This window comes from Calonectris borealis, chromosome 3, assembly GCF_964195595.1.
Source record: "Calonectris borealis chromosome 3, bCalBor7.hap1.2, whole genome shotgun sequence".
Classification (NCBI taxonomy): domain Eukaryota; kingdom Metazoa; phylum Chordata; class Aves; order Procellariiformes; family Procellariidae; genus Calonectris; species Calonectris borealis.
Window position 1 is genome coordinate 60,548 of NC_134314.1, and position 142,003 is coordinate 202,550.

At 50.1% G+C, this 142,003-nt stretch overlaps 2 protein-coding genes and 3 long non-coding RNA genes across 26 annotated transcripts; 2 read left to right on the top strand and 3 right to left on the bottom strand.

Annotated features, from left to right (window-relative positions):
- Positions 1-13,608: 13,608 nt before the first annotated feature.
- LOC142079957 (uncharacterized) lies at positions 13,609-27,824 on the bottom strand. 6 transcript variants are annotated; one of them, XR_012672826.1, is made up of 10 exons: positions 27,712-27,824; positions 25,810-26,038; positions 25,001-25,516; positions 24,082-24,145; positions 23,528-23,701; positions 23,188-23,422; positions 22,360-22,506; positions 22,000-22,080; positions 15,829-15,970; positions 13,609-13,696 (listed from the first exon to the last, which is right to left on the bottom strand). It is a non-coding gene; the product is annotated as an uncharacterized LOC142079957 (long non-coding RNA). The 6 variants fall into 6 exon arrangements; XR_012672825.1 differs by lacking the exons at positions 13,609-13,696; positions 22,360-22,506 and having other exon boundaries at positions 15,652-15,970; positions 27,712-27,819; XR_012672821.1 differs by lacking the exons at positions 13,609-13,696; positions 15,829-15,970; positions 22,000-22,080; positions 22,360-22,506 and adding an exon at positions 22,764-22,841 and having other exon boundaries at positions 27,712-27,815.
- A 454-nt stretch (positions 27,825-28,278) lies between these two features.
- On the top strand, positions 28,279-32,894 carry LOC142079959 (uncharacterized). The gene is made up of 2 exons (XR_012672831.1): positions 28,279-28,309; positions 32,801-32,894. It is a non-coding gene; the product is annotated as an uncharacterized LOC142079959 (long non-coding RNA).
- Positions 32,267-52,706, bottom strand: LOC142079958 (uncharacterized). 4 transcript variants are annotated; one of them, XR_012672830.1, is made up of 7 exons: positions 52,626-52,706; positions 50,858-50,916; positions 49,877-50,000; positions 33,554-33,617; positions 32,999-33,059; positions 32,659-32,893; positions 32,267-32,310 (listed from the first exon to the last, which is right to left on the bottom strand). It is a non-coding gene; the product is annotated as an uncharacterized LOC142079958 (long non-coding RNA). The 4 variants fall into 4 exon arrangements; XR_012672827.1 differs by lacking the exons at positions 50,858-50,916; positions 52,626-52,706 and having other exon boundaries at positions 49,877-50,223; XR_012672829.1 differs by lacking the exons at positions 50,858-50,916; positions 52,626-52,706 and having other exon boundaries at positions 33,554-33,620; positions 49,877-50,223.
- Positions 52,707-58,291: 5,585 nt separating this feature from the next.
- GPN1 (GPN-loop GTPase 1) lies at positions 58,292-78,599 on the bottom strand. 6 transcript variants are annotated; one of them, XM_075144643.1, is made up of 15 exons: positions 78,471-78,599; positions 78,282-78,375; positions 77,176-77,215; positions 73,509-73,575; positions 72,720-72,757; positions 72,111-72,189; positions 71,914-72,008; positions 69,178-69,223; positions 66,912-67,058; positions 64,527-64,609; positions 62,201-62,240; positions 61,390-61,480; positions 59,495-59,602; positions 58,721-58,859; positions 58,292-58,622 (listed from the first exon to the last, which is right to left on the bottom strand). In XM_075144643.1, exons 1-14 carry the CDS (start codon positions 78,561-78,563, stop codon positions 58,768-58,770), a joined length of 1,113 nt encoding a protein of 370 aa, XP_075000744.1. In that variant the 5' UTR covers positions 78,564-78,599; the 3' UTR covers positions 58,292-58,622; positions 58,721-58,767. The 6 variants fall into 6 exon arrangements, with proteins under 6 accessions (XP_075000744.1, XP_075000743.1, XP_075000746.1 ...); XM_075144642.1 differs by having other exon boundaries at positions 58,292-58,859; XM_075144641.1 differs by lacking the exons at positions 58,292-58,622; positions 58,721-58,859 and adding an exon at positions 59,948-60,213 and having other exon boundaries at positions 59,514-59,602.
- A 1-nt stretch (position 78,600) lies between these two features.
- On the top strand, positions 78,601-103,771 carry ZNF512 (zinc finger protein 512). 9 transcript variants are annotated; one of them, XM_075144634.1, is made up of 14 exons: positions 78,601-78,679; positions 81,828-81,886; positions 83,211-83,419; positions 85,375-85,464; positions 88,113-88,196; positions 89,469-89,593; positions 89,960-90,046; positions 93,590-93,688; positions 97,426-97,593; positions 98,224-98,418; positions 99,112-99,213; positions 100,522-100,584; positions 101,065-101,163; positions 101,640-103,771. In XM_075144634.1, the coding sequence occupies exons 1-14, from the start codon at positions 78,635-78,637 to the stop codon at positions 101,937-101,939; spliced, it is 1,725 nt and encodes a 574-aa protein (XP_075000735.1). In that variant the 5' UTR covers positions 78,601-78,634; the 3' UTR covers positions 101,940-103,771. The 9 variants fall into 9 exon arrangements, with proteins under 9 accessions (XP_075000735.1, XP_075000736.1, XP_075000731.1 ...); XM_075144635.1 differs by having other exon boundaries at positions 85,378-85,464; XM_075144630.1 differs by having other exon boundaries at positions 78,635-78,899; positions 83,197-83,419.
- Positions 103,772-142,003: the final 38,232 nt, after the last annotated feature.

Genomic DNA, 142,003 nt, shown 5'->3' on the forward strand with positions numbered 1-142,003 from the left:
AGGGGGTAAAAATCTTAGGCGGGGGAGGGACTGGGGGGTGCGGGGGAGGGACTGGAGGAACGCAGGCATTCAGGGGGGATGAGTGGGGGTGGGGGAGCAGTACCTCTTGTAGTAGATAGATATCAGTGCGCCCACACGAGGTCCCAGATTTCCATACCACCTTCTGCCACTTCCAGCCCGGTCCCAGGACAGGGCAGTCCTGCCAGCCCTCTGCCACGCTGCCCGGGGGAGCTACTGCGGAGGGGATGAGCAGCTCCCCAAAACCCCCCAAAACACCTACTCCCGCCCACCCAAAGCTACTGCGAGGGATGCAGGCAGCGCCCGAAGCCACACCGCCTGCCCGCAGGCCCGCCCCGAGCACCCCCAGCCACGCCCCCACCTCGTAACCCCGCCCCAAACACCCAAAGTCACGCCCCCCCACCCCAAGGACCCGTACTCCCGCTCCACGCAGGTGGCGCTGAAGCCCTGCCCCCTTTCCCCACACCACGCCCCCAAGCTCCGCCAGGCGCGCGGCCAGCGCGGCTCCTCCTCCCCACCAGTCCCCCACAAAATACTGCCCCTCCGCCACGCCAACCCCCGCCAACTGCCCGCACCCACATGGATTCCCCCAGCCGCCCCTCCCCCGCCCCGGTCACGCGTGAACTTCACCTCCCCCTCACTAACTACCCTCTCCCCCCCCACATCCACCCCCAAACTGCCCCTTTCCCCTCACAAACACCACCCCCCCCACCCAACTGCCCCTTCCCTCACACACATGGACTCTTAAACAGCCCCCTCGCCCCTCGGACACCCCCAAACTGTCCCTCCCTCACACGAACACCCTCCACAAACTGCCCCTGACCCACAAAAACACCCCGCCCAGGGGCCTGCATCCTGCCCCAGGCCCACTCCCCGGCCCCCTAATGCACACAGCTCCCCCCGACCCCACTGCCCAGCCCCTCTAGGGCACACAGCCCTCACGCCCCCCCAGCCCCACTCCCCAGATGCTCACAGCCCCTCCCCTGCCTGGAGCCCCCCAGTACCGCTCCCCGGGGCCTGCAGGACCGCCCCCCGCCCCACTGAAATACCCTCCGCAGCCAATCACTTCGTGGGGCGGGGAGCGAGAGAGCGGCTCTGCGGTGTGAAGCTCCCTGCCGAGTTCAACCACAACCGTCAGCTCCCCCTGCACCGATTTCCGTGAATGCAGTTTCTGAGGCTTTAAACTGACGTCGAAGTGAGGCCCAGCAGCGGCCCCCCGGCCAACCTCCCCCCGAGTTTTACTACATGACGTCATACGGTCTGGAACATCCCCTGGGTCAGGTGGGCTCAGCTCTCCCAGCGGTGCCCCCTCCCAAACCCCCGCGCACCCCCGGGCTGCTCGCCGGCAGGGCGGGGCGAGGAGCAGAACAGCCCCCGGCGCTGCGCAGGCGCTGCTCAGCAGGAACTGACGGAGCCCTGCGTCATCAACGCCCTTTGCAGCACAAACCCAAAACGCAGGAGGAGGGAGAGTGGGGCGGGAGTGGGGTGCAGGGGAAAGCCTCGCGTGGGAAAGGGGGGCAGGCATGGGGAGCGGCATGCTCGGGGATGACCTACGCCGGGGGCTCCACCCGGGACAATGCACACAGATAACTCACCTGGGACAAACCGCAACCGATGATCCGCTCCGGGTAACTGACCCTCACGGGATAATCCACACCGGATAATCCACACCGGATAACCCCCAGCGATGCCCCTCAAACCGCTGGTGTCTCACCCCAAATTGGGAGGTTTTTTGCCTTTCCATAGTATGAAAATTGGGGTTTTTTTCTTTTCCAAAATATTCAACTTGGAGGTTTTTCGGCGCTTTTCCGCAACATAAAAATTGGTGATTTTTTGCTTTTAGTTTTGTGCATGAAAATGAGGACTTTTTTTTTGCTTTCCGGCTGCACAAGGGAGCTTTCCGGCTGCACAAGGGAGCAAATCCAGGTGGATTTGGCTTTCCCGGGAGCTCCAAGTTGGGTATTTTTCCCCCAAAATTGTGATTTGTTTTTTGTTCCCCCACCCCCGGACCCACCCTTGCAGACCCTGATTCAGGGGTTTGGGGGTATTTTTATGCCACAGTGTCAGGTCCCGCTCTGGGCGTGCACAGCCCCGCAGGGGAAAGTCCCCATTGGGGGAACTGGCCCCAAATCAGGATGGGAAAAGGCGGTAAAGGCGAAGGGGAAAGGGGCAGCTTTTGAAAGCGCTTTTATATCTTCAATGAGAGGTATTGGGGGGGGGGGGGGCAGCAGGTGGTGTCAATTCTTTACATCCTTTCTATAAACAGGGTTTCTTTGCATGTTAAAAACCTTATCTATCATAGACATTTACACTTACGTATCTATTTACACATACATATACATGTATTTAGGGAACACATTTATGTCTCACTTCCCCCCCCCCCCCGTTTCCCACTTACTACATGCAATACCTATTCAGACTATATATCTGTTTAGACTTATGTATTTTGACACTTAAATATCTTTATAGACTTCTCTATTTACACTTACATATATTTACACCTGTGTCTTTATAGACTTAGATATCCGTTTACACTTGTATCTATTTAGACTTAGATATCTATTTACATTTATATATAACTTCTTATATCACATATCGATTTAGACTTACTATGTAACAGGTAGTAAGTGTAGATAGCTCTATCCGTTCAGACTTTTTTCTATTTTAAATTCCTTCATATACAAAATATATCATCCTTTTTGCATTTTAAAGTCCTTTGTTTTTTAATTTATATGTACGCGAGTTATTTTTGTATTTTAAAACCCTATATACGTCTACTTAGAATTTTTTTATACGCTAAAATCCTTTATATAACATAGTAGATATAGGTTCTTATTTTGAAATTCTTTTATGTATATAAATGAATATTATTTTTCAATATACATAAAAATCAGAGATTTTTCTCTATTTCAACGCCTCACACACATATTTACAGTTTTAAAATTTTTTTTTAAACGCCCCCACCCCCCCCATTAATTTTCAGGCATTTTTGGGCTGTGACCCCCTTTCGGGGGGGGGGGGGAGGGGACACGACACCCCCCCATAACCCCTCCATTCCCCACTCACCTGCTCCTCCACGGCATCATCACCCCCCCGGTGATGTTGGGGTGCCCCAAATGACATCATCACCCCCCCAGGCCCCCCAACCCCCCCTTTTTATTCAGCCCCAAAAAAGGCACAAAATGAGGGGAACGGCCCCAACCGGCAGCTCGTTACTTTAATAATGCCATTTACGGATGTACGCACGCACCCCCGCCAAAAAGGGGGGCTCTGCTAGATAGATAAAGGAGGGGCGGCCCCCCAAACGGTTGCAGCCCCCCCCAGCCCCTGTCCCGCAGGCTGGCAGCTGGCCCCTTACCCTCAGCACGCCTAACGACCGGCAGGCAAACCTGGGCCGGGGGTCTCTCTTGAGCACCACGGGACGCTTACAGTGAGGCATCTGAAAAACAAAAATCCCAACTGGCATTTCAGCATATTAAAAAAACAGCACCGAAGGCAGCAGAGGAATTCGGTCAGGATAAGGGAGAGGGTAGCAGTCGAGCTAAAGGAGGGTGCCAGGCAAACGGGTCAGCTCGAAATACAACGCGGCCTTTAAAAGCTCGAGCGATTCGAACGCTTAAAATCAGCGTGAAGACTAATTGACGCGATTTTGAACACGTTCTTAGCAGAGAAGTAAACGCTCTCGCTGGTGCTGGAAAACGTCTCGTCCCTTCCTTACCGCACCGCTGCCGGGAGATAACCCTGTGAGGCTGCAGGACAAGGGCGCGCCGTAATCAGCATCTACGCTCACGGATCCACCACCACAGCTCCAGCCCTTGCGCTGCTGCTGCTGCTGCTGCTGCGCATCTTGCTTGCTTGGTCAATAAAGCTGAAAGTGAAGTGTAAAACTTGGAAGAGTAAAATGAAAAAGAAAGAACAAATCTCAGCAATTCATTTTATGCTAAAAAGGTGCGTGTACGTTTACATACGTACAAGAAGACGACTTATACTATAAAAATATTTGATTTTCCTTTTGCGTTAATTGAAATCGCAGAGCTGTGAATTCATACCGTTAAATTATCTACCTCCAAAATACACAGCTATCGTTTGACCAGGGGTTTTGCGTGTGTGACATGACTAGGAGGGACGCCTGGCCAGCTGCGCCGAGACCGATGCTACCGAACTGCCGGGGAAACGCGCCATTGAAAGCGAGACAGAAATAAAGTACTTCAGAGCACTCTGTCAAAAGATCGGGAAAAAAACCCATAACGTTCAGTTGCCTCTCTTTTTAAACGTTTAGAGCAACTACCCAACTGCTTAAGTACACCTAATAAATTATACGCTACAGCTGTTTGGCAGTTGCAGTTTAAACAATGCAAGTCAGTTTGGAAATTATACAATTTTAACTTTCTTTTTTAAATTTCATTTACGATAGAAAAATCAGTGAGATACGAGATCTCCCACATGGTTTTACATTTTTGGGGGCGGGGGGGAGGGGGGGGGCAGGCGGTGGGGAATATCAAATCCCCGGTGCTGCAATACATAAGGCTACCAAAAAGGATTGGCAGATTTGCTACTGCTGTTGGCTGTACCCAAGCATGCGGAGGAACGCGTTTTTACGGCATCTCGACTGTTACACCGGAGAACCAAAGACCAGCGATACATCGACTACTGGAAGGCGTGCTGCGCTTGGGTCTTTGCAAGGAAATCGACTTCCTACTTTTTTTTTTCCAGAGAGAGTGAAAAGTCTCGTTGCGGATGACTTCTACTGCCAAGTACATCACCTCTGAAGATCCATTCTGATGGGAAGTTCATAAAAGGCAACTCCTTTGAATGAGAAAGATTTCCATTCTGGAAAATCTCTTTCCAACTGAAGTCAAAATTACACACTGTAGGTCAAGGAAAAAGGACATCATAGAAGCAGTAAAACACATCAGGACTCTCTGTCGCTAGTTACGAGGCTGCCAACGCTCCTTGGGAAAGCCTGGAAAACGCACCGAAGCGACGCCGATTTGTCCCGTTTTGTCCACGTCTCTTCTTTGACCTTGACTGCTTTTAGCACCGATGCTAGTATCTCAGTAAGGTTTTCGAGTACTACTGTAAGGTATTTTAAACACTTACTGACTGAAAAAGCATAAAGCTTTTATCGTGAAAACCAAGTCTGTTTCTCCCGAACATCCAAACTCTTACAAACGGTTCCTTTCCTCTTCTAGGCCAACATTATTTTCACAGTACCCTTTAATAGTAAGCCCACAGAAACCGAAGACTGTGCTGTCAGGAAGAGAAAATAGACGGAGGGAAGCAAGCTTTGCATAGGCGTACCACGCTCCAGAACAGACCTTCTTTATTTTTAGTATTTGTGTTAAAATATTTCACGTTAAAAAATTATATAGAAGGAGAGTTGCCGCTTTCTTAATGTTAACTGTAAAGTCCATATCACAGGCGTACCTTGTACTTGCAGACCACTACGGATCCTTTCCGTCTGTCTCGTACTTTCACAGCAGAAGAAAGGGCGACCGCGGCGAAATGGTGGCCGTTGACATTCTGCTGGGGGGGGGGGTGGGGGGGTGGGGGGGGACACCAAACAAACCCCCGCCCCCCCCCCCCCCCCCCAAAAAAAAAAAAACCATTTAGCACAAAGCTTCCTTTTCTGTGAAGACTACAACTGAGTGGAGGAGAAAGTATTTTGCATCATCTTTGGTACAGCTGTTGATACAGCCCACTAGAGCTTTTGCATGTTTTAGACAACCGTGCCTTTTTTTTTGGCTCATTGGCAGCTTTAGTTTCGCTAGAACTCGCTTTCCTAGAGACACGCAGGTGACAGACGCAGATACCTACATGCATTTTCTCAAGCCTAAGTATAGCCGCGATTTCCTCGCCCTATACGTCCCAAGTTGAGTGTTTTTGTTAAAGAGTACAGCAACCCATCTGTCCTCGTGAACTCGCTGCAAAAGAGGAATCCTTTTTTCCAGGCCGTTTCTCCAAACGGTCAAGATCTTTTAAAACTGCAGTTGTTTTAAAACTAGCCATTTGGAACACATTGCCAAACAATGTTTGGCAGTAAGACTTTGATGTGTTTGACACACACAAATTTGGGGTAACTCGCTACTTGCTTCCTGTTGTTGTGGTGGTTGTTCTTCCTTCAGAAATTCTACTTGTAGCCAAGTTATTCGCTACTGGTTCAAGCATTTACCTTCCAGGTATTACCAGCACATTTACACAGGCGAGGAACTAAATTGCTCTTCTAAAACTACCCGAGTGAAAATTACAGCCATGAAAGAGGAGTGACAGAGAAGGAAAGGAGAGGTCAGGCAGCAAGAGAGCTCTGCAGGCTGCCACCAGTCAACATCGCACTCTTAAAAAAAAAAAAAAAAAAGACAAGACAAACACAAAAAAACCCCACAAAAATCAACAACAAAACAAAACCTTGACGTTGTACCTTTTTTTTCTTTTGGAGCTCGTCCCTGTCTCAGCAGATTGTCTTGTCAGAGCATGAAGTGCAGATGATCTGTATCCCGACGACACCTGCACGCGATGAGCACGTGTTCAGAAATAGTCCAGATCTGTAAGACTGGTGTCATTTTTGTGGTTCCAAGAATCATAACTCCATTTTATTGACCGATGCATTTGTGAGGAAACTAAGTAACTTTTCAACGTAGCCTCTCCTTGGGGAGAAAAGTGCGTTAGGGAGTGAAAAAAAATTTATGATTCAGAGCTCGCAACCATGACGGAGCAGCAGGGAAATTAATGAAAGTGAAGACCAACAGCAGCAACATTAAGCGACATTTGGCTTTAATTCTGATCACGTACTTAAGCGACTCTCCAAGTCTATACCTCGAGCCTATGAATGCCTAGCCCTTTTTTGGAAGGACAAACTTTTTCCCTTAAAAGTCCTAGATTGAAGACTCCACTGAACAGAATGTGGATTGAGCCACAGGACAACATGCCATCAACACTCTAATGAAAAAAAAATCAAGTAAAAATCAAGTTTAAACATCAGTTTCCATCGTGTTTCATTCATTACATTTCTAGCGGTACCTAGGTGCTCAAAAATTAACTATCCTGACACCACATGTTACTAAAAATTGAGTTATGCATAGAAAAATAAAAGGCTATTTCCAACCTGCCCGTAAAATCAGTATGAACAAACAGAAGAGAAACAGTCGACCCTAAAGAAGGTAACAGGCAGCTCTTAATTTATCGTAGATGAAAGTCCATCCTTTTACCTGAAAGGAAAACATTCGTAACTACCCAGGGACCGATTCAGGAACGAGGCACGCTCTGTTAACGGCAACTGTTCATCAGCTTTTCTGCACCGGCAGCAAATTTGCCTTTTCCCTGGGTTTGACATGGAGTAGCTGCAGCGTCCTTGAACTCGCCAATGTTTCTCCCCGCTCCCCCGGCCCCACACGTGCCATTACCTGAGCAGCAAGCGGCATCAACCACGCAGGATTTTCTTCACGTGACGCAGAAGGTGACGCTGGGAAAAGAGGAGGCACAAAACAAACCTGTTTGTCACACCCAGCCAACGGTGAAAACACAGGGAAGGATTCTGCCGTGCGGGGCCGGGCTGTGCACCCCGGGAGCTCCCGCCGGCCGGTTTCTCTCCCCTTTGCCGGGTACCGGGGAGACACCGCCGCCGCCTCGTGCTGCCGCCTGCCCCCCGGGAGAGCCGGGGAACCCCCACCTCACTTCAGCCCTCGGGAAGGGGACCGGGAGAGACCCTCCACGCAGAGAGAGGCACGCGGCCTGGATTTATTCCCCGAGGGAAGAGGCCGGGCTCCCCGCTGGCAGAAGGACAACTCGCCACCCTGCCGCTCGGAGCGCCTTGCTGGGGACAGCCCTGCCTGCGCCTGGCTGCTCTTCAGCCGTGCTGGGAGTGCAGTCCGGCCGACGGATGCTCCGGCAAATAGACACTGCAGCGAATCGCAGCTCCCGCTCGTTACAGCTGCAGGTAATTTTGCCTCCGGCTAAGACATGCCCCAGACAGCGGACACCCCGTCTCGTTCCAGCTCCTGCTTCCTACGGTTCTGGCTAACTGAAGCTCCCGCTCTGCACTGAAGCTCCTGTTGATTTCAGCTCCTTCTCCTTACAAGCTCCAGCTATTTGCAACAGCCTGGGCTTTTGACAAGGTCGTAAATCAATCGCTGTCAAAACTTGACTATTAGGATTAAATATCATAGGTGTACATTGTATAAATATTAATTAGTTTGTACGATTAGTTAGTTAATAACTATTCTAAGCAGTCGACAAGGAAGAGCTGGACTCGAAGAGGGCGTGCGGGGTCTGAAAAGCAGAGACCACCTCTTCCCCCCGGAGACCACCGCAAACGTTGAGTTTGGCCTGGTGCATGCCGGCCTCCCGCACTTCGGGGTCCAGCAGGACCAGACCCCCACCTCCGGGGGGGGGCGGTCCACACACCTGCCCAGCCCCTGCTTTCCCCTGCAGCCCCAATGCCCTCCCACCCCACCCCCCCCCCCGCACAAACGGCCAAACCGGCTTCTGCTTTGGGCCCCCAAACCAGCTCACTTAGCGCCCACTTCTAAGCCCAAAAACCCAGCTGCTGCGCCTGTTCTCAAGTCCCAAAGATGCCCCCGGGGAGGGCAAGCGCTTGTGTGATGCTTCTGGCAGAAACGGGGCTGAAAGGTCTGATCCCGGTGCCGGGGGAGCAGAGCAGAGGTGGCTGGGACCAGCTTTTGCTCCTGGAACAACCCCAAGTCCCTGCTCCGAGGTCTTCCCCTTGGGGCCCTGGGGTGGACCTGTCCCTCCCCTTCAAACGCTCCAGGAGTTTCGGGGGCAGAAGGCCGTTTCTAAGCCCTCTCTCCAGCAGCTCCTCCCTCGACTCGGCCCGTGAAGCCCCCAGGCTCGCTGGGGCGGGCGGCCTCCATTGCCTACAGGCTGCCCGTCTGCCTGCAGGGAGGGCTGGGGGGTCCCCGGCCCCACGGGGCGACAGCGGGGACTCGCAGGGAGGGTCTGTTTGCACACAGCGCCTCCCCCCCCACCCCGCCGGCCCCACTGCGCGGCCCCCCTAGGGCACACAGACACGCCCCCCCCCCCCCCCAGCCCCGCTCCCTAGATGCTCACAGCCCCTCCCCCGCCTGGAGCCCCCCCACCCCCCCTCCCCGAAGCCTGCAGGACCGCCCCCCCCGCCACAGCCCCACTCCTCGGCTCCACACTCACGCTGCCGCCGCCGCCTCGGTGCAGACCCCGCCGCGCGCCCCGTTGAAATACTCTCCGCAGCCAATCAGCGCGCGGCTCCGCCGGATCGCCCGCGCGGGGCACGCCGGGAGTTGTAGTCCCCGTCCCGGGAGTCCGCACGCGCACGGCGCCGCGTCCAACGCGGCTGCCTGTACATCGACACCCGTACAATGGAGGTGATCGTGCACCAACCCTGGTGCAACCCTTGTGCCCCCCATGCTCGCAGCCCCTCCCCGGTGTTTGCAAGCACCTCCCAGCCCCAGCACCCCCGGTGCTCACAGCACCCGACCACACCATTTTCTAGCCCCCTGGGAGCCCCAAGCCCCACTCTCAAGTCCCGCCAGGACCCACAGCCCCACTCCCCAGCCCCACTCCCCAGCCCCCCTAGGACACACAGCCCCCCAAGCCCAATCCCCGGCTCCCCCGGGACGCACAGCCCCCCCCCCAGCCCCACTCCCCGGCTCCCCCGGGACGCACAGCCCGCACAGCCCCGCTCCTCGGCCCCCCCGGGATGCATAGCCCCCCCCCAGCCCCGCTCCTCGGCCCCCCCGGGGGTCTGCAGCCTCCCCCCAGACCCACTCCCCAGATGCTCACAGCCTCTCCCTGGCCTGGCGCTCCGCCAGTCCCCCTCCCCGGAGCCTGCAGGTCTCCCCTCAGCCCGCCGTGCCCGCGGCCCCTCACACTCACGCCGCCGCCGCCGCCGCCGCCGCCGCCGCCGCCGCCGCCGCCGCCGCCGCCGCCGCCGCCGCCGCCGCCGCCGCCGCGTGGGTGCAGACCCCGCCGCGCGCCCCGTTGAAATAACCTCCGCAGCCAATCAGCGCGCAGCTCCTCCGGGCCGCCCGCGGGGGGCACGCCGGGAGTTGTAGTCCCCGCCCCGGAAGTACGCATGCGCACGGCGCCTTGCGCCGTGCGGGTGGCTGTGCAGGGACCCCCGCGCAACGGGGGGTCGGTGTGTGGAGACCCCCATGCAACGGGGGACCCTTATGTGCAGGAGGACCCTTATGCAATTGGTTGGTGTGCAGGGGACCCTCGTGCAATGGCGGGCAGATGCGCGGGGACCCTTGTGCGATGGTGGCGATTGTGCAGGACCCTCGTGTGACAGTGGTGGTTATTTTTCTTGGCAGTACGGGAGCAAAACAGCCGGTGTCTGAAACCACTGGGGTGTTTTGGCTGCTGCTGAGCAGCCTCGAGGCCGCCTCCGGTTCCCACGTGGCTCCCATGGTGTGCGTGGACCCTCCTGCAACGGGTGCAGGTGTGCAAGGAGGGCGATCCGGGGTAGGGGTCCCTCTCTGGAGGCACCCAGCTCGAGCTGGCACCTAAGAACTAATCGAGGAGTAATGAGGAACCTTCTCTCGCACCTGATGTTAACCAGCGGGATCCCAGGGTCAGACCCTGTTACGGTGATCGGACCCTGGGGAGGTGGCAGAGGGTGCCCTGGACAAGTTGGGGGGGTTCCCTGGGGAGGAGGGGAGCCCCCACCCCCCCGACTGTGGGCACTCCCCCAAGGAGCAGAGCATGGTGCAAGACTTTAGGGGGGATGAGGGCCAACAGGACCCCGAGATGGCGGTGCCAGCTCTTCCCAGCGTCTCCCCAGGCACCTGCTGTGCTGAGGTGGGGGGTGTGTGTGTCTCAGGGCTGGGGGTGACCGTGGGGTCCAGGAGGGACCCTGGGAGTGGGGTAGGGGGACATTGGGGGACAGAGGTGTTTCTCGGGAGATTGGGGACACCATGTGGGGGGTTGAGACTGGGAGGGATGACCCTGAGGAGGTGGGGGGCACCGCGGGGAGAAGGGATCCCACCCCCCACACCTGCAGCCACCCCCAGGGGCAGCTGGGACCCCGACCCACTAGGGGACCAGGATGGGAACGATGGGGACTCACTCATGGATACTGCACAGGTAATAAAACAGTTCATGCTGCACCCTGTTGCAGGGTCTCTGGGGTGCCCTGGGCGCCGACTCCCCACCACAGCCAGCCCTTCCTGGGGGTCTCCAGGCTGCCGGGCTCCTCTGGCCCCCAGCCGGCGGGAGCTGTGTCCTCCCAGCCGCTGGCCACGCAATGGCAGCAGCGACCCACGGCCACGCAGAGACAGGGCCGGGGACAGGGCCGGGGGATGTCTGCGCTCCACCTGGGTCTGCAGGGCTCGGGCAGGGGGGACCCGGCATCCTGCAGCTGCGCTCCCACCCTGGGGACCCCAAACACCCCTGGGGCAGACGGTGTCCCCAGCGTGTCCACCTGACGGGGGGTGGCCTGTGCCCCTGCACACCCGTGTGCGTGGCGGGGGGGACGCGGGATGTGCCGCTGTCCCTGTCGCTGCTGGCAACCGGCATGGGGGGAAGGTGACAGTGAGGGTCCCCGCCAGTGGCCCGGAGCTCGTCACCGCTGGGGGGACGGGGGACAAGCAGGGCCAGCACCAAGGAGCGACGGCAGCACAGCCCACTCTCTGGGGGTCCCCGCCCCCTGTCCCCAGGGGTCCTCTCCGTCCCCGTGTTTTATTGGGGGAACACAGAGCCCAACGACCAGCCGCGGGGACAGGGGACGGGGAGCTGCCCCAGGGATGGGGACAGCACCGGGACACGCCGACACTCTTGGGGGTGCTGGCATGCGGGGGTGGGGGGGGTGGGGTACCCTAACTCTTGCCGCCCGGGATGACGAATGCACCGGCATGGGGACGGCGCAGGGAGGGGCCAGAGCCGGCGCGCGACCGCCGGGCTGCAGTACCACGCTTCGGCTTCGGGGCGGCAGCAGCGAAGGCGGCGGCGGCGCGGCTGCGCACCTGAGCGGTGCCGGCGCTGCAGTACCGCGATTCGGCCACAGGGCGGCAGCAGCAGCGAGCAGCCGCCGGGCGGCGCGGGGGCGCGGGCGGCGCCGGCGCCGCAGTTCCGCGCTTTGCGCGCCCAGCGCCCGCCGGCACCGCGCACGTGGGGCAGCAGCGGCGTTTCCTTACCGGGACGAAGCAACGAACGCGGCGGCATCACCTCGCAGGCACCACGGTACGGCATTGCCGGTACCGGCGGACGGCAGCGCGGAGAAGGGGGGCGCCACCGCGCATGCGCGGCTCAAGGGCTGCAGTACCGAATTTTAGTCGCCTGGTGGCAGCAGCGAGCAAAGCAAAACCGCGCCACTGCGCATGCGCGGCACCGAACCTGCAGTGCCGAATTCTGGTCGCTCGGTGGCAGCAGCGAGCAAAGAAAGGCGCGTCACCGCGCATGCGCCGCCCCCGCCCTGCAGTGCCGAATTCTGGTCGCTCGGTGGCAGCAGCGAGCAAAGCAAAACCGCGGCACTGCGCATGCGCGGGTCAAGAGCTGCAGTACCGAATTCTGGTCGCTCGGTGGCAGCAGCGAGCAAAGAAAAGCGCCCCACCGCGCATGCGCGGGTCCCGACCTGCAGTGCCGAATTCTGGTCGCTCGGTGGCAGCAGCGAGCAAAGAAAAGCGCCCCACCGCGCGTGCGCGGCTCCCGACCTGCAGTGCCGAATTTTGGTCGCTCGGTGGCAGCAGCGAGCAAAGAAAGCCGCACCACTGCGCATGCGCGGGTCAAGAGCTGCAGTACCGAATTCTGGTCGCTCGGTGGCAGCAGCGAGCAAATAAAAGCGCACCACTGCGCGTGCGCGGCTCTCGAGCTGCAGTGCCGAATTCTGGTCGCTCGGTGGCAGCAGTGAGCAGGAAAAGAAGCGCCCCACCGCGCATGCGCGGCCACCGACCTGATGTACCAAATTCTGGTCGTTCGGTGGCAGCAGCGAGCAAAGAAAAGCGCGTCACCGCGCATGCGCGGCCCCTGCCCTGCAGTGCCGAATTCTGGTCGCTCGGTGGCAGCAGCGAGCAAAGAAAGGCGCGTCACCGCGCATGCGCGGCACCCGACCTGCAGTACCGAATTCTGGTCGCTCGGTGGCAGCAGCGAGCAAAGAAAGGCGCGTCACTGCGCATGCGCGGCTCCCGACCTGCAGTACCGTTCTGGTCGCTCGGTGGCAGCAGCGAGTAAAGAAAAGCGCCCCACCGCGCATGCGCGGCCCTCGGCCTGCAGTACCCACTTTTGGTCGCTCGGTGGCAGCAGCGAGGGCAGCAACGCGCCCCACCGCGCATGCGCGGCTCAAGAGCTGCAGTACCCAATTCCGGCCGCCGGGTGCCACCGTCGCCTCACCGACCCCTTCCCGATCTCTCCGCCCAGTTTGGACCACCGAAAGACGGTAACTGCTTACTGGGGGTACTGGGCTTAGATTTCCCTGCCCTTTTCCCACTCGCGGCCCGGGCACTAATCTTCATCGCCTCTGTACCAAAAAAAGCACCCGGTGGCCCCAGCATTTCAGTCCTTTCCCTCTGGCCGCTTTACAAGGCCCGTGGTTGTTTCCGTCCGTGCCCCCCAGCCCATTACCTGCGGAGGAGAAGCAGCACGGGGAACCTGTGGAACAGGTTTCTTTCTAACCCGGAGGAAGCCCCAGGGATCGCTGTCTCGGTCTGCAGGTGACATCGGGGTTGTGGGAGTGACAGCAGCGACTCAACAGATGCTGGAGAGAGATTTTAAAAAAATAAGGCCACACGGGTGGCACCCTGAAAGCAGGGGAGGGGCAGCTACGTCCATCAGGAAACCGCGCTTCTGAGCGGACCAGGTGCGAGTGGCTGATCTGCAAACGAGCGATACGCTGGTGGTCCTGGGGCTTTGTTGCGGTGTTTGCACCTTTCCTCACCTCTGTGCTATCAGCACTCCGCTCTCCTCATCCTGCACACGCACAAGGCTTGCCACGCAAGGCTTGTCACTTGGAGGAGAGACACTGCACGACGTCACTTACCACCCTGCCCTCCAGCATGCAAAGTAATTAGAAATGAAGCAGGCAAAGCCAAGAGGCCTGCTGGTGTATTAGGCGTCCTCAGCAGATGACCGTAGAGCCCGGCAGGTTCCATCCTTGCTCTGTACAGGGCGCGTAGCTCTGCACTCCTTGCCGCTCCTGCCAGCAAGCGTCACGGTTGCACTTTGCTGCCTGCAACACGCAGTACTTAGTAGGCTGGAGGGGCTGTTCTGCCAACGTGACAGGGGAGCAGCTCGGTTCCTTTAGCTGCCTAATTTGCCTCCTTGAAACAATCACTTCAACACTTGGTTTCTTTATTTTAGACCTCTCTGCATATCTCCTGGCCCGCGAGCCATTTTCAGCTAGCCACGCAGCTAAGTACGGTGCTGGTAGAAACCCAGCTGCCATCTCGCTCCGATGTCAAAAGGCTTTTGTAACTTGAACCCCCGATTGTTTTGCCATCGAGACTGCAAGGCGAGGAATACGCCTCTACTTGAACAAGCAAGACCCCTGCCAAATAGCTGAGCTGTGCGCAGTGATAGGTGGCTGCCTGTGTCCGACACCTTTTTCTGCTAAAACCAGAGCACGCTTCCCTTGTGAAGAGCCATCGGCAGTACAGAACGTACCTGAGCTCTCCTTGCACCGGCTCCCCAGAGAACGGCGTCCTAGTTCGACTGAAGCGTGCAGCAGCCTGTCGTCATCGCAGCCCCTCGCCCTCGAGCGAGTGGCTGCCTGTAGCAGCGGCAGAACCGCTGCTGCGCCGAGGGGAAAGGAATGGCTTGGCGTCAAGCTCTGCGGGCTGCCTGTGGCCCCTGCGGAGCCGACGACCTCGGCAGCCCATACAAAGGGCGAAGCTAACCACCTGAGAAGGAGGCAGAGGGTGTAGCAGTTTCTGCCACAACCATACTTCCCAGCCTGCTGCTGGAGCACAAGGCACTTGAAAGCAGCAGGAAAGAACAAGGATGGCCTAGCAAGATGGCAGGAATAACACGGACAGCCTAAAGCATTTAGCCAGGCAGGGCTTGCAACTAACCTTGAGTCAGGGTTTAATCCCAGCCGGCAACTAAGCACCACACAACCACTCACTCGCTCCCCCCTCAGTGGGATGGGGTAGAGAATTGGAAGGGCAAAAGTGAAAAAACTCCACTTGTAAGGAAAAGGGGCGGGGGGGAAACCAACAGAGAGAAAAACCCAAGACAGACAAGCGGTACAAATGAAAACAATTGCTCGCCACCAACCGACCGATGCCCAGCCAGCCGCAGCCCAGCAGCGGCCCCCCTGCCAACCTCCCCCCGAGTTTTATTACATGACATCACACGGTCTGGAATATCCCTTGGGTCAGGTGGGGTCAGCTGTCCCAGCGGTGCCCCCTCCCAAACCCTCGCACACCCCTAGCCTGCTCGCTCAGCAGGAACTAACGCAGCCCTGCGTCATCAACGCCCTTTTCAGCACAAATCCAAAACGCAGGAGGAGGGAGAGTGGGGTGGGAGTGGGGTGCAGGGGAGCGGGAGGGGGGTGCCACAGTTTGAACGGGGGGCAACGGGCAGGTTGGCGGGGTAGGCAGCACTCCAGGGGTCCGGGGCAGAGGGGTTACGGGGAGGCAGTGCGGAACACGGCGGGGGTGGGGAGGAGGGAGAGGAGAGAGGAGGGCAGTGCGGGCACGAGGCAGGAGGGCAGGGGATACGGGGGGCGCGTCACGGGGAAAACCTCGCACGGGGGAAAAACCTTGCATGGGAAAGGGGGGGCGGACACTGGGAGGGGCGCGTGTGGGTAGAGACATGCGTGGGGGGACATGCGTGGGGATGACCTACACCAGGGGGTCCACCCAGGACCACCCACAGCAGATAACTCACCTGGGATAATCCGCAACAGATAATCCGTTCCCGATAACTGACCCTCACTGGATAACCCACACTGGATAACCACGAGCGATGCCCCTCAAATGGCTGGTGTTTCACCCCAAATCTTCCCCAAATTGGGGGGTTTTTTGCTTTTCTATAATATAAAAATTGGGTTTTTTTCCTTTTCCAAAACATTCCTTTTGGAGGTTTTTCAATGCTTTTTCACAACAAAAGTTGGTGATTTTTGCTTTTGGTTTTATGCGTGAAAATGGGGTTTTTTTTTTTGCTTTCCAGCTGCCCAAATCCAGGTGGATTTGGCTTTCCCAGGAGCTCCAAGTTGGGTATTTTTCCCCCTATATATATATATATATATTTTTAGTGAATCTATTTATGTTTCACTTATACCCCCCTATTTCCCACTTATTATATATAATACCTGTTCAGACTATGTATCTGTTGACTTATATATTTTGACACTGAATGTCTTTATAGACTTCTCTATTTACACTTACATATATTTACACCTCTATCTTTATAGACTTAGGTATCTATTTAGGCTTAGATATCTATTTACACTTATATATAATCTCTTAGATCACATATAATATCTATTTAGACTCTCTATGTAACACGTAGTAAGTGTAGATAGCGATATCTATTCAGACTTTTTTCTATTTTAAATTCCTTCATACATAAAATATATCATCCTTTTTGCATTTGAAAGTCCTTTATTTTTTAATTTATATGTACGCGAGTTATTTCTGTATTTTAAAACCCTATACACGTCTTTCGAATTTTTGTATACTCTAAAATAATACTCTAATATAATACTCTAATATAATATGGCAGATATAGGTTCTTATTTTGAAATCCTTCTATACATATAAATGAATATTATTTTTCAATATATATAACAATGAGAGATTTTTCTCTATTTCAAGGCCTCACAGATATATTTACAGCTTTTAAAAATTTTTGAACACACACCCCCCCCCCGCCCCCCCGTGAATTTTCAGGCATTTTTGGGCTGTGACCCCCTTTCTGGGGGACCCGCCCCATGTCCCCCCCATTCCCCACTCACCTGCTCCTCCACAGCATCATCACCCGCCCGGTGATGTTGGGGTGCCCCAAATGACATCATCACCCTCCCAGGCCCCCCAACCCCCCTTTTTATTCAGCCCCAAAAAAGGCACAAAGTGAGGCACAAAAAGGCACAAAAGGCACAAAAAGGCACAAACCGGCCACACATGACAGAAGACACAGATGTTGCCCTGAGGAAGGACAGAAGCTGTTATTCTAGCGGTACAAGGAGGGAATTCACATGGTTCGTCCCCCACCCAACCCCCCCCCAGGCTTCACCTTGAGCTCCTGGCCGAGGTTATGGAGATGTCGCCGCTCCATCTCCAGGCCATGGAGCTGTTCCTCCTGCTGCCCCAGCCGCTGCTCCTGGGCAGCTGCCCGCGCCCACAGCTTGGCCGCCTGTGCTGCCTGCCGCTGCACCGTCTCCTCCGCCAGCTTCAGCTGCGCCTGCCAGGAGGGAAACAGCAGCAGTTGCAGTGGGGGAGGTAAAAAACAGCCCCAGTAGGGGGGGAAACCAGCCCCGGATGTAGCATGGGGCAAAAACTGAACCTGGTGAGGGGGAAAAAATGAGCCCCCGTAATGGCAGGGGGAGAAAAGCAACCCCACCAGGGTGGAAAATCAGCCTTGATGGGGGAGAAAACCAGCCCTGGTTGAAGGGGCAGGGGCAAAAAACAGCCCTGGCAGGGTGGAACACCCCAAAGCCCCAGGGGGGCTCATGGGGGACCCCAAAAGTCAAGGGGGAATAGCAGCAGTGGGGGGTGAAATTAATGGGCAGAAGAACATAGAGTGTGTCCCCAAAACTGGGAGGTCCCCAAAACCCCAGGGACCCCAAAAACCAAGGGGAAGCAGTTGGGGAAGAGGAGCAAAAACGGGAAGGGAGGAATAAAATCAACGTGGGGAAGAGATGGGGGGAATCCTTGAAACTTGGAGCAACACCAAAACCCCAGGGGGGTCCCCAAAACCCCAGGGGGGGTCGCTGCCCCCTGAGGGAAACCAGAAAGCCAAAGAGAAGCAGTGGGATGGAGGAGTGGAAACGGGGCAGCGTGGAGCATGAAATCAAGGGGGGAGGAAGTGGTCAGGGTCCCCCAAAACTGGAGGGGGAGGAGGGGGCGGCAAAACCCCAGGGGTGTCCCCCAAAAACCTGGAGGGCATCACTGACCCATGGCGGGACCCCCAAAATTCAAGGGAAAGCAGCAGGAGGCAGGAGCAGGAATGGGGCAGTAGTGGGTAAAATCAAGGAGGAGGGGAGATGGAGGGGTCGCCAAAACCTTGGGGATCAGGAGGGGATGCCAAAATCCAAGCAGAAGCAGTGGGAAGGACAAGTGGAAATGAGGCGGGGAGAAAGAAATCCATGGGGAATCCCCCAAAATCTGGGGGGGCTCAACATACCCCAGGGGCCCCCAAAATGCCCCCATCAGGACCCAAACAGTCGGGGGGGGGGGGGGCGGCCTTGAAACAGGTAACAGAGATTTAGGGGCCACTGGTGGGAAGGGGGGTCTCCCTGGAAGTGAGGGGACCCCAAAATGGCCCCAGGGTGGCTCAAAATGGCGAGGGGAAAAGCTCCTGGGGAGGCCCTGAAATCGCTCCTGCGGGGCTGTGAAACCCCCCGGGGGGTTCAAGCTTAGAGGGGAGCCCCAAACCTGGCAAGGGGCAGGGCTTAGACCCAGGAGGCGGGCTCTAGACCTGAAAGGGGTGTGGCTAGAGCCAGCCCCCCTCCCCAAGCCAACTTGTGGGGAGGATCTCCGGGTCCTGTTTAGGGTTGAGGGGGTAAAAATCTTAGGCGGGGGAGGGACTGGGGGGTGCGGGGGAGGGACTGGAGGAACGCAGGCATTCAGGGGGGATGAGTGGGGGTGGGGGAGCAGTACCTCTTGTAGTAGATATCAGTGCGCCCACACGAGGTCCCAGATTTCCATACCACCTTCTGCCACTTCCAGCCCGGTCCCAGGACAGGGCAGTCCTGCCAGCCCTCTGCCACGCTGCCCGGGGGAGCTACTGCGGAGGGGATGAGCAGCTCCCCAAAACCCCCCAAAACACCTACTCCCGCCCACCCAAAGCTACTGCGAGGGACGCAGGCAGCGCCCGAAGCCACACCGCCTGCCCGCAGGCCCGCCCCGAGCACCCCCAGCCACGCCCCCACCTCGTAACCCCGCCCCAAACACCCAAAGTCACGCCCCCCCACCCCAAGGACCCGTACTCCCGCTCCACGCAGGTGGCGCTGAAGCCCTGCCCCCTTTCCCCACACCACGCCCCCAAACTCCGCCAGGCGCGCGGCCAGCGCGGCTCCTCCTCCCCACCAGTCCCCCACAAAATACTGCCCCTCCGCCACGCCAACCCCCGCCAACTGCCCGCACCCACATGGATTCCCCCAGCCGCCCCTCCCCCGCCCCGGTCACGCGTGAACTTCACCTCCCCCTCACTAACTACCCTCTCCCCCCCCACATCCACCCCCAAACTGCCCCTTTCCCCTCACAAACACCACCCCCCCCCACCCAACTGCCCCTTCCCTCACACACATGGACTCTTAAACAGCCCCCTCGCCCCTCGGACACCCCCAAACTGTCCCTCCCTCACACGAACACCCTCCACAAACTGCCCCTGACCCACAAACACACCCCGCCCAGGGGCCTGCATCCTGCCCAAGCCCACTCCCCGGCCCCCTAATGCACACAGCTCCCCCCGACCCCACTGCCCAGCCCCTCTAGGGCACACAGCCCTCACGCCCCCCCAGCCCCACTCCCCAGATGCTCACAGCCCCTCCCCTGCCTGGAGCCCCCCAGTACCGCTCCCCGGGGCCTGCAGGACCGCCCCCCGCCCCACTGAAATACCCTCCGCAGCCAATCACTTCGTGGGGCGGGGAGCGAGAGAGCGGCTCTGCGGTGTGAAGCTCCCTGCCGAGTTCAACCACAACCGTCAGCTCCCCCTGCACCGATTTCCGTGAATGCAGTTTCTGAGGCTTTAAACTGACGTCGAAGTGAGGCCCAGCAGCGGCCCCCCGGCCAACCTCCCCCCGAGTTTTACTACATGACGTCATACGGTCTGGAACATCCCCTGGGTCAGGTGGGCTCAGCTCTCCCAGCGGTGCCCCCTCCCAAACCCCCGCGCACCCCCGGGCTGCTCGCCGGCAGGGCGGGGCGAGGAGCAGAACAGCCCCCGGCGCCGTGCAAGCGCTGCTCAGCAGGAACTAACGCAGCCCTGTATGATCAACGCCCTTTTCAGCACAAACCCAAAACGCGGGAGGGAGAGTGGGGTGGGATTGGGGTGCAGGGGAAAGCCTTGTGTGGGAAACGGGGGGCAGACATGGGGAGGGGCATGCATGGGGATGACCTACACCAGGGGCTCCACCTGGGACAATCCACACAGATAACTCACCTGGGACAAACCGCAACCGATGATCCGCTCCGGGTAACTGACCCTCACGGGATAATCCACACCGGATAACCCCGAGCGATGCCCCTCAAACCGCTGGTGTTTCACCCCAAATTGGGAGGTTTTTTGCTTTTCCATAGTATGAAAATTGGGGTTTTTTTCTTTTCCAAAATATTCAACTTGGAGGTTTTTAGGCGCTTTTCCGCAACATAAAAATTGGTGATTTTTGCTTTTGGTTTTGTGCATGAAAATGGGGGTTTTTGTGCTTTCCGGCTGCCCAAATCCAGGTGGATTTGGCTTTCCCAGGAGCTCCAAGTTGGGTATTTTTCCCCCAAAATTGTGATTTGTTTTTTGTTCCCCCCGCCCCACCCTTGCAGACCCTGATTCAGGGGTTTGAGGGTATTTTTATGCCACGGCGGCAGGTCCCGCTCTGTGTGCACGGCCCCACAGGGGAAAGTCCCCATTGGCGGAACTGGCCCCAAATCAGGATGGGAAAAGGTGGAAAAGTGGCAGAACTGGCCCCAAATCAGGATGGGAAAAGGCGGAAAAGGAGAACAGGGAAGAGGCAGCTTTTGAAAGCGCTTTTATATCTTCAATAGAGAGGTATTTCGGGGGGGAGAGGAAGGGGCAGCAGATGGTGTCAATTTTTTACATCCTTTCTATAAACAGGGTTTCTTTGCATGTTAAAAACGTTATCTATCATAGACATTTACACTTATGTATCTATTTACACATACATATACATATATTTAGGGAACACATTTATGTTTCACTTTTTCTCCCCCATTTCCCACTTTCCCCCCCTATTTCCCATTTACTAAATGTAATAGCTATTCAGAATATGTATCTGTTCAGACTTACGTATTTTGACACTTGAATATCTTTATACACTTCTCTATTTACACTTACATATATTTACACCTGTGTCTTTATAGACTTAGATATCCATTTACACTTATATCTATTTAGACTTAGATATCTATTTACATTTATATATAACTTCTTATATGACATATATCTATTTAGACTCTCTATGTAACACGTAGTAAGTGTAGATAGCTCTATTCAGACTTTTTTCTATTTTAAATTCCTTCATATATAAAATATATCATCCTTTTTGCATTTGGAAGTTCTTTCTTTTTTAATTTATAGAGACATGAGTTATTTTTGTATTTTAAAACCCTATATACATCTTCCGAATTTTTTTATACTCTAAAATCCTTTATATAATAGGGCAGATATAGGTTCCTATTTTGAAATCCTTTTATACATATAAACGAATATTATTTTTCAATATATAGAACAAGGAGAGATTTTTCTCTATTTCGAGGCCTCACAGATACATTTACAGGTTTTAAAAATTTTTGAACCCCTCCCATGAATTATCAGGCATTTTTGGGCTGTGACCCCCTTTTTGCGGGGGGAGCCCCCATTCCTCACTCACCTGCTCCTCCACGGCATCATCAGCCTGCCGGTGATGTTGCGGTGCCCCAAATGACATCATCACCCCTCCAGGCCTCCCCACCTCCCCTTTTTATTCAGCCCCCAAAAAGGCACAACACAAGGGAAACGGCCCCAAGCGGCAGCTCGTTACTTTAATAATGCCATTTACGTGTGTACGCATGCACCCCCGCCAAAAAGGGGGGCTCTGCTCGAAAGATAAAGGAGGGGCGGCCCCCCCAAACGCTTGCAGACCCCCCCAGCCCCTGTCCCGCAGGCTGGCAGCCGGCCCCTTACCCTCAGCATGCCTAACAACCGGCAGGCAAACCTGGGCTGGGGGTCTCTCCTGAGCACCACGGGACGCTCACAGCGAGGCATCTAAAAAACAAAAATCCCAATGGATATTTCAGCACATTAAAAAAACAGCACCGAAGGCAGCAGAGGAATTCAGTCAGGACAAGGGAGAGGGTAGCAGTCGAGCTAAAGGAGGGTGCCAGGCAAACGGGTCAGCTCGAAATACAACGCGGCCTTTAAAAGCTTGAGCGATTCGAACGCTTAAAATCAGCGTGAAGACTAATTGACAGGATTCTGAACACGTCCTTAGCGAAGAAGTAAACGCTCTTGCTGGTGTGGGAAAACGCCTCGTCCCTTCCTTACAGCACCGCTGCAGGGAGATAACCCCGTGAGGCTGCAGGACAAGGGCGCGCCGTAATCAGCATCTACGCTCACGGATCCACCGCCGCAGCTCCAGCCCTTGCGCTGCTGCTGCTGCTGCTGCGCATCTCGCTCGCTTGGCCGATAAAGCTGAAGTGAAGTGTAAAACTTTGAAGAGTAAAATGAAAAAGAAAGAACAAATCTCAGCAATTCATTTTATGCTAAAAAGGTGCACGTACGCTTACATACGTACAATGAGAAGGCTTATACCATAAAAATATTTGATTTTCCTTTTGCGTTAATTGAAATTGCGTAGCTGTGAATTCATACCATTAAATTATCTACCTCCAAACTACACAGCTATCGTTTGACCAGGGGGTTTGCGTGTGTGACATGACTAGGAGGGACGCCGAGACCGATGCTACCGAACTGCCGGGGAAACGCGCCGTCAAAAGTGAGACAGAAATAAAGGACTTCAGAGCACTCTGCCAAAAGATCGGGGAAAAAACCCATAACGTTCAGTTGCCTCTCTTTTTAAACGTTTAGAGCAACTACCCAACTGCTTAAGCACACCTAATAAATTATACGCTACAGCTATTTGGCAGTTGCAGTTTAAACAACGCAAGTCAGTTTGGAAATTATACAACTTTAACTTTCTTTTTAAAATTTCATTTATGATAGAAAAATCAGTGAGATAAGAGATCTCCCGTATGGTTTTACTTTTTTTTGGGGAGGTGGGGGGCAGGCGGTGGGGAATATCAAATCCCCAGTGCTGCAATACATAAGGCTACCAAAAAGGACTGGCAGGTTTGCTAATGCTGTTGGCCGTACCCAAGCGTGCGGAGGAACGCGTCTTTACGATCTCTCGACCGTTACACCCGAGAACCAAAGATCAGCCGTACGTCGACTATTGGAAGACGTGCTGCGCTTGGGTCTTTGCAAGGAAATCGGCTTACCCCTTTTTTTTTTCCAGAGAGAGTGAAAAGTCTCCTTGCGGATGACTTCTACTGCCAAGCACGTCATCTCTGAAGATCCATTCTGATGGGAAGTTCATAAAAGGCAACTCCTTTGAATGAGAAAGATTTCCATTCTGGAAAATCTCTTTCCAACCGAAGTCAAAATTACACGCTGCAGGTTAAGGAAAAAGGACATGATAGAAGCAGTAACTCACCAAAACCACATCAGGAGACTCTGTCGCTAGTTACGAGGCTGCTACCGCTTCTCGGGAAAGCCTGGAAAACGCACCGAAGCGACGCCGATTTGTCCAGTGTTGTCCACGCCTCTTCTTTGACCTTGATTGCTTTTACCACAGATGCTAGTATCTCAGTAAGGTTTTCGAGTGCTCCTGTAAGGTATTTTAAACACTTACTGACTGAAAAAGCATCAAGCTTTTATCGTGAAAACAAAGCCTGTTTCTCCCGAACATCCGAACTCTTACAAACGGTTCCTTTCATCTTCTAGTCCAACATTATTTTCACAGCACCCTTTCATAGCAAGCGCACAGAAACAGAAGACTCTGCTTGCAGGAAGAGAAAACAGACGGAGGGAAGCAAGCTTTGCACAGGCGTACCACGCTCCAGAACAGACCTTGTTTATTTTCAGTATTTGTGTTAAAATATTTCACGGTAAAAATCCTATAGGAGAGTTGCCACATTCTTTGTGTTAACTGTGAAGTCCATGCTACAAGCACCTTAGGAAAAATGCAGACACATATCACAGGCATACCTTGTACTTGCAGACCACTATGGATCCTTTCCATCCGTCTCGTACTTTCACGGCAGTTGACATTCTGCTGAGAGGAAAGGCAAAAAAAACCAAACAACGTTTAGCACAAAGCTTCCTTTTCTGTGAAGACTACAACTGAGTGGAGGAGAAAGTATTTTGCATCATCTCTGGTGCAGTTGTTGAGACAGGCCACTAGAGCTTCTGCATGTTTTAGACAACCGTGCCTTTTTGTTGGCTCATTGGCAGCTTTAGTTTCGCTAGAACTCACTTTCCTAAAGACGCGCAGGTGACGGGCACAGGTACCTACGTACGTTTTCTCAAGCCTAAGTAGAGCCGTGATTTCCTCACCCTATACGTCCCAAGTTGAGTGTTTTTGTTAAAGAGTACGGCAACCCGTCTGTCCTCGCGAACTCGCTGCAAAAGAGGAATCCTTTTTTCCAGGCCGTTTCTCCAAACAGTCAAGATCTTTGAAAACTGCAGTTGTTTTAAAACGAGCCATTTGGAGCACGTTGCCAAACAACGCTTGGCAGTAAGACTTTGATGTGTTTGACGCACACAAATTTGGGGTAACTTGCTGCTTGCTTCTTGTTGTCGTTGTTCTTCCTTCAGAAATTCTACTCGTAGCCAAGTTATTCGCTACTGGTTCAAGCATTTACCTTCCAGGTATTACCAGCACGTTTACACAGGCGAGGAACTAAATCGCTCTTCTAAAACTACCCGAGTGAAAATTACAGCCACAAAAGAGGAGTGACAGAGAAGGAAAGGAGAGGTCAGGCAGCAAGAGAGCTCTGCAGGCTCTGCTGCCACCACGTCGCACTCAAAAAAAAAAAAAAAAAAAAACCCCAAAAAAAACCCAAAACACACAAACACAAAAAAACCCCACAAAAACCAACAACAAAACAAAACCTTGACGTTGTACCTTTTTTTAATTTTGGAGCTCGTCCCTGTCTCAGCTGATCGTCTCGTCAGAGCACGAAGTGCAGATGATCCGTATCCCGATGACATCTGCACGCAATGAACACGTGTTCAGAAATAGTCCAGATCTGTAAGACTGGTGTCATTTTTGTGGTTCCAAGAATCATAACTCCATTTTATTGACCGATGCATTTGCGAGGAAACTAAGTAGCTTTTAAACGTAGCCTCTCCTTGGGGAGAAAAATGCGTTAGGGAGGGAAAAAAATGATGATTCAGAGCTCCCAACCATGACGGAGCAGCGGGGAAATTCATGAAAGCGAAGACCAACAGCAGCAACATGAAGCGACATTTGGCTTTAATTCTGATCACGTACTTAAGCGGCTCTCCAAGTCTATGCCTCGAGCCTATGAACGACTAGCCCTTTTTTGGAAGGACCAACTTTTTTCCTTAAAAGTCCTAGATTGAAGACTCCACTGAACAGAACATGGATTGAGCCACAGGACCACGTGCCATCAACACTCTAAGGAAAAAAAAATCAAGAAAAATCAAGTTTAAATATCAGCTTCCATCATGTCTCATTCATTACGTTTCTAGTGGTACCTGGGTGCTCCAAAATTCACTATCCTGACACCACGTAGTACTACAAATTGAGTTACGCGTATAAAAATAAAAGGCTATTTCCAACCTGCCCATAAAATCAGTATGAACAAACAAAAGAGAAACACTTAACCCTAAACAAGGTCACAGGCAGCTCTTAATTTATCGTAGATGAAAGTTCATTCTTTTCCCTGAAAGGAAAATGCTCGCAACAACCCAGGGACCGATTCAGGAACGAGGCACGCTCTGTTAACGGCAATTGTTCATCAGCTTTTCTGCACTGGCAGCAAATTTGCCTTTTCCCTGGGTTTGACGTGGAGCACCTGCAGCATCCTTGAACGCGCCAATGTTTCTCCCCGCTCCCCCGGCCCCACACGTGCCATTACCTGAGCAGCAAGCGGCGTCAACCACGCAGGATTTTCTTCACATTACGCAGAAGGTGACGCTGGGAAAAGAGGAGGCACAAAATGAACCTGTTTGTCACACCCAGCCAACGGTGAAAACCCAGGGAAGGATTCTGCCGTGCGGGGCCGGGCTGTGCACCCTAGGAGCTCCAGCCGGACGGTTTCGCTCCCCTTTGCCAGGTACCGGGGAGACACCGCCACCTCGTGGCTGCCGCCTGCCCCCCGGGGAGAGCCGGGCGACCCCCACCTCACTTCAGCCCTTGGGAACGGGTCCGGGAGAGACCCTCCACGCAAAGAGAGCGGATCCACGCGTGGCGTGGATTTAATCCCCGAGGGAAGAGGCCGGGCTCCCTGCTGGCAGAAGGACAACTCGCCTCCCTGCCGCTCGGAGCTCCGAACTGGGGACAGCCCTGCCTGTGCCTGGCTGCTCTTCAGCCGTGCTGGGAGTGCAGTCTGGCCGACGGATGCTCCGGCAAACAGACACTGCAGCGAATCGCAGCTCCCGCTCGTTACAGCTGCTGGTAATTTTGCCTCTGGCTAAGGCATGCCCCAGACAGCGGACACCCCGTCTCGTTCCAGCTCCCGCTTGCTACGGTTCTGGCTAATTGAAGCTCCAGCTCTGCACCGTTGATTTCAGCTCCTTCTCCTTACAAGCTCCAGCTATTTGCAACAGCCTCGGCTTTTGACAAGGTCGTAAACCAATCGCCGTCAAAACTCGACTATTAGGATTAAATATCATAGTTGGACATTGTATAAACATTAATTAGTTTGTACGACTAATTAGTTAATAACTATTCTAAGCAGTCGACAAGCAAAAGCTGGACTCGAAGAGGGCGTGCGGGGTCTGAAAAGCAGAGACCACCTCTTCCCCCCGGAGACCACCGCAGACGTTGAGTTGGGCCTGGTGCATGCCGGCCTCCCGCACTTTGGGGTCCAGCAGGACCAGACCCGCCCCCCCCGGGGAGGGTCCACGCACCCTGCCCACCCCCTGCTTTCCCCTGCAGCCCCCAATGCCCTCCCATCCCACCCCCCGCACAAACGGCCAAACCGGCTTCTGCTTTGGGCTCCCAAACTAGCTCACTTGGCGCCCGTTTCTGAGCCCAAAACCCCAGCTGCTGCGCCTCAAGTCCCAAAGATGCCCCCGGGGAGGGCAAGCGCTTGTGTGATGCTTCGGGCAGAAACGGGGCTGAAAGGTCTGATCCCGGTGCCGGGGGAGCAGAGCAGAGCTGGCTGGGACCAGCTTTTGCTCCTGGAACAACCCCAAGTCCCTGCTCCGAGGGCTTCCCCTTGGGGCCCTGGGGTGGACCTGTCCCTCCCCTTCAAATGCTCCAGCAGTTTCGGGGGCAGAAGGCCGTTTCTAAGCCCTCTCTCCAGCAGCTCCTCCCTCGACTCGGCCCGCGAAGCCCCCAGTCTGCCTGCAGGGAGGGCTGGGGGGTCCCCGGCCCCACGGGGCGACAGTGGGGACCCGCAGGGAGAGTCTGTTTGCACACAGCGCCCCCACCTCCCGCCCGCCTCCCCCCCCGCCCCGGCCCCACTGCGCGGCCCCCCTAGGGCACACAGACCCCCCACCCCCGCCCCACTCCCCAGATGCTCACAGCCCCTCCCCCGCCTGAAGCCCCCCCAGCCCCCGTCCCCGGAGCCTGCAGGACCGCCCCCCCCCCCCCGCCACAGCCCCACTCCTCGGCTCCCCGGGCCCGCGGCCCCTCACACTCACGCTGCGCCGCCGCCTCGGTGCAGAGCCCGCCGCGCGCCCCGTTGAAATACCCTCCGCAGCCAATCAGCGCGCGGCTCCACCGGACGGCCCGCGCGAGGCACGCCGGGAGTTGTAGTCCCCGCCCCGGGACCGCGCATGCGCACGGCTCGCAGCCCCTCCCCGGTGTTTGCAAGCACTTCCCAGCCCCCGGACCCCCGGTGGTCACAGCACCCGACCACACCATTTTCCAGCCCACTGGGAGCCCCATTCTCAAGTCCCGCCAGGACCCACAGCCGCACTCCCCAGCTCCTTGCGGGACCTTGATCTCGATGGTCCGGGAGTCCTCCAGGTGTACTCTCTGGTCTGGCTCCCGTCTCTATGGTCGGGGAGTCCTCCAGCTGTACTCTCTAGGCCAGACTTTGCTCTCTATGGTCCGGGAGTCCTCCGGGTGTACTCTCTAGGCCACACTTTGCTCTCTATGGTCCGGGAGTCCTCCAGCTGCACACTCTGGTCCGGACGCTGCTCTCTATGGTCCGGACGACCGTCTCGATGGTCCAGAAGTCCTCCAGCTGTACTCTCTAGCCCGGACATTGCGCTCTGTGGTGCGGAAGTCCCCCAGGTACGTTCTATGCGTCTGGACTTCCGTCTCGATGGTCCAGCAGTCCTCCAGCTGTACTCTCTGGCCTCGACGGCCGTCTCTATGGTCCGGAAGTCCTCCAGCCCCTCCCCCGCCCCCCTAGGGCTCACAGCCCCCTCCCCAGCCCCACTCCCCGGCCCCCCCGGGATGCACAGCCCCACTCCTCGGCCCCCTCGGGGGTCCGCAGCCCCCCTTCCCAGATGCTCACAGGCGGAAAGGAATAGCTTGGCGTCAAGCTCTGCGGGCTGCCTGTGGCCCCTGCGGAGCCGACGACCTCGGCAGCCCATACAAAGGGCGAAGCTAGCAGCCTGAGAAGGAGTCACAGGGTGCAGCAGCTCCTGCCACAACCCTCCTTCCCAGCCTGCTGCTGGAGCACAAGGCACTTGAAAGCAGCAGGAAAGAACAAGGAGGGCCTCGCAAGATGGCAGGAATAACGCGGAGAGCCTAAAGCGTTTAGCCAGCAGGGCTTGCAACTCACCTTGTGCCGTGGTTGAATCCCAGCTGGCAACTCGGCACCACACAACCGCTCACTCGCTCCCCCCTCAGTGGGAGGTGGGAGAGAATTGGAAGGGCAAAAGTGAAAAAACTCCCCTTGTGAGGAAAAGGGGGGGGGGGGAACCCAACAGAGAGAAAAACCCCAGACAGACAAGCGGTACAAATGAAAACAATTGCTCACCACCAACCGACCGATGCCCAGCCAGCCGCAGCCCAGCAGCGGCCCCCCCGCCAACCGCCCCCCGAGTTTTATTTCCTGACGTCACAGGGTCTGGAACATCCCCTGAGTCCGCCGGGGTCAGCTCTCCCAGCGGTGCCCCCTCCCAGGCCCTCGCGCACCCCCAGCCCGCTCGCCGGCAGGGCGGGGCGAGGAGCAGCACAGCCCCCGGCGCGGTGCAAGCGCTGCTCAGCGGGAACTCACGCAGCCCCGCGTCACCGACGCCGTTTGCAGCACAAACCCAAAACGCAGGAGGGAGAGCGGGGTGGGAGTGGGGGGCGGGGGAGCGGGAGGGGGGTGCCAGAGTTTGGGCGGGGGGCAAGGCAGCAGGTTGCCAGGTTGTCGGGGCAGGCAGCACCCCAGCGGTCCGGGGCAGAGGGGTTAACAGCGATGCCCCTCAAATGGCTGGTGTTTCACCCCAAATCTTCCCCAAATTGGGGGGTTTTTTGCTTTTCCATAATATCAAAATTGGGGTTTTTTCCTTTTCCAAAATATTCCATTTGGAGGTTTTTCAACGCTTTTTCACAACAAAAATTGGTGATTTTTGCTTTTTTGTTTTGCGCATGAAAATGGGGGTTTTTTTGCTTTCCGGCTGCCCAAATCCAGGCGGATTTGGCTTTCCCAGGAGCTCCAAGTTGGGTATTTTTACCCCAAAATTGCGGGCTTTGTTCTTCCCACCCCTTGCAGGCCCCGAATTAGGGGGTTTGTGGTATTTTTAGGCCATGGCGGCAGGTCCCGCTCTGTATGCACGGCCCTGCAGGGGAAAGTCCCCGTTGGGGGAACTGGCCCCCAATCAGGATGGGAAAAGGTGGAAAAGGAGAACAGGGAAGAGGCAGCTTTTGAAAGCGCTTTTATATCTTCAGCAGAGAGGCGTTTCAGGGGGGTGGGGTGAAGAGTTTTTAAATCCTTTCTATAAACAGGGTTTCTTTGCATTTTAAAAACCTTATCTATCATAGACATTTACACCTAATGTATTTACACATACCTCTCTATATATATTTAGTGAATACATTTATGTTTCACTTATACCCCCCTATTTCCCACTTATGTATAATACCTGCTCAGACTATGGATCTGTTGACTTACATATTTTGACACTTAAATGTCTTTATACACTTCTCTATTTACACTTACATATATTTACACCTGTGTCTTTATAGACTTAGATTTTAGACTTAGATATCTATTTACACTTATATATCATCTCTTAGATTACATATAATGTCTATTTAGACTCTATGTAACACGTAATAAGCGTAGATAGCGATATCTAATCAGACTTTTTTCTATTTTAAATTCCTTCATATATAAAATATATCATCCTTTTTGCATTTGGAAGTTCTTTCTTTTTTAATTTATAGAGACGTGAGTTATTTTTGTATTTTAAAACCCTATATACGTCTTTCGCATTTTTTGATACTCTAAAATCCTTTATATAATAGGGCAGATATAGGTTCCTATTTTGAAATCCTTTTATACATATAAACGAATAATATTTTTCAATATATAGAGCAAGGAGAGATTTTTCTCTATTTCGAGGCCTCGCAGATATATTTACAATTTTTAAAAATTTTTGACCCCCCCCCCATGAATTTTCAGGCATTCTTGGGCTGTGACCCCCTTTTTGGGGAGGGACCCCCCATTCCCCACTCACCTGCTCCTCCACGGCATCATCAGCCCGTCGGTGATGTTGGGGTGCCCCAAATGACATCATCACCCCTCCAGGCTCCCCAACCCCCCTTTTTATTCAGCCCCCAAAAAGGTACAACACAATGGAAACGGCCCCAAGCGGCAGCTCGTTACTTTAATAATGCCGTTTACGTATGTATGTACGCACCCCCACCAAAAAGGGGGGCTCTGCTCGAAAGATAAAGGAGGGGCGGCCCCCCCAAATGCTTGCAGTCCCCCCAGCCCCCATCCCGCAGGCTGGCAGCTGGCCCCTTACCCTCAGCACGCCCAACGACCGGCAGGCAAACCTGGGCCGGGGGTCTCTCCTGAGCACCACGGGACGCTCACAGCGAGGCATCTGAAAAACAAAAATCCCAATGGATATTTCAGCACATTAAAAAAACAGCACCGAAGGCAGCAGAGGAATTCAGTCAGGATAAGGGATTGTCGTGGTTTAACCCCAGCCAGCAAAAAATAAACTCCACGCAGCCGCTCGATCACCCCCCCCCGGTGGGATGGGGGAGAGAATCGGGAGGGCACAAGTAGGAAAGCTCCCGGGTTGAGATAAAAACAGTTTCATAATTGAAATAAAACTAAGTAGAACAGTAATAATAACAATGAGAATAACAATAACAGAATACACAAAACACGCAATGCACAACACAACCACTCACCGACCGCCTACCGCATGTCACGAACAGGGGGCGAGCCCCCCCCGCCCCCGGTTTTTATCCTGAGCATGATGTCACATGGTATAGAATACCCCATTGGCCAGCTGGGTCCACCACCCCGGCTGTGCTCCCCCCTCCCGGTGCAAGCATCACCCAGCAACAGCCAAAGCATCAATGGGCCATCAACGCTCCTTTCACACCGAACCCAAAACACAGCACACCCCCCAAGCTACTGGGAAGAAAGTTAACCCTGTCCCAGCTGGAACCAGGACAGGGATGGGGCAGTAGTTGAGCTAAAGGAGGATGCCAGGCAAATGGGTCAGCTCGAAATACAACGTGGCCTTTAAAAGCTCGAGCGATTCGAACGCTTAAAATCAGCGTGAAGACTAATTGACACAATTCTGAACACGTTCTTCGCAGAGAAGTAAACGCTCTCGCTGGTGTCGGAAAACGCCTCGTCCCTTCCTTACAGCACCACTGCAGGGAGATAATCCCGTGAGGCTGCAGGACAAGGGCGCGCCGTAATCAGCATCTGCGCTCACGGATCCACCGCCGCAGCTCCAGCCCTTGCGCTGCTGCTGCTGCTGCTGCGCATCTCGCTCGCTTGGCCGATAAAGCTGAAAGTGAAGTGTAAAACTTTGAAGAGTAAAATGAAGAAGAAAGAACAAATCTCAGCAATTCATTTTATGCTAAAAAGGTGCGCGTACGCTTACATACGTACAATAAGACAACTTATACTAGAAAAATATTTGATTTTCCTTTTGCGTTAATTGAAATTGCGTAGCTGTGAATTCATACCGTTAAATTATCTACCTCCAAACTACACAGCTATCGTTTGACCAGGGGTTTTGCGTGTGTGACATGACTAGGAGGGACGCCTGGCCAGCTCGCGCCGTCGAAAGCGAGACAGAAATAAAGGACTTCAGAGCACTCTGCCAAAAGATCGGGAAAAAAGCCCGTAACGTGCAGTTGCCTCTCTTTTTAAACATTTAGAGCAACTACCCAACTGCTTAAGCACACCTAATAAATTATACGCTACAGCTATTTGGCAGTTGCAGTTTAAACAATGCAAGTCAGTTTGGAAATTATACAATTTTAACTTTCTTTTTAAAATTTCATTTATGATAGAAAAATCAGTGAGATAAGAGATCTCCCGTATGGTTTTACTTTTTTTTGGGGGGAGGTGGAGGGCAGGTGGTGGGGAATATCAAATCCCCAGTGCTGCAATACATAAGGCTACCAAAAAGGACTGGCAGGTTTGCTAATGCTGTTGGCTGTACCCAAGCGTGCGGGGGAACGCGTCTTTACGATCTCTCGACCGTTACACCCGAGAACCAAAGATCAGCCGTACGTCGACTATTGGAAGATGTGCTGCGCTTGGGTCTTTGCAAGGAAATCGGCTTACCCCTTTTTTTTTTCCAGAGAGAGTGAAAAGTCTCCTTGCGGATGACTTCTACTGCCAAGCACGTCATCTCTGAAGATCCATTCTGATGGGAAGTTCATAAAAGGCAACTCCTTTGAATGAGAAAGATTTCCATTCTGGAAAATCTCTTTCCAACCGAAGTCAAAATTACACGCTGCAGGTTAAGGAAAAAGGACATGATAGAAGCAGTAACTCACCAAAACCACATCAGGAGACTCTGTCGCTAGTTACGAGGCTGCTACCGCTTCTCGGGAAAGCCTGGAAAACGCACTGAAGCGACGCCGATTTGTCCAGTGTTGTCCACGCCTCTTCTTTGACCTTGATTGCTTTTACCACAGATGCTAGTATCTCAGTAAGGTTTTCGAGTGCTCCTGTAAGGTATTTTAAACACTTACTGACTGAAAAAGCATAAAGCTTTTATCGTGGAAACAAAGCCTGTTTCTCCCGAACATCCGAACTCTTACAAACAGTTCCTTTCATCTTCTAGTCCAACATTATTTTCACAGCACCCTTTCATAGCAAGCGCACAGAAACAGAAGACTCTGCTTGCAGGAAGAGAAAACAGACGGAGGGAAGCAAGCTTTGCATAGGCGTACCACGCTCCAGAACAGACCTTTATTTTTAGTATTTGTGTTAAAATATTTCATGTTAAAAAATCATATAGAAGGAGAGCTGCCACATTCTTTGTGTTAACTGTGAAGTCCATGCTACAAGCACCTTAGGAAAAATGCAGACAAATATCACAGGCATACCTTGTACTTGCAGACCACTATGGATCCTTTCCATCCGTCTCGTACTTTCACAGCAGTTGACATTCTGCTGAGAGGAAAGGCAAAAAAAAAAAAACCCAAACGTTTAGCACAAAGCTTCCTTTTCTGTGAAGACTACAACTGAGTGGAGGAGAAAGTATTTTGCATCACCTTTGGTGCAGTTGTTGAGACAGGCCACTAGAGCTTCTGCATGTTTTAGACAACCGTGCCTTTTTTTTGGCTCATTGGCAGCTTTAGTTTCGCTAGAACTCACTTTCCTAGAGACGCGCAGGTGACAGGCACAGATACCTACGTACGTTTTCTCAAGCCTAAGTAGAGCCGCGATTTCCTCACCCGATACGTCCCAAGTTGAGTATTTTTGTTAAAGAGTACGGCAACCCATCCATCCTCGCGAACTCGCTGCAAAAGAGGAATCCTTTTTTCCAGGCCGTTTCTCCAAACGGTCGAGATCTTTGAAAACTGCAGTTGTGCCACCAAACCTGCTCAGGGTCCCTCCCAACCTTCGACCGTCGTTAGATTTAACAGCCACACGCTCTATTCCGTCTTCCAACAGCAAAAATACATAACGCCCCCAGACCCCAAGCGTACCCTACGGACGTCCTCACACACCTCGCTGTTTTGATGAGGAGCCACTGAGCACCCCTGCGAGCACAGCGGGATCATGCGCAAGACCAGTGTCCTGGTTTCGGCTGGGATAGAGTTAATTCTCTTCCTGGTAACTGGTATAGCGCTGTGTTTTAGATTTAGGACGAGAAAAACGTGGATAACACGCTGATGTTTTAGTTGTGGCTAAGTAGCGCTTACGCTAGTCGGGGACTTTTCAGCTTCTCATGCCCTGCCAGCGAGAAGCTGGGAGGGACCTTAGCCAGGACAGATGACCCAAACCGGCCAAAGGGACAGTCCGTACCACATGACGTCGTGCTCAGTACATAAGCTGGGGGAGTTGGCCGGGGGCGGCAACTGCCGCTCGGGGACCGGCTGGGCATCAGTCGGCGGGCGGTGAGCAATCGCATTGTGCGCCGCTTATTTTGTATATTCTTTTATCGTTATGATTGTTTCCCCTTCCTGTTCTGTCCCATTAAACTGTCTTTACCTCACCCCACGAACTTCACTTTTTTTTCCAATTCTCTCCCCCCACCCCACTTTGGGGGCAGGGGGAGCGAGCGGGCAGCTGCGTGGTGTTTAGCTGCCTGTCGGGTTAAACCACAACAACCAGCTTCACCTACGCCGATTTCAGCGAATGCAGCTTCTGAAGCTTTAAACTGAAAACTGTATCTTGACACTTTGCCGCGGCAGAAACGATCCGTAACTAGAACTCTACAAAAACGCAGTAACGCACATTGCAAACCCACAGCAGCGACAGCTTCAGAAATATTTCGACCGGGAACAAGGGAGTTTCATCTCGCGCACAGGAAAGCAGCAGGCAGAGAAAAGGGTCGGCATTCGTAGCCCTTACAGAACGCAGGCATTCTCCTTCCATTCCTAAACCCGCCTCTTAGGTCGAAATATCACAACACTACTACGGCAATATCGAGAGCAGGGAACAGCAGCCCTGCCGCTGGATGTGCTACTGACTGATGCTATTTACGTAGCAGGACACCTAGACAGAGGGGCACGTTTTTCCACACACAACCCTGAACTTCCTGAAAATTTATGTTTACCAAAACGAGCCATTTGGAACACATTGCCAAACAATGTTTGGCAATAAAACTTTGATGTGTTTGACACACACAAATTTGGGGTAACTCGCTACTTGCTTCCTGTTGTCGTTGTTCTTCCTTCAGAAATTCTACTTGTAGCCAAGTTATTCGCTACCGGTTCAAGCATTTACCTTCCAGGTATTACCAGCACATTTACATACATTAGGCAAGGAACTAAATCGCTCTTCTAAAACTACCCGAGTGAAAATTACAGCCACGAAAGAGGAGTGACAGAGAAGAAAAGGAGAGGTCAGGCAGCAAGAGAGCTCTGCAGGCTGCCACCAGTCAACATCGCACTCTTTTAAAAAAAAAAAAAAAAAACACAACACACACACAAACACAAACAGCCCACAAAAACCAACAACAAAACAAAACCTTGACGTTGTACCTTTTTGTTCTTTTGGAGCTCGTCCCTGTCTCAGCAGATTGTCTCGTCAGAGCACGAAGTGCAAATGATCCGTAACCCGATGACATCTGCATGTGATGAACACGTGTTCAGAAACAGTCCAGATCTATAAGACTGGTGTCATTTGTGTGGTTCCAAGAATCATAACTCCATTTTATTGACCAATGCATTTGCGAGGAAACTAAGTAACTTTTAAACGTAGCCTCTCCTTGGGGAGAAAAATGCGTTAGGGAGGGAAAAAAATGATGATTCAGAGCTCCCAACCATGACGGAGCAGCGGGGAAATTAACGAAAGTGAAGGCCAACAGCAGCAACACGAAGCGACATTTGGCTTTAATTCTGATCACGTACTTAAGCGGCTCTCCAAGTCTATGCCTCGAGCCTATGAACGACTAGCCCTTTTTTGGAAGGACCAACTTTTTTCCTTAAAAGTCCTAGATTGAAGACTCCACTGAACAGAACATGGATTGAGCCACAGGACAACATACCATCAACATTTTAATGAAAAAAAAATCAAGTAAAAATCAAGTTTAAATATCAGTTTCCATCGTGTCTCTTTCATTACGTTTCTAGTGGTACCTGGGTGCTCCAAAATTCACTATCCTGACACCACGTAGTACTACAAATTGAGTTACGCGTATAAAAATAAAAGGCTATTTCCAACCTGCCCATAAAATCAGTATGAACAAACAAAAGAGAAACACTTAACCCTAAACAAGGTCACAGGCAGCTCTTAATTTATCGTAGATGAAAGCTCATTCTTTTCCCTGAAAGGAAAACATTCGTAACTACCCAGGGACCGATTCAGGAACAAGGCACGCTCTGTTAATGGCAATTGTTCGTCAGCTTTTCTACGCCGGCAGCAAATTGCCTTTTCCCTGGGTTTGACGTGGAGCACCTGCAGCATCCTTGAACGCGCCAATGTTTCTCCCCGCTCCCCCGGCCCCACACGTGCCATCACCTGAGCAGCAAGCAGCGTCAACCACGCAGGATTTTCTTCACATTACGCAGAAGGTGACGCTGGGAAAAGAGGAAGCACAAAATGAACCTGTTTGTCACACCCAGCCAACGGTGAAAACCCAGGGAAGGATTCTGCCGTGCGGGGCCGGGCTGTGCACCCTGGGAGCTCCAGCCGGACGGTTTCTCTCCCCTTTGCCAGGTACCGGGGAGACACCGCCGCCTCGTGCTGCCGCCTGCCCCCCGGGGAGAGCCGGGCGACCCCCACCTCACTTCAGCCCTCGGGAACGGGAGAGACCCTCCACGCAAAGAGAGCGGATCCATGCGTGGCGTGGATTTAATCCCCGAGGGAAGAGGCCGGGCTCCCTGCTGGCAGAAGGACAACTCGCCTCCCTGCCGCTCGGAGCTCCGAACTGGGGACAGCCCTGCCTGCGCCTGGCTGCTCTTCAGCCGTGCTGGGAGTTCACACTGGCCGACGGATGCTCCGGCAAACAGACACTCCAGCGAATCGCAGCTCCTGCTCGTTACAGCTGCTGGTAATTTTGCCTCTGGCTAAGGCATGCCCCAGACAGCGGACACCCCGTCTCGTTCCAGCTCCCGCTTGCTACGGTTCTGGCTAATTGAAGCTCCAGCTCTGCACCGTTGATTTCAGCTCCTTCTCCTTACAAGCTCCAGCTATTTGCAACAGCCTGGGCTTTTGACAAGGTCGTAAACCAATCGCTGTCAAAACTCGACTATTAGGATAAAATATCATAGTTGTACATTGAATAAACATTAATTAGTTTGTACGACTAATTAGTTAATAACTATTCTAAGCAGTCGACAAGCAAGAGCTGGACTCGAAGAGGGCGTGCGGGGTCTGAAAAGCAGAGACCATCTCTTCCCCCCGGAGACCACCGCAGACGTTGAGTTGAGCCTGGTGCATGCCGGCCTCCCGCACTTTGGGGTCCAGCAGTACCAGACACCCCCCCCGGGGAGGGTCCACGCACCCTGCCCACCCCCTGCTTTCCCCCGCAGCCCCCAATGCCCTCCCAGCCCCCCGCACAAACGGCCAAACCGGCTTCTGCTTTGGGCTCCCAAACCAGCTCACTTGGCGCCCATTTCTGAGCCCAAAAACCCAGCGCTGCGCCTGTTCTCAAGTCCCAAAGATGCCCCCGGGGAGGGCAAGCGCTTTTGTGTGATGTGAGTGATGCTTCAGGCAGAAACGGGTCTGAAAGGTCTGATCCCGGTGCCGGGGGAGCAGAGCAGAGCTGGCTGGGACCAGCTTTTGCTCCTGGAACAACCCCAAGTCCCTGCTCTGAGGTCTTCCCCTTGGGGCCCTGGGGTGGACCTGTCCCTCCCCTTCAAATGCTCCAGCAGTTTCGGGGGCAGAAGGCCGTTTCTAAGCCCTCTCTCCAGCAGCTCCTCCCTTGACTCGGCCCGTGAAACCCCCAGACTCGAGCACCTTGCTGGGTCGGGCGGCCTCCATTGCCTACAGGCTGCCCGTCTGCCTGCAGGGAGGGCTGGGGGGTCCCCGGCCCCACGGGGCGACAGTGGGGACCCGCAGGGGGGGTCTGTTTGCACACAGCGCCCCCCCCGCCCCCCCGCCCCGGCCCCACTGCGCGGCCCCTCTAGGGCACACAGACCCCCCCCCCCCCCACACACTCCCCAGATGCTCACAGCCCCTCCCCCGCCTGGAGCCCCCCCAGCCCCCGTCCCCGGAGCCTGCAGGACCGCCCCCCCCACCACAGCCCCACTCCTCGGCTCCCCGGGCCCGCGGCCCCTCACACTCACGCTGCACCGCCGCCTCGGTGCACACCCCGCCGCGCGCCCCGTTGAAATACCCTCCGCAGCCAATCAGCGCGCGGCTCCACCCGCCCGCCCGCGCGGGGCACGCCGGGAGTTGTAGTCCCCGCCCCGGGACCGCGCATCCGCACGGCGCCTCGTGCAGCGCGGCTGCCTCTACATCGACACCCGTACAATGGAGGTGATCGTGCACCAACCCTGGTGCAACCCTTGTGCCCCCCCATGCTCGCAGCCCCTCCCCGGTGTTTGCAAGCACCTCCCAGCCCCAGGACCCCCGGTGCTCACAGCACCCGACCCACACCATTTTTCAGCCCCCTGGGAGCCCCAAGCCCCATTCTCAAGTCCCGCCAGGACCCACAGCCCCATTCCCCAGCTCCTTGAGGCACCGCAGCCCCGCCAAGCCCCACTCCCCAGCCTCCATAGGACACACAGCCCCACTCCTCAGCGCATCTAGGGCACACAGCCCCCCAAGCCCCACTCCCCGGCCCCCCCGGGACGCACAGCCCCCCCCAGCCCCACTTCCCCACTCCCCAGATGCTCGCAGCCTCTCCCTGGCCCGGCGCTCCCCCAGTCCCCCTCCCCGGAGCCTGCAGGTCTCCCCTCAGCCCGCCGTGCCCGCAGCACCTCAGACTGACGCCGCCGCCGCCGCCGCGCGCCCTGTTGAAATAGCCTCCGCAGCCCATCAGCGCGCGGCTCCTCCGGGCCGTCTGCGGGGGGCACGCCGGGAGTTGTAGTCCCCGCCCCGGAAGTGCGCACGCGCACGGCGCCTTGTGCGGTGCAGGGACACTCGTGCAGGCTGTGCAGGGACCCCCGTGTAACGATGTTGATTGTGCAGGGACCCTTGCGCAACGGGGGGTTGGTGTGTGGAGACCCCCGTGCAATGGGGGGGCAGTGCAGGAAGACCCTTATGCAATTGGTTGGTGTGCAGGGGACCCTCATGCAATGGCGGGCAGGTGCACGGGCACCCTTGTGCGACGGTGGTGACTGTGCAGGACCCTCGTGTGACAGTGGTGGTTATTTTTCTCTTGGGTTCAGGAGCAAAACAGCCGGTGTCTAAAACCACTGGGGTGTTGTGAAATATGTTAATCTGATTCGTGTGATGAAGTGTGACCTTCTGTCCTACATTCCCTTGTATGACCACAAGCCTAAGTCTAGCAGAGTGGTTAATGTATATAGTATGTATATAGTTCCTGCTTCTTGCAAAAACTACTTAGTGAACATTCTGGTATAGTAAATTAATTTACTAACTTTTTAGAAAAGGGGGGATTGACAGAGGGAACTAACACTTAAGGGTTAATAACAGAGCCATTGTCTAGCCTAAGCCATAAATTAAGTAACAATTCCTGACTGAGATTTTACCATGGTACATCCTCCCACTTGATAAGAGCGGACAGGCCTTGAGCTGGCTCGTTAGGCCTCCTATGTAACAGCTGTGATGAGATAGTGTCCTATGTAAATCACTAACAATAAACAACTGTGAAGGGATAAGTGTTAAAGGACAAGATAACCCAATGCCCCGTTACGTTCCAAGAGTCGAGGAACAGATGAGTTAATTGAATGACCATATATAGACAAAGGAAGCCCAGAGTTCAACTAACGGACACAGTGAAGACGACTATGAACAACCACCGGAGAGGAAAAGACCCTAACCCTAATTTTACTGCGCATGCTTGGACTATGTAAATGACTTTTGGAACTCATTTTAATATGAAGCTGGGACAGGTCATGCATATGTATAGGCATATTACAAAATTATATGAATATGTAATGTTTTACTGTATATATTTATGATGAGTGCCGCGTTATGGTGTGTGTCCTGGTGGAGCGGAGACTCCCGGCACACCCAGCGCTGTTTGCTTGCCTCTATTCGTTTAATAAATTGTAAACTTAAATTGGAATCCTGTTTGGGACTAAGTCATTTATAACAGTTTTTTGACTGCTGCTGAGCAGCCTCGAGGTTGCCTCTGGTTCTCACATGGCTCCCATGGTGTGCGTGGACCCTCCTGCAACGGGTGCAGGTGTGCAAGGAGGGCGATCCGGGGTAGGGGTCCCTCTCTGGAGGCACCCAGCTCGAGCTGGCACCTAAGAACTAATCCAGGAGTAATGAGGAACCTATTCTTGGAGCTGACGTTAACCAGCGGGATCCCAGGGTCAGACCCTGTTACGGTGATTGGACGCTGGGGAGGTGGCAGAGGGTGCCCTGGACAGGTTGGGGGGGTTCCCTGGGGAGGAGGGGAGCCCCCACCCGCCCTGACTGTGGGCACTCCCCCCAAGGAGCAGAGCATGGTGCAAGACTTTAGGGGGGATGAGGGTCAGCGGGACCCCTAAATGGCGGTGCCGGCTCTTCCCAGCATCTCCCCAGGCACCTGCCGTGCTGAGAGGAGGGGGGGGGGTGTGTCTCAGGGCTGGGGGTGACCATGGGGATGGGGGGGGGGCTTGGGATGGGACGGGGGGGGAATCCTGGGGTCCGAGAGGGACCCTGGGTGTGGGGTAGGGGGACATTTGGGGACAGAGGTGTTTCTTGGGAGATTGGGGACACCATGTGGGGGGTTGAGACTGGGAGGGATGACCCTGGGGAGGTGGGGGGCACCACGGGGAGAAGGGATCCCACCCCCCACACCTGCAGCCACCCCCAGGGGCAGCTGGGACCCCGACCCACTGGGGGACCAGGATGGGAACAATGGGGACTCACTCATGGATGCTGCACAGGTAATAAAATAGTTCATGCTGCACCTTGTTGTCGGGTCTCTGGGGTGCCCTGGGCCCTGGGCGCCAAGTCCCCACCACAGCCAGCCCTTCCCAGGGGTCCCCAGGCTGCCGGGCTCCTCTGGCCCCAGCCGGCAGGAGCTGTGTCCTCCCAGCCGCTGGCCACGCAACGGCAGCACCGACCCACGGCCACGCGGAGACAGGGCTGGGGGATGCCTGTGCTCCACCTGGGTCTGCAGGGCTTGGGCAGGGGGGACCCGGCATCCTGCAGCTCCCAAACACCCCTGGGGCAGATGGTGTCCCCAGCGTGTCCACCTGACGGGGGGGGGGCCTGTGCCCCTGCACAACCGTGTATGTGGCGGGGGGGAAGGGGGGCATCGCTGTCCCTGTCGCTGGTGGCAACCGGCATGGGGGGAAGGTGACGGTCCCTGCCAGTGGCCCGGAGCTCGTCACCGCTGGGGGGACGGGGGACAAGCAGGGCCAGCACCAAGGAGCGACGGCAGCACAGCCCACTCTCTGGGGGTCTCCACCCCCTGTCCCCAGGGGTCCCCTTCGTCCCCGTGTTTTATTGGGGGAACACAGAGCCCAACCACCAGCCGCAGGGACAGGGGACGGGGAGCTGCCCCACGGATGGGGACAGCACTGGGACACGTCGACACTCTTGGGGGTGCTGGCATGCGGGGGGGGGGCACCCTAACTGTTGCCACCCGGGATGACGAATGCACCGGGATGGGGACGGCGCATGGAGGGGCCAGAGCCGGCGCGCGAACGCCGGGCTGCAGGACCACGCTTCGGCTTCGGGGCGGCAGCAGCGAAGGCGGCGGCGGCGGCGCCGCTGCGCACCTGAGCGGTGCCGGCGCTGCAGTACCGCGATTCGGCCACGGGGCGGCAGCAGCGAGCAGCCGCCGGGCGGCGCGTGCACGGGGGCGGCACCGGCGCTGCAGTTCCGCGCTTTGCGCGCCCAGCGCCCGCCGGCACCGCGCACGTGGGGCGGCAGCGGCGTTTCCTTACCGGGACGAAGCAACGAACGCGGCGGTATCACCCCGCAGGCACCACAGTACGGCATTGCCGTTACCGGCGGACGGCAGCGCGGAGAAGGGGGGCGCCACCGCGCATGCGCGGCTCAAGAGCTGCAGTACCCAATTTTGGTCGCACGGTGGCAGCAGCGAGCAAAGGAAAGCGCGCCACTGCGCATGCGCGGCTCCCGACCTGCAGTACCGAATTCTGGTCGCACGGTGGCAGCAGCGAGCAAAGAAAAGCGCACCACTGCGCATGCGCGTCTCCCGAGCTGCAGTACCCGGTTTTGGTCGCTCGGTGGCAGCAGCGAGTAAAGGAAAGCGCGCCACTGCGCATGCGCGGGTCCCGACCTGCAGTACCGAATTCTGGTCGCTCGGTGGCAGTAGCGAGCAAAGAAAAGCGCGCCACTGCGCATGCGCGCCTCCCGAGCCGCAGTACCGAATTTTCATCGCTCGGTGGCAGCAGCGAGCAAAGAAAGGCGCGCCACTGCGCATGCGCAGATCAGAGGCTGCAGTACCGAATTCTGGTCGCACGGTGGCAGCAACGAGCAAAGAAAGGCTCGCCACTGCGCATGCGCGGCTCAACAGCTGCAGTACCCGGTTTTGGTCGCTCGGAGGCAGCAGCGAGCAAAGGAAAGCGCGCCACTGCGCATGCGCGGCTCAAGAGCTGCAGTACCGAATTCTGGTCGCACGGTGGCAGCAGCGAGCAAAGAAAAGCGCGCCACTGCGCATGCGCCGCTCAACAGCTGCAGTACCCAGTTTTGGTCGCACGGTGGCAGCAGCGAGCAAAGAAAAGCGCGCCACTGCGCATGCGCGGCTCAAGAGCTGCAGTACCGAATTTTCGTCGCTCGGTGGCAGCAGCGAGCAAAAGAAAGCGCGCCACTGCGCATGCGCGGCTCAAGAGCTGCAGTACCGATTTCTGGTCGCACGGTGGCAGCAGCGAACAAAGGAGAGCGCGCCACTGCGCATGCGCTGCTCAAGGGCGGCAGTACCCAGTTTTGGTCGCACGGTGGCAGCAGCGAGCCAAGAAAGGCGCGCGACCGCGCATGCGCGGCTCAAGAGCTGCAGTACCGAATTCCGCCCGCCGGGTGCCACCGTCGCCTCACCGGCCCTTTCCCCTTCTCTCCGCCCAATTCGTACCATCGAAAGACGGTAACTGCTTACTGGCGGTACTGGGCTTAGATTTCCCTGCCCTTTTCCCACTCGCGGCCCGGGCACTAATCTTCATCGCCTCTGTACCAAAAAGCACCCGGTGGCTCCAGCATTTCAGTCCTTTCCCTTTGGCCGCTTTACAAGTCCCGTGGTTGTTTCTGCCCGTGCCCCCCAGCCCATTACCCGGGGAGGAGAAGCAGCACAGGGAACCTGTGGAACAGGTTTCTTTCTAACCCGGAGGAAGCCCCAGGGATCGCTGTCTGGGTCTGCAGGTGGCATCGGGGTTGTGGGAGTGACAGCGGCGACTCAACAGATGCTGGAGAGAGATTTAAAAAAAATAAGGCCACACGGGTGACACCCTGAGAGCAGGGGAGGGGCAGCTATGTCCATCAGGAAACCGCGCTTCTGAGCAGACCCGGTGCCAGTGGCTGACCTGCAAACGAGCGATACGCTGGTGGTCCTGGGGCTTTGTTGCGGTGTTTGCACCTTTCCTCGCCTCTGTGCTATCAGCACTCTGCTCTCCTCATCCTGCACACACGCAGGGCTTGCCACTTGGAGGAGAGACACTGCACGACGTCACTTACCACCCTGCCCTCCAGCGTGCAAAGTAATTAGAAATGAAGCAGGGAAAGCCAAGAGGCCTGTTGGTGTATTAGGCGTCCTCAGCAGATGACCGTAGAGCCCGGCAGGTTCCATCCTTGCTCTGTACAGGGCGCGTAGCTCTGCAGTCCTTGCCGCTCCTGCCATCAAGCGTCACAGTTGCACTTTGCTGCCTGCAACACGCAGCACTTAGTGGGCTGGAGGGGCTGTTCTGCCAATGTGACAGGTGAGCAGCTCGGTTCCTTTAGCTGCCTAATTTGCCTCCTTGAAACAATCACTTCAACACTTGGTTTCTTTATTTTAGACCCCTCTGCACATCTCCTGGCCCGCGAGCCATTTTCAGCTAGCAACACAGCTAAGTACGGTGCTGGTAGAAACCTAGCTGCCATCTCGCTCCGATGTCAAAAGGCTTTTGTAGCTTGAACCCCCGATTGTTTTGCCATCAAGACTGCAAGGCGAAGAATACACCTCTACTTGAACAAGCAAGACCCCTGCCAAATAGCTGAGCTGTGCACAGTGATAGGTGGCTGCCTGTGTCCGACACCTTTTTCTGCTAAAACCAGAGCACGCTTCCCTTGTGAAGAGCCATCGGCAGTACAGAACGGACCTGAGCTCTCCTTGCACCGGCTCCCCAGAGAACGGCGTCTTAGTTCGACTGAAGCGTGCAGCAGCCTGTCGTCATCCCAGCCCCTCGCCCTCGAGTGAGTGGCTGCCTGTAGCAGCGGCAGAACGGCTGCTGCGCAGAGGGGAAAGGAACGGCTTGGCGTCAAGCTCTGCAGGCTGCCTGTGGCCCCTGCGGAGCCGACGACCTCGGCAGCCCATACAAAGGGCAAAGCTAGCAGCCTGAGAAGGAGTCACAGGGTGCTGCAGCTCCTGCCACAACCCTCCTTCCCAGCCTGCTGCTGGAGCACAAGGCACTTGAAAGCAGCAGGAAAGAACAAGGAGGGCAAGATGGCAGGAATAACGCGGAGAGCCTAAAGCGTTTAGCCAGGCAGGGCTTGCAACTCACCTTGTGCCGTGGTTTAATCCCAGCCGGCAACTCAGCACCACACAACCGCTCACTCGCTCCCCCCTCAGTGGGAGGGGGGAGAGAATTGGGAGGGCAAAAGTGAAAAAACTCCACTTGTAAGGAAAAGGGGGAAAAAAAAAAACAACAGAGAGAAAAACCCCAGACAGACAAGCGGTACAAATGGAAACAATTGCTCACCACCAACCGACCGACGCCCAGCCAGCCGCAGCCCAGCAGCGGCCCCCCCGCCAACCGCCCCCCGAGTTTTATTTCCTGACGTCACAGGGTCTGGAACATCCCCTGAGTCCGCCGGGGTCAGCTCTCCCAGCGGTGCCCCCTCCCAGGCCCTCGCGCACCCCCAGCCCGCTCGCCGGCAGGGCGGGGCGAGGAGCAGCACAGCCCCCGGTGCCGTGCAAGCGCTGCGCAGCGGGAACTCACGCAGCCCCGCGTCACCGACGCCGTTTGCAGCACAAACCCAAAACGCAGGAGGGAGAGCGGGGTGGGAGTGGGGGGCGGGGGAGCGGGAGGGGGGTGCCAGAGTTTGGGCGGGGGGCAACGGGCAGGTTGGCGGGGCAGGCAGCACCCCAGGGGTCCGGGGCAGAGGGGTAACGGGGAGGCAGTGCGGAACACGGGGGGTGGGAGGAGGGAGAGGAGAGAGGAGGGCAGTGCGGGCACGAGGTAGGAGGGCAGGGGATACGGGGGGCGCGTCACAGGGAAAACCTCGCACGGGGGAAAAACCTCGCATGGGAAAGGGGGGGCGGACACTGGGAGGGGCGTGTGTGGGTAGAAACATGCGTGGGGGGACATGCGTGGGGATGACCTACACCAGGGGGTCCACCCGGGACCATCCACAGCAGATAACTCACCTGGGATGACCCGCAACAGATAATCCGTTCCCGATAACTGACCCGCACTGGATAACCACGAGCGATGCCCCTCAAATGGCTCGTGTTTCACCCCAAATCTTCCCCAAATTGGGGGCGGTTTTGCTTTTCTATAATATAAAAATTGGGGTTTTTTCCTTTTCCAAAACATTCCATTTGGAGGTTTTTCAACGCTTTTTCACAACAAAAACTGGTGATTTTTTGCTTTTGGTTTTGTGCATGAAAATGGGGGTTTTTTTTGCTTTCTGGCTGCCCAAATCCAGGTGGATTTGGCTTTCCCAGGAGCTTCAAGTTGGGTATTTTCCCCAAAAAATTGTGGGTTTTTTTTTTTTCAGCCCTTGCAAACCTTGAATCAGGGGTTTTGTGGTATTTTTATGCCATGGCGGCAGGTCCCGCTCTGTGTGCATGGCCCTGCAGGGGAAAGTCCCTGTTGGGGGAACTGGCCCCAAATCAGGAATGGGAAAAGGCGGAAAAGGAGAACAGGGAAGAGGCAGCTTTTGAAAGCGCTTTTTAAATCCTTTCCATAAACAGGGTTTCTTTGCATTTTAAAAACCTTATCTATCATAGACATTTACGCTTAATGTATTTACATGTACATATATATATTTAGTGAATATATTTATGTTTCACTTACACCCCCCTATTTCCCACGTATTATATATAATACCTGCTCAGACTATATATCTGTTGACTTACATGTTTTGACACTAAATGTCTTTACAGACTTCTCTAATTACACTTACATATATTTACACCTCTATCTTTAGAGACTTAGATTTTAGACTTAGATATCTATTTACACTTATATATCATCTGTTGGATTACATATAGTATCTATTTAGACTCTCTGTGTAACACGTAGTAAGTGTAGATAGCAATATCTATTCAGACTTTTTTTCTATTTTAAATTCCTTCATATATAAAATATATCATCCTTTTTGCATTTGGAAGTCCTTTATTTTTTAATTTATATATACATGAGTTATTTTTTTTAAAACCCTATATACATCTTTCGAATTTTTTTATACTCTAAAATCCTTTATATAATAGGGCAGATAGAGGCTCTTATTTTGAAATCCTTTTATACATATAAATGAATATTATTTTTCAATATATATAACAAGGAGAGATTTTTCTCTATTTCAAGGCCTCACACATATATTTACAGTTTTTAAAAATTTTTGAACACCACCCCCCCACCCCCGTGAATTTTCAGGCATTTTTGGGCTGTGACCCCCTTTTTGGGGGAAGACCCCCCCCCCCATGACCCCCCATTCCCCCCTCACCTGCTCCTCCACAGCATCATCACCCCCCCGGTGATGTTGGGGTGCCCCAAATGACATCATCACCCCCCCAATCAGCATTCAGACTAATTGACACGATTTTGAACACGTTCTTAGCAGAGAAGTAAACGCTCTCGCTGGTGTCGGAAAACGCCTCGTCCCTTCCTTACACCACCGCTGCAGGGAGATAACCCCGTGAGGCTGCAGGACAAGGGCGCGCCGTAATCAGCATCTACGCTCACGGATCCGCTGCCGCAGCTCCAGCCCTTGTGCTGCTGCTGCTGCTGCGCATCTCGCTTGCTTGGCCGATAAAGCTGAAAGTGAAGTGTAAAACTTTGAAGAGTAAAATGAAAAAGAAAGAACAAATCTCAGCAATTCATTTTATGCTAAAAAGGTGCACGTACGTTTATATACGTACAAGAAGACGACTTATACTATAAAAATATTTTATTTTCCTTTTGCATTAATTTAAATTGCATAGCTGTGAATTCATACCGTTAAATTATCTACCTCCAAAATACACAGCTATCGTTTGATCAGGGGTTTTACGTGTGTTACATGACTAGGAGGGACGCCTGGCCAGCTGCGCCGAGACTGATGCTACCGAACTGCTGGGGAAACGCGCCGTCAAAAGCGAGACAGAAATAAAGTACTTCAGAGCACTCTGCCAAAAGATTGGGAAAAAAACCCCGTAACGTTCAGTTGCCTCTCTTTTTAAACATTTAGAACAACTACCTAACTGCTTAAATACACCTAATAAATTATATGCTACAGCTATTTGGCAGTTGCAGTTTAAACAATGCAAGTCAGTTTGTAAATTATACAATTTTAACTTTCTTTTTCAAATTCCATTTATGATAGAGAAATCAGCCAGATAAGAGATCTCCCGTATGGTTTTACTTTTTTGCGGGAGGTGCTGCAATGCGTAAGGCTACCAAAAAGGATTGGCAGATTTGCTAATGCTGTTGGCTGTACCCAAGCGTGCGGAGGAACACGTTTTTATGATATCTCGACTGTTACACCGGAGAACCAAAGATCAGCGATACATCGACTATTGGAAGACGTGCTGCGCTTAGGTCTTTGCAAGGAAATCGACTTACTCCTTTTTTTTTTTTTTCCAGAGAGAGCGAAAACTCTCCTTGCAGATGACTTCTACTGCCAAGCACGTCATCTGTGAAGATCCATTCTGATGGGAAGTTCATAAAAGGCAACTCCTTTGAATAAGAAAGATTTCCATTCTGGAAAATCTCTTTCCCACTGAAGTCAAAATTACACACTGTAGGTTAAGGAAAAAGGACATGATAGAAGCAGTAAAACACATCGGGACTCTCTGTCGCTAGTTACGAGGCTGCTAACGCTCCTTGGGAAAGCCTGGAAAACGCACCGAAGCGACACCGATTTGTCCAGTGTTGTCCACGCCTCTTCTTTGACCTTGATTGCTTTTACCACAGATGCTAGTATCTCAGTAAGGTTTTCGAGTGCTCCTGTAAGGTATTTTAAACACTGACTGACTGAAAAAGCATAAAGCTTTTATCGTGAAAACAAAGCCTGTTTCTCCCGAACATCCGAACTCTTACAAACAGTTCCTTTCCTCTTCTAGTCCAACATTATTTTCACAGCACCCTTTCATAGCAAGCGCACAGAAACAGAAGACTGTGCTTGCAGGAAGAGAAAATAGACGGAGGGAAGCAAGCTTTGCATAGGCGTACCACGCTCCAGAACAGACCTTCTTTATTTTTAGTATTTGTGTTAAAATATTTCATATTAAAAAATTATATAGAAGGAGAGTTGCCACATTCTTAACGTTAACTGTAAAGTCCATACTACAGGCACCTTAGGAAAAATGCAGACACATATCACAGGCATACCTTGTACTTGCAGACCACTACGGATCCTTTCCATCTGTCTCGTACTTTCATGGCAGAAGAAAGGGCGACCGTGGCGAAATGGTGGCCGTTGACATTCTGCTGAGAGGGAAAAAAAAAAAAAGAAAAAACCCAAAAAAAAAACGTTTAGCACAAAGCTTCCTTTTCTGTGAAGACTACAACTGAGTGGAGGAAAAAGTATTTTGCATCACCTTTGGTGCAGTTGTTGAGACAGGCCACTAGAGCTTTTGCATGTTTTAGACAACCGTGCCCTTTTTTTGGCTCACTGGCAGCTTTAGTTTCGCTAGAACTCACTTTCCTAGAGACGCGCAGGTGACAGGCACAGATACCGACATACATTTTCTCAAGCCTAAGTAGAGCCGTGATTTCCTCACCCTATACGTCCCAAGTTGAGTATTTTTGTTAAAGAGTACGGCAACCCATCCGTCCTTGTGAACTCGCTGCAAAAGAGGAATCCTTTTTTCCAGGCCGTTTCTCCAAACGGTCAAGATCTTTTAAAACTGCAGTTGTTTTAAAATGAGCCATTTGGAACACATTGCCAAACAATGTTTGGCAATAAAACTTTGATGTGTTTGACGCACACAAATTTGGGGTAACTCGGTACTTGCTTCCTGTTGTCATTGTTCTTCCTTCAGAAATTCTACTTGTAGCCAAGTTATTCGCTACTGGTTCAACGCATTTACCTTCCAGGTATTACCAGCGCGTTTACACAGGCAAGGAACTAAATTGCTCTTCTAAAACTACCCAAGTGAAAATTACAGCCACGAAAGAGGAGTGACAGAGAAGGAAAGGAGAGGTCAGGCAGCAAGAGAGCTCTGCAGGCTGCCACCAGTCAACATCGCACTCAAAAAAAACCCAAAAAACGACAAACACAAAAAAACCCACAAAAACCAACAACAAAACAAAACCTTGACGTTGTACCTTTTTTTTCTTTTGGAGCTCGTCCCTGTCTCAGCTGATCGTCTCGTCAGAGCATGAAGTGCAGATGATCTGTATCCCAATGACATCTGCATGTGATGAACACGTGTTCAGAAACAGTCCAGATCTGTAAGACTGGTGTCATTTTTGTGGTTTTAAGAATCATAACTCCGTTTTATTGATTGATGCATTTGTGAGGAAACTAAGTAGCTTTTAAACGTAGCCTCTCCTTGGGGAGAAAAATGCGTTAGGGAGGGAAAAAAATGATGATTCAGAGCTCCCAACCATGACGGAGCAGCGGGGAAATTAATGAAAGCGAAGACCAACAGCAGCAACATGAAGCGACATTTGGCTTTCATTCTGATCACGTACTTAAGCGGCTCTCCAAGTCTATACCTCGACCCTATGAATGACTAGCCCTTTTTTGGAAAGACAAACTTTTTTCCTTAAAAGTCCTAGATTGAGGACTCCACTCAACAGAATGTGGATTGAGCCACAGGACAACATGCCATCAACACTCTAATGAAAAAAAATATCAAGTAAAAATCAAGTTTAAATATCAGTTTCCATCGTGTTTCATTCATTACATTTCTAGTGTTACCTAGGTGCTTAAAAATCAACTATCCTGACACCACATGTTACTAAAAATTGAGTTATGCATAGAAAAATAAAAGGCTATTTCCAACCTGCCCATAAAATCAGTATGAACAAACAGAAGAGAAACACTCGACCCTAAACAAGGTCACAGGCAGCTCTTAATTTATCGTAGATGAAAGTTCATTCTTTTACCTGAAAGGAAAACACTCGTAACTACCCAGGGACCGATGCAGGAACGAGGCATGCTCTGTTAATGGCAATTGTTCATCAGCTTTTCTGCACTGGCAGCAAATTTGCCTTTTCCCTGGGTTTGACGTGGAGCACCTGCAGCGTCCTTGAACGCGCCAATGTTTCTCCCCGCTCCTCCAGCCCCACACGTGCCATCACCTGAGCAGCAAGCAGCGTCAACCACGCAGGATTTTCTTCACATGACGCAGAAGGTGACGCTGGGAAAAGAGGAGGCACAAAATGAACCTGTTTGTCACACCCAGCCAACGTGAAAACCCAGGGAAGGATTCTGCCGTGCGGGGCCGGGCTGTGCACCCCGGGAGCTCCAGCCGGCCGGTTTCTGTCCCCTTTGCTGGGTACCGGGGAGACACCGCTGCCTCGTGCTGCCGCCTGCCCCCCGGGAAACCCCCATCTCACTTCAGCCCTCGTGAATGGGACCGGGAGCGACCCTCCATGCAAAGAGGGTGGATCCACGCGTGGCGTGGATTTAATCCCCGAGGGAAGAGCCCGGGCTCCCCGCTGGCAGAAGGACAACTCGCCTCCCTGCCGCATGGAGCTCCGAGCTGGGGACAGCCCTGCCTGCGCCTGGCTGCTCTTCAGCCGTGCTGGGAGTGCAGTCTGGCTGACGGATGCACCGGCAAATAGACACTCCAGCGAATCGCAGCTCCCGCTCGTTACAGCTGCTGGTAATCTTGCCTCTGGCTAAGGCATGCCCCAGACAGCGGACACCCCGTCTCGTTCCAGCTCCCGCTTGCTACGGTTCTGGCTAATTGAAGCTCCAGCTCTGCACTGAAGCTCCCATTGATTTCAGCTCCTTCTCCTTACAAGCTCCAGCTATTTGCAACAGCCTGGGCTTTTGACAAGGTCGTAAATCAATCGCTGTCAAAATTTGACTATTAGGATTAAATATCATAGTTGTACATTGTATATATATTAATTAGTTTGTACAACTAATTAGTTAATAACTATTCTAAGCAGTCGACAAGGAAGAGCTGGACTCGAAGAGGGCGTGCGGGGTCTGAAAAGCAGAGACCACCTCTTCCTCTTCCCCCCGGAGACCACCGCAGACGTTGAGTTTGGCCTGGTGCATGCCGGCCTCCCGCACTTTGGGGTCCAGCAGGACCAGACACCCCCCCCGGGGAGGGTCCACGCACCCTGCCCACCCCCTGCTTTCCCCTGCAGCCCCCAATGCCCTCCCACCCCATCCCCCGCACAAACGGCCAAACCAGCTTCTGCTTTAGGCCCCCAAACCAGCTCACTTAGTGCCCATTTCTGAGCCCAAAACCCCAGCTGCTGCGCCTGTTCTCAAAGCCCAAAGATGCCCCCGGGGAGGGCAAGCGCTTGTGTGATGCTTGGGGCAGAAACGGGGCTGAAAGGTCCGATCCCGGTGCCGGGGGAGCAGAGCAGAGCTGGCTGGGACCAGCTTTTGCTCCTGGAACAACCCCAAGTCCCTGCTCCGAGGGCTTCCCCTTGGGGCCCTGGGGTGGACCTGTCCCTCCCCTTCAAATGCTCCAGCAGTTTCGGGGGCAGAAGGCCGTTTCTAAGCCCTCTCTCCAGCAGCTCCTCCCTCGACTCGGCCCGTGAAACCCCCAGACTCGAGCACCTCGCTGGGGTGGGCGGCCTCCATTGCCTACAGGCTGCCCGCTTGCCTGCAGGGAGGGCTGGGGGGTCCCCGGCCCCACGGGGCGACAGTGGGGACTCGCAGGGGGGGTCTGTTTGCACACAGCGCCCACCCCGCCCCCCCGCCCCGGCCCCACTGCACGGCCCCCCTAGGGCACACAGACCCCCCTCCAGCCCCGCTCCCCAGATGCTCACAGCCCCTCCCCCGCCTGGAGCCCCCCCAGCCTCCGTCCCCGGAGCCTGCAGTACCGCCCCCCGCCACAGCCCCACTCCTCGGCTCCCCAGGCCCGCGGCCCCTCACACTCACGCTGCGCCGCCGCCTCGGTGCAGAGCCCGCCGCGCGCCCCGTTGAAATACCCTCCGCAGCCCATCAGCGCGCGGCTCCACCCGCCCGCCCGCGCGGGGCACGCCGGGAGTTGTAGTCCTCGTCCCGAGAGTGCGCATGCGCACGGCGCATCGTACGGCGCGGCTGGCTGTACATCGACACCCGTACAATGGAGGTGATCGTGCACGGACTCTGGTGCAACCCTTGTGCCCCCCCATGCTCGCAGCCCCTCCCCGGTGTTTGCAAGCGCCTCCCAGCCCCAGGAACCCCGGTGCTCACAGCACCCGACCCACACCATTTTCCAGCCCCCTGGGAGCCCCAAGCCCCACTCTCAAGTCCCGCCAGGACCCACAGCCCCACTCCCCAGCTCCTTGGGGGACCGCAGCACCCCCCAGCCCCACTCCCCAGCCCGCCTAGGGCACACAGCCCCACTCCTCAGCGCATCTAGGGCACACAATCCCCCAAGCCCCACTCCCTGGCCCCTCTGGGACGCACAGCCCGGCCCGCCCCCCCCTAGCGCCACTCCCCGGCCCCCTCCGGGACGCCGCCACCGCCTGGTTGCAAACCCCGCCGCGCGCCCCGTTGAAATATCCTCCGCAGCCAATCAGCGCGCGACTCCTCCGGGCCGCCCGCGGGGGGCACGCCGGGAGTTGTAGTCCCCGCCCCGGAAGTACGCACGCGCACGGCGCCTTGTGCGGTGCAGGGACCCCCGTGCAACGGTGGTGATTGTGTGGGGACCCTTGCGCAACGGGGGGTCGGTGTGTGGAGACCCCCGTGCAATGGGGGGGGCAGTGTAGGAAGACCCTTATGCAATTGGTTGGTGTGCAGGGGACCCTCGTGCAATGGCGGGCAGGTGCACGGGGACCCTTGTGCGACGGTGGTGATTGTGCAGGACTCTCGTGTGACAGTGGTGGTTATTTTTCTCGGCAGTACCCTTGGGTTCGGGAGCAAAACAGCCGGTGCCTGAAACCACTGGGGTGTTTTAACTGCTGCTGAGCAGCCTCGAGGTCGCCTCCAGTTCCCCCGTGGCTCCCATGGTGTGCGTGGACCCTCCTGCAACGGGTGCAGGTGTGCAAGGAGGGCGATCCGGGGTAGGGGTCCCTCTCTGGAGGCACCCAGCTCGAGCTGGCACCTAAGAACTAATCCAGGAGTAATGAGGAACCTATTCTTGGAGCTGACGTTAACCAGCGGGATCCCAGGGTCAGACCCTGTTACGGTGATTGGACGCTGGGGAGGTGGCAGAGGGTGCCCTGGACAGGTTGGGGGGGTTCCCTGGGGAGGAGGGGAGCCCCCACCCGCCCTGACTGTGGGCACTCCCCCCAAGGAGCAGAGCATGGTGCAAGACTTTAGGGGGGATGAGGGCCAGTGGGACCCCTAAATGGCGGTGCCGGCTCTTCCCAGTGTCTCCCCAGGCACCTGCCATGCTGAGAGGAGGGGGGGGGGTGTCTCAGGGCTGGGGGTGACCGTGGGGATGGGGGAATCCCGGGGTCCGGGAGGGACCCTGGGAGTGGGGTAGGGGAACATTTGGGGACAGAGGTGTTTCTTGGGAGATTGGGGACACCATGTGGGGGGTTGAGACTGGGAGGGATGACCCTGGGGAGGTGGGGGGCACCGCGGGGAGAAGGGATCCCACCCCCCACACCTGCAGCCACCCCCAGGGGCAGCTGGGACCCCGACCCACTGGGGGACCAGGATGGGAACGATGGGGACTCACTCATGGATACAGGTAATAAAATAGTTCATGCTGCACCCTGTTGTAGGGTCTCTGGGGTGCCCTGGGCGCCGAGTCCCCACCACAGCCAGCCCTTCCCGGGGGTCCCCAGGCTGCCGGGCTCCTCTGGCCCCAGCCGTCGGGAGCTGTGTCCTCCCAGCCGCTGGCCACGCAATGGGAGCACCGACCCACGGCCACGCAGAGACAGGGCTGGGGACAGGGCCGGGGTTGCCTGCGCTCCACCTGGGTCTGCAGGGCTCAGGCAGGGGGGACCCGGCATCCTGCAGCTCCGCTCCCACCCTGGGGACCCCAAACACCCCCAGGGCAGATGGTGTCCCCAGCGTGTCCACCTGACGGGGGGTGGCCTGTGCCCCTGCGCACTCGTGTGCGTGGCGGGGGGGATGGGGAGTGTGTCGCTGTCCCTGTCGCTGATGGCAACCAGCATGGGGGGAAGGTGACAGTGAGGGTCCCCGCCAGTGGCCCGGAGCTCGTCACCACTGGGGGGACGGGGGACAAGCAGGGCCAGCACCAAGGAGCGACGGCAGCACAGCCTACTCTCTGGGGGTCCCCACCCCCTGTCCCCAGGGGTCCCCTTCGTCCCCGTGTTTTATTGGGGGAACACAGAGCCCAACCACCAGCCGCAGGGACAGGGGACGGGGAGCTGCCCCACGGATGGGGACAGCACCGGGACACGCCGACACTCTTGGGGGTGCTGGCATGCGGGGGGGGGGCACCCTAACTGTTGCCGCCCGGGATGACGAATGCACCGGGATGAGGACCGCGCATGGAGGGGCCAGAGCCGGCGCGCGAACGCCGGGCTGCAGGACCACGCTTCGGCTTCGGGGCGGCAGCAGCGAAGGCGGCGGCGCTGCTGCGCACCTGAGCGGTGCCGGCGCTGCAGTACCGCGATTCGGCCACGGGGCGGCAGCAGCAGCGAGCAGCCGCCGGGCGGCGCGTGCCCGGGGGCGGCACCGGCGCTGCAGTTCCGCGCTTTGCGCGCCCAGCGCCCGCCGGCACCGCGCACGTGGGGCGGCAGCGGCGTTTCCTTACCGGGACGAAGCATCGAACGCGGCGGCATCACCCGGCAGGCACCACAGTACGGCATTGCCGTTATGGGCGGACGGCAGCGCGGAGAAGGGGGGCGCCACCGCGCATGCGCGGGTCCCGACCTGCAGTACCCAATTTTGGTCGCAGGGTGGCAGTAGCAAGGAAAGAAAAGCGCACCACTGCGCATGCGCGGCTCCCGACCTGCAGTACCGAATTCTGTACGCTCGGTGACAGCAGCGAGCAAAGAAAAACGCGCCACCGCGCATGCGCAGCTCAAGAGCTGCAGCACCAAATTCTGGTCGCCGGGCGGCACTAGAGAGCAAAGAAAAGCGCGCCACTGCGCATGCGCAGCTCCTGAGCTGTAGTACCTAATTTTGCTCACCTGGTGGCAGCAGCGAGCTCGGCAAAGCGCGCCTCTGCGCATGCGCGCCTCCCGATCTGCAGTATCGCATTTTGGTCGCCCGGCGGCAGCAGCGAGAGTGGGCCCCCTCCCCTCCATGGCCACACTGTGCAGGGCAGCACCAGCCCCACAGCCTGCAGGGACTCTGGCAACACAGCCCCTTTACAGGGAGGGCTGTCGCCATCAGCCTCATTGCCCAGGTGGGGCTCCTCCAGCCCCGGTCCACAGCTGGAGCCCAGCAGGAACAGGGGGCCATCCCCTGATCCTCACAGTGCATCACCTCCTCCCCTGTGCTCTATCACAGCCCCTCTCCCGGTGCAAAGGGAGTGCAAATGCAGCTGCGAGGGCAAAGGAGATGGCAAGTGTCTTTTCAGGCATAAGTAACAAGTCTCAGGAGCAAGTCTGCTCCAGGGCTCAGGGTCCCCGATGCTCCCCCTGCCCCTGGGACACCTCGGCAGTCGTTCCCAGAGCCACGCTCATCAGTTCGGCGGAGAACGGATGGTCGGCTGGCTCCTGGAGCGATGGGCAGAGGTGAAGGCCACCAAAAATGAGGAGGAGGGTGCAGGACGCTAGAAGAGAGGAGTAAACGTGGCAGCCAGCTGGACAGGGGGGTGTAGCAAGAAAGCATGAGGCAGGGAACAGGACAGCAAGGGTGACCACCAGTGAATGACGTCCCTGCATTGGCTCCTCCCAGAGCTGTCCCGGGAGAACCATCAGCCCCACAGCCCAGGGTGACATCCATCAGAGGAAGCCAGCAGGAGAGGTCAGACTGCAGGGGGGTTACTGCCGAAGGGCTATGAGAGCCAATATGGGATGCAGGGGAAGAGCATTTAGGGATTGCACAGAATTGATCATGGTATGTTTACTGGACGAACTGAAGATTGGGAAAGCACGGTGTAAGAGTAGCTTGGGGACGAACAAGCCTTGGAAAATAGAAGGATAAGGGGATAAAGGGCTTCACTCACATGTAAGCAGGTTGCTGGTTATTGTCTGGCCATGTCTTGTCCCTGATCAAGGGACAATTAGAAAGGGGGGTGTGTGCATGTGTCTCTGTGTGTTTCTAAGGGCAAGGCGACAGGAGGAGCTGGTTAGCAGAGGAACCAGGGGAGTCCAGGCCAAATGCCAGAGGGTTTTGCATGCACGTGTGCGAGCATGTCCGTGCATGCATGCATGTAAGGTCTGTACCAGCAAGTGGAGGAGGGCTGCAGGCCTCAGGGGCTCATTATGTCCACATGCTAGTAACAGAGGAAACTGAGACGGGGCCAGCTAATAGCTAGAGTGAGTGTCTAAGCCCAGCTACTGGAGGGATCCACATTGTGCATGGTGACAAACTCACAGAGTAGAGGGACCTGGACAAGCTCAAGAAGTGGGCCTGTGTGAACCTCATGAGGTTCAACAAGGCCAAGTGCAAGGTCCTGCACCAGGTTCAGGACAACCCCCGGTATCAATACAGGCTGAGTGATGAAGGGATTGAAAGCAGCCCTGCTGAGAAGGACTTGGGGATACTGGTGCAAGAAAAACTGGACATGAGCCGGCAACGTGCGCTCGCAGCCCAGAAAGCCAACTGTATCCCGGGCCACGTAAAAAGAAGCATGGCCAGCAGGTCGAGGGAGGTGATTCTGCCCCTCTACTCTGCTCCGGTGTAGAGTAGTGTGTTTGGCTCTGGAGTCCCAGCACAGGAAAGATGTGGACCTGTTGGAGCGGGTCCAGAGGAGGGCCACAAAAATGACCAGAGGGTTCCTTCCAACCCAAACTATTCTATGATTAACAGCAAATGTATTATTTCAACCTTACCAGTATGCTATGAAATCTTTGTTTCAGCTTTGCTTCTGACAATACTTCTTACTAGGATCAGTCTAGTTTATCTAAATTTGAAATTGTTGTAACTCTCGGAAAACTACATTAATAAAGCGGTAAGCAGGTAACAGCTGGTTGTTAATTTCCCTTTCCTGCCAGCTACACTTTTAAAATTCACAGAAACTCCTTTTCCACAAACCTATAGAACTTGTGCTAGCAGACCCTGCTGCCAGATTCCCACTGAGAAATCTCTCTAGTGAGACCACAGCATTGTGTGGAGAGAAAGAAACCAAAGATTCCAGAGTTCAGAATGGTAAACAGCAACTGAACATCTGTGCCCATGGTGCCTACCAGGAAAATAAGTATTAGCCCAATCTCCAAGTCCTTGTCTACATTCTACATAAGCACTCATCTACAGAAACACCTTTGTTTTACATTACCTACAGATATATGCAGGCAGTACACAGCCATGCATACTTCAGTTCTCAGCCGAATCAAGCCAGATTCTTTTTATTACTTTCCCTCCTGGGAACTTTCTTTACTGAAGATTTTCCTAGGAGGCATCTGTATTGTGTCTATGTAATGTAATTAAGATGAATTTGCTGTGCATCCATATGGGTGGGCTGTAAGCACAGAAAAAAAGTCTCACATTAGAATGGTGAAATGAAATCTCCTGCTATTAACCATCACACATTTGTTAGTACATAAAATATATTTAATTAAAACAAAAAGATCAAACAGTAGATTGATGAAGTTGCATGCAGCGGAGATTTCACTTGTGTCCTGGCTGCAGCAGACACCTATCTGCACAAGGTGAACAGAATGCACTTTTGGAGACCAGTAAGTACTCTAGATGATAATGCTGTCAGAGCTCAAAATCTAAGCTCTCAACAGGCACATCTAAAGAATTTGGAGCAAAAGAAAGTGCTATCTGGTTCCTTCAGCTTCAGGAACTCACCGTGGCAGATGGCCAAACGTGCAGTCAGTTGGATGCAAGACCTTCAACTCATATAACCAACAGTTACTGCAGGAAGAAAGATATAAATATATCAGAGGAAGCTGTTCACAGATAGAAGACTTCATGCATGGTTCCATGCAAGTTTCTTTATGCTGTTCCTTTACTTTTAACTCCATTACAAGGGATTCCAAACCCTCTGTTTCTGAAGGTCTCATTCATTCAGGTTGCTTCTTCTCTGGTATTTCATCCGCGTCTCTTGCATAAAGTTTCTGAAGGCTGGTTCTTCATGACTCTCTTCAGTAACTGGGGGGAAAAAAATCCACAGTTCAGCACTATTTCAGCACTTGTTCTACTTGTGTTACTGAAGAAAGCTAGAGTCAGGGTAGTCAGAGCAACACATAAAGTCTATTAGATCTTCAACTTCATTACAAGGCAAAAGAAAGAAGTGATCCTAAAAATCAGTGGAATCCGAAAAGAATTAAGATTAAGTCTGCGAGCTATATAAGAGAAAAATCACACACTGTAAGAACTTAGAAGATTGCTCCAAGACCAAGAGTCACAGGAAAAGGGAAGAGAGACGGGCAGAAACTGTAAGGCCAAAAAGACGATGAAACATATTGTGCGTTAATTAGGTTCAGAGGTCACTGATGCTCCAGCATAACAAGTTGTCTAGTTTATGCATGTTATACACCTATTAAAAATAATTACTTGAATAGAAAATTTACAATTGAACTTGCACAAAGGTTAGGGAGTGATATCACTGGACTAAGAATTGCAGCTGGGCTTCTGCTACAGTTTCAGACACATCTATTTAGGTGACTGAATGTTTGCTTGTTTTCTAGGCTGTCATTACAGTCAATCCAGTTAATGAAATACAGAGGGTATTTCCTGACTAGACAGGCAGCTTTTAGAACAGATCAGATCCCTCATTCCCTTACCTTCATGGTCAATGTCATCAGTATCACTGTCCCTCTCTTCTTCTTCATCAAGAGTTCCTCGTGTTAGGATCAGCTCAGAGGGACCCATTGCAGAAGCATCATCAGACCCTTGAAGGGAACAGAAATGGCTATCCACAAAACAGCACGCTAACAAGTAAGTTAGTTCGTGCCCTTACAATTTCTATTTGCAAATGAATACAGCAATTAATACCTACTCTAAAGGGACAGAAAGCTGCTTCTGGATTCCAAAGATACAGGACAGACTGCAACAGCATCATACTCAACCTCATATAAGGCAACGGTTCAACCAAGCAGAGCTTTCTCATATTATAATTTGACTGTTTCACCTTTTCTGAAGTATTTCATTACTTCTAGTACGTCCACTGCTTTTTCCACCCGAGGGTACTGAGGGAGTTGGTGGAGGAGCTTGCCAAGCCACTCTCCATCATTTACCAGCAGTCCTGGTTAACAGTTGAGGTCCCGGACGACTGGAGGCTTGCCAGTGTGACGCCCATCTACAAGAAGGGTCGGAAGGAGGATCCGGGGAACTACAGGCCGGTCAGCCTGACCTCGGTGCTGGGGAAGATTATGGAGTGGTTCATCTTGAGGGCGCTCACAAGCCATGTGCGGGACAACCAGGGGATCAGGCCCAGCCAGCACGGCTTCACAGAAGGCAGGTCCTGCTTGACCACCCTGATCTCCTTCTATGACCAGGTGACCTGCTAGTGGATGAGGGAAAGGCTGTGGATGTGGTCTACCTGGACTTCAGTAAAGCCTTTGACACTGTCTCCCACAGCATTCTCCTAGAGAAGCTGGCGGCTCACGGCCTAGACAGGTACACTCTTCGCTGGCTAAAAAACTGGCTGGACGGCCGAGCCCGATGGGCCGAGGCCAACTGTATGACATTCAACAAGGCCAAGTGCCGGGTCCTGCACTTCGGCCACAACAACCCCAGGCAACGCTACAGGCTTGGGGAAGAGTGGCTGGAAAGCTGCCCAGAGGAAAAGGACCTGGGGGTGCTGGTCGACAGCCAGCTGAACATGAGCCGGCAGTGTGCCCAGGTGGCCAAGAAGGCCAACGGCATCCTGGCCTGTATCAGAAATAGTGTGGCCAGCAGGAGCAGGGAGGTGATCGTGCCCCTGTACTCAGCACTGGTGAGGCCGCACCTCAAATACTGTGTTCAGTTCTGGGCCCCTCACGACAAGAAGGACATGGAGGTGCTGGAGCGTGTCCAGAGGAGGGCAACGAAGCTGGTGAAGGGCCTGGAGCACATGACTTATGAGGAGCGGCTGAGAGAACTGGGACACTTTAGTCTGGAGAAGAGGAGGCTCAGCGGAGACCTCATCGTGCTCTACAACTACCTGAAAGGAGGTTGTAGCGAGGTGGGTGTTGGTCTCTTCTCCCAAGTAACTAGCGATAGGACGAGAGGAAATGGCCTCAAGTTGCGCCAAGGGAGGTTTAGATTGGACGTTAGGAAAAACTTCTCTACTGAAAGAGTGGTCAGGCCTTGGAACAGGCTGCCCGGGGAAGTGGTTGAGTCACCATCCCTGGAAGTATTTAAAATACTTGTAGACGAGGCATTTAGGGACATGGTTTAGTAGGCATGGTGGTGTTGAGTTGATAGTTGGACTCGATGATCTTGGAGGTCTTTTCCAACATTAGTGATTCTATGATTCTATGATCTACACAGCAGGGTTTCTTCTTCTCATGTCTGTGACTGACACATAGAAGAGCTAAGTCTGACCCTTCCCACAGGAACTAAAGCCCCACTCCTCTTTACTAAGATGAAGCTGCTTTCACACTTTGGCTGTGAAGACAGAAAAGCACTATATGACTTCTCAAGGTAGACTCTTCAGACAACTTCTGCAGTAAACTTAATCTTCCTAATAAGGTACCTGCAAGTGTGTCGCCCTGCACACACACGCTGCCCATGTCCTTCCACAAGTGTTCCAGCTGCTCTCTCTTTTGTTTGTTTTGAGCTTTCTCCTGTAGGTACAAAGTTACATGTGAATTCTGAGTACATTTAAAACATCAGTAGAAGAGTAATCTCACCCAATACTAGCAGTCTGCCCCCCAGCCAGAAAGCAGAACTCAATAAGCAGGTCTTACATTACAACTAAGGTTACACAGAACTTTTGGATAAATATGGAGAGCAACCTCCAGCACGATGGACTTCACGAACATTTTCAGCAGCATCAGGAAGCCAAACTCAGTGAAGTTGTGCTTGCAGAGAACTCTCCTTTGAACCGCTAGAACTCAAGGTGAGCAGAGCTACTGATTTTGGTGCTGCAGTTCAGTTTTCATTATTAATTGTCCAAGTCAAAACAATACACTTCACTGGTGCGGAAAGATATAGTGATATTCTCAACAAATCACTTTGGAAAGTTATTTTTAAACAAGTCCCTATCCTTCTGAATGGAAGATATAAAAATCTTTCCCAATTATTTTCTCACAATTTGCCCAAATAAATTATTAGCACAAAAACACTGAACAACATCTGTTTTACAAAACATCTTTATTTTTGTCAAGATATGTGCTACCAAATCTAGGAAAAAAGACAGATGGTGAGCTTCAGGACAGGAGTTTTTCCACACTGAGTATGATTAGTAAATGAAATGTTAGACCCTCCCAACATACAGGCAATTGTGTGCATAAAAGTGACCCCAAGATTCACTGCCCAGGAATACAATAGTTAAAGATACTTACCAGTGTTTTTCTCAGGCGCTCATATTCTGGACGATATTCTCTGAAAAGATAAATAAAGAGAGTGCATTCAGTCTGAACTAATACATGACTTGTATTAAGTAAGGATCATCTTAGAGGCTTGTTTCTACCCCAAAAAAAGTTTTCTCTAGGCTTTCATGTTTGAGAGACATTTCAGAAAGACTAACGGTACTTTTTACCCAGATTTGGATTCTGAAACCAATGGATGATAAGGGAACATACTTCATTAAAATAGCAAACCTTTCTCACACCATCTTGTTGGATAAGAAATTAAACCAGCTCGACTGAGGTAGTCATTTCACTGCTATACCTAATCAGCAGATTTATCACTCTTCTCTCATCATAGACATGACCTTCTCCGCCAGTCCTTGTGCCTCCTAAGACAGTTCAATGGGATCTCATACAGAAAGACTGTTCACAGACTTCCAAACTATTGTACCACTATGGGACCTTTGAAATATTTCTTTAATGAAGTAAGGATAAAGCGGATGTGGATACCCTCTTCTTAGAATCATGGAATGGTTAGGGTTGGAAGGGATCTTTAAAGATCATCTGGTCTAACCTCTCTTGCCACAGGCAGGGACATCTTGCACTAGATCAGGTTGCTCAAAACCCTGTCCAACCTGACCCTGAACAATGCCAGCGATGGGGCATCCACAGCTGCTCTGGGCAACGTCCTCCACTGTCTCACCACCCTCATCGTAAAAAATTTCTTCCTTATGTCCAGTCTAAACCTACCCTCTTTCAGTTTAAAACCATTGCCCCTTGTCCTGTCAACTACAGGCCCCATCAAAAAGTCTCTCTCTGTCTCTCTTATAAGCCCCCTTTACATGTTGAAAGGCCACAATAAGTTCTCCCCGGAGCCTTCCCTTCTCCAGGCTGTACAACCTCAACTCTCAGACTTTCTTCATAGGAGAGGCGTTCCAGTCTGTTTTCATGGCCCTCCTCTGAACCCGCTCTAACAGGTCCATGTCTTTCTTGTACCATGGGCCTCAGAACAGTGCTCCAGGCAGGGTACCATAAGAGCAGAGTAGAAAGGGAGAATCACCTCCCTCGATCTACTGGCCATGCTTCTTTTGATACAGTCCAGGATACGATCACCTTTCTGGGCTGCAAGCGCACATTGGCAGCTTATATGAAACCCTTAACTAGGGTTTCATTATGTAGGCAGTGTATCCCAGAATAATTTTTAGGTTATGTGGTAAAACTCCTCAGCACCTCCAAAGAGCGCAGAGAGATATTTGGGGGGGAGAGGAAGCACAAATAATACCCTGCCCAGATACCGCCCAGGCCCATCACAGGAGAGCCATCAAACCATCAAAGATGCATCTAAACAAGCCCAGAGGAACACAGGAGCACGGTGGCAGGCAGGGAATCCAAATTAAGGACTCGGGGGAAGGGATACCCTATCCCAGCTCCTCCCAGGGCTGTCCCAGGAGAACCATCAGCCCCATGGTCCAGGCATGAAACCCATCACCATGCCTCATCGGGAGCTCTCTGGATCACCTTGCAAGCACAGAAGGGTGGCTGCCTAGGGGACAGCGGGACACATTATGGGATGCAGGGAAAGAGTATTTCGGATAGCACAGGATTTATTACGGGATGTTTAGGGGAAGAACCAAAGGTGGGAAAAGGTAGGAAATTCGGGGAGGAACAAGCGTGGCAAATAGAGGGATAAGGGAACAAAAGAGTCTATTTGCATGTAAGCAGAGACTAGGCAGTATGCAGACCTGGCGGCATGACCAGGCCAGACCAATCAGACCTCGGAGCATGAAGCTGTAGCAGCATCTCTCTGGCTATCCAATCCAGCATGATATATTTTCCTCCAACAATAATCTATGGTCTGGTTTAGGTATTTCCAAGTAACCCAAGTTAATGGATTTGCTTTCTAATATAGAGCAGCCTGGCAGTATTTCATGGGGAGGAATCCAGTAAGGAGCAAATTCTCAAAGAATTATTGAATTTCAACTTGCTCATCTATTCAGTCTGCCAAACTGATCTGTTAGCTTCCTGAGGACAATTCAAACCTTTATCATTGTATGGAATCAGAGGAAAAAATTGACTTCACAGATTGGCTGGCACAGATAGCTTTTACTTTTTCACTGAACAGTTAGTACAAAAATTCACTACTGAATAGTTCCTTTTGACTGCTGCTTTTTATGCTGACTCTTGCACTTAAGTTTATTAGAAACCATAGACTACCTTGGCAGTGAAAAGTGATCAGTCCTTCAAATCAAAGGAGTGGGCTCATGAATCAGTAACTTCAGCAAGTATTCACTGGGTCAGGGACCAAAGGTTATCAACTTACCTCTCATATTCATCTACAGCTTTAGAAAGCTGAACAAAAAAATCATCCAGTCCTGTGCCAAGCACAGCAGAAACACCAACCACCTATAAAAGAAAACCATATACCAGAACTGAAAAGTAACTGAACCAAGTTTTTAGGTAACTGATGGATGATCAGAGCCGGAAAGACTAAGCAGTATCTTTAAAAAAAACCAAACCACAACTAAGCTAAAAAAAATAGGGGAATCTAATGACACCCATTTAATCATCACAGTGGCGTAAGAGTATGCAGTAATACTTCCACTTCTGTCATCCCTACTTTCAACCTCTTTCTCCACCTGCTGTTAATGTTTGCTACCTCCGGTTTTTGGTTGTTGGTTTTTTTTTTTTGTTTTTGTTTTGTTTTGTTTCTTTCTTTCTCTCTCTTATTTAATGCAGGAACCTGGGTTTTCCTGTCTGTTTTACAAATTTTACCACGGGGGGCGGGGAGGGAAGCAACAGCCAAAAAAAAAAAAACCTGACTCTACACCCATCCTTGTACCTCGAATCTCAATACCCCACTAAAAACAGTTAAGACAATACAATGCCTAAACATAATGAACAAGACAGGGCAAGGCAAAAGAAAGATCAAGTCTTTCTTCTGTTTACTTGGTTACTGTTAATAATCCAAGTTCTTATTCTGAACCTAGGATTATAAGTGGTATGACTGCTGCAATATCAGTGTACTAGACTTAAAGAGCAAAATAGACCACAAGAACTGACCTTTTGCCTCTGAAGTTCTAATACTTCGTATTTAGCTGAAGCACATTTTAAAAGGTACCCAATCCAACCCCCAGAACAGCAAGAGATGGAGAATTTAATCAGTTATTATGGCAATACATTCAAAATGCACATCTGATTTCTAATTTGAACTTGTCTGTCATTACACTTCTGTCCATTTTTTCTACTTTTATTAAATCAATTATCTAAAAATACCTTTAATTAAGACTATTACTGGCCAGTACTTGGTGACCCTTAAGAATCTTACATCCTCTAATGAAAATTCTCCCACTTTTTCATAAGCAAGACAGTCTTAACTACTCACTTTCAAATGTAAGACTTTTTCCAACACAGCCTTGCATTTTATCAACAGTACAGTAAATATGCAGACAATCAAGCATTCCAAAGGATTTTAAGCATTAGTCTAGGCACTGTGCCGATATATATTAATATTTATACTTTCATTGCACTTAAGTACAAGCTGCCTTCTACTCTATAATCCTCTGCGTATGTCCTGCTCTCCAGTCTACTATTCCAATAGATATGACATGCATACAAACAGTTCATTAGCAAACAAGGACTAGGAAGTACTTTAGTCCTGTATATGGCACCATTATAATCCATTTTGAAATACTGTATATTGTTCCACATAGGGCTCTTACAATATTTTTTGTTTTGGCTAAAACAAAATTACCATTATCTATATGAATGGAATCACTTATTTATTTTCATTGCCTTTCTTGTAATATCCATAAAGCCATTTGCTTGCTTTTTAAGTAAAAGCTGAATGAAAAACACAATTAGCTGAACCCTTTTAGCACAGACTATGGAACCATTAATATCCTCCAATGTATAGTGTTTTCAGAGAAACTGAATGGATTTGTCCTCTCAAAACCTGGTAAGTGGAAAAAACCCCACTTTTTCTTGCATCAGCAAATATACGTGATTTTTTTTGGTTGTTTTTTGAGATTCTTTCCCTTCTTCCTACATAGTAAATTGCCCAACTGTACTTGACACTTTCAGAACAAGGAAAATTATCTCAGATGGGAGACACTGCAACACAGAACATTACCTTTTACCACCCTATCTTAGCTTTCTTCTGATAATTAATCACAATTCACTGTTAAAAGATTGAGGCTGCCACTCAGTGTGACAAGCAACTGAAGTTACTGTTCAAACCAGCAAATCCTCACCCCCAGTGCAAGGCTTATCAACAGATTCCAGTTCAAAAGGGCAGTGCAAAGCCCTTTTACAGAAGGACAGAATGGCTGAGGTTGGAAGATGCCTCTGGAGATCATCTAGTCCAACCTCTCCTGCTCAGAAAGCAGGATTAACTAGAACAGGTTGCTCAAGATCTTGTCTGAGCACGTTTTGAGTATCTCCAAGGATGGAGACTCCACAATTTTTCCGGACCATCTGTTCCAGTGCTCAATCAATAAAATTACTTTTTTCCTCTTCTGTTTAAACAGTTTCCTGTATTTCACTTTGTTTCTATTGCCTCTTGTCCTTTCACTGGGCACCACTGAAAAGAGCCTCCCTCTGTCTTCCTTACATCCTCCCATCACGTACTTTTACACAATAATATCCTCCTTGCGCTTTCTCTTCTCCAGGCTTTTATGAGAGGTAGTAAAAAAAGGAAGATTCTTACCTTCAGTGAACTGTAAAATTCATCCAACACTAAACTCATAGAACGAGTCAGGTTACTGACATAGGATGTCTCTTGATTCAGGGCATCCTGAAAAGTCTCAAAGTCCTGCATCCATTCTACTGCAAAACTGTGGTCAATTATGTCAGTCTGGAAGGAGAAGAGAAAAGTTGCAGAAGTAATAATGATGAATTCTTAGCCTTAGGCTGTTACGTGGACACATAAAAAAAAATTCCGTTTTAAACTTACTTTCAAAATGCTGATCTTTTCAAAATATTCAGCCCTGGTTTGAAGTTTTCTAAGCTCTGTTTTTATCAAACCAACTACTTGAATACAGAAGAGAAGACAAACAACCACTACCCCCGTTTTAAAAAGGCATGTTTAAGGAAACAATTGCAAGTCTAAAGGCTTCTATGGTTTACTGGAAAGGGGCATCCAAAAATTGCATACTGTACAAGAAAGCTTAAGTTGTAAATATTAGATCATATGATTGAGGCCAGACAAGAACAGTCCTCATTGAAGATCCATTCTTTCTTGATTGGCTTGGGGGTCAGCGAGGGGAGGGAGCCATTTCCACGTTGGGAAATGCCTACAGGATCTTGGTAAAAAACAGCCTACAGGATCTTCTTCTAACCTGAAGAAGTTATAATCTAAATTCAGTGCAAGACGATGAACACGAACAGGTGAGATGGTTCCATAAATTTACATGGATTAGTATGCAAACGGTCTATTCAAGAATATAAACATATCTTACCACATGCATATCCACTATTATCACAATATAGAGGTGTCTAAAACTCTGATATATTTCATTTCCCAGCACCAATGGGAAGGAAGAAAATAGATAAATAAAGTATTGCCTAGCATTACTCAAGAGTTTTGAGACAGAACTGAATCCATTAAGGGTCAAAGCCTGACTATTTAGAGTTAGTTTTATTAAATTTTATAAATAAAATCAACTCTACAAATTACATTATTTTTTTCCTCTGCAAATCTTAACATTCCTTAAATCTATGTGTTTGCCACTGCACATGTATCAGTTTATTGGGATTCTTCCATTCTTATCAAGAGGCAATTTTAAAATGCTTGTCAAAAATTCTTCAAATGCTGTTGGCTTTACTTTTTACCAAAGGCTAAATAGCAGATCAAAATGAAGTTTAAAGTTATGAATCCTAAGCCTTGGGCCTACCTTTCCTTACACATACTAATGAGGTCCTATTTCTTTCAAATCTTTCAAAAAATGTATTTTCTTAAGAGAGAATGATTTTCCTACCTCATGCCTTTTTGTACAGAAAAAGCTTAACAGCTTATTCTAAAATCACTGTCTAGAGTTAGAAAGAAAACAATGTACAAAAACTTGTTAAGTAAGCAAGCAGATATCAAGGACATGCATGATTTGGGTCACTGGGAAGATGTGTGTAGTTGGAATATATCAGACACTAATCCTACCGGGCTTGTGTGAGGTAAAATTTCACATTCAAAGCATGGGTTTTCTAGAGGAAGCGTATGGGATATACATGCGCGCATACACAAAGCTTGCTATGTTGGAGAGCAATTCCTTGAATACAAAGGATGTCTGTGGGGAAAAGGAAGAGTACTCACACCAAAAATTTAATGGGATTATTTTAATATGTGAAATTGTTATGTTTAAAGAGCTGGCTAGCTGTTAAGTTCAAAAGCACTCCTTTAAGGCTACACGTACCTTACACAACAGTGGAGGTGTATCCTTAGGCTAGTAAGTATCTGCTTTTTGGCAAATACTGGCATATTTTTAGTGTCACTGATCAAGACCAAACACCTTTTGTTAAGTTTTGCCTGCTACAATACATGGGTGTCCTTCCTCAAAACAGGCAGGTGTTACACAATTCCCACTGTGACTCATCAGCCTGCTGCTGAGCAAAAATAATTAATGATTAAGACAATTGTTCTGAGGAAGCAGGGGACTATAAGAGCAGATTAGTAATGAACTTACTTGTAAGGAAACAAAGCTAAGTTTCCTTATAGCCTAGGGTTAAGGTGCAAAACATTTTTCATATTGTTAGTATCATCTCTAACTTGAACGTTTGGGTGTAACTGCCATCCCTGATTCTTCTTGTGCATTTGTATACCAGATTAAAGACCCTTTTAGATTCGTTTTTCAGCCTGCAGCTCCCTCTCAACCTCTCTTTTCTAGAAAATCTATTATTGTAGTAAGACAAAGACACCACAGCAAAGAAAGCTAAACAGAACAATGTTCCACTAGGACACAGAAACCACAGCTCTAACTTACTTTGTTCATGACAACAATGAAAGGTAGCTTTGTCTTGTACAGGATACTGGGGGAAAAAAAAAAACAAAACACAAAAAAACCATTAAAAATTAATTTAAATCTCACTAGAATAGACAACAAGTTAAGCGTAAGGCAGACAAGACTTGTGCAAAACTTTTAACTTCAAAAGATAATTATTTTCCTCTGCATCAATTAGAATGTAATTTTCACCCAGATCCTGCTTACCATAGTTGAACAAAATACGGCCCCCCAAGATGTACGCACACGTCTGTAAGATATAACATCTCCTTCTATACATCCAGTTGATTTTGATTACTGTTTCTATGACTCTCAGATCCCAGTTTTTAACTCTCTTCGCATTTTCTAATTCATTTGACTCAAACCTTAGGTTCTGAGATATTATTTGTGAACTGAGCAATGAATTCAAAGAACTCAAACATCTATAAAGCAAAACTATCTTGAAACATGAGCTTACATATTCATTTCACTATATATATTCTAGCATCTTTTGCTCAACACTGATGTCAGAAAATGCAGCATGTGATAAGACACATTTTGCATACTATTACAGTAATATAGCTTTTAACCTTGGTACAAGGATTGATAGGTTTTTGAAAGCCTTTTACCAACATTTACCATGAATTATGACAGCTCTAGATACGTTGATCTTTACATAGATATTTAGTCCCTGGTTTAACATGAAAGAAAACAGAAAAATCCATGTACGAGGAGGAATACAATAAATCAAGAACTCCACGCTATGCTGAGCTCCAAACAAATCTTGAAGGGTCACTGAAAGTATCGATAATATTAAAAAAAATTAGAATAAAATATTATGCGTTTACAAGAAGGAGCTTAAACTAGGCTATCTTGATACGTCTTAGATAACTAGGCTATCTTGATACATCTTAGATAAATGGTTTTATAAGCAACAGGCAATGTGTTAGATCTGATGTAACTAGCCTTCATCACACTAAGGTCTCGTAGAATCATAGAATCATACAGGTTGGAAAAGACCTCTAAGATCATCGTGTCCAACCGTCAACCCAACACACCATGCCCACTACACCATGTCCCTAAGGGCCTCATCTACACGTCTTTTAAATACCTCCAGGGATGGTGACTCCACCACTTCCCTGGGCAGCCTGTTCCAAGGCCTGACCACTCTTTCAGTAAAGAAATTTCTCCTAATGTTCAATCTAAACCTCCCTTGGTGCAACTTGAGGCCATTTCCTCTTGTCCTATCGCTAGTTACTTGGGAGAAGAGACCAACACCCACCTCGCTACAACCTCCTTTCAGGTAGTTGTAGAGCGCGATGAGGTCTCCCCTCAGCCTCCTCTTCTCCAGGCTAAACAACCCCAGTTCCCTCAGCCGCTCCTCATAAGGCTTGTGCTCCAGGCCCTTCACCAGCTTCGTTGCCCTCCTCTGGACACGCTCCAGCACCTCCATGTCCTTCTTGTAGTGAGGGGCCCAAAACTGAACACAGTATTCGAGGTGCGGCCTCACCAGTGCTGAGTACAGGGGCACGACCACCTCCCTGCTCCTGCTGGCCACACTATTTCTGATACAGGCCAGGATGCCGTTGGCCTTCTTGGCCACCTGGGCACACTGCCGGCTCATGTTCAGCCGGCTGTCGACCAGCACCCCCAGGTCCTTTTCCTCTGGGCAGCTTTCCAGCCACTCTTCCCCAAGCCTGTAGCGTTGCCTGGGGTTGTTGTGGCCGAAGTGCAGGACCTGGCACTTGGCCTTGTTGAACCTCATACAGTTGGCCTCGGCCCATCGATCCAGCCTGTCCAGGTCCCTCTGCAGAGCCTTCCTACCCTCGAGCAGATCAACACTCCCGCCCAACTTGGTGTCGTCTGCAAACTTACTGAGGGAGCACTCGTGGATTATTTAATGCTTTCAGCGGGAGTTTTGACCCAATGACCTCCACATGTCCATTGGCACCTAAATTATTTTGCCTATCCAATGGGAAAACCACTAAGAGAATAACCAAAACAGCAGATTAAGTGAGTATGAGAGGTATCAATGTGCACTTGTAGCCCAGAAGGCCAACCGTATCCTGGGCTGCATCAAAACAAGCATGGCCAGCAGGTCGAGGGAGGCGATTCTCCCTTTCTACTCTGCTCTCATGAGACCCCGCCTGGAGCACTGTGTCCAGTTCTGGGGCCCACGGTACAAGAAAGACATGGACCTGTTAGAGCGGGTTCAGAGGAGGGCCATGAAAACAGAAGACTGGAATGCCTCTCCTATGAAGAAAGGCTGCAAGAGTTGGGGTTGTTCAGCCTCCAGAAGACAAGGCTTCAGGGGACATTATTGTGGCCTTTCAGTATGTAAAGGGAGCTTATAAGAAAAATGGAGAGAGACTTTTTACCAAGGCCTGTAGTGACAGAACAAGGGGCGATGGTTTTAAACTGAAAGAGGGTAGGTTTAGACTGGACATAAGGAAGAAATTTTTTATGATGAGGGTGGCGAGTCATTGGAGCAGGTTGCCCAGAGAAGCTGTGGATGTCAAATAATTGGAAGTGTTCAAGGTCAGGTTGGACATCAGGTTGGACAGGGCTTTGAGCAACCTGATCTAGTGAAAGATGTCCCTGCCTGTGGCAGGAGGGGGGTGACTATATGGTCTTTAAAGGTCCCTTCCAACCCAAACTGTTCTATGACTCCCCTCCAAAATAAGTACCAAAGAAAGACAGCAATCAAAGCAGATGGACTGCATTTTCAGCTTTTCTTACCTGCAGGCATACAGCATGTTGGACATAAACGTGATAGGGTTAGCACTGCGAGAGGTGTCCATCACATAAACAACAACTGAAGGAAAAGAGGAAGCCTGGAAACACGAAGTAAAAGATATTTTAATTAGAAGTACATGCTGCTCAACAGCAACTTCTTTCACACAGCTTCACTGTCAAGTCATGTAGAAAACACTTACCAAGGCCTCAGTTATGATGGTTCCTGATGCTGACCAGGTGAATACCTCAATTTGCCCTGGTGTGTCAATAATAACATACCTGTTAAGAAGTCACTCCCAACAAACAATAAGGGAAAATTAGTTAAGCACACAGTCCTGTTCTGACCAGATTACCACAAGCATGTAATGCAAATCACATGATTATTGTGTTACAGATCAGAAAAGGTTCTCCCAAACAGTGACAACATTTATGGGTATGCCTGAAAATTTCCTGTGTGAATTTTGTAACTAAGAAGCACATACTCTCTTCAGATTCTATTAAAGTTGAAGGCATCAATTAGACAGACAAAAAATTGACTGCAAACTCTTCAGAAGAACAATTAATTGTTGCCTATTTGAACAGTGCACGAGAAAAACAGTCTAAGGGAAGACAAGAAAAGCAGAACTGGAATCAGCAGGATGTATCCGAAGAAAGTCTAGTGTATCTGTTCTAATTCTATGCCCTTTTCCACATAAAATTTATACCAAGGCTGAAAAACAACTAGAAAACATGCAGAGAACCTTTTCAGGATTTCACATGGTTTTCCCACACTGATCCTAGAAAAGTAGAACTTGGTAGAATGTACTCACTTGGATGCATTTTGTCTTTTTTCAATAAACTTCATCACCTGATTGAAAAAGAAGGAGTATACTTTGTATTTACATTCACAACAGGAAACTTTCATAATCTTTTCATAACAGAAACTACATTAACTTGGACAGCTGCATATATGTATCAAAAGAAGATTAAATGATCTAAGCTTTTCAATGTGTGAAAATGCCCTACTAAGGAAAGGTGGAAAATGTTCAGACACTGCATAGGTCAAAGACAACCTTGATTTTGTCTGTGTTCTAGTACCTGCCTAAAGAAATGGTATAACGATGCATTTGTTCCCTACGTTTTTACTAAGAGATTGTGCACTGTCTCAATATCTTGCATAAGTTCCCACCCCAGCGCTGATTTAGCATTACGATTTAAGAAAGCAGTCAATTATTAAATAACTCCAAGAAAACTTAACCCGTTTCCAGAAGTGAGCTTCCCTACTTCAAAATCAGAGCATTCATATGAAAGATTTTATAGTGCAACAGAACATAGTGCAACAGAACAGTTACGTACAAAGACTAAAGAATGTTCTGTACACGTGGCTTCTAAATTTTAATTTTAAAAATGCTGACAAACTGAAATGTCTCAAATGAAAGCTAATGCGCTTTGGCTGCTTTGCAAAATACATGGTTCTGTATGGAGAATACTCTATCTCCAAAGAAATATTAGGAGGCTAACCAAACATAGTGCTCTCTGAGACATAAAGTACACAAAAAAACCCGCAATCTCCCAGCATAGTATTTGTAACACAGTATCACATAAGAACAACCTCATACCTGATCAAATCTTGTAGCAAAGAGATTGAGAGAGGTCACTATTCCACCATTTGGGCCCAGCCCATATCTAGACGCTTCGTTTAGGAAAGCAGATGATTATGCAGACCTCAGAGTGCTTCTTTTCCAATTCTGATAATAGTTGGCCATGTACAATGCACATTGGATACCTCTCAGCAAAAGACAATATCCCTAATACACAATTAAGTCTTCTAAGTGATGCAGGAGAATAACAAATACTAAGTGGTCCCTCTCTTGCCCAAACACGTGCAATTGACAGAAGGAAAAGGGGCAACGTGGTGGCTTCCCTTGCCATTATTCACGCATTACCATAGAATCACAGAACCACAGAATCATAGAATCATTAAGGTTGGAAAAGACCTCTAAGATCATCAAGTCCAACTGTCAACCCAACACAACCATGCCCACTAAACCATGTCCCTAAGCACCACATCTACACGTCTTTTAAATACTTCCAGGGATGGTGACTCAACCACTTCTCTGGGCAGCCTGTTCCAAGGCCTGACCACTCTTTCAGTAAAGAAATTTCTCCTAAAACCCAATTTAAACCTCCCTTGGTGCAACTTGAGGCCATTTCCTCTCGTCCTACCGCTAGTTACTTGGGAGAAGAGACCAACACCCACCTCGCTACAACCTCCTTTCAGGTAGTTGTAGAGCGCGATGAGGTCTCCCCTCAGCCTCCTCTTCTCCAGGCTAAACAACCCCAGTTCTCTCAGCCGCTCCTCACCAGACTTGTGCTCCAGGCCCTTCACCAGCTTCATTGCCCTCCTCTGGACACGCTCCAGCACCTCCATGTCCTTCTTGTCGTGAGGGGCCCAGAACTGAACACAGTATTCGAGGTGCGGCCTCACCAGTGCCGAGTACAGGGGCACGATCACCTCCCTGCTCCTGCTGGCCACACTATTTCTGATACAGGCCAGGATGCCATTGGCCTTCTTGGCCACCTGGGCACACTGCCGGCTCATGTTCAGCCAGCTGTCGACCAGCACCCCCAGGTCCTTTTCCTCTGGGCAGCTTTCCAGCCACTCTTCCCCAAGCCTGTAGCGTTGCCTGGGGTTGTTGTGGCCGAAGTGCAGGACCTGGCACTTGGCCTTGTTGAACCTCATACAGTTGGCCTCAGCCCATCAATCCAGCCTGGACAGATCAATACTCCCGCCCAACTTGGTGTCGTCTGCAAATTGACTGAGGGAGCATTCAATCCCCTCATCCAGATGATTGATAAAGATATTGAACGAGACTGGACCCAGTACTGAGCCCTGGGGAACACCGCTCGTGACCGGCCACCAACTGGATTTAACTCCGTTCACCAGAACTCTCTGGGCCCGGCCGTCCAGCCAGTTTTTTACCCAGCGAAGAGTGTACCTGTCCAAGCCGTGAGCCGCCAGCTTCTCTAGGAGAATGCTGTGGGAGACAGTGTCAAAGGCTTTACTGAAGTCCAGGTAGACCACATCCACAGCCTTTCCCTCATCCACGAGGCGGGTCTCCTGGTCATAGAAGGAGATCAGGGTGGTCAAGCAGGACCTGCCTTCTGTGAAGCCGTGCTGGCTGGGCCTGATCCCCTGGTTGTCCCGCACATGGCTCGTGAGCGCCCTCAAAACGAACCGCTCCATGATGTTCCCCAGCACCGAGGTCAGGCTGACCGGCCTGTAGTTCCCCGGATCCTCCTTCCAGCCCTTCTTGTAGATGGGCATCACATTGGCAAGCCTCCAGTCGTCCGGGACCTCAACTGTTAACCAGGACTGGTAAATGATGGAGAGCGGCTTGGCAAGCTCCTCCGCCAGCTCCCTCAGTACCCTCGGGTGGATCCCATCTGGTCCCATAGACTTGTGAACGTCCAGGCAGCGTAGCAGGTCATTAACTGCTTCCTCTTGGACTATGGGGGGTTTATCCTGCTCGCCGTCCCTGTCTTCCAGCTCAGGGGGCTGAATACCCTGAGGATAATTGGTCTGATTATTAAAGACTGAGGCAAAGAAGGCATTAAGTACCTCAGCCTTATCCTCATCCTCGGTGGCAATGTTCCCCCCCACATCCAATAAAAGATGGAGATTCTCCTTGGCTCTCTTTTTGTCATTAATATACTTGTAAAAGCATTTTTTGTTGTCTCTTACGACAGTGGCCAGATTGCGCTCTAGCTGGGCTTTTGCCTTTCTAATTTCCTCTCTGCACGACCTAACGAGATCCCTGTACTCTTCCTGAGTTGCCTGCCCCTTCTTCCAATGGTGATAAACTCCCCTTTTTTCCCTGAGTCCCAGCCAGAGCTCCCCGTTCAGCCAGGCCGGTCTTCCCCACCCGTTCTTCTTACGGCACCTGGGGACAGCCTGCTCCTGCGCCTTTGAGACTTCCTTCTTGAAGAACGTCCAGCCTTCCTGGACCCCTTTGCCCTTCAGGACTGTCTCCCAAGGGACCCTCTCGACCAGTGTCCTGAGCAGGACAAAGAGAAAATATACGTATCTGTACACATCAAAGCCATCTTTGTCTTTCCAAAAAGATTGACAGCACAGCCAGTATCTCAGAATTTAACAATGCCCTGAATGCACTTAATTTTAAGAATTTATGCTTCAAAAGATAATTAGAAGACTTCTTGCACAAATAAATTTTTCGCAGAATTTAAATGATAATGGGAATGAATGTTGTAAAGATGCTCGAAGTGTCAGCTTAAAGATGAAGATTTCAAAATCTTTTTTCATGATACAGATCTGTATAGTAATTATGTTCAAAGAAATAAAGAATCTTTTTTTTTTTAACTGCATAAGAATCAGCACTGATTCATAAGTACATACTGTCTTCTAGGGCTACTACTCTCAATATCCAAACACAAGGCCAGACACCCTCCTTAAACACTATTTAATGAGATGCTTAAACTCCGGTAATGGCTGACGCACCCAGTAAAGCAAATAATGCACCTACGTACCAAACTGAAACTTATACTTGGATGTTTTGCTGGTAACTCCAAATCAAACAACTGCCAAAATCAAGAATCCTATCCCCCACCATCTTTATTCTTGTCTAAAATACTAAATTTAAGAGTCACACTTGCAAGTCAAATCCAAACACTGTATATTATCTCCATCTGCACAAGCTATTACTTAGGAGACAAAGGACCTCCATACCCCTCTGGAAGTGCAATCATTTTAGTGTAATGTTACTTAACTACAGTCATCAAACCACTGTGCAGCAAGAGCCAACAATCCAATGTCTTTGACATTCAGAAAGACAACAGTGCTTTCATTATGGTCAAACAATGTGGAAATAGTTTTCTCCACCTGCTACAGGCAAATAGGAATTTGCATATTTGTTTATCATAAATAAAATTAGACTTGTTAAAACATGGGGGAAAGGCTGCTGGCTTCCACAAAGATAGATATAAGCTCTTCAAAAGAACAACAGACTGCCTATTACTTGTAAAAACGTACTATTAGACAGAATCACTTTTAGCACAGGAGAAAATGATCTAAGGAGTATCAAATCTTGTAGAACATATGTTTCTAACCTCACATGCAAGAAATACATTGTCAAAAACTTCTGATCTTCACACAACATTCTGCATTGCTGCAATCCCCAACACTTCCTGCCCCCTTCATCGTAGTGTGCAGAAGTGACAGACTATTTTCACAAATTCTGTATCATTATTTAGACAAAAAAAGGATACTGTTTCATGACTTCTTTGTACTTCACAGTGTCCCTGATATCTAGAGGACGAAAACGTATAAATAGTTTTAGGACACCACTTTTAAAATATCCTTCTTCATCAATTTGCTGATAAGCGAGAGCCCTTCTTTTTCTAGCAAATCTCCTTTTCTCTCAGTAATAGATCTAGCACCAACAGGAAAAATCTCCCAAGTAAATAAATAAAATCTAACAGATTTGCTATGCTCTCAACGTACATATGAAACCCAATGTAATTAACGTGAAACACCACCAGTTTAGGTATTTAGTAGTAATTGCTTCAGTTGAATTTTATTCTCACCTGATCAATATCAGTTAACAAAGTATACATATCTATCTGTATTATTAGAGATCCAGCGCTGGAACAGATACTCCAGTTATTCATCTGACATCAATAAAACAACTTTGGTATCCACACTGCCTTTCTTATCATCTAGAGAGACAGGCTGACAAACTTTATAAAGTTTAAGAGACAGGACCTTCACAAACCTAATGATTGATAAGCCCTTTGGAACGGCTAAACGTAAGATCTGTTTTCTCTAGAATTCATGTCTTTTAAGATGCTTTAAACTTATTTGGGTAGCACATATGGCTACCACTGTGCTGGATGTAGGGTACCAGATCGAATCTGCTAATACGTTCATCACTGACAAAGGAAAAAACCCACAAGAACCCAAACACATCAAATCACACCAGATGATGTAAAAAAATGTACAAACGCGATGGAAGCATGCCTTTGGTCCTAAAAATTCACATGTTAAAGATTCGTAGGAGAAAGGAGTTAAATAATAATAAAAAAAAAAATCTTAAAGTCCTTCTTGCGTTAGGACTTGGAATCTCTTAAAGAGAATATATGCAACCTAGCCAAATACCTCACATACCCCGCCACCTTCCCCCCGCCCCCCGCTTCCGCGAAACGTGTGAAAAGCAGTATACCAAAACCGGTTTGGTTTATTTATGGCAAACCATACTTGCTTTCTTCTGGCGGACTCCAGAAACACGCCACATCTCTGGTCCGGAACCACCTCCTCCCTCACACTGCCCATGACCCGCCACGGCCCCGGGCTAAGCCACGGCAGCAGGACTCACCGATGTTGGCGGGGAAGGGCAGGTCGTGCACGGCGGGGTCCAGGTTGATCACGTACGGGGGGCAGCGTTGCCCATGCAGGTGAGCCGCGAGTCGCTAAGGGGACACGAGGAGGCGTCAGGCCCCGCTGGACACGGGGGTAGCGCTGAGGGAAACCGGCAGCCCCCCACAGCATCCCAGCCGCCCCTCACCTGCACGAAGGTGGTCTTCCCGGAGCCGGCCATACCTAGCACCAGCACGCACACCGGGGGCGCGGCCGCCAATCCGCTCGCCGCCGCCGCCATCTTCCCAGAACCTACTTCTCCTTCCGGGGCGCGGGGCGGACGGCGCGGGGGCGGCCCCACAGCACCCCGCCATGACCTGTGGGGGACCTGCCTGTCGGCCTGCCGTCGCCGGCTGGGTACGCACCGCGGGCTCGCGCGGCCTCCCCGCGCTGCACGGCCCGGTCGGGGCCCGGGGGGCAGCTGGCAGCACTCCCCCGCGGGGCTCGGAGCCGGCCGCCGCCGTTAGGAGGCGGCCGGAAGCGGGCGGGCGGGACCTCGTGGTCATGCGCGGGCGGGCCGGGTGCGTGCTGACGTGGCGGCGGCGGCACCACCATGCGGGGCGGCGGTGGCGGCTCGGTGAGTGCCTCGGGTTTTCACCACCGGTGTTACCGGCTGCCGCGCGGGGGGGCGTGCGGCCGGGCTGTGGTCCGGGGGCAGGGGGGGCGCACGGGGCCGCGAAATGGGCTCCGCCGTGGGGGTGACGGGAGCGGGCCGGCGCCACTGGAGCAGCCGCGGTGGGACTTCTGCTTCGCCCCAAGGGTCTCGCTGGCCTTGGGACTGGAAGGAGAGGGGGCCCGGCCCGGCCCAGCGCTGATTTGGCCTTGGCTCTATGAACGGCCCCGGTCTGTTTGCCGCCGCCCGTCGGCTGGGCCCTGTCCCCGAACGGGCGGGTGGCGAGCGGGACCCGCTCCGGGCTGCCTGCAGAGCCGCCAGCGACGGCAGAAACGCCTGCTTTCCGTTTGAAGGCCTGGTCGCCCACTGACGCCTAGCCCGGGGAGCAGCGGGGCAGCCCGCGGGAGCGGCGGGCCCAGCTCTGCTCGGCTGCGGGCCGGGGAGGGATGCAGGGCTGGGCGATGCTGGCCTCCGGCGCCGGTCGTGCGTTTTGTCTGAAGCATGCAGGTAGAAACGTGGGACTGAAACAGGGGGTTCCGCAAGGGGTGCTGAGCCATCATGCCGGCCCTGGGTCCCGGGGGTTTTCCTTCGGGGGTAGGAACAGTCACGGCAGCGCAGGACACTTGGTTTTTCCACTGACACCTCTCCTCTATAGCTGTAGGATTGACTCACTAACAGTTACTACATCAGTCTCCTGACCTCAGTGAGAGTTTCTGTGCTGTGCTTGAACACCATCTTTCCAGATGCGTTGTTGTGCAGCAGCCTGTCTCCAGCTGCAGGCTGTGTTCCAGGCCACAGAAACATCCCACAGTCCATAGGGAGGCAGAAATGGCCCACTCACAATTGAAGTTCCTTCATCTTTTCAGGCCGTTGTTTCTCTTTTTCTAACCTGTGCAAGGAAGTTGATTTTTTTGTTCTCCATACATCCAGCTCTTGGGCATTCCTGCATACTTTAGGTCTCTGTTTTCGAAGTGAGAAGTCCACTGTATAAATAAAAACCATTCCAAACTTAAACACCAGTTTCTCTAGATGTTTCCTTCATAATTGCTGCTATCAGCTTCTCAGAAAGGAAGGCTAGACAGATCATCTGTACTCTCCTTTTTTTTTAATTGCAGATCCTTAACTGTGACCTAAATTCTTCATACTAATCTTCACTTTTCTGCAAAATTCTTTAGTTCTAAAAAAAAAAAAAAATCTCAAACCATGTGCCATGTTTGGCAGTCATCTAGGTTCTTCTAATGATAGATTAGGCCAGCTGATTGCAGTAGACTATGCCTGCCTGTTTGTTCATTTTTATCATTGTAACTTCACAGGCCTATTTTTTTCTAGCTGCTCCTCAGTGAGGTTTCTCCACATTTCTGATATAGGGGTTTACCAAACACTGCTGTTTGCGCTACTATATGTGTGTAAACCATATCAAAGTAATACAAACACAAACATTCAATTGACTTTTCTTCCAAAGAAGACAAGATATGATTGTGGAGTCATTGATCAAGCAGTTGTGAGTTTCTCTCCTGCTTCCCTAACGTTTCCATGAGAGGAGATGCTGGGGCTGGAGGCTCAAGGAGAGTCTGACACTCCATTGTCACAGTTTAAGAATTCATCTAGTTGATGTCAGTGCCCGCTACTGAATTTCTTACCTGGTAGTTAGGGTGTTTCTCACTGACTGCGGTCCTGGGAAGAGTGAACTACTGCTTGTTCCTATGCATAAATTAGAAAGCAAGAGCATAAAAACCAGATCGAAGTTCATTTTTTTCCAGTGCAATTTTTTAGTGGTGAATTTCATTTGCCCTGAAGCTGCCTATTCCCTAGTTTTGATACAGCACCTGAAGTTTCTCAGCATCTCCTCCTGACAAGTCATCACATTTTTATGACTTCTTCAAATTCTGTCATATCCCTGTTTGCTGTTTTCCCCAGATAATGTGTAGCATTTATTATAATTAAAACACTTCATAGCATGGTCCAGTTGATAATGTGCATTACATTTTTCTGTAAAGAAGATAGGTAATGTATCCATATTCTTTCTTTTCTTCTTTTTTTGCCAGTTTCTTAGCCAGTTCTTGTACATGGCAAAATACTATCTCTGTTCCTAGGTTACAGTTTTGGTATTTCATATACTTCTACTGGGCAATGATTTTTGTTTTCTAATGTATATAACCAAGATTTTTGTCCTGGATTTCCCAATGAAGAACGTCATTGAGTCATTATTAGTATTTTGAAGAAGGTGATAAATGATTGTCCACACGCCAGGAACAATGTACAGCAAATGAGTTGTTTATACTGACTTGGGAATGTCAAAACGGTATCTGTTAAATTACATGTCTTAATTGGACCATAAGCAACAAGCAATAAGTGACAAAAAGTCTTTGTTAAATAAGAAGGATTCTGCGATATGGATAAAGTGAACATCTGGGCAGGTGATGGAGTATGACAAAATAATTGAGATAAAAAATGAAAAGAGGGCATAAAAGAGACTAGAGACAACATTCTTGGCATGGTAAATGCAATAATTATTTCATTAAGGAAAAAATACTAGGAAGAACTAGTAAGTTAGGATCTAAAATATTTGTCATTGTGTGATAAAGTCTAGGCAGAAAGCAGGTACCACTGAATGAATTGGAGACAAAGAACACTCCATCGTGCCCCAGTGCAAGGGGAATGATTGGCTTTCATATGGGGAGCGTAGATGAGCTCATCCCTATTTTGATTCCAGTTCTAATTCAACTGGAGTTAAAAAGGTTAAACACTTCCTTGTTGCAGAAAACAGTGGTTTCCTTTCCAAAGGATGGTATGCACATCCTCTAAATGCAGGTGATTGTGTTTAACTGAAAAGTGAAACATGCAAAAAGAAGAAAGATTATGCTGCTAATGTGAATTGTTCTACTTTCTTAGGACACCAGGCCTGGACATCACAGACAACAGAAGGTCAAGAGGTCTCTGCGAAACAAAAAGTATGTGAGTGTTTCTTGTCTCGTTTGACCGAGGGCAAGAAAAAAGCTGAGAGATTCCTATTGGAAAACCATATCTGGTCTTTACGTAATATTCTGAATTTTAAGAGCTGCAACGATTTTGGTTTGTGTGATGAGAGTCTCAACTGACTTTGCTTATTGGTTTGGAGGAGAAGTGCTTTTCTGACACTTCAAGGGGTATTAGCATTCATTTATTGTTTTTAAAAGGATTTTAACATTGGGAAGATAAATATTTTATGTTCAAGACCAAATGGTGTTCCAAAATCTTTGTATTTTGAGTGTGATTGTACACACAGGCTTTAATTTGAGAATTCCTCTCCCCATCCTTCAGCAGTACCTCCTTAAACATAGTTTATACTGATCTGACCTGGTACCATCAGTGTGCCCCACTTATTAATTTCTGGATTGATGTGTTAAAACATGTGAGCTCCACAGTTCAGGGTGTGGGAGAATATTGCTGGGATGGCCATCACAGTCATCATTCAAGCAATCTGTTTATTTCAGTTTGTGAATTGTGGTAGCAATGGCATATGTTGAAAAGTATTTCTGTTTTCTGTTCTTTCCTCTTACATTAATTTGGACTATTTGCCCAGAGAATAGATACTCTATGTTTCTTTGACACCTAATAATTTTGCTGTCACGTGCAGTAGTGTAAATGTCTAGGCATTTCAGGGCTGTGAGACATATTTGAGAATAGTGAATCAAACTTCCCTCTGATCTCTAGGAAGAAAAATCGGTGGTGCTGGCTAGTCTAAATTAGTCTTTAATGTAGTGTGATTTGTAGGATATACTATAAGGCTGTCTTCATTGCCGAAAGCCTTGCTGGTGAAAATTCTTACTAGCGTTAAGTCTTTTAATTGTGTAGTGTCAGCTCGGACTCTGGGAATACATACTGAAAGAGATCTTGCCCTTTGTGGGATGGAAAAGGTCTCTTTTGTAATTATGGGCTGCAGAAGAATTCTTATATTCCACATCGGTTGCTTAAGGATAAATGTATATTTTTAAACTGAGATTAACTTGTGCCTGCTTCTTGAGTTGAAGGTTTGAGGTAGGATGAATATTTTTTTCTGTTCCTCTTGAGTAGCTTTCTAATGTCATTCTCTAAAAAATGTACTGAAAAATAACATTTAGGATGTTTTATCTGACTGGCACTTTTCAGTTCACAAAACTCAGGAGATTCAATGAACTGCGAGGTTAATTTTTAGAGTACTTGGGAAGATGTAAGGGATGTTGTCTGTCAAGTTATTGTGGTTGTGTGTGTATGTATGCATACATATACGTAGGGTTTCAAGTTGATGTTTTCCAGGTCTAAGCAATTTGAGGTGGTGGAAACTACTGTCTTAGGACTGAACAGTAACTATGATGAGACAGTCAGCAACATTTCTTCTGCCTCACCGAAAAGTCGAGTAAACGGAAGTGCAGAGTCCAGAAGCAAGCGGACCATTCGCAGGCCTGCTTACTGGTTGGCAATGAGAGGAATAAAAAACAGCATTAACAAATCTTCAGAAAAAAAAGGTACTCATCACTCTTGGCTCGACGCAAAATTGTTTTTCTCTCTGGTTCTTTTATGAGAGATTAGATGACTTCTGAAAGACATGCTGCGGTTCAGCCACAAATTACAAGCTTGGTAATGCTCCTCATGTATTAGGAGAAATAAATTTCCTCCACTGCAGAAACATGGGTAAAATTCTCTGATGTTACGCAATTCCTTTTGAGTGACTTGTCTATTGAAATTAATGATTCTGTGACTGAACTCAGTTATATCTGTAGAAGAGGTATGTATAAGGGTTCTGGCAATCATATCAGGAATATGCTTTGAGAGCTTTAAAAATAGAACAAACAACAGTAAAGATGTGGAAAAGGGGACCATTCAGTAGTATTCTGGACTGGACACAGCTTTTCTGTTGGTAGATTTTTTTTTTTTAAGGATGTTTTTATTTCTTTTATTTTCTCACTTCTCTCACTTACAATTTTCTGATTTGGAGTGGTTTGGGTCTTAGGTTGTTGTAGGAACATTCAGATTTCCTGGCCTATGAGCTGTTTTCCAAACTTCTTGTGTGACAAAGCGCCAAAACTTCGCTCTTCTTTAATGCACTTTCTTCTTATCTCTAAGTATCTTATCTGTATTCCATCCTGTTGTGGGGAGAGCTGAATCTAGTAGCTTGATAGAAGTGAGGTTGCTGCAGGTCCACACGCCCAGGTCCAACCAGTAGCGAGACTAAGTGTGTATTCCTGTAGGTATAAACACACGTATACAACATGTATACACAGCCAGCCGCGCAGATCAACATGAAGAGGCACGCTGAGCACTCACACAAACAGCACCAACAGCCTCCATCCTGTTTCCCGCTCTGGCTGATCAGGATGAGAGAAAAGAAACATATATAAAAAGTATATATAAAAGAAGTACATATATATGTGTCTGTACGTTTGTGAGTGCACACATGTGCAATATGGATCTCTCCTGTAGCTGAACACTCAGTCTACTCAGTATCTGGCCTTTGGATCATGGTCTCCTCACTTGCTGGTACGTGGACGTGCTGGGCCCTGAGGCCCACAGAGCCACGCCAGTTGCTTGTGTAGACCTCCTTACAGACAGGGTCACCCTCACAGACACTGCTCTCCCCGGTCCTTCTGATTTGGTGTCAGGCATGACCAGACCTGTATTCTGACCAACCACCTGTTTACAAGCAAATGGCCCTTTTTATTCTCTTACACCTCTCTTTTCCCTGACCCCCCCCCCCCCCCCCCCCCCCCCCCCCGACAAATCAGCTAATTCTCTCCCTTTCCTTTCTTTTGATACCACTCCTAAACATCCCAGTCTTGTGTAATCCTGAATTGTTCTTCGCTAGCATCCCGTGTGTCACAAAACCCGAGGCATTAACACCACACTCTCCCTTCTCACCACTCCCCCACCTTCCAAAGGGTGCTCCAGAGAGCGGCTCCCATTGACTCATCCTGGTGGGTCTCCTGGGACAGACCTGCGGGGGAAGGTCTCTGTTTCTTTGAGTCCATAATTTGTGTTCCCCTGCCTGCCATTGTGGTTCTGTACTTCTCTGTGTTCATGAAGATAAGCCCTTTATAGGCCTGGAAATAGTGAGGGGAGGCAGGATATTATCTGGGTTTCCCCACCTGCCATTTTTTCTCTATGCTTCTTTTTGTGTGTGTGCAGATGAGCTTTTTATGACAACCTAGCACCTTCTGGCTCTCTTCCTGAGGAGTATTATTTTCGCAGACCATGCTGTGGCACTGTTTCTTCCCTCTCTCCTATGTCGGAGGATTGCAGGCTTTGGAGTGCCTAAAAGTTACTGAGTCAAAAGGCTGTGCCTAGCTCACTGGTGTCCAGGTGCCTTAGAAAAACTACTTTTTTTTAAGTATTGAGTACAAGGATAAGCTGAGGCAGGAGCAGACTCAAAGCTGTTATCCAGACTGAATAATGAGACTGAAGCATTTCTGTTCTTACTCATTAGCAGAAGTACTATTGAAAGGCAAGAGGAAATCTGAGCAAGGGGAAGGCGAAGATCTTAAAGACTCTCCCAGGAAGAAGCAGAAGATTTTGGGTAATACAAATAACTTGTAATTCCTAGTTACAAGCCTTCAGGTACTTCAGACTTCCTCTCTGCCCAAATGCTATCCTCTGCTGTCTTCCAACTCCATTTCTGATTCTGGGTATTTTGTTACAGGAGACTGTTGACTAGTTTCTGTTTTACAGTGGGAGATGATTGATCTAATTTCAGTCTCTGTTAAAAGTCCAACAAAGGGAGGGAGGAAAGGAAGTAGGGGAAATGTAGGCTAGTCTGTTTCATTTCAGTTTCCCAAAAGATTCTGGACTAAATAATCAGACAAATTACTTGTAAACATCTGGAGATTAATAAGTAGATGATAACAGCAATATGGGTTTGTTAAGGAGAAATCAAACCCAACCACTTTGATTTTTGTTTACCATAGAGACGGAGCGGGGAAATGCTTGATATTATACATCTTTCATGCCTTCAAAGAGTTGTTAATCAGTGGTTAGGTGCAAAAGGAAGTGTACAAATGGTGAAAGTAGGAGCAGGTGACACAGGAAAAGTACACATTTGCTGTCCAATCTTGCAAGGATGAGGTTAGGAAAGCCAAGGCCAACCTGGAGCTGAATCTGGGAAGGGATGTGAAAGGCAACAAGAAAGGATTCTACAAGTACATGAACAGCAAAGAGAAGACTAGGGAAAGCATGAGTCCACTGCTGAACAGGGCAGGGGAACTGGTGACAAATTACATGGAAAAGGCTGAGGTACTCAATGCTTCCTGTGCCTCAGTCTTTACCAGTTAAAGGAATCCTTCAGGAATCCCAGGCGCCTGAGACCAGGGGGAAAGTCTAGAGCAAGGAAGCCTTACAGTCAGTGAAGGAGGACAAAGTTAGAGCGCTTAAACAAACTGGACATACTTAAGTCCCATGGGGCCTGGCAGGTTGCACTGAGTGCTGAGAGAGCTGGCTGATGTCATTGTGAGGCCACTTTTGATTATCTTTGAAAGGTCAGTGTGACTGGGAGAGGTTCCTGAAGACTGGAGGAAGGCAAGTATAACTCCTGTCTTCAAGGACAGAAAGAAGGAAGATCTGGGGAACTACAGGCTGCTCAGCCCCACCTCAGTCCCTGGGAAGGCGATGGAGCGAATCCTCCTGGAAAGCATTTCCAAATACACGAAGGATAAGATGGTGATTGGGAGTAGTCAGCATGGATTCATGAGGGGCAAATCATGCTTAATCAACCTGATAGCCTTCTACTATCTGACTACCTCTAATGAGGTCACTAGCTTGGTGGACGAGGGGACAGCAGTAGATGTTGTTCACCTCAACTTTAGTAAGGCTTTTAGTGCTGTTTCCCACAACATCCTCATAGATGAGCTGACAAAGTACACAGTGGATTGAAAACCAGCTGAACATCCAGGCCCAGAAGGTTGTGATCAGCAGCACAAGGTCTAGTTGGAGGCACATCACTAGTGGTATATCCCAGGGGTAAATACTGGGGCCAGTACTGTTTAACATTTTCATTAATAACCTGGACAATGGGACGGTGTGCACCCTCAGCAAGCACACAGATAATACAAAACTGGGAGGAGTGGTGGTAGACCAGATGGGTGTGCTGCCATTCACAGGGACCCGGACAGGCTGGAGAATTAAGCAAAGAGGAATCTCTTGAGGTTCATCAAGGAGAAATATGAAGTCCTGCAGCTGGGCAGGAATAACCCCATGTATCAGCATATGCTGGGGTCTAACTTTCTGGAAACCAGCTTTGCAGAGAGGGACCTTGGGGTCCTAGAGGACAGCAAGCTGACTGAGCCAGCAACACGCTCTTGTGGCAAAGGCAGCCAACAGCATTCTGGGCTACATTAGGAAGAGCATTGCCAGCAGGTCGAGGGAGATCATCCTTCCTTTCTGCGCAGCACTGGTGAGGCCACATCTGGAGTACTGTGTCCAGTTCTGGGCTCCCCAACACAGGGGTGCAAATATGATTGAGCGACTGGAATGTCTTTACTATGAGGACAGAGAGAGCTGCGACTCTTCAGTCTGGAGAAGAGAAGACTCAGGGGGAATCTTACCAGTGAGTATAAATACTTGATGGGAGGGAATGAAGAAGAGGGAGCCAGACTCTTCTCTATAGTGCTCACTGGCAGGACAAGAGGCAATGGACACAAATTAAAACACACAACATTCTATCTAAAGACAAGAATACATTTTTTTACTGTGAGGGTGGTCAAACTCTGGCACAGATTACCCAAAGTGGACCAACTGAAGAGAACAGGGACGAGAAGAGAGCAAAAAGCCATGAGGAAATACTAAAACAATAAGAGTTGTTTAGTCTAAAGAAAACAGGATTGAGTAGAGGAATGGGACTGTCCATTTGACTGTCAAGAACTCATTAGATTGGCTCAGCCATACTGTGAACAGAGGATGTTTCAGTGTGGCGAGTTCCCATCCCCTGAGCTTTGTATATGAACAACCATACAGATTACAAATATCTGGATGGGACTAATACAGCTGTAAATAGCTATGGATTTTGAAAGGGAGTAGACAATATAATCTTGAAATTCCTTTAAAAAAAAAAAAAGTATTGAACATTTCTGAATAAGTAGCTTTGAGACAGCCTCCTAGCAAAAAATCTCTGTTTATTTGTAACAAGGCTTGCAGAGTTAAGTCTTCTGGTCTTTCTTTTTTGTGTTATAACAGGAAAAAAACAGCAAGCTGGAACACAACAAAACTCCAAAACGAAAGGCCACTGTGTTCAGAAAGAACCGGAAACCTATGGCACAGGTAAGAAGAAGAAGCAGTTGCTCAGAATTGTTCATAAAGCAGCTAAAAGATAAATGTGATTCTAGGATTTGAATCTGAGCAACAGCTATGTCTCTGGTGTTCCCATTTCGTCGTTCACTTTACTGTTGACAAGGAAGAACTGGCTGCTGTCCTTTTGGCACTGTGTCAGTACCGCAGAGCAAGATTGGAGGGACTGCATACTGCCTAATAGTGTAGTTCCACATGGTTTTACCACTGCATAATGGAACAGTGAGGGGGGAGTCCCTTTTTGAGCTGAGCAAAAGCCTGTTAAAATAGTTTCACTATAAAACTCATAACAATATTTATACTTTTTTACTCAGCAGAATATGTTTGCAGGAAAAACTCTGTAGCTGTTGCTGCCAAATCACCTTTTCTGGTAACCTGGTAGCCAGAGACCCAAGCAGTCCATCGTAGAAAAATAACATTAGCCTTGACTCAGCAAGTGGAATGACTTGGTATGTGTAGCTCACAGCAGTCATTAAATACCCCAGTTTTCTGCCAAGTGCTATTTGATTCACAGACTTTTCCCCCAGCCACCTGGGGAGGGATAACCCCTGCCTGTTATTACTGGGCAAAGAGGAAAGCCTTTAGATCTTTTTATGACAAGCATTCAAGCAGATGGCTGCTAAGCCACTTTCTTCCCAGAACCCATTTCGGTAATTTATAATCTTTGTGGATTATGCCAACTTTTGCTTGCCATTTCAAAAAGAGGCCAGGAGCTGGAAACCACGCCACACAGGGTACTTTTCCCTGGCTGTGGAGTCACTTGGCCTGGTGGTACAGCTCTGTTCACTTTCAGTGCCAAAACTGCTGGTTAACATAAGTGGAGTTCTAAATATTTGGTTAGTAGAACTGAACCGTGGACTTTGTCTGAAACTATTCAGTCGCATCTGTGACTACTTTTACTGTGAAAACCCTTTTTGCCGAAAGAAAAGTTTACTCTGCATGCTAAAGTAATTGTGTAATAAAAATGAATGAGGGAAAAAGCTCTAATGAACAAGTGGAAGAACACTCCTTGCAAGGGGATGGTAGGATTAAAGAGTTTTTATAAAATGATCTCCCAAAAGGAGTGATGTGTGCCTTGTCACATGACACATTTAAAGCTGCAAGTGAGCTAAACCTATTGAAGTGTAGCTGGACATGAGTTTGGTAGCATGTGACCTGTTTCCTTCTAGGATTCATTGTGCACATCGAAGGAAAAAAAAAGATAACTGTGGTTGCAGTTCTATTCCAAACCTTTTGTTCTGACAGGTAGTATGGAAGAGCGATGGTCTTTGGAAATTCAGGACAAAGGCCGAGTTACCTGTCCAACATGCCGGGCTGTGGTGAGAAAGACTGTAGAAGGACTGAAGAAACATATGGTAAATTGCAGGCAGGTAAGAACGTGAGAGATGAACAAGGTTTTCTTTACTCCTCTTCAGCTTACTGATAGAAATGCCTGCACACTGTTTTGTGTTTCATCTCATCATCATGTCTGTAAGCAAGAGTCCTTTATATGTCTGTAAGAGGCTGCACTTGGTTCTTCTTGCTTAGCCTTTTGCTGGAGGTTTGGGGTAGCGAACAAAGGTGTAGCTATTTCATTGTTCCCTAAATTTTAGGCTCCATAAAATCTCTTCTGTTTTTAATGGGCAGTTACCAGGCCCAAATAAAATGTTCAGCTCTCCAGCTCCATTCCCCCAAAGAGTTTCCCACTGCTTTGGTTAATTTACAGTTACACGTGCCATGTCCTTGTTTATTTCTAGGAAATGTTCACATGTCATCACTGTGGGAAGCAGCTGAAGTCTTTAGGAGGGATGAAATACCACGTCATGGCAGACCATAACAATCAGGTAACACAGCTGCTGTGCATCTAAAAATCCTACAGGCAAGACAGTCTTTTGTTCCTTCCCTGGTGCACACAGAAACAGAACATGGTGTGTTTTTTCAAATGTTGTAGCTGTTCAAATCTTGTCTACCTATTATTTTTCCTGTGAGATTTGACATCTGAAAAAACAGTAGAATGTTACCAGAGATGATAGGCATGCTACATCTTGGAAAGAGGGGATGAATTTCTGTTTAGGCTGGTTGTGTCTCACATAAAAGGTGTTCTCAATCAGAAAAAAAATGATTGCTCATTAGGCTGCAATTTTTAGTCCTTTCCTAGAAAGTAGGAGTTTTTCTACATCCAGAGCAGACTAGATTTCAGTTCTTTACAAGTTCAAAGGTAAAAAAGCAGAAGCAGCAGTTTAGTTCTTGTCTCTATTGACTGTAAAGATACTAATGCTACATTCTGCTTTTCCTCTTTGCTATTACTTAAAGAAGGCAACGTCTCCTAGAATCGTAGAATCATAGAATCATTAAGGTTGGAAAAGACCTCTAAGATCATCGAGTCCAACCGTCAACCCAACACCACGATGCCCACAAAACCATGTCCCTAAGTGCCTCATCTACACGTCTTTTAAATATTTCCAGGAAAGTATTTAAAACCCAGGGATGGTGACTCAGCCACTTCTCTGGGCAGCCTGTTCCAAGGCCTGACCACTTTTTCAGTAGAGAAGTTTTTCCTAACGTCCAATCTAAACTTCCCGTGGCACAACTTGAGGCCATTTCCTCTTGTCCTATCGCTAGTTACTCAGGAGAAGAGACCAACACCCACCTCGCTACAACCTCCTTTCAGGTAGTTGTAGAGCGCGATGAGGTCTCCCCTCAGCCTCCTCTTCTCCAGACTAAACAACCCCAGTTCCCTCAGCCGCTCCTCATCAGACTTGTGCTCCAGGCCCTTCACCAGCTTCATTGCCCTCCTCTGGACACGCTCCAGCACCTCCATGTCCTTCTTGTCGTGAGGGGCCCAGAACTGAACACAGGATTTGAGGTGCGGCCTCACCGGTGCTGAGTACAGGGGCACGATCACCTCCCTGCTCCTGCTGGCCACACTATTTCTGATACAGGCCAGGATGCCATTGGCCTTCTTGGCCACCTGGGCACACTGCCAGCTCATGTTCAGCTGGCGGTCGACCAGCACCCCCAGGTCCTTTTCCTCTGGGCAGCTTTCCAGCCACTCTTCCCCAAGCCTGTAGCGTTGCCTGGGGTAGTTGTGGCCGAAGTGCAGGACCTGGCACTTGGCCTTGTTGAACCTCATACAGTTGGCCTCGGCCCATCGATCCAGCCTGTCCAGGTCCCTCTGCAGAGCCTTCCTACCCTCGAGCAGATCAACACTCCCGCCCAACTTGGTGTCATCTGCAAACTGACTGAGGGAGCACTCGATCCCCTCATCCAGATCGTTGGTAAAGATATTGAACAGGACCGGCCCCAGTAATGAGCCCTGGGGAACACCGCTCGTGACCGGCCGCCAACTGGATTTAACTCCATTCACCACAACTCTCTGGGCCCGGCCCAACTACCCAGCGAAGAGTGTACCTGTCCAAGCCGTGAGCCGCCAGCTTCTCTAGGAGAATGCTGTGGGAGACAGTGTCAAAGGCTTTACTGAAGTCCAGGTAGACCACATCCACAGCCTTTCCCTCATCCACGAGGCGGGTCTCCTGGTCACAGAAGGAGATCAGGGTGGTCAAGCAGGACCTGCCTTCTGTGAAGCCGTGCTGGCTGGGCCTGATCCCCTGGTTGTCCCGCACATGGCTCGTGAGCGCCCTCAAGATGAACCACTCCATGATCTTCCCCGGCACCGAGGTCAGGCTGACCGGCCTGTAGTTCCCCGGATCCTCCTTCCAGCCCTTCTTGTAGACGGGCGTCACATTGGCAAGCCTCCAGTCGTCCGGGACCTCCCCAGTTAACCAGGACTGCTGGTAAATGATGGAGAGCGGCTTGGCAAGCTCCTCCGCCAGCTCCCTCAGTACCCTCGGGTGGATCCCATCTGGTCCCATAGACTTGTGAACGTCCAGGCAGCGTAGCAGGTCATTAACTGCTTCCTCTTGGACTATGGGGGGTTTATCCTGCTCGCCGTCCCTGTCTTCCAGCTCAGGGGGCTGAATACCCTGAGGATAATTGGTCTGATTATTAAAGACTGAGGCAAAGAAGGCATTAAGTACCTCAGCCTTATCCTCATCCTCGGTGGCAATGTTCCCCCCCACATCCAATAAAAGATGGAGATTCTCCTTGGCTCTCTTTTTGTCATTAATATACTTGTAAAAGCATTTTTTGTTGTCTCTTACGACAGTGGCCAGATTGTGCTCTAGCTGGGCTTTTGCCTTTCTAATTTCCTCTCTGCACGACCTAACGAGATCCCTGTACTATTCTTGAGTTGCCTGCCCCTTCTTCCAATGGTGATAAACTCCCCTTTTTTTCCTGAGTCCCAGCCAGAGCTCCCCGTTCAGCCAGGCCGGTCGTCTTCCCCGCCTGTTCTTCTTACGGCACATGGGGACAGCCCACTCCTGCGCCTTTGAGACTTCCTTCTTGAAGAACGTCCAGCCTTCCTGGACCCCTTTGCCCTTCAGGACTGTCTCCCAAGGGACCCTCTCGACCAGTGTCCTGAGCAGGCCAAAGTCCGCCCCCCTGCTTACTTCACCAAGAATCGAGAATTCTATCATTTCATGGTCGCTAAGCCCAAGACGGCCTCTGACCACCACATCTCCCACCAGTCCTTCTCTGTTTGTAAACAGCAGGTCAAGCATTGTAGTAGTGAAGAATTAGAACTTTTGGAAAGTTCACTCAGAAGTTTGGGTAAGGTTTAGATAATTTGTTACTGTTATTTTTTTATATAGTTCCCAGTACTGTGGTTTCTAAACCTACAGCTGTACTAGTATATGAAATAGGCCAGGGATCATGTTCTGGCCCTGAGAAATAGATCTGTCACTCAGTTCTAACTTTTTATTCTGTCTAGGTGTAATATTATTGTAAGGTAGTGTAGGAAATAGTATACAATAACCATCAGAGAGAGAATAGAGAAGAATGTGAGCTGTAGTTTAGTATAGATGAATAACTGTTACAGGCAGTTAGTCTGCTTAGGTTCAGTTAGGCTAAGTGGGAAAGGTAGGACCAGTAAATGTTAAAGATGCATGACAGAGATCTAAGTAAGTACTTTCCACAGGCAGAAGGGGAGAAAAGTAATTACGGAAACACATACCCTTGTCCTTCCCAGCAGCTACAGTTTGGGACCATTTCTGATGAAGGTTTTGTTCATGGATAGCTATCTAAATTTTAAAACTCTTACCTGCAAAGTGGTTTTCAGGCAGTTTATTCCTTTTAAAGATAATTCAGTTGTTCTGGCATATAGACAGTGATCATTGTATTACATACACTTCTGTAAAACATAAGTTGCAGAGATTCAATTATTTTAGCAGCTTTCCTTCAGTAGTGTGTTGAGTAGTGAATTCCCGATGAGAAGAACTGTAAATGCTGAGCATCCTGTGTTTTTCTTTCATCTTTCTGCTGTGCTTTAGCCAGTTGTGAAGGAGGGAGGAGAATTGGATGAGCAGCTTGAGCGAGACCGCCTTCGGAAGGTTTTGAAGCGTATGAGAAAACTAAAGTGTACGAGGGAGGTAAGCTGCATTGTGCTAAGTATCCTGAATTAAACAGCAGCGGATGCATGAACATAAAATATTATGAGAGTTCTGCTGAGTATGCTTTGGTGCTGGCGAAAGCTGGATTTGTTTCAAGATCCTAGCTATGCTTTTAAGACAGAGTATCATAGCATCATAGAATGGTTTGGTTTGGAAGGGATCTTAAAAGGTCATCTAGTCCAACACCCCTGCAATGAGCAGGGACATCTTCAACTAGGTGAGGTTGTTCAGAGCCCCATCCAGCCTGACCTTGAATGTTTCCAGGGATGGGGCATCTACCACCTCTCTGGGAAACCTGTGCCAGTGTTTCACCACTCTCATCGTAAAAAATTTCTTCCTTATATCTAGTCTAAATCTACCCTCTTAGTTTAAAACCATTACCCCTTTTCCTGTCGCTACAGGCCCTATCTTTCTTGTAAGCCCACTATAAGTACTGAAAGGCTGCAATAAGGTCTCCCCTGAGCCTTCTCTTCTCCAGGTTGCACCACCCCAACTCTCTCAGTCTTTCCTCACAGGAGAGGCGTTCCAGCCCTCTGATCATTTTTGTGGCCCTCCTCTGGACCCACTCCAATAGGTCCACGTCTTTCCTGTACTGAGGAGCCCAGAGCTGGATGCAGTACACCAGGTGGGGTCTCACCAGAGAGGAGTAGAGGGGCAGAATCCCCTCCCTTGTCCTGCTGGCCACGCTGCTGGTGATGCAGCCCAGGCTACGGTTGGCTTTCTGGGCTGCGAGCGCACATTGCCGGCTCATGTCCAGTTTTTCATGCACCAGTACCCCCAAGTCCTTCTCGGCAGGGCTGCTCTCCATCCCTTCATCCCCCAGCCTGTATTGATACCGGGGGTTGCCCTGACCCACATGCAGGACTCTGCGCTTGGCCTTGCTGAACCTCACGAGGTCCCGCAGGCGCATCAACAGCACCACTCAGCTTTGTGTCATCTGCAAATTTGTTGAGGGTGCATTCGATCCTACTGTCTATGTCATTGGTGAAGATATTAAACAGTACTGGTCCCAATACGGACCTCTGAGGGTCACTCATCACTGATCTCCATCCAGACATGGAGCTGTTGATCTCTGGATGCAACCATCCAGCCAATTTCTTACCCACCAAATAGTCCATCCATCAAAACCATATCTCTCCAATTTAGAGAGAAGGATGTTGTGGGGGACTGTGTCAAAGGCCTTACAGAAGCCCAGATGGATAACATAGAATAGTTTGGATTGGAAGGGACCTTTAAAGGTCATCTAGTCCAACCCTCCTGCCATGGGCAGGAACATCTTCAGCTAGATCAGGTTTCTGAGAGCCCTGTCCACTTTGACCTTGAATGTTTCCAGGGATGGGGCATCTACCACCTCTCTGGGCAACCTGTGCCAGTGTTTCACCACCCTCATTGTAAAAAATTTCTTCCTTATATCTAGTCTGAATCTACCCTCTTTTAGTTTAAAACCATTCCCTCTTGTCCTGTCGCAACAGGCCTTGCTAAAAAGTTTCTCTCCATCTTTCTTATAAGCCCCCTTTAAGTACTGAAAGACTGCAATAAGGTCTCTCCAAAGCCTTCTCTTCTCCAGGCTGAACAACCCCAACTCTCTCAGCCGTTCTTCATAGGAGAGGCATTGCATCCCCCTCCTCTGGACCTGCTCCAACAGGTCTATGTCTTTCTTGACATCTGTAGCTCTTCCCTTGTCCACTGGTGTAGTCACTCCATCATAGAAGGCCACTAGGTTGGGCAGGCAAGACTTGGTGAAGCCATGCTGGCTGTCTTGAATCACCTCCCTGTGCTCTGTGTTCCTTAACATAGCTTTTAGGAGGATCTGTTCCATGATCTTCCCAGGCACAGAGGGAAGGCTGTCCCTGTGAGGCTGACAGGTCAGTCATTCCCAGGGTCCTCCTTTCTATCCTTTTTAAAAATGGGTGCAATGTTTCCCTTTTTCCAGTCACTGGGAACGTCACCTGACTGCCGTGAGTTTTCAAATATCGTGGAGGGTGGCTTGGCAACTACATCAGAAAATTCCCTCAGGACTCTGAGGCAAAAAAGTTGTTGAGTATCTCAGCCTTCTCGTCTGCTGTTACCGGTTTGCCAGTCATGTTCATCGGGGGGGTACACTTTCTTTGACCTTCCTTTTCTTGCTGACATACCTATAGTAGCCCTTCTTATTATTCTTTGCATCCCTTGCCAAGTTCAGCTCCAGCTGCACCCTGGCCTTCCTGACCCCATCCCTATTCAACCGGGCAGCATCTCTATACTCTTCCCAGGGTACTTGTCCCTGCTTCCACTGCCTGTGCGTTTCCTTGTTACCCTTTAGTTTGACCAGCAGGTCTCGACTCAGCCATGCCAGTCTCTTGCCTTCCTTTCCTGATCGGTTACACATGGGGATCAAGAGCTTTTGCACTCTGTGGAAAGCATCCTTATAGATCTGCCAGCTCTGTTCTGCTCCCTTGTCCCTGAGGGCAGTTTTCCAGGCGTCCTATTGACTAATTCCTTGAACAGCTGGAAGTTTGCTTTGCTAAAATTCAGGGTCCTGACTTTACTCTTTGCCTGCCCCATATGCCTCAAGACTGCAAACTCCACCAGTGTGTGATCACTGCAGCCCAGGCTGCCTCCAACCGTGATGTCTCTGATTAGCTCGCTTGCGTTGGTGACCAACAGGTCCAGCAACGCAACCCCTCTGGTAGGGCTGTCTATTACCTGGCTTAAGGAGTTACACAGCAAAGGTACGACTTTATAAATGCATTCAGTGGAAGATGTTAGGGAGGAAGAAGTTAAAGGATAACCATTTTACCTTGCAACGGTATTATAAATTGTTCACAGAATTACACAATTATTAAGGCTGGAAGGGAACTTCTGAGGTTATCTAGTTCAACCCCTGTGCTCAAGCAGGGTCAGCTAGAGCTCTTTGAGTATTTGATGTGTTGGTGTCTTCAGGGAGAATTGAGAGGACACTGGATTGTTTTGTGTGCACCAAAAGTATTTTATTAATGTGTACTTCTGCTCTGCCTTAGTTGTTTATGATAGCTGGGAAGATGTTTTTATGCATAATTAACTGTGTGAGTTTGTCTGTGGTTTTTGAAAATATTGAGATTGGCCACAGCTAGAGAAGGGGATGGAGGACAGGTGGATACATCTAAGAACATTAAAAACTTGCTGTTGCATGTTTGATTTGTCCTGTTTCCAAGCTCAGTGTTAAGTTGATCACTGGATTCAGGGTTAGGAGATAATCTAGTAAGTGACATCTGCAGGAACCATTACAGTTTTTGTTGTTCTCCACTGCAGCATGAGACAATAGCTGTATCCTAGGAATAGCTGAAAGTTTTATCTACCATCACCCTAATATTGTTGCATTCTAGACAGTTTGACCAGCCAACCAAATATAAAGCCTTCCTCTTTTTCTGCCCAACTTCTCATTTGTCTCTGAAAATCTTTCCATTTTGTGCATCCTCATTTAGTATCTTGCTTCTTCATTCCATATATTGAAATTTTCTGTTACCCACTACCTACAAAGAAGTTCTAAGAAACAGTTTCTGCCAGTTGCACCCAATTCTTTGCCCCAGATTTTGTTTATCTGAATAGACTAACATTAAAGTTTACTACCTGATTGTCTCTGGTCTGGCAGGAAAAGTGATAGTACTTTGGTCAGCAAACTGTGGATTCTATACACAGTGATCTTGTGGTCACCGGAGAGCGTTTTTCTTCCATGCATTTTTCTTCTACATTGACAGGGCTGCACAGGCAGCTTCACTAGCATAATGGGATACCTATATCATGTTAAAAAATGTGGGAAGGCTGTTTCTGAGCTGGAGAAAATGGCTATGAAGTGCCATCACTGTGGAAAAGCATACAAATCAAAAGCAGGACTTGTCTACCATCTCCGATCTAAGCACGGGCCGGTAAGTGCAAATTGCCATAGTTCTCAGGATAGTGTGGTGGTACTTCAGCCATTCAGACTTGAGACACACATAGGTTTTTGTCTGCTACTTGGGTGGGTAATTAGGGATAGCAAATCTGTGCATTTTTCTGTCTTTCTGGAGTATTCTGTCCATGATACTTTCCTTCTAGCAGCAGCTGTTGCTGTTCTGTGACTAGGATGAAGTTTTTAGTAGTAAATCACCGTGGCAGCAGTAGAATTTCCCCAGCCTGACTTTTGCTTCATGGAAGAATGATGCTAACATGTATAACTTGTGAGATGCTTTTCTTTGCTCTTAAAAGACCCAACATTGGAGCAGAACAGGCAGTACTATGCTTGTTGTCCCTGAGGGTTTTACAGCAAATGATGTGATATCCTTTCAAGACCAGTGGCTGCATGAAACTCTGCTTGAGCCTTACTGCTATGACCCCCCTGAGTAGATCTGAGGGTCTGTCTCACTAGTGGGATGCACTTCTGTCCTATGTCTGTGACAGCGAACCACAGCTACAGCAGCATTTTTGTGAGGGATTTGGTAGAATATTTATTCACAGTATTTAGTGTAACTGAAATAGGAACTAGTGAAGGAGGTCACCTTTTTTGGCCTTCATTGCAGGTCACTTTCCTCCATGAGGAGAGAAGAACCGAGAGCCTGAAGGAAATAAAACGGGAGCCAAATAACACAGGCAGAGTTCAGAGGAGATCTGCAAAGGTGGCAATCTACTATCTCCATGAGTTAGCTGGAGAAGAGCTGGCCAAAGAGTGGCCGAAGAGAAAAGTTCTGCAGGACTTGATTCCAGATGACCGGAAGGTACAAGGCCTTAAAAATGCTATATAGGGTTTGAGTCTTTCTTCACAGCAGATGAATCTTGCACTAGCATCTATCCAGTGTTGCCAGTGTTTAGTGGACCATGGAAAGCAATTACTGAAGAAGTAGTATCTTGTGGGAGGGATCAGGTTTTGCTCTCTCTGGTCTTAGATTACAGTATTGCTACAGTAGCAATTACTGTGGTATAAGTATTTTATCCAGGCAGACTATAATGACTTTCAAGTCCTATTGCTGTAATTTTCAGTGGGCACACTGAAGGCATTTATAGGCAGTATGTTGCTCACAAGTCATAGGCTGCAGATCACTGCTGCCATGCAGTGATATTTCATAGTTTTTCAGGCTTCAGAATTTCCAGGGGCATCTTTTAGGCTGTAAAGGAAACCCAAGGGAAAAGGATGATTTATGATTTTAATGGGGTAAGTACCTTTAGAGGAAATGTTGTAGTCAAGGTTATGGGAAGTTTTGGATTCTGCTATATTCTGGGGGTTTTCCAGATTCAGTTATGTTTGTAGAGAGTCAGCGACACGGGAAGAGATTGGTTATTGAGAGTTTGGCTGTTAGAGTAGGAGAAGAAATAGCACTTCCCGTCTCATAACCCAGGAGAGAAAGGGACATACGTGGCACTACGTGTAGCCAACATTGCTTCCAGCTTTCAATTCCATCTCTTTATCTCAGCTGAAATATACTCGTCCTGGACTGCCCACATTTAGTCAAGATGTGCTGTGCAAATGGAAAACGGAGATAAAGATGTACCGAAGAGTCCACTGCCCAAATCAGGTAAGCTTTAAGTGTTTCTGAAGCCTCAAAGGGGACAGATTTCAGGTCTGTATGAGCCAATAGCTTTCCACAACCTTGAAACTCTTTGTGGGAGACAAATTCTACTCCATCTCAGTATAGTTGGTTAGTGTAACCAAGACCCTGTTTGGACTGTTGCCCTAGGGATGATCCCTCTGGGAATGTGTTTGTCCACTTCAGAGCCAGTAACGTGGTGTCAGACTGGTACAGCTTTCACATCCAGCTGGGAGCTGGTCCATTTGGAGGTTTGAGCAGTGGAAAAATGACAGGCCCCTGCCTGTCTAGCAGGTGTACTAAATCTAATTATAGAAGAAGGGAGGAGTAGAGATGGAAATGTAAGAGTAGAGGGGCTTTGTCTGGTCCAGCACTTAATTTTTCTTTTGGAAGCTGGAAATGGGCTACAGAAGACTCATGCATGGCACTGTCGGTCTGGTCTAGGGATGCTTATGCACATGCACTTAGTTTCTTACAGTCCCACACAGCCGTCGCCAGTCAGATCCAGTGAGAAGGAGTCGCCCCATTGGTGGAAACTATGGTACATGTCACGCACTTGACACACTGCTGGATAGCCAAGGGTCAGCGGTGGCTTCCATCTGGGTTTGGTGTAGAGACAATGCCTTCCCGCTGCCCTACCCCACCCCCAGCACTCTATTCCCTGTTTTCAGGCTTGCATCATTTCCAAGTATGAGAGTTGTAACACAGCTTTGTATACGGAGCTGTCCCCAGAAAGCAGCTGTCCTATTTCACCGACCAGTAACCCAAAAGCATGTCTTGCACCTACCTCCTGTTTGAGGGTCTGGGCTGTTGGATGAGCATGATCTAGTATCTCGAGACTGATGCCTAAAGCTCCCCATAGGGTAGGCCTGTAAAGCTGCCCTTTAACCGAGATCATTGATGTCAGATGCAGTACTTCTGTTCTGTGCCACTAGATACATGAGCAGGGCAGGAGGGATTGAAGTGTCTTGTACTTGCCCCTGTGCTTTGTTTGAAATTAATCTCTGCTGCACTTTTGGCAAAATGCAAACTCACGCTTTTGATAGAGTGACAGGAGTGTCTTTATTATGTCTAAATGTGCTCAGAAACTGGAAATATTTAACTTACTGAAAGCTTAAGTCTCTTTTAACGATCTTTTTACCAGAAGCGTTCTCGCTTTGTAGGACTCAGTATCTCCCTCCCTCTACCTCTCTTACCCCTTTTGGAATTGTCTTCCAGAGAATAAGACTTTCTTGTGCAGGAAGAAATGATTTCTTACTAGAGTTTTGCTGACACGCACTTTTTTTACTGTTTCAGGGTTGCGAATCTGTATATGCCAGTGTCTCAGGACTCAAATCTCACCTTGGCACGTGTACCTTGGTTGGTAGCCTTACTGTATTCACTATCTTTTATACCAATAGCTTGACTGTCCCTGTCCCTCAGATATCTCCTTATTCAAGCTGTTGTCCTGCCATCTGCTAATCTGAGTTCCTCACAATTTGAGTGCTTTCCTATGTGTTAATGGGGTTGCCATTTCATACACTGCTTGAGGCAAGGAGGAAGCATCTTAATGGCATGCATTTTAGTGAAACTGCAGTCCTACCTGTAAATTCACAGGTACAAGAGCATCTTTTCCAGGTACAGTGCTGGAGACCTTGTAACATCTCACAGAGCAGTCCTATGCTTTGTGGGCATAACTGGTCAATAATGTCAGTGCTCCTGTAGCTAAAGCATTGTCTGGTATGAATGAGAGTTTCTTCTTACTGCAGGGTTATATCTGAGCAAGATTCAAATACAATATGTAAGTGTATCAGCCTTCTAGGCAGCAGTTAATGATGGATTTTTTTGTTTTGGTGCCAGGGAGACTTTGTGGCTGGTAAATACAAGTGTCTCCTGTGTGAGAAGGAGTTCATTTCAGAGAGTGGGGTGAAGTACCACATCAACTCTGTGCATGCTGAGGTAAGGCAGGCAGAATGGAAGTCCTCAAACCCCAGGTTGTTGGAGGTGGGGAGGGTGTCTTGGGAAGGAAATGCTGGATGCTTGCCCTGTTTTATTTTTTCCTTGCTCACTGCTGGGAACAGGGTCCCAGACTCAAGTGGCCTTTGATTTGCTTAAACATCGCTGGTCTTATGTGTTGGTCTGGGAAGCAAGTGGTGTGTCACATGTCTTGTCCCAAGCTGCTGCTGCTCAATTCAGCTCTTCAGCATTTCCCATGCCTTTAACCAGGCAATTGCCAAATCAAACCTGAATCCTCTGAGACAGAGTGACACCTGAGGAGGAACATCGAAGAACAGAACTTTGTTCGGCAGCTGCCTTCCCAGATCTCACATTTCAGGAAACCCTTGTCCTACAAGGCAGCTTTATTATAAGCCCTGATAGGCTTTATATGGTATTTCCACCATCAGTACCAACCTGTTGCCTTCTAAACCCTCCAGGACTGGTTTGATGTGAACACAACTACCACCAAAAGCTTTGAGAAGCTAATGAAAATCCGCCAAAGAGAAGAGCAGAGGAAGCAACGGAAGAAACGTCCTGTGACCCGGGGCAAAAAGAAGAGAACTGGGACCCTGGCTGCCAAGAAGCTCCCTGCTGCTGGAGTTGAAAAAATGAGGAGAAGTAAGAGAGGTCGTCCACAGCGGGTGGACAATGAGAGCGCAAGTAGTGAGGAGGGGGAGCCCCAAGTTGCACAGAGAGCCGAATTTCCAAAAACCAGCCGCAAGCGAGGCCGGAAGTAAATCCCTGGAAGAAGAGAAGGAGTAATCCTAAAGCTTTTCAGTTACAAGCCCCAATTCTGTCAGGTTCATAACCCACAGCACTAATATAAGCAACTGAATGTCTTTGGGACTGTGACTGCGTTCTACTCGGTGACCTTAATTTTGAAACTGTTGCTTCTGGTCAGTTCTGAGAGACTTCAAACCAAAGCTGTGGTACAGAGGCTGCCTCTCCTGGTGTAGTTCCCTTGGACAGTGGCACTAGCAGTGTACCCAGTGTAGTTCCTGCTCTGACTACAGTCTCGGTTTGGGTCACATTTAGTTGCTTGTTTAGTGGTTTCCAGTACAGCAGCTGTCTGTTTTGTCATCTTCCTCTGATGGGTGAGATCAGGGTTCTTTTTTAGTAGTTCTCCCTATAAGGGACTAACTAGCACAGTGTTTAGGTCTCTTTAAGGGGAGAATCCTTTCTTGCACAGTATGCACACAAACTAAGCAGTGCTGTGCAGAATACAAAGGCTTTAGCTTGCCCTGTAAGTGTCCTGTCTGTTGTCAGAAAGGCTGCCACAGAAGAGCAAATACCTTCCTAGCATGTACTCCAGTCTGTTGCACAAGGCACTGTCTCTACTTCATACACTGATGTTTAGGCTCAGCACCAGACAGTAGCACGTGAGCTCTGGTCTGCTTGGAAGTGATGGAACATCATTATTACCCTCGTCAGGAACCCAGTATTCCCCTGGCATCTGTGTAGCACTGGGCATTGAATGTATGTAGAGGGTCTTCCAGTCCAGTGAGGAATAAACACTCTCCAGCCTTCTGGAGATTCACTGGCCTTTCAGAAACCCCCAGTAACTAATGTAATAAGATGGCCTTCATGGGCCCTCTGAAGACCACTTGTTTCAGACTCACCTGGGAAACAAACTTACTGCAAGACAGTGCATACCTGCAATAGCAGTCTTGCTAATGCTGAAACCCAGGTTCCATTGAACTACCTTGCCAGTGTGTTGTTCTTCGTCATGCCCACACTCCCATAGTGTCATTTTTTTCTGCACTGTAGACGCCACCTTCATTGTCTTATATCACCTGTTTCTTTTCAATACTGCTTCCTTTGTGTGAGTGAGATATAATGAGTGAGATATGCTTCCCTGTGTGGAAAAGCTTAAAAGAAGAGGGTTCATTATTTTAAGTCACATGTTGGCATGAACTCTGGATCATAGGGAATATCCTCCTGTGCTCCATAAATGCAGCAGATGCATAGAAGCTAGTAGGAAGCAGCAACACAGGCAGTCCTACTCTGTTTTTCAGAGGGTGGGTTCTCCAGAATTTCTGTTATCCAAAGACCCACTGTACCAGGAAGTTGCAAAATTTGACCTTTTCCTTGCAGTTTTGCAGGCAAGAAAATAGGCAGCTGGCTTCATGTTACCTCCTTGTGAATTTTTACAGTCTACCAAAGTTGCTAGTGCTGAAATTCACAAGGAAGCCCTTGCAGTGCCTGGTGAACAGGCAGGTTTATACGTATGTGTTATTACCAGAATAATCATGTTGGCCCTGACAGTGGGAAATGCTGTATGGCCAGGGTGTTCTCAAGAACTGCCTCTCCCATATAATAAGCAAAGCAGACCCCAGCTGAGCACGGTCTGTCTCTCATGGGGACTAACACATGTGGTAGTGAGACAGCGTGCAGTGCTCCATTGTGCTTTACATGCGGTAGTTGCACTGCCTTTTGGAACCAGCTGTCACTGTGGTTGCAGTGCTGCGCTGAAAGTATAAATACGTGGACTTCTGTGCAGGGTGTATAAGGTTTGCAGTAAGAGAGGCAAGATCAGAAGACAACAAATAAAATGTCACCAGTGCGAGAATGTGGTTTCTTGTCTGTTTGGTGTGCAGTGTTCTTGGTACGATCCCTACTTGCACAACACACCTGAGCCTGCCCACTTGGTTGTCCTGCATGCTCTGGTGCTGTTCAGTGGTCTGCACCATTTCTCCTCAGTACGCCACTCTACACAGCTGTACTTTCACCACACGTTTACTACCTTCCTGCCCAATAGATGGACAACACGATAAACCCATGAATTAAAGGAGGTTTTTCTTAGTGGATTTCAGTCTAGAGTCCTATTTACTGTCATTTATGAGTTACTAACCAGACCTTCTTTCTGGACATGGATACTTTGTGACCACCTGGATTTTGTAGGGATGCATCAACAACATATTTCCCCACATAACATGGCATGTGGAAAAAAATTATTATCCAACAGTCCATTCATGCTCCATCAGTGTTACAGCAGATTGTTTGCTGGATTGGCTCCAGCTGATAAGAGGCGGTGGTACTGCTGCACCAGCACAGTCCACTGCTTTTGAGGAGTGTGATCTGTTCAGGAACACCTGCATCCTGCTCTAGGACTAAGGCAGGCTACCCAATATGACTGCAGCAGCGCTCTACTGCTCTGAGGGCATGGGAAAATTTAGCCTCAAGGAAGGTATTTTAATTGGGGAATTCACAGCATCGTGTATCCAGGGCTATAAATAACATACAAAACCAGGTAATTGTACTACAGCTTACTGTGATAAGATTTACTGTTCAAGCACCCATGAGTCTACTGTTCAATCCATTGTTAATTCAGTTAGCTTAACATTTTGCAAATCCAGGTCAAAATTCTACCCCACAGAAACATAGAATTATTTGGGTTGGAAGGGACGTTTAAAGATCATCTGGTCTAACCTCCCTTGCCACAGGCAGGGACATTTTGCACTAGATCAGATTGCTCAAAGCCCTGTCCAACTTGACCCTGAACACTTCCAATGATGGGGCATCCGCAGCTTCTCTGGGCAACGTCCTCCAGTGTCTCACCACCCTCATCGTAAAAAATTTCTTCCTTTTGTCCAGTATAAACCTACCCTCTTTCAGTTTTAAACCATTACCTCTTGTCCTATCATTGCAGGCCTTAGGAAGAAGTCTCTCTCCATTTTTCTTATAAGCTCCCTTTACATACTGAAAGGCCGCAGTAATGTCTCCCTGAAGCCTTCCCTCCTCCAGGCCGAACAACCCCAACTCTCGCAGCCTTTCTTCATAGGAGAGGCGTTCCAGCCTTCTGATTGTTTTCGTGGCCCTCCTCAGAACCTGCTCTAACAGGTCCATGTCTTTCTTGTACCGTGGGCTCCAGAACTGGACACAGTGCTCCAGGTGGGGTCTCATGAGAGCAGAGTAGAGGGGCAGAATCACCTCCCTCAACCTGCTGCCATGCTTCTTTTGATGCAGCCCAGGATACGGCTGGCTTTCTGGGCTGCAAGCACACATTGCCCTCTCATGTCCAATTTTTTGGTATCCCCAAGTCCTTCTCCGCAGGGCTGCTCTCAATCCATTCATCCTCCAGGCTGTATTGATATTGGGGATTGGTCTGAGCCATGTGCAGGACCTTGCACTTGGCTTTGTTGAACTTCATGAGGTTCACATGTGCCTGTTCCTCAAGCCTGTCAAGGTTCCTCTAGATGGCATCGCTTCCCTCAAGCAAATCAACTGCACCACGCAGCTTGGTGTCATCTGCATACCTGCACTCAATCCCCCTGTCTACGTCATTGATGAAGATATTAAATAGTATTGGTGCCAACATGGACTCTTGAGGGACACCACTCATTGCCCCAGCAAACTTGGCCTTGCTCTTATAATTCTATTTAAGCAAATAAGAGAGATCCACTTTTGAGGGGAGGGGGGAAAATGATAAAAGAGACCAGCTAGTCACTCGATATTTGTTCCAGTGATTAATTACACTAAAAATAATGTGTCTTCTCATTTGAACTTTTTTTAATTTCAGCTTCTGCATCTCATATTGCTCAGTCCTGGTGACTTAAATAACTTTATGGTATCAGAAATGTCTTCCTGCATATTTGTAGTCATAATTAACTCCCGACATAATTTGCTGTATGAGCTAAAGAGACTTGCTAGTCTCAGTCAAAACAGGTTTGGTTTGGTTTGGTTTGGTTTGTTTGTTGTTCTTTGCTGACATTTTATATATTGATCAGTGTATTTTTGGCTTTTTAAGTCCAGAGCCACGAACCAGGAACCAGTTGCGGTATTCTGTAATAGTCTGGTTTATGTAGAAAACAATGATAACGTTGCTCTGCTCTTCACTACCTCTTTTTTTCCTCATCAGCTGCTTTATTACACTGTTTACACTCAATTTGCGATTTACCCTCTTAAGCGCATTTTTCAATTGTTCTGAAAATGCATCTGAGGGCCCATTTCCTTTGTTTCTAGAAATTCAAGTTAACAGAGTTTAAGGCCAGACAGCACATGATGAACTCATCTGTTCTTTCTAAAACATTATGATATATTTCACAGAATTACTCCAGCAGAGACCTTAATAACTGTATTTTTTGTTGAGCAGCTTTTCCAGAAAACTTTGTTGTATAATCAGTCTTTTCATTGCTTTCATTTGTCATCAACTTCTTTAATCTGCAGATTTTCTCTGCAATTGTTTTATAATTTCATTAACATTCTTGATAAAGATGCCAAATAGCTGCAGACTCTGGGATTCTTTAGGACAAATCCTTATTTACAATTATTTTCTAACTAGCATTTAATGTGCTCCATCAATATTGGTATAACATGTGGGGCCAAAAACGATGCCTTACAGAAATTTACAATGTCAACAATTACTTTTACCAACCCAGACTTGTAATCAATTAAAAAATAATGTTTACAGAAAACTGTTCTCTGTGAAACCATATTGGTTGGTTTTACTTATGATATCCTTTAATGTCAACTGTTCTGTTGGTTTGCCTGAGAGATTTCAGTATTTACACTGACCACGCAGCTTGTCATTTTTTAAATATTGGCACAACACTAGAGTTTTGTTTCATTTTTTTTCTTGGAAGAGGAAAGAGAGTATCTTGTTGTTTTGGGGATTGTTTGGTTTTTTTTCTTTTCTTAATCCTCAAGGATTTCCCCATTGTTCTGAGAATTGTTAAAAGCCATTAATAATAATTCAGATAACTTTTCAGGAGATTACTTGCTATCCTTCCCTGCAAGTTATCCAATGCTGTAGCTTTAGAGATGATGTCTTAACGATGCCAGAATGTCCAAAAAAATGGAGCTGTTCTGTTGAGGTTTGCAGGAGCTGTGAAACAAGGGATGCACCTTACACAGAGACAACAGCAGCAATTTGTCATTCCTGCCTGCATGAAACAGCCCGACTGCTGTGTGTGGCACATGGGAGTGAAATCATTGCAGCATACATCGTACCCTTAGCTGTATAGCTATATCGGTATGGAGTACATCCAACTTGTTTTTTAAATCTCCATTCATGAGGATACCACACCTTTGCCAGGCAAGCTCTTCCACTGCTTCCTTTTCCTTGCAGTAGTATTATCTGTAAAATGGATGTTTCACTGTGCAACTGCAGTGTGTTTGGGAGCAGAGCCAGGGCCTGGGACCAGCCCTTGGCGCAATTTGGTCCTCAGTGCTTGCTCAGTGACCTGCACGGTGAGTGTATGGCTGGAGGGTTGACGTCACCCTGAGACGCTGCTTGACTGTGATGCTAGTAATGAAACCAATACTACGCATGACATTATTTCTCAAAGTGTTGCTTGACTCTGAAGGCCAGCTGTCTTCAAAATTAAATAGGTCAATTTCCTAATTAAAATACAGCAGGATTAACAGTGAGATTGGGGGCGGGGGGGGCAGTTATATTGGGCAGCTCCGCTGAGACATTAATTAGTGCAGTGTCCCTTTTTATGCATGTTGTACCAGGTCCAAAAATCCATCTGAATTATGCTCAAAGTTCTTCTAAATCAGGGGCATTAAAAAGCACAACTGCACCTCAGAGGCAAGTCTCTTTGCCTTTCTTCAGAAGTGGGGAATAAAAGCCAGTTAGTTATTCAGATAAAGCCTTTATTTAAACATAGACTAACTATAACCAGAGAAACAATCCTAGTGATTGCTGGGTGAGACGGAACCAAATAAAAGGTTAGGAAAATCACGGCCAATGTTGTCAGCTTTCTCTCCAGCTCCTGCTCCTCATGACCAGGGAGGGCTCTTGGCCCTCTGCACTCTGGTCCCCGTATGTGCTGCAGTGGACAGAAAGGCCTGTATTTAACCTGCCCTTGGATGGCCCCGCTCTCCTGGGACAGCCATGGCCCAGCCTGCTGACCCGGGCATCGCACACGGGCAGTCAATGCTCCCTACTGCCCCAGAGACAAGGACAGATGGTAAATGTGGTGCCATTTTTGTGGACAGCCGCTTCACCTCAAGGAAACCAGAGACCAGTCTGTGTGGCAATAAGGGTTGTAGTAAAGAGGAGGATTAATGTGCAAAGGAAGGATGTGGGGTATGAGGGAGGCACCAGGACATCTGTGGAAGGGAGACAGACTTCATACAGCTGTTTTAAGTATTTTGAAAACAGGCAAACCTCAAAAGAAGACTTTTCCACATATCTTCGACTATTTCTTGCTGCATCTCCTATTTGCATTTCCAAAAGATTTTTAGAAGGTCCCTCCCTCAGACCTCTTTAAAAAGTGAGACTGCCATGCATTAAACAGTATGGTTGTCGTTGGAGGTTAGAGGAAGCATTTGGAGGAGACATTTGGCATTTTCAGGGGAGTGAAGCCACTGGGGGAATCCCATAGGGATCCACATTAACACTGGGCTGCTCAAAATTCTCCCCCATGATCTAGGAAGTAAGTGGGCAGGGACTAAGACCAGGTTTGAGGATTACACAGAGCAGTAAAAAATTGAAAAGTAACCACAAAGAAATGCTGAAGCATCTTAGAATACTAAGTGGTTGGGAGATAGAACAGCAGATAAAATTCAGTATTATAAAATGAAAGGCACCCAGTAACCTCTGCACATTGCCCTTGCAGCCCTCAGACTCCTTCAAAGATGGTTTGAATTTTACCTGCTGACAAGATTGCTGCATTTAAAATGGGGATATCTTGAAAGCCTGCAGCAATACTTCACAACTTCTTACTGCTGAAGTGAGCTGTATATTGATGCTTTTTCCTCTTCAAAACATCTTGCTGTGGCTACATCAAATACCATCAACTACCATCCATGGGACCTGATGAGATGCATCCCAGAGTCTTGAGGGAACTCGCAGATGTAGTTGCTAAGCTACTGGGATCATATTTGAAAAGTCACGACACTTAGTTACCCAATGACTGGAAAAAGGCAAACATCACACTCATTTTTAAAAAAGGTAAGAAGGAGGACCCTGGGAACTACTGACCAGTCATCCCCACCTCTGTGTCCAGTAAGATCATGGAGCAGATCCTCTTGGAAGCTATGTCAAGGCATATGGATGACAGGGAGGTGATTAGAGACAACCAACATGATTTCTCAAAGGGCACCTCATGCTTGACTAGTCTGGTGGCCTTCTACAATGGAGTGACTGTGTTAGTGGATAAGGGAAGAGCAACTGATGTCATCTATCTTGACTTCTGTAAGGCTTTTGACATGGTCTCACAGAACATCCTTTTCACTAAATTGGAGAGATATGGGTTTGGTGGATGGACTATTCAATAGATAAGGAATTGGCTAGATGGCCACGTCCAAAGAGTTGCAGTCAACGAACAGCTCAATGTCCAAATGAAGATCAGTAACAAGTGGTGTCCCTCAGGGGTCCATGTTGGCACCAATACTATTTAATATCTTCATCAATGACGTAGACAGGGGGATTGAGTGCAGGTATGCAGATGACACCAAGCTGCGTGGTGCAGTTGATTTGCTTGAGGGAAGCGATGCCATCTAGAGGAACCTTGACAGGCTTGAGGAACAGGCGCATGTGAACCTCATGAAGTTCAACAAAGCCAAGTGCAAGGTCCTGCACATGGCTCAGACCAATCCCCAATATCAATACAGCCTGGAGGATGAATGGATTGAGAGCAGCCCTGCGGAGAAGGACTTGGGGATACCAAAAAATTGGACATGAGAGGGCAATGTGTGCTTGCAGCCCAGAAAGCCAGCCGTATCCTGGGCTGCATCAAAAGAAGCATGGCAGCAGGTTGAGGGAGGTGATTCTGCCCCTCTACTCTGCTCTCATGAGACCCCACCTGGAGCACTGTGTCCAGTTCTGGAGCCCACGGTACAAGAAAGACATGGACCTGTTAGAGCAGGTTCTGAGGAGGGCCACGAAAACAATCAGAAGGCTGGAACGCCTCTCCTATGAAGAAAGGCTGCGAGAGTTGGGGTTGTTCAGCCTGGAGAAGGGAAGGCTTCAGGGAGACATTACTGCGGCCTTTCAGTATGTAAAGGGAGCTTATAAGAAAAATGGAGAGAGACTTCTTCCTAAGGCCTGCAATGATAGGACAAGAGGTAATGGTTTAAAACTGAAAGAGGGTAGGTTTATACTGGACAAAAGGAAGAAATTTTTTACGATGAGGGTGGTGAGACACTGGAGGACGTTGCCCAGAGAAGCTGCGGATGCCCCATCATTGGAAGTGTTCAAGGTCAGGCTGGACAGGGCTTTGAGCAACCACATGATTGATCCAGGTCCCTCTGCAGAGCCTTTGTACCCTCGACCAGATCAACACTCCCGCCCAACTTGGTGTCATCTGCAAACTGACTGAGGGAGCACTCAATCCCCTCATCCAGGTCATTGATAAAGATATTGAACAGGACCGGCCCCAAAACTGAGCCCTGGGGAACACCGCTCGTGACCGGCCGCCAACTGGATTTAACTCCGTTCACCACAACTCTCTGGGCCTGGCCGTCCAGCCAGTTTTTTACCCAGCGAAGAGTGTACCTGTCCAAGCCGTGAGCCGCCAGCTTCTCTAGGAGAATGCTGTGGGAGACAGTGTCAAAGGCTTTACTGAAGTCCAGGTAGACCACATCCACAGCCTTTCCCTCATCCACGAGGCGGGTCACCTGGTCATAGAAGGAGATCAGGTTGGTCAAGCAGGACCTGCCTTCTGTGAAGCCGTGCTGGCTGGGCCTGATCCCCTGGTTGTCCCGCACATGGCTTGTGAGCGCCCTCAAAACGAACCGCTCCATGATCTTCCCCAGCACCGAGGTCAGGCTGACCGGCCTGTAGTTCCCCGGATCCTCCTTCCAGCCCTTCTTGTAGACGGGTGTCACATTGGCAAGCCTCCAGTCATCCAGGACCTCCCCAGTTAACCAGGACTGCTGGTAAATGATGGAGAGTGGCTCGGCAAGCTCCTCCGCCAGCTACCTCAGTACCCTCGGGTGGATCCCATCTGGTCCCATAGACTTGTGAGTGTCCAGGTGGCGTAGCAGGCCGTTAACTGCTTCCTCTTGGATTATGGGGGGTTTATCCTGCTCGCCGTCCCTGTCTTCCAGCTCAGGGGGCTGAGTACCCTGAGGATAATTGGTCTGATTATTAAAGACTGAGGCAAAGAAGGCATTAAGTACCTCAGCCTTATCCTCGTCCTTGGTGGCAATGTTACCCCCCGCATCCGATAAAGGATGGAGATTCTCCTTGGCTCTCTTTTTATCATTAATATACTTGTAAAAGCATTTTTTGTTGTCTCTTACGACAGTGGCCAGATTGCGCTCTAGCTGGGCTTTTGCCTTTCTAATTTCCTCTCTGCACGACCTAACGAGATCCCTGTACTCTTCCTGAGTTGCCTGCCCCTTCTTCCAAAGGTGATAAACTCCCCTTTTTTTCCTGAGTCCCAGCCAGAGCTCCCCGTTCAGCCAGGCCGGTCGTCTTCCCCACCCGTTCTTACGGCACATGGGGACAGCCTGCTCCTGCGCCTTTGAGACTTCCTTCTTGAAGAACGTCCAGCCTTCCTGGACCCCTTTGCCCTTCAGGACTGTCTCCCAAGGGACCCTCTTGACCAGTGTCCGGAGCAGGCCAAAGTCCGCCCTCCAGAAGTCCATGGTAGTGGTTTTGCTGGCCCCCCTGCTTACTTCACTAAGTATTGAGTATTCTATCATTTCATGGTTGCTAAGCCCAAGCCGGCCTCCGACCACCACATCTCCCACCAGTCCTTCTCTGTTTGTGAACAGCAGGTCAAGCACCTCCCCTGGTAGGCTCGCTTATCAGCTGCATCAGGAAGTTATCTTCCACACACTCCAGGAACCTCCTCGACTGTTTCCTCTCTGCCGTGTGGTATTTCCAACAGACGTCCAGAAAGTTGAAGTTTCCCACGAGAAGAAGGGCTGTCGATTGTGAGGCTTGTAGAATGCCAGCTGCTTGTAGAATGATTCATCTGCCTCTTCATCCCGCTTGGGTGGTCTATAATAGATTCCCAGCAGGATATCTGCCTTGTTGGCCTTCCTCGTCATCCTTGCCCATAAGCACTCGACCTTATCATCGCAATCGTTGAGCTCAAGACAATTGAAACACTCCCTAACATACAGAGCCACCCCACTGTCTCTCCTTCCTCACCTGTCCCTTCTGAAGAGCTTATAGCCATCCATTGCAGCACTGCAATCGTGAGTCCTGACAGCAGAGACTGGATTCAGTGACTCCATTTGTCCCTTTCAGTCCTGTGCTTCTCCTATGTATTGAGAGAGAACAAGTGTTCTTCTAAGAGATTAGAGCTCTGAACTTCAGTTCTCCAAGCAATTAGGAACAATGCCCTGCACCTGCCCACCCTACAGTCTACAGGTTGGATTGTCCCAGAGCAATCTGGGGTGTCAGTGAAGCCTGAACCCTCATAGCAGTATAACATTTCATCTGGGGAGAAACCAGTGACCCAGATCAAAGCAGGAGACTCTAGAACATTACCCCACTCCCTCCCACTGCTGTGAAGGTTAATTTACAACCCCCAGCTGCTGCTCTTGTTCAGGGCATCATAATGTCTCCTCAGCTGGAAGACGGTGTGGCTGCCCAGCCAGAGGATATGCCTGGACCAACCCAAACCCAAAAATCCCCTCTGAGTCTCCTTGGAGTCAGGATCGTGCTTACTATGTGATCTTGCTTGCAGCATCAGATTTGTCTGCTCCCTGTTTGCACACTAGGGCATTCAGTGAAGCCTCAATGGCTGCACGGATGGAATGGGAGGTGTCCAGGCACATTCGGGCTTCCTGCATGGAGCAGTTCCTCAATGAACACAAGAAAGCTGTGGGGACAACCTGCGAGGATAGGAGAGAGAACATCAGAGCATCTGCTGGACCTCCCCAACTACCCAGACACCCAGGGGACACCAGAGCCCCTGCATCACACCATGCTGTGGGGAGCCCCTCTTGCATGGTACAAACAGCCCAAGAGCCAAGAGCTCCCTGCCCACTGGCACTGCCTCCCCAGTCTGCCAGGGAAAGGCTCTACTGGTGCTTCTCTGCTGTTTCTGCTCAGGCTTCCTTGCTCAGGTTGGCATTCAAAAGCCAGTTCCCACCTTTTGTGCACAGTGAGGTGTTTAACTCATGCTGGACACAAAAGCATCCAGACGGGCTGGACCAGGGCTGGGCTTCCTGGTGTCCTGCGCTGTAAGGAGAGGGATGGGGCATGTGAGTGGTGAACAGGATCCCAATTGCCTTGTTTTTTTCAGTTGCTACCAGAATGTGTGTAGAGTTTTCTTTGTTGTGGAGGTCATCTAACAACACCTCAGAGTCACAGATAACCTGCAGGAGGCTATCCAGACACCTGGCCTGGGAGTGCCCCGTGAATCACTGTGAGAAGAGCCGGGAGAGAGAGATGGCCCACACCAGTGCAAAGTGAAGACCAAGCTAAAATAAATGACCCCATGCACAGCCACAACCAGTAATGGTTATAGCTGCATGAACATCCATATGTGCCTGTACATAAGTCCAAGCAAGACAGACAATGCAGAGAAGGGCACGTGCTCGCACAGCCAACAACCAATTTTTCTCTGGGCTCCTATAACAGCTCCCATTGCTTTGATATTGCAGCATCAGACAGTGGCATCTCATTTGCCTCACGGAGTCATAGAAAAACTTAGGTGGGAAGAGACTTCTGGAGGTCGCTGGTCCAACCCACCCCAGCTCAAAGCAGTTCCTATTAAAGTAGGTTGCTCAGGGCTGTGCAGCTGAGTTTGAGTACTTCCTAGGATGGGGATCCCACAGCCTCTCTGGTCCTGAGTCCAATCTGTTCCAGAAGTCCCTAAACCCCCAGAAACCTGCCTCAGAAGCCATTAGGGCCCTGGTAAAGCCAGTCTGTGAACTCTGAAGGTAGGTGTCGTGGTTTAACCCCAGCCAGCAAAAATAAACGCCACGCAGCCGCTCGATCACCCCCCCCCCGGTGGGATGGGGGAGAGAATTGGGAGGGCACAAGTAGGAAAGCTCCCGGGTTGAGATAAAAACAGTTTAATAATTGAAATAAAACTAAGTAGAACAGTAATAATAACAGTAAGAACAACAACAATAACAGAATACACAAAGCAGGCAAGGCACAACAGAACCGCTCACCGACCGCCGACCGCGTGTCACGAACGGGGGGCGAGCCCCCCCACACACCTGGTTTTTATACTGAGCATGATGTCACATGGTATAGAATACCCCATTGGCCAGCTGGGTCCACCACCCCGGCTGTGCTCCCCCCTCCCGGTGCAAGCATCACCCAGCAACAGCCAAAGCATCAATGGGCCATCAACGCTCCTTTCACACCGAACCCAAAACACAGCACACCCCCCAGGCTACTGGGAAGAAAGTTAACCCTGTCCCAGCTGGAACCAGGACAATATCCACCCCTTATTCTATACCATCTACATCATGCCCAGGTCTCACATTTTCCATACATTCCAATTAGTCACCGCTCCTTTTCCCTGCCTTTTGATATATACGCACACAGAGATATCATTCCCTTAGTCCATGGGCCATCCCTCTAAAACGTCCGTTGAGTTCATTTAGTCCATGACTTCGGGTTCCACCTGTCGTAACAGTCTTGCAGGGCAGGAGAGATGGTGTGTGGTGTTGGGCTCTTGCATGCGGAGGCCAGTTCTGGGCGCTCGTCTGGTTCTATCATTGTTGCACCTTGCTCAGTTTCATCGGCATTCATCCTAAATTAATCTGGGTGATTCTTACTGTAATACTGTTAATATGGCATATGGTAACCATAAAAGTGATGACATACAGTACTATGTAATAACTAACATCGTACAATTCAGTTCATTGGCTATTTTCACCCAAAATCAAATCCCCTTGAGGTACACACCGGACTTCCCCATCCTTTCTCATCACCCACCAAGTGCACCCAGGTCCCTGAGCAAAAGCAATCCCACGGATGGGTTTTCCCTTGCCAGAGGCAGGAGCAACCCAGACTGTCTTCCCCAGCATATTTCTCATATGCACGACAGGGACTTTATCCCCCTCTACAGCACGTAAGGGTTTGGATTGGGCAGGGCCAGCTCGAGTGACAGATCCCCTAGTGTTCACTAACCAGGTGGCCTTTGCTAAATGTGTGTCCCAATGCTTGAATGTCCCACCACCCATTGCCCTCAGTGTTGTCTTTAACAGCCCGTTGTATCGTTCAATTTTTCCGGAGGCTGGTGCATGGTAGGGGATGTGATAGACCCACTCAATGCCGTGCTCTTTGGCCCAGGTGTCTATGAGGGCGTTTCGGAAGTGAGTCCCGTTGTCTGACTCAATTCTTTCTGGGGTGCCATGTCGCCACAGGATTTGCTTTTCAAGGCCCAGGATGGTGTTCCGGGCGGTGGCATGGGGCACAGGATATGTTTCCAGCCATCCTGTGGTTACTTCCACCATGGTGAGCACATAGCGCTTGCCCTGTCGGGTTTGTGGGAGCGTGATATAATCAATCTGCCAAGCCTCCCCATATTTATACTTCAACCATCGTCCTCCATACCAAAGAGGCTTTACTCGTTTGGCTTGCTTGATTGCAGCGCATGTTTCACATTCGTGGATAACCTGTGCAATAGTGTCCATGGTTAAGTCCACCCCTCGATCACGAGCCCATCTATATGTTGCATCTCTCCCTTGGTGGCCTGAAGTGTCATGGGCCCACCGAGCTATAAATAATTCACCTTTATGTTGCCAGTCCAGATCTACCTGAGCTACTTCGATCTTGGCAGCCTGATCCACCTGCTGGTTGTTTTGGTGCTCTTCACTGGCCCGACTCTTGGGTACATGAGCATCTACATGTCGTACTTTTACAGTCAGGTTCTCTACCTGGGCAGCAATATCTTGCCACAATGCGGCAGCCCAGATGGGTTTACCTTTGCGCTGCCAGTTGTTCTGCTTCCACTGCTGCAACCACCCCCACAGGGCATTTGCCACCATCCATGAGTCAGTATAGAGATAAAGTACTGGCCATTTTTCTCGTTCGGCAATGCCCAAGGCCAGCTGGATGGCTTTCACCTCTGCAAACTGACTCGATTCACCTTCTCCTCCAGCAGTTTCTGCAACTTGGCGTATAGGACTCCATACAGCAGCCTTCCATCTCCGATGTTTTCCCACAAGGCGACAGGACCCATCCGTGAACAGGGCATATTGCTTCTCGTTTTCTGGTAGTTTGTTATATGGTGGGGCCTCTTCAGCACGCATCACCTCCTCTTCTGGGGATATTCCAAAATCTTTGCCTTCTGGCCAGTTCGTGATCACCTCCAAGATTCCTGGGCGACTGGGGTTTCCTATTCGGGCCCGTTGTGTGATCAGCGCAACCCACTTACTCCACGTAGCATCAGTTGCATGATGTGTAGAGGGGACGCTCCCTTTGAACATCCAGCCCAGCACCGGCAGTCGGGGTGCCAGGAGGAGCTGTGCTTCAGTGCCAACCACTTCCGAAGCAGCTTGAACCCCTTCATATGCTGCCAATATCTCCTTCTCAGTTGGAGTGTAGCGGGCCTCGGACCCTCTGTATCCCCGACTCCAGAACCCTAAGGGTCGACCTCGAGTCTCCCCTGGTGTTTTCTGCCAGAGGCTCCAGGTAGGGCCATTCTCCCCGGCTGCGGTGTAGAGCACATTCTTCACATCTTGTCCTGCCCGGACTGGCCCAAGGGCTACTGCCTGAACTATCTCCTGTTTAATTTGCTCAAATGCTTGTCGTTGCTCAGGGCCCCATCTGAAGTCGTTCTTCTTCCTGGTCACGTGATAGAGAGGGCTTACGATCTGACTGTAATTTGGAATATGCATTCTCCAAAAGCCCACAACGCCTAAGAAAGCTTGCGTTTCCTTTTTGTTAGTTGGTGGAGACATGGCTGTTATTTTATTGATCACATCTGTTGGGATCTGACGACGTCCATCTTGCCATTTTATTCCTAAAAACTGGATCTCCTGTGCAGGTCCCTTGACCTTACTTCGTTTTATTGCAAAGCCGGCCTTCAGAAGGATTTGGACTATTCTCTCCCCTTTCTTGAAAACTTCCTCTGCTGTGTTGCCCCACACGATGATGTCATCAATGTACTGCAGGTGTTCTGGAGCCTCACCCTGTTCCAGTGCGGTGTGGATCAGTCCATGGCAAATGGTAGGGCTGTGTTTCCACCCCTGGGGCAGTCGGTTCCAGGTGTACTGGACACCCCTCCAAGTGAAAGCAAACTGTGGCCTGCACTCTGCCGCCAAAGGGATGGAGAAGAAGGCATTAGCGATATCAATGGTGGCGTACCACTTGGCTGCCTTTGACTCCAGTTCGTATTGAAGTTCCAGCATGTCCGGCATGGCAGCACTCAGTGGTGGCGTCACTTCGTTCAGGCCACGGTAGTCTACTGTTAGCCTCCACTCTCCATTGGACTTTCGCACTGGCCATATGGGACTGTTAAAGGGTGAGCGAGTCTTGCTGATCACTCCTTGGCTCTCCAGTCGACGAATCAGCACATGGATGGGGATCAAGGAGTCTCGGTTGGTGCGGTATTGCCGCCGGTGCACTGTTGTGGTAGCGATCGGCACCTGTTGTTCTTGGACCTTTAACAACCCCACAACAGAAGGATCCTCTGAAAGACCGGGCAAGGTGGACAGCTGTTTAATTTCCTCCGTCTCCAGGGCAGCTATACCAAAAGCCCACCGGTACCCTTTTGGGTCCTTGAAATACCCTCTCCTGAGGTAGTCTATGCCAAGGATGCACGGAGCTTCTGGGCCAGTCACAATGGGGTGCTTCTGCCACTCATTCCCGGTTAGGCTCACTTCCGCCTCCAACACAGTTAACTCTTGGGATCCCCCTGTCACTCCAGAAATACAAATGGGTTCTGCCCCTTTATAGCCTGATGGCATCAGGGTACACTGCGCACCGGTGTCTACGAGAGCCTTATATTCTTGTGGATCTGATGTGCCAGGCCATCGAATCCACACAGTCCAGTAAACCCGGTTGTCCCTTTCCTCCACCTGGCTGGAGGCAGGGCCCCTCTAGTCCTGGTCATCATATTCGCTATCTACTTCTTGTAAGTATGAGTCAGAAGTCCCTTTGTTAAGGTCGGAAGTGGAATCAGCCCTTCTACTCTGTCTGGGGAACTCACTGGAGACTGGAGCAGCAGTTTTCCTGGAAGAACCCCCTTTTGTGGTTGTTTTCCCTTGCAACTCATGTACCCGTGTCTGTAGGACTGAGGTAGGTTTTCCATCCCACTTCCTCATGTCCTCTCCGTGGTCACGCAGGTAAAACCACAGGGTGCCCCGGGGTGTGTACCCACGATGTCTCCTCTCTTGAGCAGAGGGACGTTTGCTCCTAATGGCTGAGACGCTGGCCCGTGCAGGGGGGGAGCAGGACATATCCTCTTTGATTTGCTGGACCTCCTGAGACAGTTTCTCCACAGCAGAGACACAGGCCCGTAGGGAAGAAGAGAGACTTTCTTCATATTGCCGGAGTTGGCCAGCCAGTTCATCCACTGTTTGTTCCTCTCCATCTCTCCAGGTCATTACTGCCAATGAGTTTGCATGTGACGCTGGTGCGCTCCGTACAAACTTCCGCCACATGGGTCGGGTGCATTTGACCTCATCTGGGTCTTTGGATAACTGCTCGTTGTTCAGGTCATCATAAATCACTTCCAGCACGGCTAATTCTCTCAGGTACTGGATACCTCTCTCCATGGTGGTCCACTTGCCTGGGTGGCATATAACATCTTCCTTGAAGGGATACCTTTCCTTCACACCTGACAGGAGTCGCCTCCAGAGGCTGAGGACTTGTGCACCTTGTCCAATTGCTTTGTCAATGCCCCCTTCCCTAGAAAGGGATCCCAGCTGCTTGGCTTCCCTACCCTCTAATTCCAGGCTACTGGCCCCGTTATCCCAGCATCGGAGCAGCCAGGTGACAATGTGCTCCCCTGGACGATGGCTGAAGTCTTTTCGCATATCTCGCAGCTCACCCAGAGATAGGGATCGGGTGGTCACCATCTCATTTACGGGTTCTGCCTCCTCCTCCTCCTGTTCTCGTGATGGCCCTGGTTCATCTTCATCCCTTACTAGACGAGCTGATTTTCTTGTGCATTTTCTTTTTTGTATAGGGGCGACTGATACCGGTGTGGGTTGGTTCTCTGTTGTAGGGGGCGGAGTAGCTGCTGTGCCTGCCCTGGGGGGTGAGGGAGCCGCTGTGCTTGCCGTGGGGGGTGGGGTAGCCGCAGGGCCTGTTGCTTTGTCATCAGCTGCAGAGACGTTTCCTTCCCCTTGGGGGTTCTGAGTGGTGTTAAACAGGGCTCGGTAGGCGTGGGCCAGGCCCCAGCACATTGTAGTGATTTGCGTCTCCCTGGAATGGCCAGGGTGACAGCATACTTCTTCCAAATATTCTACTAATTTTTCAGGGTTCTTCACTTGTTCAGGGGTAAAGTTCCAGAACACTGGGGGTGCCCATCGCCCTAGGCATTTGCCCATGCTATCCCACTCGCCCTGCCACTCATAACTATCCAACCTTGGGGCAGATCTCTGGATGACATTCTTAAATTGCTTACTAACCTTGGAGAAAACCGCAACAATATTCCCAAGGAGTACCAAGAGATATATCTTAACTACCCAGGGATGTTCAAGGTACTGGCAAGTTATTTTAACAAAGGAGATGAAGGTAGTGAGGGTGCCATTCTCTATTTCCTCCATAAAAAATCTCTCGGAGGAAAAGGTATAATTGCTAATGGTCTCCATGAGGCGGTACCCGAAATGCAGAAACGGCTTCATTACGAATCCCAAATACCAAATAACCCCCAATGCCAGCGTTTTAGTAACAAATCTCCCAGGCAAAACATCATTAATCACGGCAGAGCACAACAGACTACAAAACCCAACTCCAATTTTTAACAGGTACAGTAAAAACAAGAGCATGGTGCAGAACAAACGAATATGTTACCAGATATAAATTCCTTAATATGTTCTAAATAATCTGTCGTTATCTCAACCCTTCGTGCCCCACGTTGGGCGCCAAAAAGGACTGTCGTGGTTTAACCCCAGCCAGCAAAAATAAACGCCACGCAGCCGCTCGATCACCCCCCCCCCGGTGGGATGGGGGAGAGAATTGGGAGGGCACAAGTAGGAAAGCTCCCGGGTTGAGATAAAAACAGTTTAATAATTGAAATAAAACTAAGTAGAACAGTAATAATAACAGTAAGAACAACAACAATAACAGAATACACAAAGCAGGCAAGGCACAACAGAACCGCTCACCGACCGCCGACCGCGTGTCACGAACGGGGGGCGAGCCCCCCCACACACCTGGTTTTTATACTGAGCATGATGTCACATGGTATAGAATACCCCATTGGCCAGCTGGGTCCACCACCCCGGCTGTGCTCCCCCCTCCCGGTGCAAGCATCACCCAGCAACAGCCAAAGCATCAATGGGCCATCAACGCTCCTTTCACACCGAACCCAAAACACAGCACACCCCCCAGGCTACTGGGAAGAAAGTTAACCCTGTCCCAGCTGGAACCAGGACAGTAGGTTTCTGGCTCTGCTCAGAGTCCTCCCATCTCCCTCCTGCTGACTTCTTGGCTTCCAGCTCAGCAGGGCTTCAGAGGCCAGAAAGGCCAGCTCCTCTTCCTGTAGTTCCTCTACCCAGCTGACACATCCAGGAGCCTGGAACACAAGCACTGAGGGCTGGGGGAGCAATGGGGCTCAGTACTGCCTGGTAGGATGCTGACGGTGGCAGGGAGTGGGATAGATGCATAAGGGAAGAGGAGCTCAGTGAGAAGGTGGGAACAGGGCATCATGTGCCCCACCACATCAGCAATTACAATGACATACCAATGTCGGGGTGTAGGGGGGAGAGCACACATTCATTCAGCCACTTTTATCTCCCGAGAACTCAAATAAGAGTGGGCAGAGCAGCCCCAGGACATGGCGCCTGGGGTCAGAATGTCTCTCTGCCTCTCATTTCAAGGCAATGCTAATATAAAGGCATACTGACCAATCTGCTCTAGCTGACCCTGCCTGAGCATGGGAGCTGGACTAGATGATCTCAAGAGGTTCCTTCCAACCTCAGAGATTCCGTGATTCTATGATCCTGTGCAGTCCTTGTCCCAGCATGTGCTTTAGACACAGGCTGATTACAGTGGCATGGGCATGCACTGTGGTGCTATCCTTTGCAAGCCACAACAGGACAAAGTCTCTTCTCCTCTTACCAGCAGGAATTGCCCAACTGTGGCATGAGACAGTGCCTGGATGTTTGATGTCTTCTCCTTCACCTGAACCACAAGTTCCTCTACCTCAGCAAGGTCATCTTGAGGCAAAAAAGGAGAGAGATGCGGACAGAAAGCTAGGGTTAGCTTCCAGGACCAAGCAGAGAAGTAAGGGAAAAGCCCATCTCCAGGAGCCCAGCTAAAGCAACTGGCATGTCTGTGCATATATACATGGCTTCCACATGCGTGTGCATGACCTTATGCACACACACAGAGAATTCACACACACAAACCCCTCCATGCACATATAATTTTCACACCTGCATCAGTGTCTCCCCACGCACACATACATGCACATGGTCCATATGCATATATTCACATGAAACTCTCACATACACGGCACGCTCTTTCTCTCTCTCTCACATGCACACACACACACACACGGTCCATGTGCACAGCACTCGCACAGATCCACACCCATGCCCTCCAAACACACAAAAACCCTTCACACTGTGCATATGCCCTCCCACCCACAGACCATACACGCACAGCTCTCACATGCACACAAATATGTGCTCCCCCCATACTTGCACACACAGTACATGCACAGAGATGAGCCTTTGACAGATGCATACCTGATCACACACAGAGCCCCTACACGTGTGCCCACACATGGTCCGTGCACACACACGCAACCCCTCACACACACATGCACATGCCCCTCACACCCTCCAGCCCTTGTGTCCCACATGCACATGACTCCTCAGGCATGCTCCCGTATGCACATGCTCTTCACTCACATACTCACACCTGATGCATGTTCCTTGCATACACAAAAAACCCTTGTGCTTGTGCACGCACATGCCTCGTGCACATGCGCACACATACACGCATACATATGCAACCCCCTGCACATGACCCTCCCCTACCCACACACATGCGCATTACCACCCCGTGCACACGCCCTTTGCACTCCTCACACGCCTTCCCCCACACTGTCCCAACACAAACCTCCCCCCAGGTGCCACCCTCTGCTCCTCGTCCCGGCTCTCTGCCTGCTCAGTGTCCCAGTCTCCTATCCCCAAAAAGTCCCAGCAGCCCCAACATCCCCCCTCCTTTCTCACAGCATCCCTGGTGCTGCTAGCAGCCCCTTTGGCCCCTGCCACACCTCACCGTCCAGGGTCAAGAGGAAGAGGACGGTCCCTCTCTCAGGGAGGGGAGAATGATCGCAAAGTCCTCCTGAGAGAAAGCAAACTGTGGGCTCTGCCGGGAATATAAGGTACTACTTACCAAGGCATCAGTGCTTCTGCAGCCCCCTTCACAGTAGGCCCAGTTGTGTCCCCACCTGTATGACTGCTCCTCAGACAACAGCACTTCCAAGGCCTTCCCCCCTCACTTGCTGCTGTCAAGCTCCTTCATACTGGCTTCAGAGAGACCTGGTGCAAGACATTGGGGCAGAATGGCAGTAACCTGAAGCATGGCATCCAGCTCTGCATGCCTCCTCCGCCCCCCCCAACAGACAGCAACCCATCCTACAGCACTGCACACCCCAGTGCCCCACTGCTACCTCACCTGCTCCCCCTGTGTCTGCACAAGCTCTGCAATTTGCTCCCCCCTGTTCAGAGAAGGGCCAACAGGACCAGGGCACAAAACCATGTCCTGCCAATGTCTGCTCTGACCAAGGAAACAGACCCCACGTCCTCTCCGACCCTGATCCAGTGCGTGACCATGCCCACAGGGAAAACACTTTTCCTTGTTACTAATGGTAATTTCCTGTTTCCCAACTTGTGCTGCTGCCTCTTGTCCTGTCCCTGTGCACCCGAAGGCTGTGCCTTCTTTGGTCCCTTGTTAGCTAGTTGAGAATGGCAGTCAGGTCCCCCTTTGCCTGCTCTTCTCCCAGCTGCACAAACCTGGCTTTCTCATCCTTCCTTGTGCGTCCTCCACTTCAGCCCCTGACCAGCTGACATTATCAGAAGACTTATATGGCCACCAGCCAGCAAGACACAGTCCTAGCAATTCCATCAGCCTGGGTCTGCCTGTTACTCATGCAAAGCCAGTTCTTACCTGTGGTATTAAGTCCATCTCCTTGTTAAAGATGTCGTTATGATCCCCAATTAGGAAGCCTTGCACATCCTTATTGTCTGCAGAGAACATTACAGTAAAACAGGCAAGCCAAAGGGGAAGCAAATGGCAAATAACCCTGTAGCAAGAATACCAGAAGAGAGGATAGGGATAGGTCTAGATTCCATGACAGTGTCTCACTGGATGGGATGTGATCCCAGGGTCCTCCTCAAGTCATTCACAATTATCAGCGTTCCCCTGCCCTTGCTGTCCAACCTGTGCCCTGCTAAGCACACAGCAGTCAGGTCTCAGGACATCCCACGCACTGAGGAATGCTCTGTCTCTGCTACACAGCATAGTCTCTTACTTGCCCCAAAGGTTGGAACGCACTCCACACCATCCATGATCGCAATGAGACCTAGTGTGTGCCAGCCCACCATGTACACACAGGTCTTCTTCTGCAGACTGGGAAAGGCATAGCACAAGGTGATCACTGACTGGCAGTGCTAGGACCTTTGCAGAGCCAAGCACTAGGTGAGTGTCGTGGTTTAACCTGGCAGGCAGCCAAATACCACGCAGCCACTCACTCACTCCCCCCACCCTCAGTGGCACGGGGAGAGAATCGGAAGGGTAAGAGTGAGCAAAACTCGTGGGTTGAGATAAAGACAGTTTAATAGAACAGAAAAGGGAAAATAATAATGATAATGATAGAATATACAAAATGAGTGATGCACAATGCAATTGCTCACCACCCGCGCTGACCGATAACCAAGTAGCGATCGGTACTTCCTGGATCACGCCTACCATTCATATACTGAGCATGACGTCACATGGTATGGAATACCCCATTAGCCAGCTGGGCTGTCTGTCCTGATTATGTTCCCTCCCATCTCGTGTACCTAGCTCAGTCAGTAGGCACGGGAGCTGTCCTTGGACTAGGAGGGCACTTAGCAACAACTGAAAACATCAGTGTGTTATCAACATTCTCCTCGTACTAAATCCAAAACACAGCACTAGGAAGAAATTTAACCCTATCCCAGCCGCAACCAGGACAGTGAGCAGGTGAAAAGTGGCCTGGAGTAGGGAGGTCCCGTAACAGGTGACCAGAGGTTTGTAAGATATGGACAGAAGGGCACAGCCTATGGGACATGTGGGAGCTACCAACATCCTCATGGGAATGGGGAGCATAGAAGAGGAGCTGCTGTCAAAATGGGGTGCACTGCATAGATCCAGGCTATGGTGGAACTTGCCTCCTGCACTTCCCAAAGGTGCAGTTTTCTTCTCTGGACACTTGCAGAACCAGGCACTTAAGTGGCTCTTGTCTGAGCTGTGTGGACTGACACCCCAACCCTTTCTTCCAACCCTAAAGCTGGCACTGCTACTCTGCATGGAAGGGACTGACAAGACTCCTCACCTCGTGCCTGCTTGCTTCACCAGAGCAGCGATCTTCCTGCACTGAGCATAGGTGATTGTGTGTGCCCGTTCACATGTTCTGAGGATTTCCATGAGGCACCTAGACAGAGGAAGTAGCCCATGAACCCAGTCAAACTAGGCCAGGTGCTGTGTCCTCTCTGGAAAGAGGCCAGCCCAGATGCCATTCACAGCTGGTGGCAGCAGCCAGCTAGAGGGATCTTTTCATAGATCAGTGCCAGCTGTGACAAGAGCTTTGTGTCATGGGGACGTTGCCTGCCTGGTTGCTTGCCAGTGTTCAGCAACCCAACACTCACTTCTCTGAGATTTCACTTTCCCTGGAGACTGTCTTGTGGGCTGCCAGCAGCACGGTCTCCAGCAGGATCTTGGTGGCTCTTCCACCTTTTATCCATGAAGAGCCACAAATGCCTTCAGGCTAATGAAATGGGATAAAAAGAGGAATTGTGCATGGATATTATCCATCAAACATTCCTGCCTGGGCATCTATTCGTAGTAGCACATGTCCTGTGGAGCAGGGAAGATAGAGGATTGTAGGACAGCACCTGCTTGTTGCAGTTTGCCCCACTGGTGTCCTGCAGCAAAACCTACTGTGGTTGTTTGTTGCCTGGGTTCATCTACTGTAGGGGACTTCAGAGGTTGCAGCATGGTATCAGTAAGGGTGGAGGCCATGGAGCCATACCAACGGGAGTAGTGACGGTGGAGCTTCACCATAGCTGGCAGGACACTGAACTCCTGTCTCCTGCACCCTCTTTTAACATGCTTTATCAGATGTCTGCTGGAAATACAATACAGCAGAGAGGAAACAGTCTAGGAGGTTCCTGGAGTGTGTGGAAGATCACTTCCTGACGCAGCTGGTGAGAGAGCCAACTAGGGAAGGTGCCCCACTGGACCTGTTGTTTGTGAACAAAGAAGGACCTGTGGATGATGTGATGGTTGGAGGCTGCCTTGAGCATAGCGATCACGAAATGATAGGGGTTTTGATTCTTGGAGGAGTAAGGAGGGTGGTCAGCAGAACTGCTACCTTGGACTCCTGGAGGGCAGCCTTTGGCCTGTTTAGGAGACTGGTTGACAGAGTCCCTTGGGAGGCGGTCCTGAAGGGCAAAGGAGTCCAGGAAGGCTGGATGTTTTTCAAGAAGGAAATCTTAAAGGCTCAGAAGCAGACCGCCCCCATGTGCCGAAAGACAAACCGGCAGGGAGGAATACCGGCCTAGCTGAACAGAGCTTCGGCTGGAACTCAGGAAAAAAAAGGAGAGTTTATGACCTTTGGAAGAAGGGGCAGGCAACTCAGGAGGACTACAAAGATGTCATGAGGGCAGGGTGAAAATTAGAAGGGCCAAAACCCAACTAGAATTTAATCTGGCTACTGCCGTAAAAGACAATAAAAAATGTTTCTATAAATTCATTAGCAACAAAAGGAGGGCTAAGGAGAATCTCCATCCTTTATGGGATGTGGGGGGGAAACTTAGTGACAAAGGATGAGGAAAAGGCTGAGATACTTAATGTCTTCTTTGCCTCAGTCTTTAGTAGTAAGACAAGTTGTTCCCCAGGTACCCAGCCCCCTGCGCTGAAACACAGGGACGGAGAGCAGAATGAAGCCCCCATAATCCAAGGGGAAATGGTTAGTGACCTGCTACACCACTTAGACACGCACAAGTCTATGGGGCTGGTTGGGATCCACCCCACGGTACTGAGGGAGCTGGCAGGAGTGCTCACCGAGAGACTTTCAATCATTTCTCAGCAGTCCTGGCTAACTGGGGAAGTCCCAGCTGACTGGAGATTAGCAAATGTGACGCCCATCTACAAGAAGGGCCGGAAGGAGGATCCGGGGAACTACAGGCCGGTCAGCCTGACCTCAGTGCCGGGGAAGGTTATGGAGCAGATCATCCTGAGTGCCATCACACAGCACGTACAGGACAACCAGGTGATCAGGCCCAGTCAGCATGGGTTTATGAAAGGCAGGTCCTGCTTGACCAACCTGATCTCCTTCTATGACAAGGTGAACCACTTAGTGGGTGAGGGAAAGGCCGTAGATGCGGTCTACCTGGACTTAGTAAAGCCTTTGACACTGTCTCCCACAGCATTCTCCTCGAGAAACTGGCTGCTCATGGCTTGGACAGGCGTACACTTCACTGGGTAAAAAACTGGCTGGATGGCCGAGCCCAAAGAGTTGTGGTGAGTGGAATTAAATCCAGTTGGCGGCCGGTCACAAGTGGTGTTCCCCAGGGCTCAGTACTGGGGCCGGTCCTGTTCAATATCTTTATCAATGATCTGGTCGAGGGGATCGAGTGCACCCTCAGAAAGTTTGCAGATGACACCAAGCTGGGCGGGAGTGTTGATCTGCTCGAGGGTAGGAAGGCTCTGCAGAGGGACCTGGACAGGCTGGATTGATGGGCTGAGGCCAATGTATGAGGTTCAACAAGGCCGGGTCCTGCACTTGGGTCACAACTTCCCCATGCAACGCTACAGGCTTGGGGAAGAGTGGCTGGAAAGCTGCCCAGAGGAAAAGGACCTGGGGGTGCTGGTCAACAGCCAATCCCCTCAAGAGCTAGCAGTGTGCCCAGGTGGCCAAGAAGGCCAATGGCATCCTGGCCTGTATCAGAAATAGTGTGGCCAGCAGGAGCAGGGAGGTGATCGTGCCCCTGTACTCGGCACTGGTGAGGCCGCACCTCAAATACTGTGTTCAGTTCTGGGCCCCTCACTACAAGAAGGACATGGAGGTGCTGGAGCATGTCCAAAGGGTAATGAAGCTGGTGAAGGGTCTGGAGAACAAGTCTGATGAGGAGCGGCTGAGGGAACTGGGGTTGTTTAGTTTGGAGAAAAGGAGGCTCAGAGGAAACCTTACCGCTCTCTAGAACTACCTTGCTGTCGGTCTCTTTTCCCAAGTAACAAGTGATAGGACAAGAGGAAATGGCTTCAACTTGCACCAGGGGAGGTTTAGATTGGATATTAGGAAAAATTTCTTCACCGAAAGGGTTGTCAAACATTGGAACAGGCTGCCCAGGCAAATGGTTGAGTCACCATCCCTGGAGGTATTTAAAAGACGTGTAGATGTGGTGCTTAGGGCCATGGTTTAGTGGTGAACTTGGCAGTGCTCGGTTAATGGTTGGACTTGATGATCTTAAAGGTCTTTTCCAACCTAAACAATTCTGTGATTCTATGATTGCATAGAAGCAGCATGATCTGTAATAAGCTAAGAGCGCAGACTGACTGAAAGGAGAGGAGATGTTACTGGGGTTGAGGGTTGTGAATGCCTTCATAATTTATGCAAACACTGGCACCACAGAGATGCATGTCTGCTAGCCCAGCTGCCTTCCCCCCATGTCCCCCTTGTCTTTCATGATGCCCAGACCCTTCCTTATCATAATACCCTGTGGAAAATAAGAAACAGCCTTGTAAAGTGGAGAGACCACCCCAAAGAAGCAGTCAGGTGCCATCCCTGAGGAGACCAGGGTTGGTGGGGAGCACTACCCAACCCCACAGCAGGGTTGACGATGAAGACTTTGTGTAATTCCTGCATCTTCTGCATCTATTCAGCAACCTGGTGGAAAGTGGAGTGCCAGCCCTCAATCTTACCATTCCTGCAGGAGACATGCAAAGAAGATGCATCACCTGCCCAGGATCTTATGGCCCTGTGAGGCTGTACTGCATGAGGGAGATAAATCTGCATCACTGCTTCAAGGCTCCCTGTCCCATGGTAGAGCTTTCTGTGCTGTGTGCTATATCTAAATATTTGGGGATAGTTTGGAGCCATCCTCGCTCCTTTTATCAGCTGGGGACTTAATCCCCTCAAGAGACAGAGGATCCTGTCCGGCCTAAAACCTAGCTCTGCTCCCACACAGCTTCAGTAACACAGGGTTAAGGCAGAGCTGTGGTCACAGATGCTCTCGATTGTCCTTGCCCACATACCCTTCAGGAGTTGTTTATCTAGAACAGTGCATTTTCCCCACAAAGTCCTCAAACCTGCCCTCCCTGTGCCAGGCTTGCCTTGCCCATCCCTGCCAGCCAAGGCCTGCTCTTTCAGGCTGTCCAGGGAGTGACAGCCTCCTTGGCATTCATCTGTATCCCAGTGCAGGCAGACTTGAGCTCTCTGGGATGGGTGGGAGGACCGGCATCTGCCAGGGACCTGTCTCCAGGGTCAAGTGTAATGGCTGAACCCTCCTCTGCTATCCCTCAAATCTGTACAGGTGTTACCTGGCCATGCTGGCAGGGTTGAATCCCACCAGAACTGGCAGGAAGACATCCAGATTATTCATGCAAAAATGCAGCTGCCCTGCCACAAATGGAGCCTGGAACAAAGCAAGAGAGTAAAGCCCTCTCCAAGCTGCACAACATGCAGAGCACATCAGAGACACTCTCAAATTGTTAATGTCACAAAGAGCTCCATGCACATGAAGCCAGAAATCAATCCTAATGTTTGACCAAGGTCCTGCAAGCCAGGAACCCCCTGGACTGGTGACGGGTACAGAAGAGCAGAGCTTACTCACAGAGGTATGTCTGAACAAATACTCTTGGTTCTTGTCAAAAGTCAAGTCTCTGGCAAAGTTCTTACACTTGTCAGAATGCATCAGCAATGTCATACCTTATGCTGTGTCATCAGTGGCATTCACAAACTTGTGAAGGTTTTCAGGAGGAGTCTAACGAATCTCAGGGAGGTGCCTTAGCTTAACTTTAATATGATAAGCTCGGTACAAGATAGATATTTCGCTGGGGTGGGGAGATGTCAGTGAAACCTCAGAGAACATTGGCAAGAAATGGTGCCAGCCTCTAAGCCAAGCCACCGGCGCTGCACATGCTGTGACTGCAAGCAGGAAGTCAATTCCCATGTATTTGAGAGGAGTGGGAAAAGAAATAAGGTATCCGAACATGAGGAGATAAACTGGGAAACACATCTCCCTGAGCTGACAAACTCTGATTTAAGCTAAGATCTATCGCACCAGCAGGGGAAGATGCTGCATGGTAGAGAATCACACCTGATGTTTTATTCTTAAACTTAATTACTGCTAATTTTTGTTATAAAACTGGTTAAATAAACCTTTATTTGATTTTATTATAAACTTTGTTTAGTTTTGTGGGAAAATATGAATCACACTGAAATTTGTGCATGAAGGATGTGCTCTCTCCATTGAAACTGTATACAAATGTAAAACAGGGAGTGCAGAGGGCAAGTTGCGGGAGCAGTATCTGAAGACACTTTTAAAGATCTGCAGAAATTTCTGTCTGTCTCATACCAGCTGGTAACTTATGGCAAAGAATCACAGTGTCCATCCTTCAGTAACAGGCAGAAGTGATGAACTCCTAGTCCAGGTACCCGAGATGTTAGCACCCATCCAAAACAGCTACCTGCAGCTTCCACCATGGTTAATGGCCACCGATGTTCCTCACCCTGCATGCAGCTGCCCTTTCACACATCAGCATTGTGAACCTGTTTTGCTCCCAGCCAATCTGCAGTTATCACTGAAGTATTTATAGATAAACCACAGGAGATGCCAATGAAAACCACTTTCTTATTCCCATCACAGACCTGAGGCAGGAGAAAAAAGGGGAAACTGTGTTGTGCTGGTGGGAAAAAACATTCCTCCCTGTATTAGGTTGGCAAGGGGCTCTGAATCACCCTCGTGAAGAAGGGATAGTGCAGCCAGCAATGGAAAAAAGAGGCTTCTCAATGCACTGGTTGAAAGAAAGCCACCACCCTTGCTGGGAAAGGTGGACAAGGGGCCTTTGCACCACACACTTCCAGGCACTGGGACAGGGGGGAGCTCACCTGAGGCACAACACAAGCAGGAACCTAGCTGTACTGACTGTTGTTGTTCTGCATTTTGTAACTGCCCTGCTTCTAGATCTCCCCACCACCCCAAGTCCTTGGCGACTTCATCCTCCAGGCCAGTTCATGTACACCTCAAGGGTCAGCCAGACTTCTTTTCCCTCTTCTCCATCCCCTGATCTCACCTTCCTCAGCTCCTTAATCCCCATAGAGCACTGTCCTCCAGCCTCTCCTGAGACATCACCAAGGACCTACAAGGAAAACCAGGCATGCTGCAGTTACCCATGGAGAAAGCTGGATCTCCCCCCAGACAAAGCAGAGGTGCTGGCAGACACTCCCTCCTCACAAACCAGAACACAAATGCCCACACCCTCAGCCCCTTGACCCTTCCTCCAGGGCAAGACTGGACCTATTCCGTATAGCATCAGGTCAGGCAGCGCACACTTCCAAATCTGCTGCTGGCACAGGGGCTGCACTGACCAAAAAGCAGGGCTCTGGCTTAACATGATGGCTCAGACTTGAGTTTGATCAAATCAGCAGAAGACAGTAAGGTGTCTCTGATCAGGCACAGCACTGGGTGCCCCGGGCTTGGGTGGGGAACATAGGCTGTCATCCATAAGCAAAGGCTCCACTAGACGCCATCCGTCTGTACTGAATCCTCTCCTCAGTGCAAGCAGCAGGCCATTCTGCAGAGTCAACTGCAGTCTGTTGTCAAGCCCAGGCAGACCAGCTCCAGGCTCCTTTTCCACCTGGCCTTTGGACTCTTTTTGGAGAAATGAGCAGCCACTCAGTAGCTGTACTGCCCACCTAATAGGCATTGTCCTCGCCTTCTCCTGGCTCCTGAATGGAGTCAGCCCAGAGGAGAAGGGAGCAGGGAGGAAAGAGCCAGTGTCCGGCCACAAGGCTTCCTGCGTTCACCACTGGGACTGAGTGGTCAGAGCCTGGAGCATGCCCCAACCTGGGCTAAAGTCCCTGTCAGCCCAGAGGAGGCTGGCTTGGTCATGCAGTGACAGACACTTGTCTGAGAGGGATCCTGGCTGCAGCACTCGCTCACAGCTCTTGCTATGTATGTCACACACAAATAAACTACGGTCCTCAGAACAGTCCTCAAAGTAGGGTCCATCATGATGCTGTCAAGAGACTGTGAACTGAGCAGCCAGCAGAGTCAGACAAGGGTTCATTTCATACCTTATTTCTAACTAGAACATTTACGATTTTATTCCTTGCTCTTGAACCTTATGTAACTCCTCTCCGTAGAATAAAGGGGCCTCTAACATTCAGTACATTCTCCCAGGTCTGTGTATGCATTAAAGGATAACCTATAGGTTTCTCTTTTAACAGCTTGAATTCTTTCTGTCTCTACCTCTGAGATATTTCCAGTCCTCAGATCATTGTCTCTGTCTTCTCTGTATTCCTCAAATGTTCATGTTCTTTTCAGATGAGATTCCAGATCTGGCTCCACAACTCCAGAGTCTGTTTTCCTCAGCCACAGACAGAAGAGTAATCTTCGCACTGTTCCCCTGTTTACATATCCACAGAGGACAACTTGTCCCTACTGCTCTTGAATCCTTTTCAGCCACTGCTTTGGAGGATGCAGGCCTGTCTGTAGGCACAGCCTGCATTTGGCTGTATTGAGACATGTCAGCTACGCCTACACTAATAAATTAAAGGTGGCCAGGGACCGTTCCTGAGCACTGAAGCGTGGTCATCTATGCTGTTTAATTATTATTAGAACAGCCTAGGCCAATTAACACTTTCTCAAACTATCCCTAGACACTTTTCAGACATTAGCATGCCCTTGGGACCATTCCTGTAAGCAGTCTGTTCTGGAGAGTTGAATAATAGTGATATGGACAACTCTGGCCCACCTGGCCTCAGGGCCTGAAAACAGTGCTGGACACATTTAGTTAACCAGTAGGTCAGAGTAATTTTGTCCAAACGGGTCCAGTCCTGTGAGTGCCCTGCAGGACTGTCCTGGCCTGAGTGACTTGCGGAAACCTGGCAACTGCTCATCGATCGGGACCCAAATTCTGTGCTAGTATCCCCAGTGCAACCCCTTGTTTTTCATGGGAAAAGAGGAGAAATGGCTTACTCACATCTGGGAGCCCCAAAGCTGGAGCTGACATCAAGGCTTTCTTTAGTTTCTCAAAGGCTCGTACGGCCTGGTTGTTCCATTCAAGGTGTCCCTGGTTGGTAGTTATCAGGGCATATAATGGTTTAACAAGCAGTCCATAATTATAAATCCACAGCCGACACCACCCAGTCATGTCCAAGAAAGTCCGTAACTCTTTCACTGTTTGAGGTCTCGGGGTTTGGCAGATTGCCTCTTTACGGGCTTGTCCCACAGTTCTTTCCCCAGCACTGATTTCATAGCCTAAATAAATCACTTTGCGCTGTATTACTTGGGCTTTCTTCTTAGACACCCGGTACCCTTGGAGCCCCAAGAAATTTAATAGACTCACCGTCCAGGTGATACAATCGTTCTCTGTTTCGGTGGCAATCAGGATATCATCCACATATTGTAGCAGTTTTCCCTTTTCAGATGGGATTTCCCATGATTCCAAGTCCTTTGCAAGCTGATTGCCAAAAATGGTAGGGCTATTTTTGAATCCTTGTGGCAACACCGTCCAGGTGAGTTGAGTCTTGCGACCAGTTTTGGGGTTTTCCCATTTGAATGCAAACAATCTTTGGCTGGATTCATGGAAAGGGAGGCAAAAGAAGGCATCTTTCAAGTCTATAACAGTAAACCAGGCTAATTCAGGTGTTAGTGTAGTCAACAGAGTATATGGATTCGCCACCACAGGGTAGAGATCCTCAGTTACCTTGTTTACGGCCCGTAGATCCTGGACTACATGATACGACCCGTCAGGCTTACGAACTGGTAATATGGGTGTGTTAAAATTAGACTCACATTCTTTTAATAGTCCGAATTGTAAAAATTTTTCAATTATTGGCCGAATCCCTTCTCTATCTTCTCTCTTTAGGGGATATTGCTTAATCCTTACTGGTTGTTGGTTTCCCTTTTTAAGTTTAACTTCAACAGGTAATGCATTCTTTGCTCTTCCGGGTACATCAGTAGCCCATACCCCAGGGTATACCTGATTTAAGACTTCCTCCCTAATTTCTCCTTTTATGGAAGGACTGGTTAAGAATAAAGTTAGGATTTGAATGTATTCTTGATCTTTTACTTTCAGAGAAATTTCTCCTTTTTCGAATATAATTTTTGCACCTAATTGTTCTAGCAAGTGTCTTCCCAATAGGGCCTTTGGAGAGTCAGGCATATATAGAAATCTGTGAATTCCCCATTGTTTTCCCAGTTTATATTTTAAAGGTTTACAAAAATACGCCTTTTCACTATGGCCAGTTGCCCCCTTTATCATGATGTAATCATTCTCCAGGGGCATCAAGGCTTGATTCAAAACTGAGTATGTTGCCCCTGTATCAACTAAAAATTCTACCTCTTGTTGTTCCTTCCCTAGCTTTATTATAACCAGTGGATCCGCTAGGGTGGATTCCCCAGGTTCCCATCAGTCCTTTTTCACATGAGCTACCACTTTCCTTGCCTGATAATTTCGTCCTCTTCCCCTATTCATCGGACATTCTACTTTCCAATGACCAAACTTTTTACATCGTGCACATTGATTTTTTTCTAAGCGAGGCGGTTCTTGCCTAGGTCTCCTTTCCTCTTTTTTCCTTACCACTGCCACTGTTCTCCTTTGTACCTGTTTGTATGCTTCTTCTCTGTTACTAAATACTCTCCATGCTTCATCTAGCAACACCTCCAAATTTCTACTTTCTGTAGTACGTAGCTTCTGGAGCTTGCGCCTAATGTCCCCTGTGGACTGACCCAAAAACAGAGAGACTAGTTGTTGTATTCCTACCTCGGATCCAGGATCCAGTGTTACGGCGCATTGCATCCCTCAGTCGATCCAGGAATTCAGATGGGGACTCGGAGGGACCTTGCTTAATTGCATATAGAGCCGACCAGTTTATGGTTTTGGGTATAGCCTTTTCCATTCCTCTCGAAATCCACCCCTGATACCCCTGTAGTTTTACCATTTCTGCAGATCTGTTCGCATCCCATTTTGGATCTTGTAGAGGGAAATATTCCTTAACATCCCCTCCTGTAGTCCTATAGTATTCATCAGCCAAACTCCCTGCTGTTTTTAAAATCAATTGCTTTTCTGTTTCAGTCATATAGTCTAATAATAATTGTATGTCCTTCCAATCAGGGTTATGTTGTTTCACAATAAACTGAAAATGTTTAGCTACACTGATCGGATCGCTCCTGTAATCTTTTGCAACCCTTTTCCATTCCCCTAAATCAGTAGTGGAAAAAGGTACCTTGATTAGCATCGTCCCGCCATCAGGCGCCACCGCCTCTCGAAGAGGTGCCTGTAAGACTACTGGGGCAGTTTTCTTTCTGGTGCGGGAAGATACAGGGCTGTCCGGGGGGGTGGAAGTTTCGTCCGAGTCCGCATCCTGTTCCTGTGGTCGAGGGGGAGGCTTAAACAGGTCAGTTAGATCTGGTTCCGGCACCTGGTGAATTTTGTTTGCTTTCAAACACCTCTGTCCAATACTGCATGCCGAGCAACACTGCTTCAGTTTACCTTTAAATTCTTTATTTTCTCGCTCAAGTGCGAGTACCATAGGGTCCTGTGGTGGTGCCAGTCCACAGTCCCTTTGCCACTCCGGATGGTTTCGGAGGGTGAAAAACATATCTGCATATGAAACTTCATCCCACTTGCCTTCTCTCCTTAGAAATAGCATCAATTGTAGGAGAGTATTGTAGTCTATTGATCCATTAAGTGGCCATTTAGCCTCACTTTCCAATTTATACAATGGCCACCATTGATTACAATATTTAATAAGAATTTTTCTATTTTCCGTGCCTCCGATCCCAACGATATCTCTCCAATGAGCAAGCACACAGCCCAAGGGGCTTTTCTTCAAGACTCCCTTTTGAGTGTTACCCATTTCGTATCTTCCCTTTATTGATCTTTTCTTTTAACCTTTAATAAGATGCCGGGACTGGTTTTCCTTCCCGCACTGTCTTAGTGACTTTATCGGAGGTTTTCTTATCATAGAACTCGCTAGATATACAATACTGCTTTTTCACAAAATTCTACAATGTTTTCGTACACAAAAGACAAAGGCTCGATCTTATCATTCACTTCGTTCATCTCCGGCCACTCTCCTCGCAGAGATTACAGAGCCGCGGATCAGAACTCCACACTCGCTTCGCAGCTGTGCTGCGTCTCACTCATACAACACAGACACTCAGTCACACAATAAATTGTTGCAACAGATGATAATATTTATGGCCATGCCACATACAACTCCTCAGATTAGTTGTACTCCCACCCAGCAGCTGCAACCTTAAAGATGACCCAATCGCAATTGCAAGGAGGTCCGCTTACCCTTCTCCTGCTTCTTATATACCAGTCATTAGCAGGTCTGTCCTGGCTCCCAACACTGGGATACAGCAGAAACCTCGGATCCACTCGATCTACTCCCAAGATCGCTAGCAGCTGCTCTATCGGTCAGCGAATCCCCCCTATTACCGTGCAGGGTACCCTCCTACCATACGGGGACTATGCTGCACGCCAGACGTCTCTGTGCGATTTACCAGCAGCCCCAGCCATGCGTACGACTTACAGGCCCCTCTCCTAAAACATACCTTTCCTTTCCGCGGTCTCAGGAGGTTCTTGTCTACTCCCACGGTGAGCGGCTGGCAGCGGAGTCCCCTCCGAGGAAATGCTCGGGGCGCGCCCAGGGGCGTCCGCTCCCCAGCCGATCCCGCGGTGAAGCAGAGAGTCTCCTGCCTGGCTCGCCAAAACTGACTTGCGGAAACCGGACTCCACAATCTATGAGATTGTAAAGTAGGTATGTTTATTCAGCGCTGGGCAGCACGGGGGGTAGTCCCACCAAAATCGTGCGCGCCTCAATGCGGCACTCACCATAAATATATACAGTAAAATATTACATATTCATAAAGTTTTGTAATACGCCTATACATATGCATGACCTGTCCCCGCTTTGTATTAAAATGAGTTCTAAGAAGTCATTTCCATAGACCCCTCCCATCCGCGCTTGCGCATTGCCTCCTAGTGGTGGTCGTCGGGGTCGTGGGGATGAAGGCTGATAGTTCCTCTTCGTCACCGCTAGTAACCTTTTGTTCTTGCGCAGGCTCAGTTGTCTTCTTACTTTTGTCCATACCGCAGGGTCAGTTTTAGCTGGCTTCTTGAGACAAGTTTTTAGTCTTTATCGGGAGCTGTCCTTGTGAGGCGCCTCAGTTAATTTACACCATAGCTAAGTCGGCCTTATCAGGCTGAGCCGGCCTTGTGAGGAACAAAGTATCAAGCCCCTACCTACTGATTCAATCTTCTACCTCCTATTAATCATTCAACTACTAAAATTCCTTAATCCCTTGTCTCATGAGGATTATTAACCCTGTGCCACCAGCCATCATCCACACCTACTATGAATACTAATGATATATTTACTGCTGAATCATTGAAAATATCTGGGACTAGTGCTGCTCCTTGCTAAATTCCATGTGAAACAGCCAGTAAGGTGCTACAGACCAAAACTCCCAGAACAGATCCAAGAACTCCGAGAGCAAATAAACCAACATTGTGACCAGCGACTACTAAACTGATATAATGAATGCTTATAACAAATTTATTTTAACCGTTCGGGTCAGATGTGTCGTTATCTCAACCCTTCATGCCCCACATTGGGCGCCAAAAAAGGACTGTCGTGGTTTAACCTGGCAGGCAGCCAAATACCACGCAGCCGCTCACTCACTCCCCCCACCCTCAGTGGCACGGGGAGAGAATTGGAAGGGTAAGAGTGAGAAAAACTCATGGGTTGACATAAAGACAGTTTAATAGAACAGAAAAGGGAAAATAATAACGATAATGATAGAACATACAAAATGAGTGATGCACAATGCAATTGCTCACCACCCGCGCTGACCGATAATCAAGTAGCGATCAGTACTTCCTGGAACACGCCTACCATTCATATACTGAGCATGACGTCACATGGTATGGAATACCCCGTTGGCCAGCTGGGCTAGCTGTCCTGGCTGTGCTCCCTCCCAACACTTGTTTTGGTTTTTTTTGTTTTGTTTTGTTTTGTTTTGTTTTGTTTTTCCTTGAGCTGAATGTCCTTGACTATCAGGGTGCTTAGCAACAACTGAAAACATCAGTGTGTTATCAACATTCTCCTCATACTAAATCCAAAACACAGCACTAGGAAGAAATTCAACTCTATCCCAGCCAAAACCAGGACACCCTCTAGTGGTAGTTTCCCACTGATCCCAGAGCCCCTTGCACAGTCTTGCTCCGTAATTGCTGCAGCAGGGCTGGCCATCCCTGCAGACCCATGTGTGGGCCAGAGCTTGTGGCGGGGTATAGCCCTCATATGTGCCGGAAGGTGAGGGAAAATGGCACTGAGGTGGCAGTGGGAGGGAGTGCATGCAGAGGCCTGGTGCAGGTGGGTTGCACTGGGCCGGGGACCAGTCTTACTCCCCACCAACAAGCTGGCGTGGGTGCCTCTCCTCACAGCGGCCATGCCAGGGCTGGGGCCAGGCTTCCCTCACAGGCTGGTGTCTGCCTTGCACCAGGGAGGATGCTGCCCACCGGGTGCCACGGGATGGCTTCTGCTGGGGGCCCAGCCCCCAGAGTGAGGACGGATGGCTGCGAAGGAGTGGGCCCCGAGGTACCTTGTAGTTGAGCAAGGTTTCAGCTGGGGTAGAGTTAATTTTCTTCCTAGTAGCTGGTATAGTGCTGTGTTTTGGATTAGTATGAGAATAAAGTTGATAACACACGGATGTTTTAGTTGTTGCTAAGTAGTGCTTATACAAAATCAAGGACTTTTCAGCTTCCCATGCTCTGCCAGGTGCACAAGAAGCTGGGAGGGAGCTATGACTTAGTCGCCATCACGGAAACATGGTGGGATGAGTCGCACGATTGGAGTGCTGCAATGGATGGCTATAAGCTTTTCAGAAGGAACAGGCGAGGAAGGAGAGGCGGTGGAGTAGCCCTGTATGTTAGGGAATGCTTCGACTGTCTAGAGCTCGATGGTAGTGATGACGAGGTCGAATGCTTGTGGGTAAGGATGAGGGGGAAGGCCAACAAGGCAGATATCCTGCTGGGGGTCTGTTATAGACCACCTGGCCAGGAAGAGGAGGCAGACGAAATATTCTACCAGAGGCTGGCAGAAGTCTCCCAGTCGCTAGCCCTTGTTCTTGTGGGGGACTTCAACTTTCCGGATGTCTGCTGGAAATACCACACGGCAGAGAGGAAACAGTCGAGGAGGTTCCTGGAGTGTGTGGAGGATAACTTCCTGACGCAGCTGGTAAGCGAGCCCACCAGGGGAGATGCCTCGCTTGACCTGCTGTTCACGAACAGAGAAGGGCTGGTGGGAGATGTGGTGGTCGGAGGCCGGCTTGGGCTTAGCGACCATGAAATGGTAGAATTTTCGATACTTGGTGAAGTAAAGAGGGGGGCCAGCAAAACCGCTACCATGGACTTCCGGCGGGCGGACTTTGGCCTGCTCAGGACACTGGTCGAGAGGGTCCCTTGGGAGATGGTCCTGAAGGGCAAAGGGGTCCAGGAAGGCTGGACGTTCTTCAAGAAGGAAGTCTTAAAGGCGCAGGAGCGGGCTGTCCCCATGTGCTGCAAGAAGAACTGGCGGGGAAGGCGACCGGCCTGGCTGAACGGGGAGCTCTGGCTGGGACTCAGGAAAAAAGGAGAGTTTATCACTTGTGGAGGAAGGGTCAGGCAACTCAAGAAGAGTACAGGGATCGCGTTAGGTCGTGCAGAGAGGAAATTAGAAAGGCAAAAGCCCAGCTAGAACTCAACCTGGCCACTGTCGTGAGAGACAACAAAAAATGCTTTTATAAGTATGTTAATGACAAAAGGAGAGCCAAGGAGAATCTCCATCCTCTACTGGATGCGGGGGGGAACGTTGCCACCAAGGATGAGGAAAAGGCTGAGGTACTCAACGCCTTCTTTGCCTCAGTCTTTAGTAGTCAGAATGGTTATCCTCAGGGTACTCAGCCCCCTGAGCTGGAAGACAGGGACGACGAGCAGGATAAACCCCCCATAATTCAAGAGGATGAAGTTCATGACCTGCTATGCCACCTGGATGTTCACAAGTCTATGGGGCCGGATGGGATCCACCCGAGGGTTCTGAGGGAGCTGGCGGAGGAGCTTGCCAAGCCACTCTCCATCATTTACCAGCAGTCCTGGTTAACTGGGGAGGTCCCGGACGACTGGAGGCTCGCCAATGTGACTCCCATCTACAAGAAGGGCCGGAAGGAGGATCCGGGGAACTACAGGCCGGTCAGCCTGACCTCGGTGCCGGGGAAGATCATGGAGCGGTTGGTTTTGAGGGTGCTCACGAGCCATGTCCGGGACAACCAGGGGATCAGGCCCAGCCAGCACGGGTTCATGGAAGGCAGGTCCTGCTTGACCAACCTGATCTCCTTCTATGACCAGGTGACCCGCCTAGTGGATGAGGGAAAGGCAGTGGATGTGGTCTACTTGGACTTCAGTAAGGCCTTTGACACTGTCTCCCACAGCATTCTCCTAGAGAAGCTGGCGGCTCACGGCCTAGACAGGTACACTCTTCACTGGGTAAAAAACTGGCTGGACGGCCGAGCCCAGAGAGTTGTGGTGAACGGAGTTAAATCCAGTTGGCGGCCGGTCACGAGCGGTGTTCCCCAGGGCTCAGTTTTGGGGCCGGTCCTGTTCAATATCTTCATCAATGATCTGGACGAGGGGATCGAGTGCTCCCTCAGTAAGTTTGCAGACGACACCAAGTTGGGCGGGAGTGTTGATCTGCTGGAGGGTAGGAGGGCTCTGCAGAGGGACCTGGACAGGCTGGATCGATGGGCCGAGGCCAACTGTATGAGATTCAACAAGGCCAAGTGCTGGGTCCTGCACTTCGGCCACAACAACCCCAGGCAACGCTACAGGCTTGGGGAAGAGTGGCTGGAAAGCTGCCCAGAGGAAAAGGACCTGGGGGTACTGGTTGACAGCCGGCTGAACATGAGCCGGCAGTGTGCCCAGGTGGCCAAGAAGGCCAACGGCATCCTGGCCTGTATCAGAAATAGTGTGGCCAGCAGGAATAGGGAGGTGATCGTGCCCCTGTACTCGGCACTGGTGAGGCCGCACCTCGAATACTGTGTTCAGTTTTGGGCCCCTCACTACAAGAAGGACATGGAGGTGCTGGAGCGCGTCCAGAGGAGGGCAACGAAGCTGGTGAAGGGCCTGGAGCACAAGTCTGATGGGGAGCGGCTGAGGGAACTGGGGGTGTTCAGCCTGGAGAAGAGGAGGCTGAGGGGAGACCTCATCGCGCTCTACAACTACCTGAAAGGAGTGTGTAGCGAGGTGGGGGTCGGTCTCTTCTGCCAAGTAACAAGCGATAGGACAAGAGGAAATGGCCTCAAGTTGCGCCAAGGGAGGTTTAGATTGAACATTAGGAAAAATTTCTTTACTGAAAGAGTGGTCAGGCCTTGGAACAGGCTGCCCAGGGAAGTGGTGGAGTCACCATCCCTGGAGGTATTTAAAAGACGTGTAGATGAGGCCCTTAGGGACATGGTGTAGTGGGCATGGTGGTGTTGGGTTGACGGTTGGACACGATGATCTTAGAGGTCTTTTCCAACCTGTATGATTCTATGATTCTATGATTCTATAGTCAGGACAGCTGATCCAAACTGGCCAAAGGGATATTCCATACCATATGACATCATGCTCAGTATATAAACTGGGGGGAGTTGGCCGGGGGGCAGCGATTGCTGCTCAGTGACAGGCTGGGCATCAGTCAGTGGGTGGTGAGCAATTGCATTGTGCATCACTTGTTTTGTATATTCTTTTATCATCATCATCATCATTATTATCATTATCAATATCATTTTTATTTTCTCTTCCTTTGCTGTTCTATTAAACTGTCTTTATCTCAACCCATGGGTTTTACTTTTTTTTCCCCGATTCTCTCCCCCATCCCGCTGCGGGACGGGGGGAAGGGTGAGTGAGCAGCTGTGTGGTACTTAGTTGCCAGCTGGGGTTAAACCATAACACAAGGCTTCCTCCTCCTCTTGGAAGATCTCGGCGTCGCACTCCTTCAGCAGCTGGATGATCTGCGCGGGGTCGGCTCAGTCCAGCTCCCAAGCGATGGGTTGGATTTCTCACTGACGGGCAGGGCAGCCTCATAGCCTGCCAGCTGCAAGGTGATGACAGGTGGGGTGAGCGCGGGGCCATGGGACAGACAAGGGCCAGCAGGCCATGGGGATGGGCACGATCTTATGCAGCCCTGGTCCTGAACTACCCTGTTTGGGCACCAACAAGCTTTCCAGAGAGGGGTTAAACATCACTGGCAAATATCAGGAGCCTCATCAGGACTGATTTCTTGGAGACAGCCCACTGGCA

Bases quoted from the DNA above. Each gene is read 5' to 3' on its own strand.
- GPN1 (XM_075144640.1), bottom strand. From the start codon at position 78,563: ATGGCGGCGGCGGCGAGCGGATTGGCGGCCGCGCCCCCGGTGTGCGTG. The intron at 72,190-72,719 runs GTGAGTACATTC...ACTTCTTAACAG, and splicing joins AAAAGACAAAATGCATCCAA to GTATGTTATTATTGACACAC. The intron at 67,059-69,177 runs GTAAGTTAGAGC...TTCTCCTTCCAG, and splicing joins TCATTGTTGTCATGAACAAA to ACTGACATAATTGACCACAG.
- ZNF512 (XM_075144630.1), top strand. From the start codon at position 78,635: ATGACCTGTGGGGGACCTGCCTGTCGGCCTGCCGTCGCCGGCTGGGTA. The intron at 99,214-100,521 runs GTAAGCTTTAAG...TTACTGTTTCAG, and splicing joins GAGTCCACTGCCCAAATCAG to GGTTGCGAATCTGTATATGC. The intron at 100,585-101,064 runs GTTGGTAGCCTT...TTTTGGTGCCAG, and splicing joins ACCTTGGCACGTGTACCTTG to GGAGACTTTGTGGCTGGTAA.